Raw genomic sequence first — 144,179 nt, 5'->3', positions numbered from 1 at the left:
TTCACTGAGTTTACAGGACCCAAAGTACCAGGCTCAGACAAATGAGGCAGAAGGCATGAAAACAGTTTAATGAATATTACGCAGTTGAGTTCAGGTGAGGCAGAGTCTCTTGTACTGAGCTGGAGGGTTGGCAGATCCAAACTCCTTGTGAGAGTTGACAGACTGGTCCAAGTCCTCAGTGAGAGCAGAGTGACTAATACGAGTTCCTCTCAGAGCAGACCGACATGAACACAGACTAGATAGATGAGGGACAGACAGACAGGAGACACAAGGAAGGGGAAACACCAGAGCATGGAGGGAAAAAGGAGGAGGGACTGCTGATCTCCACAAACACTAAAGTTTTATCCTCAGCAGTCAGAATCAACGTAAGTGAAACTGACATTTAGTAACAGAAGTTTGAACACACTGATTTTTGCACCCATTTGCACTGAATTCCTTGATATGGTGGCAAATTACCCAGCGAAACAGCATCCAACACAGCTGGGACTCATCACAGTCAAGCACAGCATAAAGACTGTGGACTGCTGAAGACTCATCGCCTGATTGTTTCCGCTGCTTAGAGGTAGGTTTACTAGTGCTTCCTGCAAGTAGAAGTTTATATTGAGTTTTTGTTTCTCTTGTGTTGACTACCAGTGCTTCATCTCTTTTGTCTTTTTCCTTTGTGCTCAGTGAGTTCTCCTACACTGATCTCCAGCATCTCTGTCACCACACCGCCCAGCCTCTAGCCTCCACCTACCTCAAGCCTCTAGTCCACAGCCATCAGCACCTTGTTTCATCTGTTCCTCCACCAACACGTGCCTTCAACGCTGCGCTCACACCACCTGAGCTCTGTGCGCTCCAGCATTTCTCTGAGCTGCTCTCCACCTCTGTGCCTCGTGCCTCACCTGCTATTCCCAGGACTTCTCAGCTACAAGTTTCCTGCATACATGGAGTGTCCAGCCTACCTCCGTCCATGGCTGTCAATCATCTATCCAGGAGCCTCAACTCCCAGGCTTTCTGGACTTCAGTCCATATCTCCCTTCTCCCCTTTTCCTTCATTATCCATTCAATAAATTCCTATTTTATCCTTGCTCCCTGTCTGTGTGTCTGCTATCTATCTATCTATCTATCTATCTATCTATCTATCTATCTATCTATCTATCTATCTATCTATCTATCTATCTATCTATCCAAATCCTGCCTAAACACAACAAGTAGTTTATTATATTTCAAATAACCCTCCCAAATGATCCCTGGTCAATAGCTTATTTTGAATTGGCACCTTTTAATGATTCTGAAACAGTGATCAGTAAAGTGACCAGATTAGATAATGCCACTGCAATTGTGAATGAACTGAAGCATGAAGTTAAACAGGAAAGTGATTGCATTAACTGCTGGAGTAGGAACATTAAATAAATCAAACTAAACTGATATTTCCATAATGGAATTTGATGTGCTCTCTAATCAAAATCAAATCTATTGTTAGCATCATAAACCTGCAAGAGAGGCGCACCTCTCGCATAGAAGGAAGTCAGCAGTCAGGAAATAATAGACTCTCATATGAGCTGAAGCACATGCGATGCTACAGGGGAGCTTCAGAACAAACACTTAAAAATAAACACAAAACAGATTGTGTTGTGTGGTGGATACATGTAATTTCCTGGTTGTGTAGACAGCTATAAATGTTCTTATTTCAGTCGTGTGGCGTGTCTCTACAGTAAATAACACAAGCAGAATTTAGCTTTGGTGAGCAATGCAAATAGCTTTTAGAAGACTCCGTAAAAACATTGTTTCATTGGCTTATATTTTAGCACGCTGGCAGCACGGTATATCTAACTGATGTTGAGTACGCACACATTTCAAGTGAAGTGGGACATGTATAGCACTAGTGAGATACATGGTTTTCACTGGACAGAAAGAGTATGAAAAATTGTATGAAAAGTAACTGGTATCTACAGCTGTTTGACAAATGTAGTGGAGTAAAAGGTACAATATGTAGTGGGGTAGAATTATAATGTTGCATAAAATGGAAATACTGAAGTAAAGTAACTTGTACTTTATTTGAATAAAAGTATAGAATAAAAGTGTGATCCAAGATAGATGTGGCAGGCCACAGTCTTGCTCTTTACATTTCGATATGCTGCGGTAGTAATCTACCCTTTGTGGTCTGCATGAAAGACAACTCTTTATAAATGAGATTGTGCTTGGTCTAAATCATGGACATATTAAAACGATGGACAGTGGCTCCAGCTGTTGCCATCTTGACAGTGTCTGACTTTGCCTAACTCCCAGCTTACCCAAAAATGGGCAGAGGTGTGGAGTATGGGTTTGTTGACGCAGGTCGAATGAAGCCTGGTTACTGAAAGCTAGCAGGAAAGCTAGGTTACTGTCACTAAAAGCCGCCATGCCCATAATTATACATGACTGTAAGCCTTAATATAATTTAAATGAGTGAGTCATATAAAAAGTCACCCAGTTGTCATGACTGGGGAAATTAGCTACAGACCAAAACTGTTTATTGTACCAGGCTGTAAATGTGTTTATTTCTGCTGTAAAGTTGGGTATTTTAATATGGGGGTCTATGGGATTGACTCACTTTTGGAGCTAGCCTCAAGTGGCCGTTTGATGAACTGCACTAGGAAGTTGTATAAAAAGATGAAAAGATACATAGGCCTAATATGTTTTTAAATTAAATATATACCAATACATAATATGCCCTTTAAAACAGAATACTGTATTATGCAATTCTTATTTGCAGTAAAATAGAAAAGAATTCTGGTGATAAATGAGGTACTGAAACACTCTGATTCTGATACATGAAGGTGCAGCATTGCAGGGTAAATGGAATCAGGAAATCTTGTAACTATATTCCACGATCTTTAGCACCACAGTGACCCAGCAGAGACTGACTTCTCTCTCATACATGCAAAAAATATTTATTTTGAACCTCTCCCAAGGCACTCTGCTGTGCCCTAATAAACACCCCCGCCGTGAAGAGCACCCCCGTACAGATAATAACCACAAGACGTAGGTTACATTTGGCATTAGGAGTGACAATAATTAGAGTTAGGGTAAGAATATCATGGTAAGTCAATCAGAAGCAGGAGGTGCTTTTTATGGCAAGAGTGCTTATTACGGCATAACACTGGCATGGGCCACTTGTAGAGTAGGCGATAACAGACAGCAGCAAGGTAAGCTAATTGCTTATCCAGAATTTCCGAATATGAGTATTTTTGCCACTGAAAATATCAGCAGAAACTCGTAATTGATTATGTGCTCAAAAGGCTGGATGTGTCATGTTTTGAGTATGTCGGTCAGGTGAAATACAATTTATGGAAGGCTATATCCAGGACTGTCATTCATGGCATTGACCAGTCTTGCTGCGAGAGGTAGGCTATATAATTGGACCGCTCCTCCTTATTACTGCCATTCTACATTGTTCTGAAATTATCTAAGAGGATTTGTGTCATCCATATTACCAGTACCATATTGGTAAATCCAGTCATGTGCTTTGAAAGTGCAACCTGTATTCAAACCAATTAAAATGAAATTTGGGCTGTAGCCATATTGCATAAAACTGATGCTTTTATCTGATGTTAATCTCAAAAGACTGCTCTCTTGTCAACTGCATCACTTTTTACTGTTCATTGCATATTCCATGAACAAAAATGCAATGTTTCAGCCTAATTTCTTTCTCATCAGATATTTTTTGAAAAGCTTTTTTTCTGTTTTGATGACCACCGAAACATAAATCATGACTTTTGTACCTGGAGAGTCTTGTAATGGATTAACATCCATGACTGAGGCTGAAATGGCCAGAGAAGATGTACAATTGATTTCATCCAGGGTTGTAAGATATTAACCACACTTTCATGAAATATTACAAATAAGTAGAGTTGTAATACTAGCTCAGACAATCCTGAATGTTCTACACAAAAAGGATTGGTTGTACAACATGACATAGCTCAGACCACACAGAACGTGTGCGGTAAAAAGGAACGCTCCAAGTTTGAACATCAGCACCAGACTGTAGATCTCTTTTTTTTTTTTATCCAATAGAACTGCTACATCGAGGATTTTCATGAAACTTTTTCAAATCAAAACTGCCATATTGTAATTTGAAATAAGCAGTGGGTTAATGGTGAATATGTGGAGGCTGTCTTAATATGAAATATGACCATAATGTTTCGTGAGATTACTTATTTTATCACATTGTTCCACAGAATTTTGTCTTGATGCTGATTATCATCATGAGGGCTGAAGGCCTGCTTGATGTGCTTTAAAGCTACAGCTCTGTATCATATAACTCAAGCTATTTTCCTCATTGTCACATAAAAGATGATTTTGTTTGTTTTGAGGAGTTCAAAGTTCAGTTTTTGTGACCCTGGTAGTAGCCATATGTATTCATACACACTTGTCTGCACTTTACTACAACAACAAAGCAGTATACGTTCACTTACAGTCCACCAGCATGTTTTCTCTGATGCTAAACACAGCTGTGTGCCAATTACTGCAATGTACAACGCCAATGGAGAAAGATGTTTTTCTTCTATAACTTCTGCTTCAAAACTCACTCAACTTACCTAAAGGCACAACATGATGTGGGAAGCCATGTACCACACCCACAAACATCAATACTGCATCAAGCACTGAATTATGAACACTGGAATGTGTTAAAATGAAAAAAAAAAAAAAAAAAAAGGGTGTCTGATAAACAACACAACAGTTAACATAACAATTTTGCAAATATCAATTGTCCTCTCACTCTTGCAAATAACCAAACATTTTGTTTTTTCACTTTTGTTCTGTATTAACAGAACACACCCAGCTCTAGCAAGGGCCCATCGCATTTTTAGTGACCACCATAGGTTCTCCTACATGCTTGGGGGAGATGCCACTAAATCCTACTTACTGGTCCTTTCCATCTAAAATGTATCATTGAAATCTCAGGATTAATGTTTTTGTTTTTTATTACAGGAAAAAAGTCATGATTGTAATGTTAATTTAGTTCCAGGTGCAGACGATACATTGTGAAGACATTATATAGACATCCATGAGTAGGAAGTTAATTGGACTTTTTGGGACTGATTTTAAAGTGAGGCATCAGGGTGGAAGGTCTTAACATTGTAATTAAGGTTTTTGCATTAATGGAGATGAGCGTGATTATTTAGTATATGTATATCAGGATTACCTTTTAAATTACATGTTGTTAAAACATGTAACAGACATCTGGATCAGACAGATTCTGGATTGACAGATTCTGGATTCAGAACATGTAGCATGTTAAGTTGTGAATCTGGACATACACGATGTATAAGCTGTAGAATGCCCACTGTGTACATAAACTTCAACTTTACAGCCGATTAGGTCTGTCTGTGGTGACAAAATTATAGAATACTGAGGAAGGATGTCCAGCTGAAGTGTCCAACCTCGGCACAGCTTTCAGTTTGGAGCTATTTAGAATCAAGGTAATTACCATTAAAAAAAAAAAAAATAAATAAAAAAAAAAAATAAACAAATATATATATATATATATATATATATATATATATATATATATATATATATATATATATATATATCAAAAGGTCCCATGTGTTGATAACATTCCTTGTTTTACATGTCATAATGCAAAAGAGAAACACCCCACACAGTAAACACACCAGCATTAAAGCAAAATGTACAGCACTGTACTTCATGCTACTGAAGACTGTGGGCTGAGTCGAAGGGTTGTTGAGGGGGAGGTGAAACACACACACACACACACACACACGCACACATACAGCACAGCACAGCACAGCACAGCTGTTGAGCCTACATCATTTTTGTTTTGCGAACAGGGAGGCAGAGTGAGTCACTGCTGACCATATAGACCTGTGATCTTTCAAGTCAACATGGAGTGCATCACAAATAGTATTGGTCTGTGCTGCAACACAATGGGCCAATTATTATGGGTAATTGGAACAGCAATGTTGATTTCTCAACATGGTGTGAAGAGCGTCAACCTGCTCCAGGTCTGAGAGCAGCGGGGTGTCAGACTTCGCTGTCTAAGCAGAATGCTCTACTCTGCTGATACCGTGTATTTGATACTGTGCATTTTAAATTACACAAAAACAAAGGAAATGTGTTTGATTGCTGACAAGAACATCTGATTTAACAGTGTGCAAAACTAAATATGTTGCGATTTGAGTGGAGTCAGTACTGCGTCCAATGGATGAGTTATGATTGAATGGGTTCAAATAGAATTCCATAGGTTTCAATGACTTTTACATTTCACATAAATGTTGTCATTATAGGTTGTATGATTTATTAGCTTGGACATATCAGAGTGTTTGGAAATTTGAGTAAAGACAACATGGTGTATTTTGGCTGCTGTTTAAAAGCAATAAAAGGTAGAGAGACTCCATTGAGATCAGTGCATTGCATATATTATTACCTACTAATTCCATTAATATTACCTAATACAGATGTTATCAGACCTTCTTCAAGATCAACAATCATAGTTGGACATTAGTAGGTTCCATTGTTATCAGAAATGTCGTTTGTCACAGGCGTAGTTCTGAAGTCTGTTTGATTAAAATCACCAGCTCCATCCTGTTGCATTGTCATGTGACGGGTGATAATACAATTCATGTTATGCTCTGTTCCAGTTCAAACAACAGCAGCAAAAACAGTGGTGAATTCTCTGGGCACAAATTTTGTCAACAGCTTAACATTAAAAACGGGACATCTGGGAAACATGCCAAAGAACTCATGAGCCCATCTCCCCCCAAACGTCCATCTTTGTTGCTCAGTAATGGTCGTACTTCACCTGTAGAATAGGTAGTTAGAAATACTTACAGTACAAATTCTCATGAAGTTCCTCCCAAATTAGATGAGAGTAGATTAGATTAACTTTATTGTCCACTTCAGTGGAAATTTGTCTTTAGCTTCTCCAATACATTCAATTCAGAAAATCAAACGAATGCCAGAATGTTGCTCTGAAAAGGTACCTGTTCTATCAGATGGTTTTACCCTTTACTGTATTCTGTACTTGTTCCCTTGCACGTACATGTGCGTATCGGTACGTAATGTACTGGTACACCAGTAGTAAAAACAACAACAACAAAAAAAAACACTAATTTGGGAAGAATCAGACTATGTGTATGTTGTGGATCATCATCTGAACTGTGCATCAATCAATACGTGAACAGTGTACCAAACAAAGCATCAATATTTTTGAAGTTATGTATGATTAACAAAACAGGCACCAAAGAATAAGAGAATAACTAGAGAATAACTCCTGTACTAGTTTACATGCAGTGGAAATGGAAAGGTTCAACGGTTTAAACAACCTGTACTTCATTAGTGTAATCCAACCCAAAAGCAACAATTTATTACAAGAAAACATCTCAAATTAACTCCATGACAGACAGCTGCTCATTGCTTTGATTGCTGTAACACATAATTCAATCATTTCTCTTTGCCAGGTCACATTATTGACTGTCCTCTGCAGTGTTTGTTCTCCAACACTCTAATTTCACACTAATAACACGCACTGTTTGCCAATAAGAATTGATTCATCAGCGGCTCCCAGCAGTGTATCTGGCCCTTTTGAGATAACCCTGCTGGGATCCTGCTGGCCCCTATGTCTCTACATTAAACGGCTGTATAATACTCAGTTTTAATTTTAAATATTTAATGACTTACACACTACACAGAGACATTCTACACAAGATGACGTGCTAAAATTCTTAACAGCTACTAACTTTCCTGTGGAGGTTTTTATTCAAAACAGTCTTTTGTTTTTAAAAGTTCAAAACATAAATTATATTTAACTATTACACTTTAAAGCTCCACTAATCAATATTTGTGTATTAACAAAAGGTCAAATGATAGAGTCTGCACTTACAGTCAGGATGGCAGTGAGGATAACAAAAACAGGGATTTATTCATTTCATATTGTGCCTGTATTTAGTGGATCATAGAAAAACAGTTATGAAATTAAATTCAGGATGAGAAATTAAGCTCAATTCAAGATAAGACCAAACTTTTCTATGGATGTCAGTCAGAGGAGAACGTCTAAGTTTTACACTTGTAAGGAATCTTATCAATATGTATTTGAAATCCCAACACAACAAGTTTACTTGGCACCTATTGATATAACGTTAATACGTACTCACGAGTACTGATGGGAATCTGATGATGATGATCGGAGTTGGTACCTTTTTATGTTTTGTGTCCCTAGTGAAAACAGGATTGCAAACTGAAGCAGCTTTTGTTTATTTGTAGACTGACTGACTGGCTAAGATGAGCGAGGAGTCAGCAGTACATAACAGAGCTGTCAATAAAAATGGTTTTTCAGAACCTGTGAATCACTGCAACCATGAGAGGCCCTTGAGCATATAATCATAAAACGAGCTGTGGACAGATACACACATTGACACATCTATACATGGATACACACACACACACACACACACACACACACACACACACACAACCAAAACACAGGTTTACACCTGGCAGACATAGTTGTCTCTTTCCCTCAGCCATACTGAGCATATAAGCCTCTTGCAGCTCACTCTTTAGGTTGTCACGACCTGCAACTTTATTGTTTTGGTACGGTCTCACTGCTCTAATCAACCCAGCCTTGCTTCCAGCTGCAGCAGGCAGTTCAAGAACGAGCTCTGATAAATCCCCCGAATAATGTCAGACTAGAGCAGAGCTAAGAGACAGATTCTCGACTTGTGTTTGTTGGATGGAAAGAAACAGAAAATTCCAAATGAATATTAACTGTGTACTGTATCTGCTGGATGTGTAATGCGGGAACTGTTTGTTGGCACATTTACCATATCAACTTAAATAGTGAGCTGAAGTGTGACAGGATCTCCAAGGTTATGATCCAGAAGGAAAAAAGCTCATTCAAATTTATGACAACAGAACATATGTTAACAAATTAATCACTGACCTTGTGAAGACCTTGACATTTTCATCTGCTGTAGCAGATGCTCATTTTTCTTAGAGTACAGATAGTAAACCTCAGGAACCCATTGATTATTTTCAGAGACACCAATAAAAGAAAGCTTCATAAAGATGCATTCACACCACAGTGGGAAAACAAGGCTCTTGTGCTGCGTGTTCTGCATTGGTAGGTGCCACTGTGCAACCTTACCTATAATTTAGCGCTAACTATAAATCACTATGTTTCAGAGACAAACCTTGTAGCTGCACTTGCATGCTAATAATTTGCTAAATAAATCTTTTTTTGTCTGGTCTCAATATAAGACCGATTTGTTATAGAACAGTTGTGGAAATACAGAAACAGATTTTGTGTTTACAGCTTTCAAAAATCAATTAACACTGCTTCAAGTATTAAAATAATCTTTGTGTTTGGTTATTAGTAAAGCTGGCAGTGTGGCTATAGGCATGGCAATGGTTGGTTGGTTCATGCTTAATTGTCTGAAGAGCTAGTGGCTTCAAATGTAGTGGAGGCAATTTGAACATACCCTGAGCTTCACTGTAGTACAGCAATGAGATCAGCACTTTACTTGATGTGATATTAATCCCAACAAGTTGAAAAACAAAACAATTCTTTGCTATTCAAAGAATGTTATCATTTATTCATTAGTGAGGAGGTTTAATCAGATATAATGAGCCTATCAATTGTAGATCCCACTGGAGCCTTTTGTAATTGAAATGTCCATATCTGAGTAAAACTGTCTCTAAGACCAAAAATATGAATTCCTAGCTGTTTGTTAATGGTTTTCTGAAGAGTTCAGCAGTCTGGTTTCCACTCTCTTTGGGCTGAAACATGTCATGTCTTACTAATATCCTGTAACTTTTAGGCAAAAATTATCACAATTCTTTCTTAAATTACAAATGATTATAAACTTTTGTGATCATTCAGGAACTAGCTCCCGTTTCACTGATTTGAAAGAACTGAACCTGGAAGTTCCAGTTATTTTCACAGCCACCACATGTGTGCATGTCAAATCACCTGACAGTTTACCCTCAGTCAACTTTATGCAATTCTGACTTCAATCCACATTCCCTTCCCTTCTGCCTCTCTGTTTGTTCACCACTGTGGTCAACAAGACCTCTGTATTCCCACATTGATTCCAATTGATTAGCAGGTAAACACTATGGGGATTATTCTTCGAAGTGAATTCAGCTCACATAATGCTGCAAATGAAGCTGTTGCAGAGTATTGATTTTTTCCTCTCATGTTACTCACACTTTCAGACATAACCAGTTTTATGGTGATAGACTAGTAATGGTAATTGAACAGCCCGAGTACAGAGCACATGCTTGACCCTGTGGAGACACTTTCTTTTTGCTTGTCAAGCAAACACTTGTCCAGGTGATATTGTTTGACTAAGTGCATATCAGCCTGTTCGTGCATTGTTCAGTCTAATTAAAGAGCATTGCTTTTTTAAGCTGTGTGTTTTGGCTCATGTGGATGGTTATGATCACTGGCTGTGACAGCTGTCATCTCATAAGCACAGGTGAGCCCACTGGACGAGTCAGAGACGTGGTGGTGTTTGATGATGATACCTCTGGTTCTGCTGCGTCAGTTTTGATCGTTTTTTCAGATGAAAATCATGAGTCAAATGTAATGTTGTCTGAGTGTAATGCCTTTTCAAAATGATTTTTTTGGGGCACAAATGTTTTTTTTTCTGTCTATCTTCATCATTATCTTGCTACCTCTCAGGTACATATATCCCTTTGACCCTTTGTACCTGTTGGACTTCAATGTAGTGACGTTGGCATGTTTCCGGATTGCAGCAATTAATTTGGTGAGTCCAGTGTTATCGTAACTGGCATGATAAATGGTAACAGCCAAAAAAATAAGACCTTAGTTGTAATAAACCAGAATTGACCTTTAAGAGGGACGTTTAGATTTGCACAAAATCAAGGAAGTATGAAGGAAAAGGACAAAATTAAATTTTCTAACATGGGTTTTCAAAGTCTGATGGCAGCACGTATTTTAGGAACCACAGCAGGTGTTAGCATTATTCAATATTGCAAAAACAGTCTCACCATACGATGCATTTAGTAGCTTTTCTGAAGCATTTCATGTTGTCACATGATCTCCATCAGCACCATCAGCATTCTGCACCATCTAAGGTCTTCTGCTGTGTTGGGTGAGGTTAAGAATAAAGTTTAGACTTCAATATTCAGTGTATCTAAAGCTGTGGTATAAATTTGTATGAAACTTTTGCAGTAACTTCTTACCTGCCAGATATTTCCTTCAAACACTAAAAAAAAAAAAAAAAAAAAATCAATCATCATTCCAATCAGTATGAATGAATTGCACAGCCTTGAACAGACTTGAAACACAGGTGTGTTTGAGAGAATTGTTGCTTTTAATTTAGTCAAAGAAAAACAGAAGAAAGAATCTTATGAATGCTTGCTTTATTCATGGTTTCAATGTGCTTTTGATTTTGGCTGATAGCATTTACCCCACAGGCAGATGACCCTGCAGGTACTCAAGAGGAAACCTTGTGATTTTAATGATCCCATAGCTTTTGCTGAACCATGTTCAAATCACGGTTTATTTAAGTGCATCATCACTCTGAATAGTACTGACACACAGTTTTACCCCACAACTACAACCCTAAAGTGTTCCTGAGCCCATGTACTAATCTCCTTTATACAATCATGTGTTCACAAAAACCTCGCTCCATCCATGCTTGTGAACGACTGAGCCTTTCCAGGGATCCCCTTTCACACCTGATCATGATACTATCAGCTGTTACCAACAAACCTGTTTACCTGTGGAATGTTCCAAACAGGTGTTTTTGGAGCATTCACAACTTTCCCAGTCTTTAGTTGCTCCTCTCCCAACTTGTTTGAAACATGTTGCTGCATCAAATTTAAAATAAGCATATATTTACAAAAATCATTGAAGTTGAAACATTAAATATTTTGACTTCAATTGAGCCCATGTCAAGAGAGGTTAACTAATGATCACATTCTGTTTCATGTTTTTTTTTTTTCTTCTTACAGTGTCGCAACTGTTTTTAGAATCAGGGCTGTACTTTGGTTCCATCTACAGAAAGAATCATCAGTGTATTAAATGTAAAAGAACATTCTTGACCTTGGGAGGTTTAGTCCCTGTGGTACTACATCATGCTACATACATACCATGTTGATATTTAGCCGGAATGATTTTTACCATGATCACCATCTAAGTATAGCGTGTTAGCTATCAGTACTGAACAGAGTACAACTGAGGCTGATGGGAAGGTCATTTGTAGTACTGTACAATTTTGAGGTATGTGGACTTGAGTATTTTTATTTTATACTACTATACATCTGGGCATGTAGACCTGGTCAAACCAATCATCAGAATGGGTAGGAGAGGTGATTTAAGTGATGGCTGGTGCCAGATGGGCTGGTTTGAGTATTTCAGAAACTGCAAATCTACTGGAATTTTCACACACAACCATCTCTAGGGTCTACAGAGAAAACAAAAAAAATAAGATTAAGAGTAACACATACTTTATTAATCACACAACACAACATGCACATGCACATGCCATGCTTCGGTGAAATTGTTCTTCCGCATTTAACCCATCCTGGTAAGTCCTTCCTCTGCGGCAGACCAGGAGCGGTGGGCTGCCCAGGGACCCAGTTCCTTCTTGTCACCATTCGGTCGGTTGGTGATCTTCTTGCATGTTTTTAGTGGGGTTTTTTATGGAGGTGAACACAGGGAGAACATGCAAACTCCATACAGAAAGGCCCCTTTCCTCAAGATAAAGGGCAGCAGGCACCAAAGGCATGGTGGAGGACACGCACCCCAGGCGGGAATCGAACTCAGGACCTTCTAGCTGTGAGACGACAGTGCCACCGTGCCACCCTGCCACCATGAATATGAAAATATGCAGTGAGCGGCAGTTCTCAGTTCTCAGAAAGGCAACAGTAATTCAAATGACTACTCATTATAACTGAGATATGCAGAAGAGCGTCTCTGAACACAGCACATCAAACATTGAAGCCGATGGGCTACAGCAGCATAAGACCACACCGGGTGCCACTCCTGTCCGCTAACAACAGGAAACTGAGGCTGCATTTGGCACAGACTGGAAAAATGTTGCCTGGTCTGATGAGTCTTGATTTCTGCTTCAATATTCAGATGGTAGAATGTGGCACAAACAACATGAAAGCATGGAACCCCCCTGCCTTGTATCAAGGGTTCAGGTTGATGGTGGTGCTGCAATGGTGCAAGAGATATTTTCTTGCCACACTTTGTACCCCTTTGAACCAGCAGAGCATTGTTTAATGCCACAGCCTACCTGGGTGTTGTTGCTGACCATGTCCATCTTTTTATGACCTTCCAATGACTACTTCCAGCAGGATAACATGCCATTTATGCACTGTAGTATTATTACTCTTATTTAAGTAGAATATCTAAGTACTAGTTGTGCAGATTGGTTAGACTGAAATTTTTACCTGATTATGGATGAACTGATGAAAACTCACCAGAGTTATTGAAATTCATCCTGTGGGCCGCATGAATGAATGCATGCACCAGCTTTCATGAGAATCCATCCAATAGTTGTTGAGATATTTTAGTGTGAATCAAGTGGTGGCGGTGACTGACCAACATTCCATCCCTCATAACACAGCTGTTGTATAGCTAAAAAATATCTCAGCACATGGTCCATGATTACCTGTCATACTTTCATTGTTTGTTTGTTCAGTCCAGCTCTTTAGTATTAAGTAGTGTAATGACTATTGCAGCCTCGCGGAGCCTCTGACAGGGCTTTAGACTTTCAGAGCCATCCGTTGGTCTTTTAACAAGCCCTCGTTAACTTTCCCCAGAGTGAAACCCTGTCACCATTATAAAAGCCATTCCATTACTCAGTAGGACTTTAATGAGATTGATTCTTCAAGGGCCAAAGGAAGCAGTTGAACAATAATGAACATTCAATCAGGAGTTTCACTATTCAACAAACAGAACAATTCACTTTAATCTGTTGATGCCACAAAAGCATTGTAATCTTTTCTAATTTTGTCTTTACAGTGCACAACAGAAACCCAAGTAACATATGTGTCATAGTAGTTTTAATCATCATTTATTACACTCATAATGTTTAAGGGTAATGTGTCCCATTTCCAGCCACTGATCCCCCCCACCCCCCCGCATACTGTAAGGAGCCACTTGTGACGTATGGAACTGCTTATTATCAAGTGCCACAGGAAGTGATGGAGGTCATGTTAAACAATTACTGAAAGCACCCGCTCACTTATTATCCCTCAATCAATTAGAGTCTGGGCTTTTCACAGCTGATATTAATCACTGATTTAATTAAGAGATTGGACTGCGTGTGCTCGGTGAAGGGAATTTGCATATCATACCTAAACATACAATATACAGTATATCAAACACTAATTAAAAGTTGGTCCAGTTGTATCTGCACTGAAGCTGAAGATTGTTTAATTTTTATTTTATTTTTTTTTTTTTCCTGAATTTTCGTCAACTGAAGTCCAAAGATATGCAGATCAGGTGTGTTGTGTGTTCATTCTGATGGACTGCATGTCGGTTTCCTGCTGTTTTCAATTTAATGCTCACTGGGAGAGGATGAGACACCTGCTGCCCTTCAAGCCTTTTCAGACAAACAATATGCAACAAATCTGATTTTTCAAAATATCTCAAAATAAATCATGCATTGTTTACATTGTTTACCCGTGTTTAATAGCTGATAGTCTACTTCTCCCCCACCTTTGTTCTCACATTACTATGCTTCTTTGCACATTATGAGCACTGACTGATACAAACAAAATGCGGACCCACTTGTGAAAACAATTAATACGGGTCAAAATCTCCACAGGGTAGCTTTGAGTTTGTATGGCTAATATCTTAGCAAAACAGGTGCCTATTTCCACAATTTCTCTCTGTTTTTTGATCTCCACCGAATTGATTTACCATCACATTTATGCACCAGGTGCAGCCATAAGAGAGCATTTTAGAAGAGGTGGGAGTTTTAAGTTTGAATGTTAATACTCCCTCCTATGACTAGCAGACCTTATAAAGCGTGGCGACATGAGGTATTCTCCAGAAATTTAAAAGGACGACAACGGCTATCAGAACACAAACTGAGATGTCAGTGGGAGGCAGGGGTTCAAAGCAGCCTTTTATTTGGAACAGATGCAGGACAAAGACTCTTGGTAACCGTCAGTACATTTGTATAGTGCATGCCTGATAACTATTCATTTCCGGAGAAATCACTGGGATGTCTGAACTCTGTGGGAGGCATCAGCGCATCAACGATGTGAGTTGACTTTTATAACAGCTCTAACATCCTCGTCTCTCCCCCTCAGCACACAGCTCGTGGCTTTTGTGTCTGTGAGGATTTAACTGTCCTTATTTCCACATGGATGATGAAGGCTTCATCGTAACAATGGCGACGTCACCACTGAGGCTGAAAGAGGCATTACTGATGTGAGCTCTGGGTGCATCTGCCGAGGAGGCACGTCTTGGTGCTTTTCCTTCATGACCATGAGCTCATAACTGTATTCATGCAAAAGAAAAAAAAAATCGCAAAGAAAACTCATTAGTCCCACCTTAATGCCCTGCAGAGGAGCATGAGGAATCTCTTTTTATTGTCACAGTTAAAGAGACAAGCCGAGGAACACAGAGATATTACACAGCACTTTCACATAATAAAACATTCTTAAAAGCCTCGACTCAGCCTTTCAGGATCATTGTTCATTTGAAGCTCTCAGAGGTAATACATTAGAGGTCTGACTTCATCATAGCACCTTGTTTTTCATTTGTCCGAGCACACTGCTGTGGCCTGCGGTTTCATTTGCCGTCCTCCTGGATGTCGAACTGTCTGTTGGGTTTGGTGGATTCCAGCATGAGTTCGTACAGCTGACCGATCTGTTCCTCCTGGAAGTTGCTGAGGTTCTTCTCTGGCAGGTGGGTCCCAAACTTGACTGAGCTCAGTTGGTCCCCTGCTGACTCCAGTACCTGAGTCTGCAGGGTGTCCTTGTAGTTCTGTGGGGAGGAATAGGAATAGCATCAGCGTTTAGCACCTGGTCTTCCATTCCATCTGCACTTTCAGCCTCATTAAACACACAGTGAGATGTGCAACATGTGGTTCAAGATGGATTTGCAATGAAATATCAATAAACATGTGAGTGAGAGTTTAGTCAAAAAACTTGAAATACTTTTTCCTACATGCAAACCCAACCCACAATGAAAGTATCCTTAACACATATTGTCTGTGTATCAAAGTGTACTGCTGCCACAGAAACTCAGGAAAACACCAAATTAATCCGCCAATTAAAATAGTCCCGAACAAATGCACCATTTCCTCCTGTTCCTCCACTTTTCAAAAACTAGAGTGCCCTGCTGTTTCAGGAAATGAGTGAACCTTTTTTAAAAATGAAACTACATATTTGTGACTTTTTTTTGTCTTCAATAGAAACCTCTGGGATTTGGGATAAATGCCACACACAGAGTAGAAAAGTATAGAAAATGCAATGTAGAAGAACATCAGCCTTAACCTTAAATATTTAGCCAAGGTTGCAAAATTTCCATAACTTCAACACTTCACCAAGGGCTTCAAGTGAAAAGGAATGCTGGTAGAAATCTACGACTGACAACATGTTGTACCTCACACAGCAATTTCACATTTTTGCCTCCTCTTGCAGCCGTCTGAGCAGGATTATTTTACTCACTACAGTAACTTCACAGTGACTACCTTCATTCATTAGAGCAGGGGTGTCACACTCATTTTCAACCCGGGCCACATCAGCATTATGGTTGTCCTCAACTACTCCTTGACTTGTTAAATAACTGTCTCTGCATTTGACCATTATTTATTCAAGTGTACAAATATTGCACATGCATTTACATAAATGTGTCTCTGTGTTATCATAACATAAATCCCTTTAATTTATCAGGTTAAGAAACCCACATAAATTGTATTCGTTCCTTCCTCCACAGAAGACGTGCTGGTTTTTCTGCTTGAAGCACAAACATGTATTCACTCTCCCATCTTTCATTAAATTGCCATCCCTCTGCATCATTTTTTCTCTTCTCTGACATTTTGGGATTATTTGTAGATCTTTTTCAACTCCATCACTTGTTAGAAAACCACTTTATTTAAACGGTGATGGAGCAGGCCTTGAGTTTGACACGTGCATTAGAAGGTTACTGTACTGAGTGACAGTAACAGCAGTGAGGCAGAAATTGAACGTGGCATGATCACTGACCCACTTCAAGCACTGATCTGACAGCATATGTTTCCTCTTGCTGGAGAATCATTTGATAAAAACTACAGCAGGCAGCGGTTTTACAATATTCCTGAACCTTTTGAAGAAATTAAAATTACAGATTTGTGAGCCCTTTAAGATTTACATCTTCAGCAGAAGCTGACGGACTTGAGGCTGAGTAACCTTCAGAGACAGGGTAGGGAAGGCATACGGTACTGACAGACAGACTAACACATTGTTAGTTTTGGTCTTTTTATGAGTTTGTTGAAAGTAAGAAAAATAAAGAATAACACCAGCCCTGATCATTTTAAGAAATGTAAAACTGAAACCAAGGCACGTGATCAAACTTCAGCCTTAAATGACACTTCACTGCGTGGGTGTATTGTTTTCAATTTCATCAACATTAGCAGCTCTGTAGAATTGAAGGCTCAGAAAAATGTGAGAAACTCAGTATGAGATTTAAATTTAAGAGGCTAACACTCAAAAGCTGATGTGGACTGTCAAATAACCCGTCAAATGCCGTCAGGTTCTAATTCAAATGCTTCTAAATTTCATCAGCAGTTTTTTGGGTCCATGTTGTGATGCATGCTGTGGACTGTGGCAACTGTGCATCATAACAGAGAAACGATTTAGCTCTGAAAAAGTGCATGGTCGCATCCCCAATGTCCATTTATTTTTAAGTAAATTAGTATTCAAGTATTTTACAGTAGATGCCATGTCTGTTTACATGCTGAAAGAGCATTGTACAGGAAAAAGAGGCATACGTTTTGTTTTTTGAATAAAATGCCAGAAATTAAAAAATAGCTTTTTTCTTTTTATCCAATTAATAATTGATTAATCAAAGTAAGGATCAATAAATTAATTGATCAGCAAAATAGTTGTTAGTCGCAGCCCTGATTAGGACAGTATGGTACTCCCCAAAGTAATGCCAGATATCTGGGAACATACAATAACATTTAACAGGGCAACAAATGAGAAAGCAGACAGGTTGTAAACAAGCCGACAGTTTAACCTGATTATCTAACCCACTTTATTCAGGGTAACACCCAAAGTAAACACACCTGCAACGCTTCAAATAATCCCTCGCTGCACCGGGCCACTGCATGAGGGCACGACTACAGCAGGACAGTCTGGGTTATCATGTTACTATTTGTCTTCACTTTCTCTTCCAAGTCAATGTCACCACATTCCCAAATTTCAGCAATGGTAAATATCATAACTTGATGATTATAATGTTATTATTACAAAGGGGATTCACAGGCAAAACTACGCAAATGAGTTCATAATTCCTTTAAGATCAGACAGATATTCTTAAAAAGCAGAGTGACAGTCACCGCTGACTGATGTGGCCCTGTTAGTGTCATTGATCCTCCCACAGGAACTGGCAGCACACTTTAATTCTCACCTAGTCAATTACAATTAGTCCTTGAATGAAAAAACTGAAAAGATTCATGTTTGCTGTATAGTAAAGATCAGGTTATGTTCTGCAGTTTATAGCATTGATATCACTCAGGACCATCTGCACACACAGATCTCCTCTTCCTTCAAAGTGAACTGTCTAGTTAACCTCAGCCCATGTGTGATGAGTCAAAGCTGGCAGTGCTGTGTATGAATCACCCTGAGCATCCCTGGACTCCTCCACATACTGTGCTTCACTTCTGAAAAGCCATCCATCATTTGAACAAAGAGCACACAGTCCATGTGTAGGGCCAGATGTACAGTATAAACACTGTGTATGCACAGAAACCACGTGCCTTCTCCCACAAATGAACGGGTACTTGAAAAAGAAGAATGTGTGATTGGAATGTCCTCGCCTCACACACACCTCAAACCAGGTTAGGCTTTTCACGAGATAGCTGTGGGTGACATGATGAGGTGGACATGAAACACAGAGCGAGGGCTGTAAGCGTCTTTAGGTTCCTCACCAGTTTCACTGATTGTGTCATTTGTTTGCAGTCTACACTGCAGTCTGTAAAATGTTATTCTACACTTCTAAACTTCACTTAATTTCCATTTGAGCCATCATCTCCCTGTCAATGATCTTTTCATTTGAACCTGGATTGCAAAGCACTTAAACAACACTGGCAACACTGTCGCAACACTGTCGCCTCACAGCAAGAAGGTCCCGGGTTCGAATCTCGCTGCGGGCACTGGGTGTGTCCTCCACCATGCTTCGGTGCCTGCTGCTCGAGGAGGGCCTTTCTGTGTGGAGTTTGCATGTTCTCCCCGTGTTCACCTGGGGTATCCTCCGTAAAAATATACCCCCACTAAAAACATGCAAGAAGATCACCACCTGACCAATGGTGACGAAGAGGATGGGTCCCCGGGCGCCGGTCTGGCTGCCCACCGCTCCTGGTCTGCTGCGGAGGAGGGACGACCAGGATGGGTGAAAAGCGGAGGATAAATTTCACCTCGTGTGCAGTGTCTGCATGTACGTGTGTGACAAATAAAGGGGAATGTCTCCCCCTGATTCTTCTTCTTCTTCTTCTTAAAGTCTGTTTCAAAATAAGCTCTATAGATGAATCATTGATCATCCCTCTGACATTTAATAATGATAATAGATATATTGCTGTGATGATGATTTACAGGTACATGTGATGAATTAGTGGTACAGGTACTATAAATAGCTGCGGCCATGTTTACCGGTTGGAGGTAATGACAACTGTTCTGCTGGAGAACCTCGGCTGAAGCAACACAATCTGTTACATTTTTTCTTCTGTTCTCATTGACATGTCTAATGAGTGGTGGAATGGGCACAAGAATCGATATGCAAACAGATGTTTAAAGGCGTCTCTATATCCATTTATGGCAAATTGTGAGAGTGCAAATAAAAGTCGTGCATGTGTGCCCGAGATTTATTTAACAGGAAATCTGATGAAAAGAATGAGTAGGCATATTTCTGTCTCTTAGTCATGACTCCACACAGGATTTTATGCTTCTGGCCCCTGCTGTTTGCCCATTCACAAAGCATCTTGGCTTTTTGGAACACTTTCACTGTAAGCAATAACGAGCCATTTATCTGAGAGGCTTTTTTCCTGCACATAATGTAATTATGTTGAACATTTGCCAAGGGGAAATATCCTCCGTGAGGAGGGTTACAGCTTAAAGGAAGACTCCAACACGTTGGCACACCTGTGCCTGTACTTTTCACTTTATCTTTCAAGGACTTATGGGAAAAGTCTCAGTGAATAAATGCATGTGGTCTCCCCTCAGTCTGCCATGTCACTTGTTGAGCCATGTTATTCTTCTGGTAACATCACCACTTCGGTGTAACGCAAAGACAATCTGATGAATCCTCAAGAAATAAAAAGCTAGCGTCTTTTTCCAGGAAAGTCACCTTAGTCATGTGGTCATCATAGCCATGGTAGCCTATCATGTCAAGGATTTGGCCAGAGATATCAGAAACTGATTCTACGGACCGGTATCACAACCAATGCAGGCCTACTGTAATGGATTGGTAGGGGGTAAAATAAAGCCGATCTAAGGCTAAAAGACTCTTTTATTGCTCATGCTCAGGATGACTCAGCTGATGATCAGTATAGCTAATTTGTAAATTCTGGCTGTATAAATAAAACCAACACAAGCAGTGAATTATAGCCATTAGCTTTAGTCATACTCTGGCAAAGACAGCCTTGTCAGAATGATTTCTTATCCAAAATAAATTAGTTTATCACAGCTACAAGAGTATGTGTGTGTATGTTTTGTTGAGTGCAGCCTGAGCTCAGACATGAAGTTTGAACTGTTTTGGCTCAGGGCCGTGAGGGAATTTTCTATCATCATTCTATCATATCATTCTATTCTCTTTCCTGTACAGTTAGGCACCCAAAGGTCTCAAGGTTGGACAACACAGAGACCTCAGACAGAGACACGTTAACATAATATTTAGAGACCATTCTAGCAGACAGCAGATAGGAAATCTCTCCCCCTGTTTTTACTACAGAGGTAGCCAAGGTCTTATAGATAAACTGTAGAGACATAGACCAGACCAATTCTACGAGGATTGCTTGAGTTCACATTTTAATGGAATCAGGTCAAATTGTCCTCAGTTAGAAGGTTGGATGTCAGGGCATACGTAAGTATGGTAGGAGATATTGTTTGGTTTTGACTATCCAATAGAGTACCACAAATGTAGGAGGTAGGTATAGAATATCCATAATAGGGAATAGTTCAAGGAGTAGAAAGAAAAACATGTGACATTGGGGGTATTAATACACCCCATTAGAAGGGACATCTTCAGAATTTGGTGTGGCACTACCTTGTTTCACTTGTGGACATTAGCTGTGTCCCAATTCAGTGGCTGCATCCTTCGGAGGACCCAGCCTACGCGGTCTCCGGAGGCAACGGCTTCGGAGGCCCCTCCGTCAGCCGCATCAACTATCGGTAAATGGGACAGTCTAGCCTTCGGAGCATTTCCTGATTGCGTCATGACGTCATAACTTCGTCCCTCCTAAAATGGGAAAAACACACGTAGAGGGTGCAGAGATGCGCCCGGGTAGCACCTGTCGCTTGTAAGAGGAGCAAAATGTAGCCTATTATACAACTTACGAGAACAAATTCACCTGATCTTCACAGTTACAATAAGATATTAGTTGACATCCGAGCTTGTAACATTTGTAAGTGAAGGCTTTTAATAAGGCAGTTAACTGAGCTCCTCATATCAACAGGTCGCCATTGTTAAAAAAAAAAAAAAAAAAACGGTGCACAAAGCATCTTGGGATATGGGAGGCCGCGAAGGATAGTAGCGATGCATCCTTTGAATACAGGGAAAAGGAGGACGCATTTGTCGGCTGCATTTGGAGGACCCTTCGAATTTGGACGTGTTGAGACAGCCTTCGCGCAGCATTGTGATGTAATCGGCCTTCAAATTCACCCTCCAAAGGATGCAGCCGCTGAATTGGGACAAAGTTATTGTGTTGCTCATCAGCTTCTCCTTGATGCATCAAGTCTGCAATAAATACTTCTGCATAAGACATCTGAAGTCTCCTGGTGAACTCCTTCCTTCAGCTCACAAGAATTTCCACCACAAGGGCGGCTCATAGTGCACCACATACAGGTGTGTCTGTGCAGTCATGCCAGCAATACTCCCTCATAGTTTCCCGTGTCCCTTGCATTTCTCTCTGTCTCTTTGGGAGAGCTTGTTTGGCCCAATGGAGGCAATTTATTAGGAGCAGAGAACTCTCATGGGTGCCTCTGGAATAAATGGATTATACACACACAACACTCAGTGTTTGTAATCTTGTTTTGAGTCTCGCTCCTCGTCTGTTCCCACTCCTCTGAATTTTTCTGAGGAAGCAGAGAAGCAGGGGAGATTCACCTCCTTCTCAAAGGATGGACAGAGAGGAAAAGAAGCCAAGGGACACAGTCAGGAGAGAGCGTGTGTGTTGTGGGAACTCTGCTATTCTTATTACATAAGAGAATTTGGTGTGTTCTAAGCAGCTGTCAAATACAGCAGTTGGTGCAAATGCTTTAGTGTGTGGGTATTTGATTTTTAGGTTGTCTATCAATGTGGTGTGTGATTGCAGCCCACGCAGAATAACCTCTGTTTTGATGAAGCTAATGCTGATCCAAATAAATTATTAAATAGATTTTAAGAAAACATAGCAATTTTTTGAAAAAGCAACAGCCAGCAACCGACTTCTGTAGCAGAGGGAGACAGGGTGCAACAGATACCCACACACTCAAAGACAGCCCATAAATAGCTATGCATCGTGAACCTCTGTGCTCTGACTGAATGTTCTCATCAGAGGGTAATTCAATAAAAAGAGAACTGCACTTGATTCCAATAAAGCAGACAGACTGATGTTTCTAGCTAATAATAATAATATGCAATAAGCGATTAAGCTGGGCCATTCAGTTTGCCTGTTGGTGTGGACAGTATACCGGTTTCATCAACGGTGTTACGTTTTGCGGTAATGCAGGTAGAGGGCTACACACGTACTCACAGAACAAGACTTACATACAGTAACTATTTTCCTAGCTATAACAGCAACTCCGGTTAACATGAAGATGTGGAAAGTAACATTACGAGCAACACACGCCAATTTCTCCATTGGCTGCAGGAACCAACACAAAAGTCTTCATCACCTCCCACCATGCGAGAAAGTGAAGCCTCAATGGATTCATTTGTGATGGAATCTAGGAAAACCCGTCGGATGTCGCGCTGGCACTTATCCAGGAAAACGTGAAAATAGGTCGAAAGTCAAAATATTGGTGAAATTGGGTTTTCATTAAATTATTATTTTACAACATCTTGTCCATCATTCCTGAAATTATTTAAATTAGGCACGCTGTTTGTTGTTATCTCCTACGAATGAAAAACGAACAGCGCATGAAATCCACCACTAACGTGTTAGTCTATACAGCCTACGAAGACAGTTTATCTGTCATAGTTAGGTTGACCAGATGTCCCGCTTTGTGCAGGACACTCACGCATTTCCATTACTTTTCACACGTCCCGCAAATTGTGATGTTATCGTGAATTATTATTGACAGTGTCGCTAACAATTCGTGACAACATCGCAATTTGCGGAACGTGTGAAAAGTAATGGAAATGCGTGACTGTCCTGCACAAAGTGGGACATCTGGTCACCTTAATCATCAAAACACTATTTTGACACCTCAGTCGGATGCTACGAAATACACAGAGAGAGATGTCAAAGCTTCAGAGACGGAGAGAGTTTGAGGTAGCTGGTCGGGTTCTGATTTAGAATCCTTGTCTTTAAACCTGTTTTTCTCAAAATTCTGCGCCAAAAAATCCTACTGATCAGCTGACTTGGAGTGATCATAACACTTGATACAAACCAGATAGAAAATAATGAAAGCAGATTTGAAAAGAGCTTGAAATAAGCTTCTAGGTGATATTAAAATCTCCAAAAGGTAAAATTTCGACATGTGACTGGTTTTCCCAGATCCCATCACATGATGGAAACGTCCCCACACTAGCAACTGGAAAACTCTTTGGCTAACAGTTCTAATGATGTATCTGTGCTAATTATTTTCCGTCAGACTGGTTTGCGGTCCAATAGAAAACAGGACTCACTCCAAGCTCAAGGATGGATCGATATGAATTTCAAACTTAGAACTTCTAAGTTCTGCCATTTTTATGTTATTTTACTGTTTATTTTGCTGGTTAGCCTGTTGAATTTAGCGTTAGCGCATTCCATGGCTAATGTGGCTACTAGCATCCATTGTAGACCTACCTACTGGAGCAACGCTGGATTTAATGAGAGAAACTGTCTGAGTGTAAAGCCTCATTTAAAGCAAATTCAATAACTGGAGTATTTGGTTTGATGTGGGAAACTTCTTTTACATTGTGTTTTTGTGTAGTCTCTCATAACCAGAGCGAACATTATCTCCACACTTCATACTGCAGGTTTTGTTGTTACAGGAAAGCCTCCTCTGCTGTGTACTTACATAATATGGTTTGGGTTTTCAGAACATATAACTGCTATTGAGATGTCTAATCCTCACCCTTGTCTAACTCATTCATTTATTTTTTAATCACCCTTTCTTTGCTGTCTGTGATTTGACAAGCATTACATTACTTCGGCTGTAAAAATATGTTACACATCTAGTATGGTTCCGTTGTTGTCGCATCATGCTATATGGGTTGCCTTCTGAATCTATTAGTTTGAATGTTAGTTCAAATTTATTCAAACTTGACCTTTTGAAAAATACACCTCAGTATGAGTGGGCCTGTTCCACCAGCAAACGGACAAGCCAGCAGTGCCGCAACTCGCCATTATTTCCATTATAGATGAATCTCTATTATTTCACAATTAATCAATTAATCAATTAATCCTTTAGTCTATAAAATCTCAAGAAATTGTGGAAAATACTCATCACAGTTTCCCAGAGCCCAAAGTGATGTCTTCAAATGGCTTCTTTTGTCCAACCAACGGTCCAAAACCATAAGGAACAATTGATATCAACTCTAGCTTGGTCCACTTAAATGAATTCTTAACTCTACGACATTTCACTCAAAGCTGTTCACTGAACAGGGTTTTCATATATAATAGGTCATCATTGATATTTTTGAATTCTTACGTTATCTTCAATCCCCAGTAACTGCTACTGCTTTCTGTGGCCATTTATTTCAGCTCATAATCAAAATTAAAAAAAGGATTCTCTTGGCCTTTAACCAGAGTCCATTGAAACAAAAAGCTATTAAAGCTCTTGCCACGAGACTATCCGTCCACACTGGGCCAACAGTCCAGCTCAGGTGTTTTTCACACCAATTTACTGTTGACAACTTTGGCTTCTTGTTGTTTTGGTTGGGTTGGATGATACACCCATTAGGCAGAGACATTATTGTCATTTCTCTGTACATTTCTGTGCCAATCCAGACATGAATGCCTCCCAGTGGTTTCAGTCCAACTAAGATTCCCTAGAAATGTTTCCATTTGAAATACAGCCGAGCAGTGTGTAAATACAGTGTGACAAAAACCACTCATCCCCTGATTGGGACCAATTCAAATGGACTGGGTTGAAAACAATGCATACTGATATAGTGAAGCATAATGAAAGTGACTGCCCTCTCCCCGGTGGCTTCACAGCGACTGCAATGACAAAGAGACCTCTCAGGATTCCAGCTGCAATCACCATCTACTTCATTAGAGAAATTACCTGCAGATGGGTGATTTACCTTCCCCCAGAAGTGCGTAATTGTGCTGGAAAACACTGGCCCTCCCCCCATAGTGACATTAAAAAAGATCTGGCGTACTCTCATGGTTAAGATTATTTGGGGAACTGGAGGACATGTTGCAAATACCCCGATCCTCCATCTGCACATGAATCAAGGTGGGTCTTCTGAGGCTGGCGTCATTAATGAAATGTTACCGTCACTGTGGTCCAACTCCAATATGACCAAGGTTTCTCCCAGGCTACAGCAAGCTTTTACATCAGATTAGGCCTGGGATAATCAATGACTCTGTAACTGTAATCAATACACATCTCCATAAGAATATACAAATGGTACGGTTTTCATTTTATTGTCATCATTACTGGAATGACCCAAAACAAACACAAGGGGGAGGCAGTTTGGCACATTTGCTGATTTCAGAAAAGCACATTTTGTTAAGAACAGATTTAAGAGAGTGTTTTATACTATTTGAAGACTCATCTTATTTCAACATAATAATTACTATAATTACTAGTATAGTTATTTATAAAACAATGTTTTATTATAATTATGTAAGCAACTTAATTATTTATTTCTTTGTTTTTGTTTTTTTGTTGTTGTTATTTGTTATACAGCTTGAGTTCAAGTCTTCACCGGGCCCTTATCCTGTGAGAGTTTTTTAAGTTTCTATCTTAAATAATAATCTAAACTTTAAAAACAGTTTAACTTAGGTTTCTTAACATAAATGAATGAAATGATGAGATACAGACCTACTACATATTTTTTAAAAAAGGTTTTCTAAAATTCCTTAAAATAAAGAAGAAGACTTTGTGAGCCGCTGTGAAGCTTTGGCCACCCCTGGTGGCAGCCGAGACCCTCAGGTTGGAAACGAGTGGTTGAGAGTATTTTTGATACAATGTAATGGAGAAAACTGAATGGAAACACTAAATGGGGATCAGGGTTGTTCGCACTTCTCCCTCAAACAATCTGAAACCAAACTCAGTGTATTCCCTTCAAAATCAGAGAGGACGCAACATCTCGATCCAGCTGAGCCTGTACCACATGCCGCGCAGTGATCTTAGGCCAAGGCTCAATATCAATCACTTTATGCTCGGGCCAGCTCTTTATGTATTATCATGAGTTAAGATGTAAGTATTAAGTAAATATTATGTACCATAGTAATTCTGAAAGAGCTGCACCTGTTTGCCAAAGATGAGCATGTGCTGTATGTCCGGATCAGCCGTCGGCTCGATCTTCTGCCCAATTCAAAGTGAACTGACCCCTTTGAGAGTTTGACACGTCAGACTTTCCTGACATCACTTATCACGACATACTGTACGTACCTGGACAGGTGGGAATTGGACCAACATCAGGGGCCAGATCCATAAACAATGTGTACGCTTCCTCCCACACATACTTAAACTGGTATTTATAGAGAAAGAACATTCTTTTAATTTAACACTTCATTGATTGTTGATCATTTGATCCTGAATTGTCTGTTTCAGTGAGCAAAGCAGGTTTATCACTGATCATCTCTCTCTGACGTTTAATCATGATGTTGAAGGCCTTTCTGTTTGCTGACGCTGCTCTGCCATCATGTGGTGATCAACTGACATCACACCAGCAACAAAGGGATGACATCACTTATGACGGGTCATCTCAAAGAACACCTTGGGGGCACTGACGGCACGTCCACAGTCATTTCTCTGGGATTTTTGGGGGTTTTAGCAGCTTACAGTTGAAATATTTCCTACAGTGGGTATTTCATAATTTTGGTAATTTTAGACTTCATATGTTCAAATTTGAACACTTCAAGCCATTTTTATTTTATTTTTTTTCAAATCAAAGATTCACTATTTCTCCATCCAGACTTTTCAGAACAATCAGAATGGAGATGGCATGTAGATCTTCTGGTTGGGGGAAACAAAACAGTAATGTTGTAGGTTATTAATTTTCTAAAATGTTTTCTGGAAAGAACTACATAACCTGCATCTAGTAATCGAGGAAGGAAGACAAAGTTCTGCGAGGGTTAGTCTGATAGTAAGAGTTTAGTGAGTGGTGATGAGTATATGAACTACCTGGAAAGACCTGACCCATTTAAAGGAGCATAAGTAGAAAGTATCTTTGAATAATTTACAACAAAATTAGAGGGGTCCTCACTAGGTCCCAGACATCCACTGAGAGCAAGTGACGTTCCCGTGAGCTGTTCTGTTTCTCAGAGAATATGTCAAGCGACGAACTCCAATTAAAATCTCCCAATTTAGTAAAGTCAAAAGTGACGAGTGTATAACATTAAGGTGCCCTCACCAAGAAGCAAGGGAACTTTAAATTGAGAGATTTTTGACTGGGATTTGGTTAACTGAACGTTATTTACCTGCCACTCTGTCATGAAGACCTTCACCTCGTCGGAGGACGCACTTTTATGTCTTCTGAACTCGTCTTTCACATACTGGTCGCCGAGGGCTCTCAGGTCTATCGGCAGGAACCGATGCAGGACCAGAATCCTCTTGTACAACGAACGGACTTTAGAGACATGAGCAGAAGCCGCCATGATGTTGATTAAAGTTAAAGCTAGCTTACAGTTTATACTGTTCGTTTAAATTAATCAGTTGTCTTGTAACTCAAAACTGAGACATAACTATGTTAAAGCTTACAGACCGACGTCTACAAGGATGATTACTTAACACATGTCCTTGTTTATCCCGGAAATCAACCTTCTTCTTCTTCTTCTGGTGAGACACTAGTTAATGAAGCATGACTGCCACCTACTGGACTGGAGCAGTCGTTCGACTGGCAAAAAATAAAAAATAAAAATAAATTCTCTCCTCTTGTTTTGTCATGTGACTGCTGATGACCTCCTGTAGTGTATTTTTGAGTTGAAAGTTCTTCCATTAGCTGTAAGTAGGCTGGTAGTGCATGGTCACACCATCTTTGGTGGCATTCAGTCCGGCCGGTCTTGCTGGATGGTTGGAAGACACTGTGGCCAGTGATAATCTCAAAGTTAACTGCACTTAATCCAATCCTTTCATTTTCTTTTCCGATGTTGATGAGTGTATTTCTGCCCTATGCAATACATGCTGCAGTAATAAAGATGAAAAGAAAACTGCCTAAATGACCCTCTGCCAAGATCACTGTTCACTGTTGGCCTCCCCAAACACATTGTCTCTTGTTTTTGGAATGAGCTTTGCAGCCAACATCACTATCACCTGACATGACTCACAGGAGGTGAAGTGACCATGTGACGGACTATTTCTCAGTCACACCTGTGTATGGATTAAAGAAAACAAAATTTAACATGCTTATCAGTGAACTTTATAGGTGATGATAAGCGGATTTGTTACTTTTTAAAGGTTCATGTGTCTTTCTAATTGTTTCTATTTTGATATATATCTCTATATACCAAACATTTTAAGTGTTATTTATTATTACAAAAGGCACTTAATATTAACATTCATAATAATTATCTTTACTTTGTTATTATTGGTATTATTATTATCACTTGTATTAATTACTTAAACAGCATGTTTTTTTCCTCCTTACACGGCTGTCCATCCTCAAGGTACAAATTGAAGACAATGAACTCCAGGCATATCATTACATACGTACACGTAAAATATGCTATTTGAAACTGGGTAGACACAGAGGCTTCAGTGTGTTTTTTTCCTGAAATCACATGACTTCATGGGGGTGATGTCACACAAAGGGGCAGGGCACCTATCAGTCAGGAAGCTCTCTTTCACACACACACTCACTCCCTCATTCTCTTCATACCTGATCTCTCTCTCTCTCTCCTCTCTCTCTCTCTCTCTATCTATCTATCTCACACACACACACACACACACACACACACACACAATAGACTTACATTCATTTCCTGGAGCCTTACACTAACCCTATACCTAACCTAACTTTACCTAACCCGTAACTCTATCCTCAGTCTTCACCCTAAAATTTAATGATTTACATTAAGGGGACCTGCATTTTGTTCCCATAAAGCAGGTGAGTCCCCACAATGTGACTGTGTAAACAGATTTTTGTCCCCACAATGTGATAAATACCTGGTCTCTCTCTCTCTCTCTCTCTCTCTCTCTCTCTCTCTCTCTCTCTCTCTCACACACACACACACACACACACACACACACACATTTTTTGTAAGACAAATGTGACAATCATTAGTCAGCTAATGACATTAACAGATTAACCTTCACTCAGTCAGAGATGGTCAAATCTGTTAAATGTCATCTAAAAGCTGAGAAAGTGAAGATTATTCACAGTATTTCTGCACTGAGACTGAACCTCATGACCTGCCATGATGGGGCTCCTATGATGCTGCTGAATATTGATGCCCAGCAGACAGAGTCCAGTATTGAACTGACTTTAAAATTGAAACCAAATTAGTAATCAATTTAATCTAATTGTTGCTTTCTGTTACCTGAATTTTAGTTGATTTTATAAAATGTTATACAATTCAAGTGCCACAGTCGATCTGTCCATGCCATGAAGAGACGGGCAGTGTTTTTCCTAACATTTTCTTTGACGTCTTTATATATAAAAAAAAGCCTAATGCAAGTGTCCCAGAGTATAAAGTGGGGTTGTGTTTAGTTTTTCCTTTTTACTGAACGAACAGTAACAGGTTTGTCATGTCACAGATTCTCTGGATTCCCTCTTCTTCATGGCTCTGCAGCCCTCACAGCGGAGGCCACATTGTTGGAGCTGTGCCTTACTTCTCTGTTCTAGACCAACCTGTAACTGCTGGAGTATTATGACTCAATAGGTGGGGCTTACTTCCTACACCTGTTGTATTGCCTACCTGATCGTCCCCTGCTCGGGATGTGGTCTTCTTAGCTCCGCCTGAACTGAATGTGAGAGATCCAATCAGAGGATGAGTGGAATCACCTGTGTGACAGAAGGGACTCTGATCCTGCTCCCTTTTATTTACACTTCCTCTTTTAGGTTTCATTGATAATGTTAGTTCCTCTTCTTGACAGCCGTCCAAATGACCATTTAAAACTTTAATTTTAGAGCAAATGACTAATTCCACATTGTGTCTGACAGATAAATCAGGAGGATGAGGCGCCGTATCTCTAATTTATTCTTCACCACTGGACTGCTGATGGGGTTTTTCTCCCTTCATATTCTGTTGGAGTCGCACTTTTCAGCAAAACAGCTCATAAAATCCGGGACGGAAGCAGTCGAGCATCAAGTCAAACAAGATTCACAACATGTACACACCGGTAGGCACTGATCTCTCTAATATTTTGTTTAGTTGTATTATGTTTTCTGCATTCTTCGGGCTGATGTGCTACAAACGGTAAGCCCACCAATGAACTTTAATCAATAAATTTTTTCTGGCCTTTTTTCTTGTCATTATGATGTCTAAACGGTGACGGCGGACTGCCGTGCGTAATTGCGCACTTCATGAAGCTTTGCTTGTTGGATGGATCGTGGACGGTAGTGCGGTAGCCTAAATGTCTGTATGCGCAATAGCAAACGTTAAAGAATCGCCTTAGTTCTTCCACAGAGTAATTACTTTCCTGATAGACGCTCTTTAACCGTGGAAACATGAGGGGCCGCACAGGGTCCAGGTGCATAAACTTCTGTGTAGATTCATAAGTAAAACGCTGTGCAAACAGAAATAGTCACTGTTTTCGTCGGATTTGTAAGCTTCGCGTATCTTATATCTCACAACCAGCCATAAATGGATGCAGGTCACATCTCACTTTCTATTTCATGTCCACCTTATCACAAAGTGTATGCCTGGTCTGTGTAAGTACCACTTTGGTGGGAAACGGTGTATGCATTGATTTTGTGCCTGTGCATCTTTTATACACGTGGCCCCCTGGACTCGTTATCTGACATGACACATGTCTGATATAATGTATTGGAATGTCATCAATGAGGCAATAATGGCATTAGGAATAGAATGACAGCTGTAAGCAATCAAAAGGCAAATACAGTATAGATTCTATGGAGCAGTTCAGTCAGGATATGGGAGACATCACAACCTTTGCTCTTCTACCATTTGATCAGAATTCATCTACTTCAATCTGACACAATTCTCACTAAATGATTCAGTCTGATTCACCACCGTCAGAAATCACACGATATTGTTGACTCGACCATCCTTAGTCTGGATTTTCACTTTTTAGAAACATTTTTACTGATGCAGTCAGTTGCGATATAAAGTCCCTTCTTAGTTGGGCATTTTGGTGCAACTTTCAAATCTGCTCAGATGTTTTGTTGCTGTTGTTGTTGTTGTTGTTGTTGTTGTTATTCTTTTCTTTACAATTTTGAAGTTTGATCAGTCGTAGCACCATTTGGCAGGACGATTATCCATCTAGGGGACCCAGGGGCAAAAATGAGGTGTGGGCCCTTACTGACCCTTCCCGTAGGTTCCTTTCACTTCACTCTTTGTGTGCTGTTTATTAGTTTGTCACTTGTTTAGAGACGTTCATATAAGTTTATTTAGCATTATAGCTACACAATGTCATGTAGGGATGTGATTATCAAGTTTCATGATATGATTATTGTGGCCAAAAATAATAGTGTTGGTTCTATAATATATTGAAATTACTTCATGCCATGAATGCATTTGATAATTACCTAACAAACAAAATACTTAACATCAGATACAATAAAATCACCATAAACAAAAGCTGGTTGGTTGATCAAGACTGTTGATTATAAATTGCTTTAAATACAGCATATTTCCTCTGTCTTTTCGATCCTATGCACCCATTCATGTTTTTGTTCATGTATTTGAATGAATGCTTCAATATGACTTAAACTTTAGTTTGCAGGATTTTTTGGATCTTTCCATCAGATGTCTTATGATCTGATTCAGCTGTCTGTGAGACTTATTGGAACTTTGCACCTGCTGGATGTTAATAATTAAAAGGCAGAATGAGCTACTGTCTGTCTGCACACCTAGTGTCACGGCTAGATTTGAATCTGATCTCTGATAAACAATGTAATGTGTGCAGTTTTGATGCAGGAAGTTTCCTTTTTTGTCATGTAAAATTCATCTCTCTCTCCCACTGAATGTTACAATTCAGCGCCTATTAAGTCATGCTTGAGGAGATTGACCAGCTAATGTTAACATTGCAAGTCATGGCCAGATCTAGAGACAAGACAGACAGAGGTTTTGTTCTCTCATAGACTGTATGAAAGAAGTGGATGTAGTCTCTGGGTTTGAAGAGTGAAGCCAATGTAGAAGTATCTAAATCTGCCTTCTTTCTAATGGTCAACAGGGGCCAACTTAACTGATTGCAAAAAAAAAAGTTGAATAAGTATGTCTGAGAAAATAACCCTGTATCTCACTTGGTTTATTACCTCAGTAAATAAAAATATCCAAATGAGTTTATGCTGTCTATTGCTAGTTTCAAGTCTTCTTCATTATGTTCATTTTCATTTTGTAAATTATGGCCCCATTTAGAGAAAAACAGTTGATTATAGCAGGGTCTGCGTTTGGGTGTGGCTACTTTGTCATTGACCATTCGCTACCACAGCAACCTGTCTTTCAGGTCATTCAGAGGCATAGCAGTGTGTACCTGTGGGACTGTGTACTGTGTACATTTAAATAGCGGTGAACTTGTTTTAGGGTGTTATCATGTTATTGTCTTAGAAGATTGGCCCTTTCACAGTAACTTTTCAGTCACCTGAAATGTCTTGCTCATCGTTCAGTTGTACTGAAAGAAAGTGTCAGTTGTTCATTTCTTCTGGTAAGTAAATTTGTTTTAAGCCTGTTTTTCACTAGCCAAAGTTAGCATCCCAATTAATATCACAGTTAACATGAACTGCGGCTGCCCCTTGCTATCCAAGCAAGATAGCTAGCGTTACCATTAGCCGGTTGGTATCCTGTGCTACTCCAACCTCTCATCCAAACGGTCTCTTCTGGCTCCAAAAAACAAAATGCTAACAGCCAACATCCCACACTCAAGGCTTCAAAGTAGTTGTCCACAAACCAATGGGTGACATCCTAGTTAATTTGTCCACTTCTTTTATGCAGTCTATGGGTTCTCTTGTTCTGCTGTAGTTTCTCTGCCTCTGTCTAAGAGAAAGGTGCTGCCTTTTGGCTTAGCTCCCGTTTATTTGCAGTTTGATTTTAATGTGTTCATGGTGCCCTCTGAAGACAATGATAATCATGGTATTAGAAATTGTCGGAGGTATTGCCATCAGAATGTGTCATCGCAGTATACTGTGCATTGAAACCGGTATACCAGCTAATCTCTACTTAAATATTCAATTATATATTTGACTCAGCAGTCCAAGTGACATTTGTTACTTCTGGGACTCTGATCACTAATACTGATGCCAGTAACCAGTCTTATACCTGCAGACTCATCTAAAACATCCATGCAACATATTTCTGATACCTGGTTTGTAAATTCCTCCAGGTGAGAACAAGAGCTCAGAAGATAATTCCTCTCACCCAATACGGATCTTATGTTGGATCATGACAGGGCCCAAAAACTTGGAATCCCGAACCAAGCACATCAGGGAAACGTGGGGCAAGCGCTGCAACAAAGTACTGTACATGAGCTCTGTCAAGACTGACTTCCCTACTGTGGCACTGAACGTGTCTGAGGGAAGGGAAAATCTCTATTGGAAGACCATTCGAGCCTTTCAGTACGTCCACCAGCACCACCTGGATGAAGCAGACTGGTTCCTGAAAGCAGATGATGACACTTTTGTGGTCATAGAGAATCTACGCTACATCTTGTCCAAATATAATACAGAGAAGCCGTTGTACCTGGGCAGAAGGTTTACCCCCTTCATCAGTCAAGGTTACATGAGTGGAGGAGCAGGTTATGTCCTCAGTAAGGAAGCACTGAGAAGATTTGTGAAAGGCTTCGATACGGGTGAATGTACCCATTTCTCCGATATAGAAGACATGGCTCTGGGGAAATGTATGGAGACAATGAAGGTGGAGCCAGCAGACTCCAGAGACTTGAAGGGGAGACAAACATTCCATGCTTATCCTCCAGACCATTACCTGGTTAGACAGCCCCCAAGACCACGGCCTTGGTTTCTGATTTACGACCACTATGCTCCAGTAGAGGTATGCAACACAGTATGCTAATTGCTGTTGAGAATCTGGAATTCTTACTGAATGTAATTCAGTAAGAAGCCCGTAATAATTATCCCTGCATGGGAGTTAATTCATTCTGGACAATGTAAGAAGTAGTGTGGCTTATGTGTAGAGAGGTGGAAAGTAAACCTTTAAAGTAGGGTTGTCAAACTAAATCATGGGCCAGATAAACAGGAGCTTAGTCAGAACCTTCCTACTGGGGTGACCGGTTAGACCTAGTGATTTAATTGGGGTGGCAAAAAATATCGACTTCAAATGTACATAAGATTAAAAATAATGAACTACCCCTGTTTTGTTTTTTTAAGTGAATGAGTGACCATTGACTTGTAGGTAACCAAGGCAACTGAACCAGCTTGTTCTGCTGTTTTGTAACACATTTTCAGCAGGAGACTGTGGTCTTTTTTTGGATGCGGAATATTGTTTGGGATTGCGGGGCAGTGCATCGTAGACAGTGTAGAAGTGGGCTAGTAGTCTATTGGCTATTAATAGAAAGTCAAAATCTTCTCACAAGGTGAAAAAAAAATGGTGATGTGGTCCTGATTAAGTTTGATGCCTGCTCTAATGTGTCCCCCCCTCTCTCCCCAGGGTCCAGGTTGCTGCTCAGATTTTGTTGTGTCCTTTCACTATATTTATGCTGTCCAGCTGTATGTTTTGGAGTACCTGACGTACCATCTGAGGCCATATGGATACAAATACAGATTTAATCCAGTTGAAAAAACTGCGTCTAACAACACAACTAAATCCAAGTAAAATGTTGGTGTCTGCACAGCAACCTTTGCACAAACTGGAAAAGGACTTGAGGATATCAGTAGGTTTGAGAGCTTAAATTATTTATCATAATGTTATTCTCTCTAACCTTCATTTTATAACTTCAGGCTTTTCAGGTCTAAAGATGTGTTAATTCCTTCCACCTGTTGTCCATGTATTTGGACGTGAGTAGGTCTGTTTTACTAAGCTGTCACTTGTGTCGCTGTCTGTAATAAGAAATGAAGATTCAAATTTTAAGATCGCACAGACCTTTAATCTGTCTTCCTTTTGTCATTTATGACAATGTTGCAAATGAACGCTCTACGTACTGGGCACCTTTCACTGGGAAATCTGTATTCTGTGTTGAAATTGCTGAAAGAGCCTAATGTATAGTTTGACAGCAACAAGAGTAAACTACATTAACTTTGTGAAAGACGGGGTTTATGGATGAAAAATCTGGAGGAAACTCCAGTAATATGAAGGTGATATCTGTAGCCACATATAGAAAAATGGCTGACATTAAAAAGAGCAAAAATATTACAAAAGTTCTATTGATAAAGAAAGGACAGGATAAAGGTCAATGGAAATGGATTTATTTATTACGAAAAAATGATGCCATGTAACTGGCTTCTTCTGCAGGCAAAGAAGCAGTTTTTGTATACTGGCAACCAATATAATGTACTGTCAAAAGTATCTAGGAGAAGTATCTCTCACGGGCACTGTCTGCCATTCGGTTATATTCCTTATCTAATTCTTGGATAATGTACTACTGTACTTGTTGGTTTTCTTCGCAATTACTGCATAAATATGGAGAGCAGCATGCAGCATGATAACTATGAATTCAACAGATGCCATTTGTTGCAATATCAGCAGACCAACTGGCTTAATGTTTTGTTTGCATATTTGAATGTTCTCCCACAGATTGTCATCCCTTCACTTAGCTGTCACAGTGATCAGGTTGTCACCATGTGAATGACAAAGCATTTTGAGAAAAATATTAATCATAATAATATGTTGTGTATCACCTTTGCTAAGATTACTAGGGGCTGTAACCAGAAAAAAAAAAAAAAAAAAAACCCCACCAATGATACCAAAACAATGAGATGGAATGTAATTGGCATAAAACTGAAATTGCACCTGAACTGCACAAAGCTGCAGCCGTAAGAATTTTAAAAAGCCTTTTTGTAAAAGTTTTGTTCTTGTTCCGGTAAAAGGTCTAGCAGCTGCATTCTGCACCAGCTGCAGGCAATGTAATGAAGTTTGGCTGAGACAGGAGTAAAGGTGTTGTAGTAGTCTAGGCATGAAGAGACTGGGGCATTAACAACTCCATTGAGATATGACTAGATAAGAAAGGTGTTATAAATGTTTCTCAGGCGCAGGAAGCAAGACCAAACTACACTCTTTGCCTATGGATGAGATGACCTGGGGGAGCATATAGATTGAAAATAATAAATAGCCAAGGATAGACCCTTGTGGAACCAACAACAGTGGAGAGGATTCTATCTAAAGAGATCTTAAAACACAGGATTAAATAGGAGCAGAGGAGTGCCTTTTAAAAGGCACAGTGTGAAAGATATTACCAGATTTTTTTCTTAAAACATTAAAAAATGAACTAAAAATTAACATCAGAATGTGAAGAAATAACAGTTCCGTCTGACTGTCAGACTTCTTTGTATTGTGTTGCAGAGATATTTACTGATGTTAGTATGCTAACCAGCTAGCCCCAGCCTGCTTTGTCTTGTAATACTATTTTGTACCTCAAGAGGTGATAGTTTGGTAGTATAGCCCCCCTTAGTTTCAGCTGGGAGATGTATGCCATTTTGCTACGTTTCACAAGCACTCTTAGCTTTATAGCCTAATGAAATAGACTAACAAAATAAACTCACAACATGTCAAGACAGGCCTACTTTCCTTATTAAAGAGAAAAATACAACTGTACACCTTCTGAATTCAAGTTTCACTCTTTTTCCAAACTAAGACTAGCTTATTTGCCAGGTTAACTTACTGTAAAATCAGGGGGAGTAGTTTTAATGAGGAACACTGTCCTCCAAGCTTAGTTAGGTCCCGGTGATTATAAACAAATTCAATGTCGTGTGGCGAGATAAAATCATGACAGATAAAATGCTTGTTAGATGGAGACCTGACATTAAGAAGATACATTTTAGCAGAGGAAGTGACAGGTGGAATGTGGAGAGCAGGAGTGATGGATTGTACTGTATGGCTGCAGGTAATCTGGATCAAGTTCCAATGATTTTCTGTGGTTGTGCAACAGAGATACTCTTCTTTGGCCTGACATTTGTGATAACAGTATCCGTGAGAATGAAAAGGAGATGACCTGGAGACAGTTTTACTGCCAGAGGAAGACATTTGGTGGGATGGGTGCTGGTGCTGGATATAGTGGCCTGAGTTGAAACCAGAGGGAAGCAGAGGGGATCATATATGGGATGTAAATAGTCAATCACATGGGGAAGAAAGTGTTTCATGCTAAAAGTTGGCTGCAAGCATTCAAGAATCTAACAGGAAGACTGTTTCATGCATAAAAAGAAGAATGCTCCCAGAATAAATCAAAGTTGTGAGCAAAATCAATGCTGTAGGCAATGCAAGCCAGAGGTGCGAAGGCTGAGGATCGCGCTGAAGCACGAAGCTCATCGGCCTGACATGAGGAATGGACCAGAGACGAGAGCGGCCTTTCCACAGCTGTTGGGCAAGTCAAAGAGGCTTTATTAATTTTCATGATCGTCAATCGGAGCGAAACCAAGAGTCCTTTTTCTGGATGTCAGTGGTTGTAGCTCCAGACAAGAGCCAGTCAAGTCCAGTTTTGTGGCAGTTGAGGTGGCAACAGGGGGCCCCCTGGTGACCAACCATTGTTATTTTTTTTTTATTATTGTTACTGTATCTTTGATCTGATGCATGGTGGATTTTCTCCTTGCCAACTCTGAAATTTTCTGGGTTAGGCAGACTTATCTGTCACATCCAGATAGTAAAGTGAGTGGCAGCTTGATGTATATGAGGAGATGGTTGTGGCACAGGCCCAGAAATCCACTGTGATGGTTCGATCCTTGGGTTCGGCAGTCCACATGCCAAGGTATCCTTGGCAAGACACTGAACCCCTAAAACTGCCCCTGATGCTGCGCAATTGCTGCATGAATTCATATGTATGTCGCTTTGGATAAAAGTGTCTGCCAAGTGACTAATTGTAATTGTAAAAACAAGGCCAAAATGAGGCCACGTCTCATTTAATCTGTACAAAAACTGTATGTGACAATTTCTTGGCTAGGACCAGTAATTTTCTTAAGTCTCCGATGGTTGCCTGGCAACCTGCCAAAAATTGTAGCTGTATATTTACCTGACAGATATGATGATCTATTCATGTCTTGGCAGTGAAAGTTGAGGTAGATGGCCGCCCACCAGGCGCCTGGTTCTCGCTGAGGTTTCTGCCTGTTAAAAGGGAGCTTTTCCTCACCGCTATCACCAAGTGCTCGTTCATGAGGGAAATGTTGGGTGTCTGTAGATAAAGAGTTTGGTCTGTACCAGCTCTATATGGAAGTGTCCTTGGACAACTTCTGTTGCGATTTGGTGCTATATAAATAAGACTGAATTGAAATGAATTGAAAGCATATTTCCTGGATTTTGAAATTGTGTTACTTACTTTTAAGAACTTAAAAAGCCTTGCTCCCAAATACGTTTCTGATCTGTTGACCTGGTCTGTGTCCTCTCAACCATTATGATCCATGGATGGAGCCCTGCTGGTTACTGCCAGATCATCGGCTGAGACTGAGGGTGATCAAGCTTTTGCTATTAGAGCCCCCACACCATGGAGTTCTCTGCCTATTGAACTAAAGACATATTAAGTCTCTGGTTTCTTTTAAATCTCATCTGAGAGCTTTTCTTTTTGTGAAAGCTTTTGGAAAAATATGTTTTATTTATACTGTTTGTATTCCTTTTTATTTGATCGTATTTACTTCATTTTGTTGTCTTACTATTATTATTATGTAGCAGCTGTGTCTACTCGATGTCAAATGTCATGTGTGTATCTGTGATGCACTTTCAAAAAGGGCTATTGAAATGGGCAATCTTTAAGAAATTATATTTCATTTATTGAAAAAAAGTTTATTTTGTTTAACTACCATGTTCTATCTATTCCTTCTGGCACTTTTGCAGTGTTAAACAATATATTTTATAGTCAAGTGTCTCTTTCAATACAACATTCATCATAATGGAGGTTAATAGATTTTGTTAAGATGAATTAAATCAACTAGATCTTAAGAAATTAACACTGAAGTAGCTACAACATAATGTGAAAATACCGTAATCAGGTTAAGAATACACGGTGTGTTTAGTTGTCACAATGTTCTTACAGGCATTACTGCTTTGTGGACGACTCTTAATGAAACACCTACAAACAGAGACCCACAAAAACAATATATAACGAGACAAATACTATAACGTGATACCCTAAAAAAATGAATTAGAAAATGTTCTATACACTGTTACGGTCCATAAACTACATCTGTAATAACAGTATAGACAGCAGACTATATTCACATTGCAGGTGCTCTTCTCATATGGCATCTTCATACTGCAATATATAATTGAACTGACCAGATTTACACATAACAACTGTCAATAATTCAGAAATCATGTTGAGACTGGCATTCTATATCTGACCTGACCGTCCCCTGACATGAAATCCCACTCACGCACAACACTCTGAATGAGCTGCCCGTTCAGAGATACTGTTTAAATCACATCCAAATGTAGTGTACAAGTGTTTCCATCGAGTCGTTTTTGCTCTTTACATTTAAAGGATAGTTCAACATTTTGTGGAAAGGGAAACTGCTTGGATTGCTAAGATCATTCAAAAGTAATTCAATAATTCAACCATATATTGTTTATTTGAGAGTGTCACACCTGTGTTTTAAAGCAGTGTCATCTGTCATGTCAGAGTGTGTGAGGAAAACACCCTGCACAGAAGTCCTCTGATAACATCAGTCCTGAATTTTTCTCCAGCTATTCTATTCAAGTTGTTTGATTATACTGTGTAATTGTCCTTGTGGTTCATCTCATGTCCTGTTATAGTAAGTATTCTACTCATAGTACTGAAGAAATCCAGTGTGATGGCTTGCAATTAAGAACTGAGTCTTTCACATGAACATGCTCAGATCACCAATATTAGGCTCAGTATAGACGCATAAACCAAAGTGACTACGCTGAACTTACTTTATGTTCTATGGTTTTTACAGTCCAGTGTAAAGAGGCATTGGGCTCAGTAACTGGAAGACAGCTAGACAACAATAAAGTAAAGTAAAAATAAAATGATTTGTACTTGAGATAACATGTTGAACTAGTCTTTTTATACTCTTTTTATAAGCTTGCATTGGTTTTTAGTAGGTATTTGTCCACCTCAGAGCAGATACATGTAAGTAGTTGTCCAAAATGATCAGACAGCTAATATATGTGCAGCAGTTCAGAATTGAGCGGGGGTACGTGCAGTGTGAACGTAGCCTGAGAGACAGTGAAGAGGTCCATGTCTGCTCTACATCATCTCCTTCACCTGCAGCAGCGCACAGAGTGTGATCACAGCAGCAGCTGCCGGCCTGAGCGCTGGTCAAACAGTAAAGCCTGCGTCATCAGTCCGTTTTGTTCCTTAGTGACGCACGCTGATGGAACACGTCAGTGTTGCACACACCATTTTCTCCAAACACAGTCTGTTACGTGTAGACGCAGGAATTCCTGCAGTTGGCTTCAGTCTCAAAGTTGTTTGCGTTGCCCTGACAGCCTCCGTACCAGAACTGGGCACAGGCGTTGGCTTCGGGGTCGTAGTACCACTTGACTACGTACTGTCGACAGGGACCTGGGTCCAGAGGCTGACTGCAGCCCTCATCTGAAAGGACAAGAAGAGTGCAACGAGTGAGATGTTTGGCTTGGATTGAGAAATCATTCGTTTCAACATGGGGCAGCTCATTTGTTGAAGTTGCCACATGAGACAGAGTCAGTGACATAAGACAAAATTGTAAAGCTCAGCTCCTTTGAATCGGTTCAGAGGTTGTTATTGTGTTCAGATCCTTTAAGGGTAATTTCACCACATTTTCTGTGGATGTCAGTAACTGTTTTTTCATTTTGAATAAAAAGAAAAAGAATTTGCAAAACAGCAGGATGGCCCAGTGACAAAAAATGTGATCAAGTGATGACAGAATAATGTTTTTTAGTGTTTACTGTTGCTATTGCTTGTTAATTGATAGACCGTCATGTTGCAGCCAGTGGTGTTGCTCTCTCTGTTTGGGATGAATGCTTTTCGGATCGCGTCACTTTTCTATTGAAAAATAATTGATGCATGTCGGATTCTGGTAAGTTTGTCCCAAGTCTGTTTTAAGTCCAAAATGATGGATCTGTGTAGACTTTGAATTTGTGACTTTTTAAATGGGCAGTAAAAAATACGATAGGCCACAAAAGATACATGATAGTGCCTCTTTCTATATCGATTTCTATTATACACACTCATAGTAGACCAGTATTTAAAATGTATAACCTTTGCTTCGCATTTTAATTGAAAAATCTTATACAGGATCTCTTTGATTGTATTTGTGTTTGACTGTACCTAACTACATATGTATTACTAGTTTGAAAAAGTAAAACAAAGTAATTACTTTAAACTTTTAGAAACAGGAAGTACCAAAAGTAAAAGTACTCATTCTGCAGAACAGCTCCTGTCAGTTTTAATTTATGTGATCATGATTCATGCAACAAAATGTCAGCAGTGATTTAGTGTAGCTGGTTGAGGTGGAGCTGAATCTGTCTGCTGTGATTTATATGTAAAGTGTTAATCTGATAAGTACTTAAAAACTATAGCTGTCAAATAAAGGGAATGAAGAAAGTACAGTATTTTCCTGAGAAATACAGCAGAACAAAAGAACATTCAATGGAAATACTCAAGCAGAGTACAATTTCCTTGTATTGAAGTTCAATACTTGAGTAAATGTACTTAGTTACATTCCACCACTGTCATGTGGTGTGACTCTGGTTTTCTCAGCAATATTCATCTGTCGCCGTTCTGTTTGTTTACCTGCAACTGAGGAGACTGTCACGGGTGGAGTAGGAGGGCTGATTGGAGCCTGTGTGCTCTCTGTGTCATACAGCAAGTCAGGAGTTTGAGGACCCACCACAGAGGTCACCCCGGGGCCCTGTTTCCCCCTGCCCCCAGGAGAGGCAAACATGATGCCTGGCAGGTTGTCCCAGGGCTCCCCCAACAGTTTAGGATCAACCAGGTTCTCATCGGCCCGGCCTGACTCATTGGGCTGTGGAGGCGGGGCTGTTACTGTCTCCACTGGCAGTTCAACCTGGGAGGGAGAGGAGGGGCTCAGATCAGACACACCTAAAGTTCAGCCTGTTATCCAACGCTGTTTTAGACTTTTCAATGCAGTATTTCCTGTCTTTCATGTAACCCCTGCTGGTGTAGAATTTAAGTCAATTATATGAAAACAAACTTGCAGAGACTTGTTTGAGAGGCATAACCAGGTAAACATCATCATCATTATAGTTCCCACAGGATGGATCTGAAGGTTTTTGGTGACATGCTGACCTTTCCTGTACCACCATCAGATCATCATGTGCAGACAGAATGTCAACTGAGCCCATTCATGCTCCCTAGAAAATGAACCCTTTGATTTTCATACTTTAGGCTCTTAGGCTTTTTGTTTGGCTTAAGCCGCAATTGAGGCATAGATTGTGTGGTCATGTCCGTATTTGAGTCGTCAGCTAACAGAACAGGTTAGTCAGAGAGACTTGGCTGTGGATAATTTACAAGCAAATGCACCTCAGACAGGTTTGAGGTAATGGAGTCATTTGATTGTAATCAGAGTAGTATTTTTCAATGGTAAAATGTTTCACTCACTGCATATCTTAGACAAAATTATTGATCAACTAATTTGTGGGATCGTTACTAAAAATGTTTATTATGTGTTTATGTGAGAAAAAAAAATTGTACCCAATTTTTTTTTGTTAACAACTATGTAAACTCAAATATTCATATCAAAATGTGCCTTAAAAATCTAGTATCGCTCAGGCTGTAATTGGTTTGCTACTTTTTGGAAGCCTTACTGGCAAAGCTACAGAGGAGGAGGAATACAATTACAATTAGTCATTTGGCAGATGCTTTTATCCAAAGCAACGTACATATGAATTCACACACCGATGGCACAGCATCAGGGGCAGTTTTGGGGTTAGGGCTAGCCAGGGATCGAACCACCGACCTCCTGATTGATGGACGAATGCTCTATCTCCTGAGCCATAGCTGCCTTAAAAATTTTTAAAAAAACACGAAACTCTGCTTTTAGAGTATTAAATCTAGCATTTTTTCCAAATGAGATTAAAGCAGCATTACTTGTATGTTTTCCTCGTCTGGGAACTCTTTGGAGAGGACGTCCTCTGGAGCCTCGGGCAGGATGTCCACAGGTGGAAAGACAAATGCCATTGAGTCATCCTGCTCACAAATCCGACTTAGTATTTTGCTTTCCAGAGCTGCACCAAAACGAACAAAGAGGTAAATAAAAAGGTAACATAATTAGAAAAGCTTTGTTATAGGTGGTACTCATCTCGTGAAATGATAGAGAAAAGATTTGTAATAGGTGGCACCAGTGGCAACACAGTTATGACAGTGTAATCACAGCACATTATTCAAACCCCTTCAGGTTGACTGTTACCAAAGATATAACATATAAACTTGTCGTCTTTCACTTTTTACAAAGCTAGGCTAAACACATCCCAGATGTCTGCACTTGACAAATAAAGGTGTGACTGCAACTGATTGAAGTTCTTATTCCAGTCTGGGTTTGAAAGCACATAAATATATTTTCTAAAATGTTGGATTGTCCCTTTATGCCTTTTAACCTAACGTAGGCTGATATTGCTGTGTTGTTGAGAAACGCACTGCCAGCTTAAGGAGGCCTTGGACACAGTATGTTTCAGTAAGAAGAATATACGATGCCAGTGTAGCGGAAGCGTGTTCACTGGCTGAGATAGCTCACTTGCTTCATTGATGTCAAAAAGATCAAATTCACAGAGTTTGTCTCTCCTACCCTCTTTTCCTATCTGGAATAAACATGTTTTGGTGAGTCTGTACCATGAAAGTCATGTTGCATTAGCTGCTACCAATTCCTGTTTGCACAGTAACCATGGAAACAACACAACTATTACTGTTGAGACTGACAGAATCTATAAATTAGATAATGATGAGGCAAGATCTGAAGTTAGGAGGAGAAGCATCTTTTTTTCTTTGACCTCGAAGCAGATTGTATGATCAGATACTGAAAGCACTAGAAAGACTAAATTGCATGGATTCCAGACATCTATGATATCTGTGTGTGTGTGTGGTGCAAATCACCTCAATTAAATTTGAAGGGTTAACAGCTTCTTATGGAAAAGCAGTGCTGTATTGGGACATTCTTTAATAAATGTCAACTCAGAGCATGTCAGTGTCACCAATAGTCAACAATGTAGTTTGTGTTTGTGAGGCTTACTGGGAAGTGTCCTGAAGTCATCTATGAGGTAGACGTGCTCTTCATCAGGATCAGAGGCAATAACATTCATCTCAGCCTGGAACTCTTCATAGAGAGGATCAGTCTTGTTCGCCACTCCTATAGCAAACATCTCGATGCCCTCTGCGTGGGCCTCTGTTGCTGTTTCTTCAAACTGCATGACATCACGGGGGTCAGCTTGCCCGTCTGTTAACACCACAGCTACCCTCCTCACTCCGGGCCGGGAAGCCTGGAACAGTTGGTTGGCCCGATGGATGGCGCTGCCCGTGAAAGTGCCCTCGCCCAGGTAAGGCATCTGTCTGACGGCAGCCTTGACATCGTCCTGGCTGTACTGCTGCTGCAGACTGACTACCACCATGTCCACGTGGCTGTAGAGCACCACACCAATACGACTGGCTTCTCGGCTCACAGACACCCGGTCAATAAGGGCGTTCACAAAGTCCTTCACCAGCTCAAAGTTTTCTGGTCCTACACTCTCAGAGCTGTCTATCACAAACACCAGCTCCAGAGGGCTCTCTTTGCACTTAAGACCACAGCCTGGCAGACAAATGTAAGACATAAATTATAATGATAAAGAAAAAAACTGCAAATGTGGATAAAAACACAATTGTAAAACAGCTTTGCAACAACTACCATCTTTTTGCATCTTATATTCTTAATTGAAACAAAATACACTGTAATAGGCCTGCAATAAAGACTACATTACTTCAAAATTTCAGTTCAGACTACCATTTAAATTGCTTTTGTCTTCTCTATAGTCTGTGGTATGTTTCAAAGCCTTTTTCTAAGGGACTGCGTTATATCATAAGAAGGATCTAGTCTTCTGTCAACTCCATTTACAATAATTACAAACATTAGCTCTCAACCAAGAACCTCAAAAAATGCAAAGCATGCTAAAATATTTGATTTACCACAGATTTCCCTTATAATCCTGATGACTTCTTCTCTCTGTGATCAGAAAAGAAAAATTGTTGTTAAATTTGAATATTATGATAAAAAAGCTCTGTGTTGTTTGTTCCAGTCACTTTACTCACCGTCAGCCCTGGCTCCCCCTTTTCTCCAGGCCTCCCCTATAAAATGAAACTCAGATTAGGAAGTAGAATGATAACACAAAGGACAAGTGCATGGTGACCTCATGTAAGGGAAGTGAGGAAGACATCAGTGTCCAAAAGAAGAAAAAGAAACGGAGTCCCAGAACAATAGCTGACAAGTAAGTCATTCACAGAGAACTGTGATCATCACATCAATAAACTGTTTCCAAGATGGGACATGCTGTGTTACCATTGGTCCAATAGATCCAGATTCTCCATAGTCTCCCTTGTCTCCTTTCTTTCCCCGGGCTCCAGGAATGCCTCTATCACCCTGTTTGTATGAAATGAGATGAAGTGAAATGAAAGTACTCTTCATAACAGCAACTGGAGCAATGGTAATCAGAGGCAATATGCCACAAGTCATGCAGCCACCGGCACATGCAGTAGCTGTATTGTTTGTACCTTCTCCCCTGGAAGGCCATCACCTGGTGGTCCCCGAGGGCCCATTGGCCCCTGAAACCCAGGTTCTCCCTACAAATAAGGAGTGATGATTTGGTAAGCATGGCAGGGGTATCATCAGCATATAGACTTATCTCAAATCCTGTCCATTTAGTGAAACACCACTCGACTTACACACACAGCACAGGCTAACGACTCAGGAGGGGACAATGGTCATCCTTGCTGGACAAGATAACTGATCAATAAGGTGAGCTCCCCCATAGCTGGGTGCTGAATCCTCAAAAAGAGGTACCAAACCCTTTGTGACCAGCACAATACAGGTGGAATACATGTGTGATCCCCTTGTCTTGACTGACACCATATCAGCCTTTCCAATGCTTTTCATTGCCTACCTTTGGTCCCTGGATGCCCTCTCCTGGAGGTCCTGGTAGGCCCAGTGGACCAGGCTGTCCTGTAGAGCCCTGGGAATATAATACATCACAGTAATTGTCAAGTTAAAAGGCTAATATCATTTTAATATGTAGAGGAGATGGTTTATAAAAACAACAGAAATCATTGTGACTGAAACTGACCTTTGGTCCATAAAGTCCAATTCCAGGAGGACCTGATGGCCCAGGCACCCCCGGCAAGCCTCTGTCACCCTGACACACAAAATGGACAAAACAGTCTCAAAAAAATATTTATCCTTTTATCCATTTCATGCAGCCCACAATTTTGTTGTTTGTTCCATTTCAGCTTTTGTCTCATAATGTCCATTCCTTATCATCAACAATACTAAACACAAGTCAACAGTCTCCATTATGCTCGGTTCACACGGTCTGCTATAAATTTCACACCCTTTTCCAGATTTATGAGGAGGTCTTGTGATTTTTGCTTTGTTGGTGTGGTATGTTTGTCAGGTGCAACTTGTGAATCAGCCTCAGGTTATCACTATGGCTGTGGTATAGAAATACTTCTAAATTGCTTGTGGAAAATCCAACTTTCTTACTCTGGTATGTTGAACTACAGTCACCATGAGCCTCAGCAAATGTCCCTCTGAGGACTTTAGCTGACTTCATGAATTAGTAACACAAGTACCACTTCACCTTAGGTCCAGGTAGTCCTTTCCCTTCAGGTCCCATTTCTCCTTGCAATCCTGGTAAGCCAGGCAGCCCCTTATGATGACAGAAAGATATTCATTTACAAACCTTTTTTCTATGCTCTCAATATGAGGATAATATAATTATTATTTTATTTTATTTTTTTTTAAGTTTTTCCTCTCACCTGTGGTCCTGGGACGCCATCTCCCTTCATTCCTGGTGGCCCCACTGGTCCGGGATTTCCTTTATTACCCTGAGGAGGAACACATGAAAAGCTATTGTTTCTATATATTAGCATAAAAAATATTTTCTGATCTACAGGTGGCTATTTTGCAAACAGATTCTAATGTGATATGACTTCAAAAATCCACACATTATTTAATTAAAGAACTGGGAAAAGTTATTTTCATCAAGGAAAACCTGTCTTTTTCATTACAGCTGTTTTAACTCTATGGTGCATAGTTCATAGTCCAACAACCAGTATGTCAAGTGCCATATTCTCTTTAGGTCATGAGAATTGAGCACTACAGTACACTGAGGTGTGACACAGTATATTTATAGGGTTATTGTATTCATGTTTTCATTCATTCATGTCACCTTCAACCCAATGAGTCCTACTCCAGGTTCTCCAACAGGTCCAGCTGGTCCAACAGGCCCAGGATCTCCCTGTTATTTGCACATTTGAAAAACAACACTGTTATTCATAAGGGATACTGGCTGGCTCATAATATAAGAAATACAATTTATCTGTTTATACATCCCCTCCAAACTGTGTTTCGTTATGTATAAGGACACTCCATAAGGCACCTTTAAGTCGGTCATACACAAACAAATGAAGGATAGTGACATCATAATCTGACTCCTTGCATAATGTAATAGGTAAACTTATGAGGTGAGATTAAGGAGAAAAAACATGCTTTAGATGTATTTACTGCAAGTTTTTGATAGCCCAAATGGCTTTGCCCCAGCTTTCACATTGTGGTTGAATCTAAATAGTCCACAATTTAAATTATGAAAAATGGAGGTGATTGTATGGAGAACCATGCGTGCTTAACTGTATACATGCAAAGTAAGTTAGTTTTAAACTTGTTTTTAGTTGTGGCCATCATTCCTGTCAGTAATGATTACCTTTTTCTCACCAATTTAATTGCCAAAATTGCTCAACAGACTCAGGGTGAGAACCATTTCATCTGTCCCCAGAATATAATCTGATTCGCAGTAAACTCTAGTCTCCCTCTGAGCATCTCTCTCTCTCTCTCTCTCTCTCTCTCTCTCTCTCACTCTCTCTCTCTCTCTCTCGTGCTCTGTGGTGTATGACAGCCTGAGTGGTCTCAGGTTTGCCAGAACCAGCACAGAGCCTCTCCAGCTGTATCCTCTCCTGTAATGAAGATTCCTACGATGACTCAGCTCTGCCACACCCAGCCTGCCAGATCACTGTTCCTGCTCAGTCAGTTGGATTCATTCTAGCAATGTCACCCTTCACCCATCAGAGCAATGATGTTGATGAGTGAAATGTTGTTCTAGTGGCCTTTGGTAGAATTTACCTACTGAGTTCATGTTTAACGGCTGTGCCCCAAATTATTTTTCAAATAACACACCATTTGCATGGTCCATACAGAAATATGGAAACCATTACTGAAACATTTTGAGAAGCTTCAAGAAATAACTAAATTTCAAGGAGATGATTCACCTTGACTCCTGTGATGAGTCAGAGGTATGTGCAGTCGAATAAGAAGTTTAAGGATCATGGAACTGTTGCCAAGATGAATAGTGTGAATGGTAGAAAAGGAACCAAGGATTACTGCCAAAGAGATATAAGCAGAACTCTGAGGTCAAGGTACGTCAGATTCTGATGGCACTATCCTTCACTTTTTGAGCCAAAGTGGCCTCCATGGAGGAAGACGATAAAAAAGCCTGACTGGAATTTGCTAAAGTGCATATTGACAAGCCATCTGGAATGTCCTTTGCACAGGTGACTCAAAATCGGAGCTTTTTGGCAAGTCACATCGGCCCTATGTTCACAAATGAAAAAATTATGCTATCAAAAGAAAGTGAGTTATGTTTTAGAACTGCTTTGCTGCCTTGGTGCCTTGAGTCTGTGCAATCGGAGCAAAATGTACTGCTCAGTGTCAGAAAGCTAAGTCTCAGTCGCAGGACATGGGTGCTCCAAAAGGATTATGACCCAAAACACAAAGCTACAAGCACCACAAGAATGGATAAGAACAAAACACTGGACTATTCTGAAGTGGCCTTCCATGTTTTCTTATGTAAATCCTATTTGATTGCAATTATTGCCTCTAAAGGGTGTGCAACAAAATATTGGATTAAGAGTCTCATTATTTTGTCCATACTGTTTTTATTGTTTTCTTTAAAATGTTGAACAAAAAAAAACAAAAGCAAAGTCTGACTTCTATTAAATATGGGAGAAACAATGGTGAATGCCAATTACTTCTATCAGTTTTACCTTATTTCAGAGAAACTTTTTTAATGAGCGGCACAGCTGTGTAAACAATTGGTGAATGCAAATTAGCAGGACTAAGCTCAACAACCAGAGTGTCTATTTGTGCATGTGTGTGTATGTGTTTTACTGATTTACTTTACCTTTGCTCCTGGTAAGCCACGTCCAGCAGATCCAGGTAGGCCCACCATCCCTGGACTGCCAGGCTCTCCCTGAACAAAAGAGTCAGTAAAATGTTAGATATTAAGCTGCCAGCAAATAAATGCTTGTGTCAAAACTCTGCAAGCAGAGCAAGCATTCTCATCTCAACTTGACTTTTTTGGTTCACTGTCACTGCTCCCATCAATTTTGCTTCGAGGAACAGCAGACAGAGCTGCTTTTGTAGTATCACTACGATGTTATTCATGTACACACACTGGAAGCAAACAAGTCAAACTAGTGCATCCTCTATGTTCTTCAACTTGACTGTATTGTCCAGTTGTCACTTGGGATTACTCTTAAATTACTCTTTGAGTCATCCAGACTCCTTGAACTTCAATTATTAAACATGACCTGATCTCAAACCTCTGTGTTATTGTGACAGCTATCTGAACCTGAGCTTAACTGAACACCTCCAGTGCGGGATTTCCCACCTACAGCAAGCAGACGTGAACTTGACAGTACTAAGGGGAAACCTGTATTTAACATACCTTAGCTCCAGCAGGTCCAACTGGGCCTGAAGACCCTGGCAGTCCCCTTGGGCCACGATCACCTCTGTCTCCCTGTGGAAAGCACATACACATGATGTCATACATCTCAGCACCTCTGGTTCTGTGATAGCAGTTCAAAAAGCTAATTTACATCTCTGCTTTGAAAGGTAAATATTTATTCAGCTACTCAAATTTGCATTTGCAGTGAAGTCATTGTCAGTGTAGGCATGTATATGTGTACCTAGTGAGTGCTGAACAACTCTTGCCTGTGTTGTTAATGTTTGCATGTGGATGGCATCGATATGTAAGACCTATTAAAATAAGTCCAAATTTCAACATGTTCAACAAAGAACAATCAAGATCTCCTCTCAGGCACGAGTCAAACTTGAAGTACAATTTTTTCTGGCCTGCCAGATGATCTTGATTTTCCATTAACAGCCTATAGGCTACTGTATGTTTCCATATTCTTCACAAGGTGCTGCACTACAATCTCCAGAAACATTCTGTGTTCTAAACCAATCTGGTCTCCTGCTGAAAGCACAACAGTGTTACAAAACAGCAGAACATGCTGGCTTTGTGTGAGTTGTTGCCATGGTTACTCATAAAAAATAGTGCTCTGACAAGTCAACTTACTTTAAAAAAAAAAAAAACAGCAGTCAAGAAGCGTGAAGGCGGATGAAAATACGCATTTAAAAGTGACCAGAAATGAGCAGTTCTTTTGCAAACATATAATCCCCCACTTTTTCTAGGTTTTCTATACCCACACAGCAGTTTGATACAGACAGAGTGACATCAGAGATGTGGCTACCTTGAGCTGACGCTTTTTTCCTGAAATATCAAAAGGAGCATGATGAGTAGTATGCTGCAATTTCAGTATTTAATCAACACAGCATCTGCACAGACCAGCTTAGGAAGCTAGCTGCCAATGTCCCCACACAGCTACGGCCTTACATAGCTATGGGAGGAATGTCCCTGTTAGCTAGTTCTGGCCAGTTCTGGCCCCTTCAGTGATTGAGTTTGATACCCCTTCTCTAAGCGACTAGAATGTAATACTTGGGCAACAGCCAGCACTGACTAAAGATTACCTTTTCTCCTGGGATGCCTTTCCCCGCTGCTCCCTCTAGGCCTCGCAGACCTGGCAACCCCATCTCTCCCTGGATGAAACAGCAGATCAAACTGCATCACACCCTCAAAAAAATAACATTTTCTAGTGACTCACAAGCATATATATAAATACATCACTGACTAAAGGAAATGGAGGAAATTCAGGCACATCCACTCCATTGTCATATTATGGAGAAGTTAAAGAGATAGTTAAAAAGACAAACGAAGGAGCTGGAGCAAGTCCTTGCTGCAGTAATGTCTGGTCAATGCAAACTCCAGAAAGTGACAGTTTTGTTATGTATTTTGCAACTTTTTATGACTAAACATTTCAAAATATTGAAAGTACTTCGTGATTGAGTATGTTCGATACCTGAATTGCACACAATCCAAATTGTAAATATGTAAAATGTGACTTTTGACCGCCACTCAGTGACTCACCTTAGGCCCAACAACTCCATCCTCACCAGGAATGCCAGGTATCCCAGCAGGCCCATCAGGCCCTGGCTCCCCCTGGAAAATCACACTCAAACTCAAAACTTCTAGATCCCACTGTTCATTCCATTGAATACATTTTATTCGAGGAGAGTTTGGCTCTCTTACCTTTGCTCCTGGCTCACCAACACCACGCTCTCCCTGAGGTCCAGGCTCTCCGGGGAAACCCTGGTCACCCTGAGAAAACAACACAAATCGCAGACTGAGAGTCACCTCAGTTGACTAACAAGTTCAGGATCCATGAGGTGAGAGTACCAGTGACCAGACCTTTGTGATCATGTGGTTAACATTGTGAAATAGTTACAGTTTACTTCCTGCTTTGTTCCCATCAGACTTAGTATAGCCGGGTCGCCATCTGACAATAAACATAAATGTGAGTCGCAATAATTTACCTGAACAGACAACCTATATGACCATTTTTATGGAGGACTGTAAAGCTCACCGTTTTGTTTTTTTTTAAGATTTTAGAAAACTTAAAGGAAAAAGACAATGATCACACAGACTGTAAACAAATCCCCAGGTAAAACTGGCATTAAACACCATGGTGAAAGTATTACCCACATTCTACGTGGTACACATCCATCATAGTTTACAGACCATCCTCCTCGTTTAGCTTTAACTTACCATGCCATACTTACTGGAGTTGTGTGAACTGACAGTTTTTCTATGCAATGAGAGATTATTCTGTCTGCCAAGGAGGTTGTTTTTGATTCAGTTTTTTTTGTTTGTCAGCAGAATTACAGAAAAAATAATGGCCCAATTTTCCTGAAACTTGGTTGAAGAATGCAGCATGAGCCAGGGAAGAACACCTTAAGTTTGGAGTGTTTATCACGGGGTTAACTTGTGGCTTATTTTTTACTTTCATTGACATTGCAAGATTTGGTGGAATAAATGCCATACATTTTAAAATCCAAAAGACTGTCGCACTGGTACCTGTGCACGTTCACGGGTACCAGTGACCCTCTGGGGTAGCCAACACATCAAACTTCATCCAGAAAGCAGTCGTTATGGAGCGTTCAGGGACAGTGGTTTCACGGGAGAACTGGTACAACTGTATCATCACCACAAACACTATTTTCTCAAATTAAGGTGTTTCCATAGAAATGCAAACACACACAAATCATGTCTGCAGCAAACTCCACCAGAGATATTAAGGGAAAATGTTAAAACTTTCCACTTCACAAGAACAATAATATTGACCATAAATGATTTCCTCCTTGAGAACATGCAGTTTTTTGTAAGCTTACTCTAATCCTTGATGGCAAGATTCGACTACATCTACGACCATCTGACAATGCTAGAAATTGGGAATCGGCTCCCATACAATACTGAATGCACACTTGTGGAGAAGCTGCACAGCCTTAGGCTGCTATGAGGACCAGGACCTGAAGCTGTGGTACCAGCTGCTGCTGCCATCCTACAAGGCTGTTGGACCTGACAATGTGTGCACAGGGAGTGTGCAGACCAGCTGGCAGATGTGCTCACCGACATCTCCAACATCTCCATGAGCCAGGCAGTCATCTCCTCATGCTTCAAGACCACCACCATTATCCCAGTGCTGAAAAAATCTGCAGCGTCCTGTCTCAATTATTATCGCCCTGTTGCACTTACACCAATCACAATGAAGTGCTCTGAGAGGCTAGTCGCTCGTCACATTACATCCTGTCTCTCCACCTCAGTATCACCCCAAAAAGTCCACAGGCAATGCCATTTCCTCTGCCCTCCACTTGCCCCTGTAACTGGATCCTGCCACCGCTGTTCACCTGACTGCTCTACCAAATATGATTCTAATTATATTACCAAGTTCACGGACGACATGACATTGGTGGGCTTCACAATGAAGAGACAATGTACAGAGATAAGGTGGAACGTCTTGTCTCTCAAAGTCGACAAGACAAAAGAGATGACAGTTTAGGTCAGGAAGACCCGTCACCCTCTTTTTATCAACAGCTCCTGCTTGGAACAAGTCAGATGCACCAAGTTTCTTGGTGTACATGTTCTTGATGGCAGCTGGAGAAGGATGTCAGTGTTCATTGTATTTAGTCACTGTCACCATCTGAAGAGAGCCAGCCTCCCCATCCCTATCCTGTCCACACTGCACAAACAGGGCATCCAGGATCATAAAAGCCTCTCCCACAGACTCGAGTGTTTGAGTAAACAAGGGTGTCAACCATGTCCGTGCTCCATTCCCACTGTCCGTAAGGCCTCACCTGCTTTGTGACAAAGCAGTCACTGTATCACAACTGACAATTACAGCACTGAAGTAAACAGTGGTTGAAAGTAACTAAGTATATTTACTCTAGTACCGTACTTGAGAACAGTGTTGAGGTACTTGTACTTTACTTAAGTATTTCCATTTTATGTTGCTTTATTCTTCTACTCCACTACAGTTCAGAGGGAAACATTGTACTTTGTACTCCACTACATTGACTTAACAGCTGTAGTTACTAATTGCTTTGATTTTCCACGCAAAACATATGATCACATGATGTAAATATAATCTATTATTATAGAATAGATTCAGATAGGCGAGGCTACGTATGATGGGATTTACTTTAGGTCACCATGTCATGACAATGATAAAGTCCCACAACAAAACTGGAAGAGCCCTTGAGGACCCCCAGCATTTTTATCTTGTGTTCCTCAGTTAGATATAACATACAGCACTTTGGGGCTTCATGATTTAATACTCTGAAAGAGGATTTTGCATAGCATTTACTTTTTGCTGATAATATCTAATTTTCAATGCAGGGCCTTTATTAGCAAATCCTAGATCCTAAATTGTGTTACCGAATCAGCAAAGTGACTCAGTAACATGAGCTCCACAGCATGTTCACTAACTTTAACTCACATTAGCTACCATAAACTAAAACCAGTCATACCAGTGTGTGTTTTAGTGCTTATGAATTCATCTTTCCGTTTGTAAGAGGAAGACTGTGTCATTGTCTTGTTTAAAAGTAATGTGTTCTGTTGTCTTCTCCATGCATTTTTCATGAAAGTTTAACATCATAACAACATAACAGTTTAACATCATTTATTCCTAGAAATAATATAAAATTTACAGTGTCAGCTCTCGACTGATACTCTACACTACTCAATGTTACTAACCTTTGGTCCAATTATACCCAGTCCCGGGGGCCCTCTGGGACCAGAGGGCCCAGTAGGCCCTTGGTCTCCCTAAAGCCAGAGAGAAACATCACAATATAAAATGTGGGTTCACAAATAAAGGATAAATAGAGGAAACAAATCTAACATTTTCATTGGCCTTGCCTTTTCTCCTTGGATGCCTGCCCCTGGAAACCCCATGAAACCCGGCAGCCCAGTGGCCCCTGTGTTTCCCTGATGGTCAGACAGGTGATAGGTCATTCATGTGATCATTTAGAGCATCACAGGTTTTACTAGACGTGTGTCAACAATCCCAGTCACGTTTAACAATTAAGCATACCTTATCACCTTTGTACCCGACTCCTGGAGGTCCACGGCTGCCCTTGGGACCCTCATACCCCCTGTCACCCTGTGAGAAACACACTGAAAGGGTTAAGAGAACAGGAAGGACTAGAAGAATGATAATCACATTGGCATCTGAAGACTCAAAGCATTCAATCACAATCCAAATGATCCCTTTATTCTCTCTCTTTTTAAAAAAAATTCAATAGTTAGATGTCAAATGATACATTAAATGATACATGCTAGCTGCAGTGAACCAGCTTGTCCTGGAACTTACCTTAGGCCCTGGGAGACCCTCACCTGGAAACCCTGGAGATCCTTGTGTGCCTGGTGGCCCTGCTGGACCCTGAACAAGTTGGTAAATTTTAAATAGTGAAGTAAGAGATATTACAATATGTTGGTGATCATAGAAGTGCTGCAATATTCACTCAGGGACATTGCTGGAAAATGAGCTGCACTGCCAGCAGGAACTTATTTGGTCTTTAATTGTGCATTTGCTATGTGACAGCATTCACAGCGCCAGCGAGCACCTCTTTACTATTTACCACTGAGTAGAGATGTGACTGACATGTCTCTGTGCCAAAATAGATTAAAACAAAAACCCCAATGCAAACTGAACTTCAGAAATTCGGTGACAGTATGTTAAATAATGTCTTTCTGGCACTGATTTCACTGTACCACAGGAACAGGGCGATGTCTTAGTGAGAATATATCAGCAGTTGCTGTAGTTTCACTTTGTTCTGGGAACTCACCGGCATCCCGGGTTCACCCCTGCCCAGTGGTCCAAGAGGGCCTGGTCTTCCTTGGTTTCCCTTGTCCCCCTGAAAGATAAAGTTTACAGATTAGCGAGAAACAGAAAAGTACACAGGACACGCATTGGTCTTCCAGCAGATAAGTAGGAAAATGTTCTTTATTTAATCAAATACTGAACCAAGCCTAAATTTACCTTGGGACCAGGAAACCCAATGCCGTTATCTCCTGGAGGTCCAGGTGCACCCCTCAGTCCTCGGTCACCCTTTTAGGGGAAGGAAAAGGAAAGTTAGAAATGTGTTTTAACCCGTGAAGATAATGACTGACTTGATGTATTTGAAACTTGATTGCTAGAGGTCTTACTTTAGATCCAGGTGACCCCTCTGGACCCTGGTCTCCAGGTCCTCCTCTTGCTCCCTGAGAAAGGAAGAAAACAGGAAAGGGCAAATACATATGATTCCTGAATAACATAAAAAGAATTTAATATAAAAACATAAACTCTGCTATTTTTAACATTAAGAAATACTCAATACTCTTGGTATCTTTTGGGTTTAAGACATTGAGCTCATTTGACAATCTTTGCCCTTTTCAGAGAGTGAAAACAAAGATAAGACATGTAATGCAAAGGTTGTGTTATTGTTTTTCTCTTTTTCTTTCAAAAGGTCAGTTCCCCATTCTTGTCACTGCCAACTCTCTGGGAAGTGTGTGTCTTCTCTGATACACATGGAATTACCAGTCAACACCAGAAGGATCCCTCACTGGTTTCCTCCTGACTAACACAGCAGCAGGGACTGAACCTTGGGCCCTGTTGTGGTTACTGAGAGTTGTTCTAAAAGATCATACCATTGCCATGCATGTTTGAGCTTATTCAGATTTCCACCAACTGTGCATTGCACTTCTATAGCATTTTTGGACTCACAATGGACACTTTTAATAATGATCAATACTGATGCAGCAGAGATATTGTCTTTTTAATCTACACATTTTCCTTCTATGCCAAAAGTAGGTGTCTACATTGCCTACAATGCAACTGTATGCGCTGCTAGTAGTAACTAATGTAGTCTGAAGCTTTAAGCATGAGGAGCAGCTACAGAAGTCTGATAAGTTTCCTTCTTTCTTTCAATATTCAATATGATATTCAAACATGTAGTCTTCAGATGCTGACTTAAGCAACATTTAATAAATATTGAATCATTTGAAGACATTAATCAGCTGCTTCTGGAGCCATGAAATTCTTTATGTAACTTTTCTCACATATGCAGCTGTACTCCCCAACACCTTAGAGACAGTTCAAACTGGGGCTGAGCATGTTCTAGTTTAACTGCTAATCATCCATGACAGATATGTTTCACATGAAGAACAATGGGCTGTGTGTGGCACTGGCTCATGAGCTGTGACTGCCCTCTGCTGGAAAGTGGAGGAGAGGAGTGACTGGAGTGTATGGACGTCTGCTACACGAGAAGCTGTAACACTCAAATTCTACCCTCAAGTGTATGAAATTCACAGAAATTCAACATGATTAAAAAGCAACCAAGTATGCTTTTGATTCATGTAACTGATTTAAAAAACTATCAAGGCTTTTGTCAGATGGATAGGGTAACAATTTTTAAAGCCCCTTAGGGGTAATTTTATATGTTAGAAATATTTTGCAGTCTTAATTGTGATGATGTGCGCTTTTATTTTTGTCAGAGTTTTAATATTGCTAATATTTCAAATCAATCTGAGTTAAATGCATCACCATGCTATGCATTTACTGTGATGAGATAACCTGACTCAAGCAAGTATTTCTACAAGTTGACGTGAATTATTATTATTATTGTAATAGCAGTATAGTATAGTATTAAGTATTTTACATTTCAATTTAATTCACTCTACTTTATTGTGTTTTGAGTTTGACCAGTTATATCCACTACAACACTGGATCTCAAAGTGCAGCCCACAGGTCAAATGTGGCTCTCTCTCATTTTGTGTGGCCCTGAGTATAACATGAAATGCATGCATTGTATTTTAATCATTGCATTTCAATAATTTCACTTTCAATAGCCTACATTGAATACACTGCTCAGCTACTGTGTCACCTCTGCCAGAGCTACAGGTGGACAGATCATTACTGTGGAGGAGCACTGCAAACAGGAAAACAGACCCCAAAACAACACTGTCTTGGAAGAAAAAGTGTGCTTGCATCCTAAATTATTTCCAGCAAACACAACAATAGTTTAGTTGCAATAGAGGAGAGAGATGTCCTTGACTAGAGCAGCTGCTTTGTATCCTGCATTCAGGCCAGCAGAGTGCGAGTGTAAGCAGGACATCTGTGCAGTAACCTCCTGTTCATTTATTACCAAAAGAAAAAGTTAGTATGTATACAGTGTGCATCTGTAACATTCAACTTCTACAGCCCTACTTTTTCACCTCTTCCTCAGGTGCTATCTTTAATCAATATCACAATGTCTGTCTTCAGCCATGATGTATAGATTTCACTGTACTGGCACTTAAAAAGTTGTTTTTTGATAGCTAAACAAAGCTATATTAAATTTACGGTAAACTAAGATAACACTCATTTTTGACTTTTATTTATTTCTTTTGCAATGGAGCTGGAGGGGGCGTTTCTATTTACAGGAGCGTTCTGCTTCATCCATCACAAAACAAGTTCTTCAGAGATCAACTCCAAAGAGATCCTGATGTCATTCATTCATTCATTCATTCATCTTCTATACCCACGCATCCCTTTCGGGGTTGCGGGGGGCTGGAGCCTATCCCAGCTGGCAATGGTCGAGAGGCGGGGTACACCCACACACAACATTTCTATTCATAATTAACACAATGCAGGAGCCACCACCTACAGAGTGTTTGTGAAGCAAGGAAGGCTCTCTAGGAAGTAGACAATTAGTAACTGGACTCTTCAAACTAAACCATTTCTATCCTCTACTGCACTGAGGAGCTAAACTGGAATGAATGAATAAATACGATACATCAATTTCAATAAATAAACATTTATAATAAATGGGCCAAAACATGTAAAAACACCAGCTGGTCCTTTAAATTGACTTCTTTTCAGAAATTGAAGTTGTCATACAGTATAATATATAAACAACAGTGACATTGTTAGAGGACCAGTGGATATCACTGCAGTATACACTGTGATGTGTATACTTTGATATAACAGGTTTATGAATAAACTTTTGACCGTGTGTAGGTACATTTCATGGGAACTGGAGACAGATCAGAAGGATGAAAAACCTGATGGCACTCTGACGGTGGCTGCTGTTGTTCTACTGATGCTGAAGGGGGCAACAAGCATTTAAGGAGAGAGGGAATGGATAACATGTGCCCAAATCCTAATCCTCTGGGACAACGTCTGCTCAAAGACTACAACCAAACATTGCAAGCTTGGATTCCCCGCTTAGAAAGGCTACATTAGGAGGGGGATAAGACCTAATCCACAGCTCACATTCCACAAGTGCAGAGCAGGAGATGTGTGTGGCTTTCACTGCAGCGCTGATTGTTTCAGTGCGGATGTGAGGGGACACAGGAATCTTTCAATTTGACCACACACCCATTCAGGTATGAAGGGTATGAAAAGTTCTGTTCAATTTTTTAATAAAAAATGTCTATTTCACAGGTGTACTGCATGATGGTAATATCAGGCTTTTAAATGAAAACGGGGACGTTGAAGGTTGTTGCCAGGCCACATAGTAAATCACCTTGAATTTCCTGTCTGCACTTTGAATGAATATGAAGCACACATTTTGATGGTCAACATTTTGTAAGATGCTCTTATTCAATTTCATTCTGGGAATAAGATGAAAAAATCCACATCAATCTCAGTGTGAAACACAGATCTGGAGTCAGGATGTGGTTAGCCTAGCTTAGCATAGAGACTGAAAGCAGGGGGAAACAGTTAGCCTGGCTGTGTTTAAAGTTCCGAAAAACACCTACCAACACATCTTGTATCTTGTTTGTTTCACCTGAACACAAGCAGACATGTCAAAAGAAATACTTGTGGATTTAGGAGGACCTACATGCTGGAACCATTTCATTTCAAGAACTGCAGCTTACCTCTCTATCTGTCTATTCTAAAATGTATCTCTGCTCACAGCACACATCGCCAGATACAGTCAGTGTGCTCTGTACAGGCACAATTTAGTAAACCTGACAACCTCACTGTGATGACACGATTTTGGGATGCTGTGCACACACCCACATTATGTTTGGCTGTTGTTCAGGAAAAAATAGTTCCAGTTTTTGCTTGTTTGTTTACGTTTATGTTTGTGTATGGACTAAGCAAACATGATACAGCGTGTCACCCAGTGAACTCTGGACGTGCTGGTAGGTGTATGTTGGAACTTTGGAGTCAGGCCAGCCGTTTCCTCTTGCTTCCAGTCTTGATGCGCAGTGAGGTTAATGGACATGAGGTTTTCAAGTGTATTTGAAAATGCTGAACTAAGCCTGCAATTTCTGCTCATCTGATTTGTTAGATTAATTTTCATATCCATTTTAATATTAAACCTGACATACTATATGATACCGGTACTGACTGACAGCACTGACAGTAACAATAAAAAGTGGCACAGGGGTTACAGCTTGAACTGCACTCCTGGTGCTTATTTGAGTTTTCTTACCGTTCTTACATTTCAATGTCCTCCATGGAAACTTTTGCTCAGCCAAGCTGCTGCAGTGCCAACACTGACAGCTGTCTGCCATAACTTTAACATAACTTATAAAGATGCACTTTAATAGTCAAATATGAATAATTATTTTGATTTTAGCTTACATACTGTGTGACTGTGTGTCCCCATTTGTGTGTTTCTGTACATGTTAATGAGATTGGTTACTAAAACTGACTCACTGGAAATTTTGCCATTCAAAATGAGCACAAAAAAATCAGATCTGCGTTCAATAGGAGGAAAGACATCTGAGCTAAGACTAGACCAGTTGTAGTGAGAAAATGCCCAGTCAGATATGTACAGTGTGCAGAATATTGGTTGGTGGCATAAGAAGTTACAGACTTCACCTGTTCTCCTCTGGGGCCTCTGGGGCCAGCAGGTCCATTTGCACCCTAAGAAAAAACATCATTGTAATATCACTGCAGTCACATATTGTACTAGGCCACAGCAAAGAGTCATCACGGCAGTTAAGAAAATGAAAAACGATGAACCTACATGTTCTCCTTTTTTCCCAGGAGCACCACATTCACCCTGTTCTCCCTAGAAAATACAACCAGTTAAGATACAGGAAAGTGAAGCTTAAAGGAAACATCTTTCTAATCTGACAACAAGCAACGTCTGTAAATATGAGACTTCATATGTCCAAATCACAGAGCCCTTCATAAATGCATAGAAATAGTTAACATATTATTTTCATATGCTGAATTTGCCTATCTTTATGATATTTCCATACCTGGATTTGGCAGTGGTAAAAAAATGCTATTTAATAATCTATAATATCAACAATAATAATAATAATGCATACCTTCTCCCCTTTGCTGCCAGGTCGACCCTATAGAGAGGGAAATTTTACATTAAGCAGTCAGACAACTGACTGTCACCAACCAGCATCAAAATAAGGCTACTAATTGCTAACTAACTGTTTTATTTATTAAAAAATATATATTTAAATAGATCGTTTTATTTGGTAAATGATAATACTGCTGGATGTTCCAAACCTCCCAAAATAGAATATAACAGCATACCAGACTGTACTTAGATTTATATGACAGCTTGAAAAACCTGCAACCTAGGCAAGAGAAAGTTGAGACAAACACTGGATGATTACCTCAAGGCCCTCCATTCCTGGACGTCCGTTAATGCCAGGTTCCCCCTACAGTGACCGAGCCCAGACAAAACAGAACATTAGACAACACTTTGTGGATTCTTTCTGTTACCAGCGATGGATTACGGAGACAATAGAGACTTACACGAGATCCCTTTGGACCTGGAGCTCCATCAGACCCTGGCTCGCCTGGTTTCCCCTAGATGAAAGTAAAGGGAGAGATTGTGAAAGAGAATATTTGGGCCCCTTTTTAGTTTGGATTCTGTGTGTGTACAGGCATACGTGAGGTAGGTCATTCACAGTGCGACCTGTCTGTAACCCCTGTCCAACACAAACCTCCACCTCAGTGCAGCAGGTTCTCAGATCATCGCAGCCTGTGTGTTTGCTCATGTTTAATCTTCCACCCTTGACCTTTGCTTCTCTTCAGCAGCACCACCAGTCAAAACAGCCCTTTCAGCTGGCCCACTCACCACCTGCTACACTTGCATTGTGGGAAACATTTCCTGCTCTTTCACATCTTTTCCCTGTAGTACTTTGGATGGAGGCCAGACGCACCTGCTGGTGGAGGCCGCCAGCTCGGGTGCTGAGGCTGGGAGAATCCCCAGCTATTCAGGGATAACAAGCCACTGTGTGAGGCTTACTGGGCTCTGGGTGGCTGAGGAAGAGACTGTCAACCTGAAGCCAGCACTGCTACATTACTCAAAAGTCTGGAAAAGTCTGCAGGATATTAGACTAGGCCAGCAGTTTGTCCCCACTTCTCTGATCAGAAAGTGTAGAAAGGTTGACTTTCTCTGGGTGAATGGGTCAGCTAGTCAGCTAACCAGCTAGCAGCATGGCCCAAGGATGGTGACACTGGTCCACCTGTCTGCCACTTTGATGCGAAGCAACTATTAGAAAGATCCTCAATGAAATTTAGTGCAGATATTCAAGGGCAAGATGACCTAAATCTATATCAACATAGTTTAACCAAACAATCCCAAATCAAGGTCCACTTACTAGCTTTCTCAACTGTATTACATGATACAGGTCATTTTGAGCAGAGCCTATAGTCATAAGAGTTACTAAGTTAAACATGTGTCAATATATCTGTCTCCTTTCAACTCCATTCACTCATGAACACCCTGTGATATACAGTTGAGAGTTCCAGAGAAAGCTGGTGGACCCCATTGGGATTGTTTTGTTTTGTAAAGCTGATAATTTTAGATCATATCACATAGTCCTCGTATTGAATTGTGAAAAATGGATGAAAACTGCCATTTCAAATGTCAGGAATAGACTTCTATGTTCACCCACATCAAGAAAAGTGGTCACATTTGCAGTTTTTGTAGATCCGTATATGCATTTGTTTTTTATGCTGGCTCACTTCTGATTGATGTTTATCCCGTTTAATTACAGCATGTCCAGTTGAAGGTACTGCACTGTAGGCTGACTGGCCATACTTCCGGTTTTATCTCATTGGTTGCTGTAGTTATTGCCAGTTTATAAGCACTGAGAATCTGCAAGAAATACCAATATTGGTATCTTTGAGAAATGAGTCTCTCATAGTTTGTTATAGATGTTAGCACAGACAGCCTGCTTGAGAAGTAGTATAGGATGATTTCAATCAGCACACTCACCGGGCTTCCTGGGTGACCCCTCTCCCCTCTCTCACACAGGCAGGTCTTTGGCTGTGGGCACTGAAATAAAGACATGGAACATTATGCTTAGATACAAAGCAGAGACACAGCAGAGAGGCTTTTGTTTTATCAAGGCCTGTTTTGAGAGCTTGCTGAGTGTATCTTTCAGATATTCATTGAATATCTCATAGTACTTACCCCAGTTTTGACAATTGTGTTCTGAGAGAAAAAAGAAAGACAGAGAGTTACTCATAGTTCAGGCCTGCAGAAATCATCAATCTGGAGTGATACAAAAGCAACGTTTCATCTGTTTTAATTGCTTATGTCATCGTATCTACATTCTGTTTTCTCATTGTGAATGCCAGTAGATGTGTGAGTGAACCAACATCAGACTATACTGAAGACTAACTGCAGGTTATAACACTGATGCAAGCCTAACACAAACATGGCTGACCAGTTCATTGAAGAGTCTGTCATCCAGATGGCTGTCGGTGAGGCTGAGGACGTGCTGCTGTGGGGGGGCGCTGGCAATGGATCGCAGTGTTGCATCCATGGGACCGTCCCTGGGCAGGCCTGATGGCCTGATGGTGAACACCCTGATGTTGTGCTGTTTTGCCTCAGCGGCGGCTGTCACTGCGCTGGGGCTGCGCGGGTGGTCGGTTCCGTCTGTCATCAACAGCGCAATCCTCAGGCTGCTGGAGGACGTCTCACGGCCGAACACCTGGGTGGCATTGCCGATGGCGTAGGCGGAGTAGGTGCCGTGGCCGATGAAGGTCATGGAGGCCACCCGGCTCTGGAAGACGTCCAAGTCCTGCCAGTCTCTGAAGTTGTGCTCCACTGACACAGTGCTGCTGTACTGCAGAGCAGCCAGGCGCAGCCTTAGACGCCAGCCAGCAGAGTGGAGCTGCATGAGCTTAGTGCTGAAGCGCAGGACAAACTCCTTCTGTCGCTCAAACAGCAGAGATTTGGCTTTCTCTGAACTGTCCACGATGAACATGATCTCCACCGGACAGATCAGGGCTAAGCAGGAAGCAAAACACAGCAGGCTTACATTTGAACAGCAGCCATTCAGAGAGGTTTCAAGCAGTTGGTGCAGTGGTGTGTTAAAACTTCTGCAACCAACTTCTATCAGAGTATCTGTATAATTCAGAAAGCGATGGTCCACTCATCCATCTAACACTTTGGTCCAGAGCAAGACATGTTGATAACTTCTCCTCGTTCAGTATGACTTATTGTGGTGAACAGAAGATGATTCCTAATTACTTTACTAAAACCTTTTGGTGGACATCTTGACAAGACATCTTGAAAACATATGAGTGAACCTAACCAATAAATTTGCTGTCAATGTTACTGGATCATATCATATTAGCCAACATGTATATTTAAGAAAAGCAATGATTTTATTTACTTGCAAGTACTGGTCTCAAAAAGACAGCTTTGGGAGTGCTCTAATTTGAACAAAAGTACTCTGGAAAATGATGGTCCCCAGAGGATTCAAATGTAGACTTATTCGGTTTTTACTGCTCAACTGCTACTGCACATAAGCCAGGTTAACTAGGCAAAGTGACACAGCTGACTGCTGGTTGTCTCAGGGTGTCGGGCCCCCCTGCTCTGCGTGTTTTAGATGTTTGCCTCCTTCACCACACCTGTTTTACATAATCAGCTTGTCATCAAGCTCTGCAGTGGCTTGATAACGAGCCACTCATTTGAATCAGGTGTGGTGGAGGAGGGAAACATCTAAAACACGCAGAGCAGGGGGGCCCGAGGACCGGAAATGAGAAACTGTATCTTAATGAAGCCTGCAAATGGCACCATGGTCCTTGAGGTCAAGCACAATCATTGTGAAAGTGTCATACAGGCCATGGTAGAACAGTTAATAAAATAAATTGTCTCCTGTCAATCATAGTGTTCCTGTCTACTAACAGGTTTTCCTTTAAATCCCTTGTAAAGATTAATTTTTCTATTTGTCTGACTACCATTAGATTTTTCTGTATTTACATGCTAAAAGAAATAATCTGTTTATCACTAGTCATTCAAACATAACACACACTTCGTATTGACAATATGACTTCAAGGTCAGATAAAGTAAGACTTTATCAAGTTGCAACAATCACTTTTTGACTCTTTTTCAGATTTGATGAGTAAACAGTCACTGATACCTCATGACTATCTAAAACACTTACTTTTGGCCTCATTAATGATGACCTGGTTATCATCTCTCTGTCCTTTCCTCCTTCTCTTTTGACATCTGCTTGGGCTTGACAGAGCCAAGGTCAGGATCAAAACCTTCAGCAGCCACCACATAGTCATTGTTCAGTCCAGCTGCTCAGCCTGTGAAAACGTAGAAAACAGCACCATTAGTGGTAAATTATACTTCTATGATGTGTAAGATTGGACAACATCAGGCATTTGACATCTGCCACGCAGCATCACTTCAATCCAAGAAGAACAAACACTGCCATGTTTTCACTTTGACACAAGAGGGAGACAGCACAGCAACGACTGCTGACAGACTCTGATGATGTTAGGCAAGCTTACAGGTCACTCAGCTCAGCTATCTACTCCCTGTTCCAGCTGAGGTCACACTTTCTAATCACAGCTGCTTGTCGATGTCACTATTACCTCCACCTCCATGGCTACGTCTGTTTTTACTAACTACTATTACTGCTGCACTTCTAACTGTATAACGCTGCTAATATTCCTGTTGGTATTTAAAATGCTTCTGATATATCTACTACTGCAATTACACATAGACAAATACTGCTACTATTAATACTACCACTAGTACTGCTGCTGCTAACATTATCACAACTACCCAGTGCTGCTTTTGATGATACTAATTCTGCTGCTGCTGCTGCTGCTGCTGCTAGTCTGTTAGGGCTGGATGATATGATGATTTATACAGTGAGACAATATATGTTTGTCCACCATCAGAGATTTTGTAAAGCCATTTATCCTGTCATGATTATTCCTTTATTAATTCTGTATGTGAGGTCATTGTGGGCAATGTTGCAAATCAATAACCAGGACTGATTCATGGCAGTACTCAATTTTACAGGATTTTTTTGCCTTAATGAAAGTACTTGATTTGTCAGGTATATACGTTGATGGATTAGCCAAAAACAGAAATTCCTGTGTGGTTACACTGTCAATATCTGAACTGATTTTATGCATCAATATGTGTTGATATCATGATAACAAGTTAAATATATGATGATGAAGGATATTATTCTTATTGCCCACCTCCAAGCACTACTATCACAACTGCTACCTCAGTTAGTACTGATTTATTATTACTAGTATTCTACTACTTATTTGAGTTACTATGAAATTTCTTATTAATTTATTGCTCTGCTGCTTTCCACTACAGCTCTAATTACCATAACTACCACCAACCCTGTTTTTGCTGCTACTATAGGTTCCACTAAAACTACTAGTGCCACTGCAATTACTAATTCCTACAACTATTTCCTTACATAGTAACAACAACAATTACTACTACAACTACTTTAATAATAATAATAATAATAATAATAATAATAATAATAATAGGAAGAAGAAGAAGAAGAATGTACCTGTGTGTTAATAAAATAAGAGCTCCAGGTTAATCCATCAGTGGGCTGAACAGGCGCTGCAGTGCTGTTTCCAGGCTGGTTCAGGCAGGGCGATCAGCAGCTGTAAGTCCAACCTGCAGCAGCTCTGATGGTCACTGCTCACCGGTGACAAGTCAACCACATTACAACAACTACAACTTCCTGTTACTACCTTCATAATAAAACTTTACTTGTCAATTAAAGGACCTCATGATTATTTTTGTATGTATTGTACAATTAGAGTTGTCTTACATGTCTGCAGTGTATTTCAAAACGCTATTTGCAGTCCTGCATTGTGCCAACACAATTTTATGAGTTGCAGATGTTCTGCTTTTATTTTGAAGGCAAACCTTCTTCAGTTTTCAGCAATTAGTGATTCTGATGAAGTGAGTGAGAATGCACCACTAACATCAGAAAACTAAACTGAACTAAACTATGAGCTCCAGTCAGATCATCAAATAATACACCTCCATACTCCATATTTAGTAACTTTAATAACAGTAACTCTGGTTTAATCATTTTTCTTTCTCCTCAAAGAATATCTTGCATTTACTTGAATTTTACACGGGATGCTTAAGTTTGTTCTTCTCTGTTCATAAAATGAAGGATTGTTATCAGATGAGGTGGATACATGGAGTTTAAGTGAGTTTACTCGACCTGCAGCAGAGATATACAGGATCCAGTCAACATACAGTGGAGGAAGTTGAAACATTTTAGAAAAAGCACCAATCTAGAGCAGAAAGATACTCCTATACAAGTATAAGAAAAACACTGAGATAAAAGACGTACTATTCCTTTCTTCAGTGTGTTCTGTTTTGTATATTCAGCATCAGTGAGGCATTAATGTGTAAGCAGCTTAACTTTTTATGGTGGACTTCATTTTAGCCTCGTAGTTGAGTCTATAAAATTAAATCATACATCGTGTACTGGAAGCTGCTCTGTAATTAATAAAGGGCTTATGTGCAGCCTTTAACAGTAGACCACTCTGTCTTCATTCACACATTAAACCACTGGGCTGGGGTCTCAGGGGTCTGCCTTAAACTGCTCCTCTTCATATCTGTCCCACAGATCCTTCACTGTCTCAGTTGGCATCTCCTCTTCATCTCCAACGTCTTTCTCCTGTGGGGTCCCCCAATGTCCTGAGATACAAGAAAAATAATCACAACTATGGAATTCTCTCCATAGGCAACACAAGAGTTTCAAGTTTCAACTTAAAAGACACTTTTACTCATTAGCCTTTAAATGTACCTGACCTAACCTTATTATTATTATTATTATTAGTAGTAGTAGTACTGTCTTCATACTTGGATCAACTGTGTTGAGCTATAGACAGAAAGTGAAATTGAATGAAAACTTGACGAGTAGCTAGATACTACAGCTGTCAAATAAATGTTATAGAGTAAAGGGTGCAATATTTGCTTCTGAATCAGGTTTAGGTAGAGGTGGAAAGCAACAGAAAATAAAAGGTTGATATGGATAACATGTTAGCAAACAGTTGCCTAAGAACAAATCAAGCAGAAACAGAGCAACATCAGCAAAATGCTAATACTGGACCGGTCAGTCGCTGATCGTGTTTCAAGATCGTGTTTTAAGATCAGCAACTGACCAGGAGTTTTAAGTGGGTGGTACTGAAAAAACGCTGCCTGCTGCTGCTGGAACCAGGTTGATGAGAAGTTAGCAATAATTCTCTGCATGTTCATCACTACATGTACATTGTATGTAATCATTTCATCCATTATTGATACAATAAGCAGCTTTAAGTACTTTACTTGTTCTATTAAGATTATTTCACCCTTGCTGCACTGCAATTTAATAAAATTATACTTTTACTCAGAGGTAAAAAAAGCAAAACAAAACAAAAAAAAACCCTACTAAAACGACTGGTTCTGATCCATGTAAAGGTTAATGCAGCTATCTCCCACTCCCACAAGAAAAACTGTGAATAATAATCTGCCCATGAGCCAGAGTCAAATACAAAACAGGTAGATACTAAAAATGACTTATAGGCTGAAATAGACAGAACATGGAGATAGACGAAGGCCAGCCTCTGAGTTTAGACTGAAATGTGGTTCATTCAGAGTGGAGGGAGAGAAATTTCAGGTGTTTTAAAGCTTATCTTCATGGAGCCATATGCTGAGTGGAAATGTGAGAATGTAGAGGGGCTGAGAGAAGCTGTAGCTGTCGGTGTGAGAAACTTCTATTAGCTGCTCCCATAATTCAAACAGACAGGCTCAGATAAGGCCTCATGCCCAAATCCAACATAAATCATTGATAAGTCTGACACATGCCACTGCTCTCTCTGCAAAATGTTACTAATCCTTCAGTAATCATTACCTGGAGTCTTGGCGAAAACATTCCTTCAATGAACATGTCTCAATTAAAGCTGCATTGATGGATTTTTTTGACCACTTGAATGAAGAGGAACAAGCTGTAAACACAACACTGACATCATGTTAGAAAGATGCTATAGCTAACATGTTAGCAAATAGTTGGCTTAGTTACTTATACATTTGCTGTTTCAAATGTATGGAAACTGTAAAAAGAGAAACTTATTTTGACTCTTGTTGACTGTTGCCTGGACATTTACACATTACAAAGTTAATGCATGAATTGAAATGGCAAGAAATAGTAAAGCGTACACCCCTCATGTGATCTTCGCTCCACTTAATGGCACGTTTCACCAGAATTCCACAGTTCACATCAGCAGATGAAATTTTCTCAGTGGTTTTTTAACTGTAGGTGTTCAGACTTTCCATTTCGCTGAGAACTCTGAGGACCTTTGGCTTTTGAGCTTGACAAATGAAGATAATGTAATACAGCATTAACAGTGAACAGTCATGCTTGCATGCATGTTTTTTTTTGTCGTACTTTTCTGTATGACATACCACATTCCTAATTGTCATTGCTTAAAGCCCTAAAAAGGCTCATCTAGCCCTGAATTCACCACAGTGACATTTTAAAAAATCACCTCGTCATTGTTCTTTTTTCACTTATTTAGATGGATTCTTTCAAAAGCTTGTTAAATTTGTGTAACATGTAACACATATATTGTGCATATGGACAGGATGTGTGTGGAGAAACCAGACCTGGGTGCCTGATGCTGCTGGCTGTATGGGAAGAGACTGGTGGTAATGCTGGCTGTGGCACACTGTCTGCAGACAGCTCTGTGTTAAGAAAACACAGCCAGGCGGCAACAACACCAGTACCAGACTGGCAGTTTAGAGGGCGCTTCCTGCTGCAGGTCAACATATTTTGATAAGACCAACGGGCTTTTTACAGCACACAGCTGTACGCCCTGACACTTTCTGGACACAAACTTTGTCATATTCAAACTCTCCATTATGCTGAGAACTCTAACAACCTTTGTCCATTTTGGCTTTTAAGCTCAACTTGGCAAATGAAGGCAATGTGATACAGTTGAAAGCTCCAGAACAATGGTGAACGCCGCTAATGGTGGGAAACCTGCCAGAGCCTCACAGTTCCTACATGTACATGACTAAACCAAAAAAAAAAGGAACTGAGAATACTCAGAAAGCTAGTGACTGGACTTTAACTTTCAAATGAAAGGACCACTCTGACATTCTAAAACTAACCTGAAATTAAACTGATGTGTAAATACCTTTTGTTCAGGCAAAACATATTGAGAGATCTGGCAAAAAAAAGCTGAGTGTGATTCTATGTTTGCTGCAACATGCTGAACACACTGTGTTAGCCAATCAAATATATGCAAGTGCACATTCCTGATACAATTTTATTACAATTTACAATCATCAAGACTGACAATAAAATGACAGGTCCTCTGTCATTTTCAGATTTTTAACAGTTTTATGGATTATGGATGGATTCTTCATGTCTGACAAGTGTTTTATTTCTAACAATGTCGGCCTTCTGTTTTAGGCATAAAGTCATTTCTTAGGATAATCTACTTTTTACCAGCTGGCTCACTGCGGCCCTGGAGTCCACACTGGGGCTCCTCGCCCGACTGAGGAAGAAGAGCAGTTGTCTGGCTGTCTTTGTGGTAGGCGCAGGTAAAGCTGCTGACTCTCTCCGCTATAGTTCCGCTGATGATGATGGGAGTGTGTCCTCCTCCCTGTCATTTCCTGTTGTCCACAATCAGCTCCTTTGTTTTGCCCACTTTGAGATGGAGGTTGTTGTCCTGGCACCAAGATGTCAGAACTCTGACCGCCTCTCTGTCGGCCGTCTCAGGATCTGAGAAGACCTGGACATGGTCAGACAGTGCTGATCATGATGGGAGTGCTGTGTGTGTACTGTATGTGTGCATTACAACAATAGGATGAGAGAGCAGCCAGGGAATAAGGTGAAAAAACCACAAGAGCCACAATAGTCTCGTCTCAGAGAGCACAGATGCTAACAAACTAGATGAAATAATGAGTGGATTAGCCATGCTGTTTCGAATGACAGAAAGCCTGGATATATTTGATCAACTTTCTTTGCAAGCAGGATGGATTATGCACCTCTGCTAAGCACAGGGACAAGGCTACTAACATTACATTAGGTAAAACACTAAGTTTTGTTTTGACAACTTGTAAATTAACATAAATTTGTTTAGAGCAATCAGCTGTGAAATCAATACTGATCCAGTCTGTGCCAGGTTTTGAGTCTGACATTCCTCAGTTCTCCATCAGTCCAGGTTCCAGCTTTCAATTAATAGACGGGTCAGGTTCAAGCTCTGGTCTGGCATGTCTCAGTTCTGGATGGATCTGGGTCCCAGGTCTCAAACAGTAGGCTGGTATAGTTCAGTTCCAGGTAGTACATTTCTGGGTCTTCTCAGATTCAGGCATGAATTTTGGATCTGTGAAGACCTCTACTCTGAGCCTGATGACAAGTTTGGAGGGTCACAGTCGTATAGAATGCTGAACTACAGTCAGTATTCTCAGTGTGTGTTCTTCTGGTCCAGGTGGGAGACAGCAGTGTGCAGGACTAAGGCGATGTCTTCATTGAACTGGTTGGTCTGTATGCAATTTGTAGTTCAGTAAGTGTGGAAGATGAGAGGTAATGAATGTATTGACTAACCACTTTATGATGGTAGAGGTGAAGGCTATGAGGAGATCGTTGTTCAGGCAGAAGGCACTAGTCTTTAGTCTTAGTCTTCTCACAGGCTGGAGCAGTGAGAGGTTGAAAATGTCTTTGAAGACATCTGCCAGTTAATCTGCACACACCGTGATCACACTGTTATCTCCTTCCTGGAAGGGAGTGTAAACACGGTGGAGCATGTTACCCGTGTGTGTGAGGCAGCTGAGGTATTAGTGATGTCTGAATCCCTTTGAAGCTATCTTAAAGAAGCATTCAGTTTGAGGAAATGCTTTTGCATGTTGGTTTACAAAAAATCATTGATCCAAAATACAAAATATTGAGGGCAGAGAAGACAGAGGGTCAGAAAAGTATAAAAAGAGGTCATCTATGTAAAGGAAGAACTTATGGACTAGACTGTGGCATGTGATGGCCTCAGATCTGCCCTGGCTACAGAGCCAGATGGGTAAGGGCTCTATGGGTAATTTGAATAACAGGGTGAACGTGGGCATCCGCTGTGTCCTATGCTGAAAAGGAAAAGGCTTTGATAGGATGCCATTGAAAATTGAAACAAACAAACAAAAAAAAGTTAGCCCCACTCTACCCAAATGAAAGCCTTTTTCAAATCAAGTGACACTATTATTTCAGGAGAATTATGGAGGGAAAAAATGTTTAATCTTCTGGTGTTGAAAAACAAATGTCTCCCAAATGTATAACCTAATTGGTCTGGAGAAATTATGGCATGGAACAGATTTTTAGAATTAGACAACCCCTTGTAGAATTTGATTGCACAGCCATCTCTCCGAGGGAATGTCCTGTTTTGCATTGATTTAATTATGTTTTGTATCTCTATGGTAGTGATGGGACAGCGCATTTCCTCAGCGAAGGTTTCACCAATTTTGAGCACATCCATAGCATAAAAGAAGTTTTATGAACAACTTTTCAACAGTACAGTAATGAACAACACAGTAGGTCCCAGTGCTGGAAGGCCCAAAACTCTTGAGTCTTGGCTGTGCATGAACATAAAGGGGGTGCCCAGCTTCAGTAAAAAATAAAATAAAAAAAAACAAAACAAGGTACAAGGTATATTGAATATTGATATTGCATGATATTCACATGAGTGAATTTGTCAGTTTTAGTGTGTGTGGTCTACTGGGAGCATAGCAGGAAACAGCTCCTCCAGGTACTTCATAGTCACTGAAATGCCAACTCTTGAAATATTTAGTTTTGTCTTTTTCAATGACAAATGGACTTGTCCCATGTTCTCTTCCAAAAAAACAATGGGATTGCAGAACAACCAACGTAACTATCTCTGTGTCTGTGAGACATTTTTGTCTCTAAGAAACGTCTCGCTGTTCATTCAGTGTAGTTCTCAGACCTGCTCAGCAGCTGTGTTTGAGGCAGACTTTGACTGAGCTGAACTCTGGGTTATTATGTTAAAAAAGAGGCATTGTTTAAATGTAACTTCAAAGTGTCACATACTGCCATATATTTACAGCAGGACCAAACTGCACCGACAGTTTTAGAGCCTGTGAATGCTGACGCGAGGCGCTCACAGGTATGAAGTTTTCTTGACCTCGTGCTTGGATCATTTGTTAAAGCTCCCTGTGGCACTTCAGACTTTGGCAGGCCTGACAGCTTCATACGGTCGGTCCAAAAGCCCCGCTCAGGGGCCCTGATAGGCATGTGATAGATATGCAGAGGTTGTGTTAGACATGTTGGCTCACATGAGGAGCTGCTGCATTCACTGGCAACTGCAGAATAAAAAAAATCAGTGTCCACCTTGGTATGTGGAATATGAACTAATAACCTTTGGAGGTATGGTAATGGGTTAAACACGGTGGGTTTTACAAGATCCACAGCTCAGTCTTGCAATTACTGTGGTCATTTAGGGTTAACAAGTAGACCAGAATGGCATCATAAACATCCAGCTCTTCAAAAAAAAAGAAAAAGAAGTCCTGAAGGACCAACATTAAGAAAGGAATTTATATTATTTTGACTGATGATGACTTACACTATGTGACAAATGCAAACAGAAACAGGTCTACGCTCATATATGAGTGTGATGATGAATTGACTGAATAATTGCTTTTTAAGGTAAACAAGATTTTGTCTGGTCAGCGTGGACCCACCAACAGGATCAAGGGGATCATTTTATTTGACAGTTTCAGGGTGTCAGTCTGTAAAACCTGCAATGAAACATGCCTCATTCTGCCTATGGAGCTTTTAACTCACTCAAAGAATTTCACTTAATAGGTTCCCATTAAGAACTAAATCCAAAGCTCGTCCAAGATTCAGAGCTGAAACATTAAGTACTTATCATTTTTGAACATTTTAGCAGAGAAATGGCCAGTTTGAAAGATGTTAAATACCGAGCTGCACTACTACTTTTAGATTGATAGTAATAGATAGCAGGCAGCTGTTTACAAAAAAAAAAAAGCTTGGATAAACTCACGGTACACACCAAATGTCAGAAAGGCAGACAAGTTATCAACTAGCTGGTGAACATAGTGGAGCATTTAGAAGCTAACAGTGGGTAGAGACCAAAACAGAGCTATCACTGTAGTGTTTACAATTTGTTGCTCTGCCCTCAAGTAGCAAAAAAAAATAAAATAAATAAAAATAAAAATCTATTAATGCAATGGTTTCAAACTGTTTAATATCAACTTAAAGCTTTACTAATCAACAATTTAACTTAGTAATGGATCAAATGAGGGTGTGCTGTGTGAAAGTCGTTGCTTTTGGAGACAAACTGGACATACATCAGGTGGAGACACAAGCCTCCAAATGTTGCTCTGTGTCTGCTGGACGTTTACATAGACAACCGTCTGCCAACAGCAGAGCCACTTTGAAGGGTTGTAACTCACTGCTGTTTGTTCTGCTGCCCCCGGTGGCCAAAAGAAATAAATGAATGCTGCTTTAAAATATCAGCCTCTGTTCAAAAATTGATAATAGAATTAGTTTTCAAATAATCCATACCATAAATCCAATGTTTGGGGCTGCAACAAACAACCGTTTGTCAGATGTTGTTTTCAGTCAATTTATTTCTTTTTAATAGATCAATAATTTAGTATATAAAATGTCAGAAAACAGTGAAAAAATGCTGATCACAATTTCTCAGAGCCCAAAGTGATGTCTTCAAAGTGCAGCTTGAAAAGACTGAATTTTTGAGGTCTATACAGATCTCAATATTCAAGAGTTTGTTGTTTTGAGCAATGTTCGTTTTTAATGAGCGGGACATTTTACAGCACTTTTGCCTGACCAACAGTTCAAACGTTAGTTTACAATGACAAAAAAAGCAGCAAATCCTCACATTTAAGAAGTTGGACCGAGCAAATGTGTGGCATTTTTCTTAATAAACGTTGCGAACAATAAACCCATTTTCTAAATAGTTGTCGATTACATTTTGGTTGATTGATTGATTGATTGATAAATCAGTTAATCAACTTAATGTTTCAGAATTATAGATTCTTTAAAGGTTACAGGAGTTTATAGTTTGTGTCAGAATAAAATTCAGTCTTGAACAGTATAGCAAAATGAAACAAAATAAAACAAAACAAACAAAACACTGAATGAATGAATGAATGAATGTGTGTGTGTGTGTGTGTGTGTGTGCAGGATTTGACAGCGATAAGCAGTAGCAAAAAATGAAGACATCTCCAAGACAGAGTGTGTGAGATGGAGGTGATAGTGTCTGCGGGTGGAAGCAGATGGAGCAGATGCTGCAACATTAACGGCAGTGTCTCGACTTGCCGGAACACGGCAGCTGCTTTCCTCCAGGCTACTGCTCTCCCACCCATCAACACACTGAATGTTGCTGGGATATACTTAGCTCTTTTACAGCAGTTGACACTATCACCCCGCCTCTTCGGTAATGATATACACATCCATGCGCTGGTTGCCATGAAGCTATATTTCACTGTGATCACATCCTGCTTGATCACATTTTATGTCATGATTCTGAAATGGTTGCCGTTCATCATTCTGCGGACAGATGAATCTTACAAATTAAAATCCTGTCAACGTGCTCTCAACCCCAAGGCTCTGGAAAAAAAATTCAATCATATTACGAACTGATAGGTAATGATTCTAAATATTTATATTTCTTTATACTTCTTTTGTACTGCATTTCATTGCCTCTGTGCTGCACTCTGACGATGACAATAAAGTTGAATCTAATCTTACACTTTTTCAATATATTTCAAAAGGAAATATTGTATTTTTTACTGCAGTACATTTCTTTGACAGCTATAATTACTTGTTACTTTGCTAATTAAAAACCTGTAACTAGTATATAAAATATGATGCATTCAGCATCTTCCTTGCAATATAGCTTTCTTTATATGTGTGTATATATATATATATGTATGTATATATATATATACATATGTATGTATATATATATATACACACACGCATATATTTTTTTATCTCTTCTTCCTTTATTTTTTGGTGTTTATAGATAATCTGTGCACTGGCAAAGTTTGATATTTTTGTAAATGATGTATGTTATGTGAAGCAGTGTCGGTTAAATTAGCTCCATCATGACCCATCGCAACTTTAAAATGCTACTTAGACGTTAATGTATCCAATGTAGTCTCATAATACAATCATGTATCACTACACTGGATCATTCTGCATTTGTTAACACTTCAAGCACATTTTTCTGATTTTGTAATTTGTAAAGGTCATTGGAAACAGCTGTCCAAAGGTTTGCAAATGAAAAAAGGTCAGATGGCTAACATGTGCACATTTACAGAAATGCTGATTAATATGCATCATCCTTACACAGTTTTTCTCAATAGCTTTTGAATATGTCTCCAAACATTTCTCACAGTTCTCAGCAATGAAGATACATTTCCAAAACACTGTAGTTCACCTGATAAAGGCTCTCAAACCAGTGCAGTGCACGCTGCAACCATCCTCTGCATACCTCTGCTGTTATGTCATCACAAGCAGTATCCACTGCAGCAAGCAGGGACATCTGACTTTGTGGTCAATGATCATTTACTTTTCACTTCCACATAGAAAATGATTCCTCAATAGTGTTCAAGAAGGGACAATATAGTAGACAGAACTCAACATTCATTTAGAAAGGATTGCATTGTTTTCATTTATGTTTACACAGCCTCCCAGCTGGAATATGTGTACTTACACCACTCCATCCACTGTGACTCGCTGGTCAATGATGTTTGGGCCCTGTCTCCTGCCTTTTGCCAGGTCAAGAGTGTGAGGGATTTCATCTTACAACTACAGTAAGTATAGAGGCCATGATGAAAGGAAAAGACAGGACACTGTACAATGCAGAGTAGGCCACAGCAGTGTTTCACCTGTACATACTGGTACCAGAGCGCTGTCACTCTGTCACAGTTCCCCTCAAATGCTTCTTTGTAAAGCCGCTTGATGATCTCCTGATGTCTCCTCAACACTCTGTTGTGGATGGGCTGACAGGGCTGATATCTGCAGAGATGCCATTACTGTCCCGCAGTCTGGATCTCTCTGAGCCTCTTGACATTATTACAGTGACCATGTTGCAGATCTCCTGTTCATGCAGAGGCATGCAGATTGCTCTTCTGCTGCCGCCATCAGGCTGTCGTGTAGTTCTCTTCATGGAAATTCACAAATAGAACACATTACATCTACTGTGTCATTCCAAGGCCGTGGTTGATTACATGATTATTTTCATGTGGGACACATCTGCATCTTCCTATGTTCTGCTGTCTTCCCCTAGCTACACCACCACTCATCCTCTCTCCTCTTCCTCTTTCCTGTGCAGGCTACTGCTCTGTTCAATGTTTGTCTGATCAGGCTCTTCCATGTCCACAAATTGTAGAAACTCTCAGGCTCTATAAATGTTATGTTTACAATACCCATACCCATGACTTAACACCTGTAAGCTAACTGTACAGCACACTCTTATGCCTGTCTGATAGATATGAAGCCAGAACCAGCAGCTGATCAGCTTCGACAGCTTGTCTTGCTTTGCACCCAAATATCTGGAAAAAAAAAAACAACAACTTTAAAGTGAATTAATTAACCTCACACTGACAACAGGAAGTCCGTCCGCCCGGCCCAAGAAACAGTCCAGCACGTAACTCCCGTAAAACCACAACCTGTCATTTTCACACTGCACTTTTAGTACAGATTCAACAAATGAATCTGAATCCCAGAGTTTTTTGGGGATTTTGGCACCTGTTTCCACACTAGCTATTCCCGCTGTTTCCAGTTTTTATGCTAAGCTAAACTAACTGGCATGGCTCCGGTGCCACATTTACATATTATATTATACATATAATCACACCTAGACACGTGAGAGTGGTACTAATCTTCTCCAGAACAAAAGAGTGTGTAAAAAATTCCTGTAACCACAACTTTGAATGCAGGAAATTAGAGTCTAGTGTGGTGGTTCCTAATCTTTTTGGCTTGTGATCCTCTAACTGGAAGCAGACTTCTCACAATACAGTACCATGAGTTGTATATAAGTTTGTTATATTCAAAAAAGGAAGTGAAGATTAAAGAAAAGTCCTAAAAAATAAACTGAATGAAGTGTTGCACATACATGGTTTTCTTCATTCCTGATAATCCAGGGGGTCAGGATACCTGGTTGGGAACCACTGGTCTAAAGGATCTACAGGATGTATACAGCCCACAAGAGGTTAGTCAGTGTGACAGAATTAGTTTCCTCACCACATCATCATCATCATCATCATCATCACCATTTTGGTCATCACACATCAGTTTACTGTTCTTTACTTCTTAGATCAATACTTTGAAAGCATTCGTATTTAGATCAGTTCCTTTAAGGATCTGATTGGGCCTTGCAAATGACAACAGCTTTCATGACCAGTATTTGCAAAAGAGGAATTGATGCTTATGATCTGCTTCAACTCGGAATGCATACAGTTAAAACCGCTGTGATCATTTACTCCTCTTTTTTCTGGCTAAAGAACATATTTCTTCCCTTTCCTGGAGGCTTTATGGTTCAGGGGTCGTTTCTTTGCTCATACTGCCCCCTGCTGCCCATTATGGTTCATACATGCATATTTCCCATAGCTGTGCTAACACCTTGTGCAGGCAGCACAAATTCCGCTGCTGATATGACAAAAAAAACTATATAACCTTGAGCAATGATAGAAAGATACAAATGACATGCATCAGGGTTTCTGCAGAGTTAATCAAGTTAAATTTAACACTTTTAAAGACCTTTTTAATACCACATAGAATACAATTTAATACCTGTCTCATAGTCTTACTCATCATCACTATTAAAGTATCATAGAAAACCAGCAAGGACCAGCTGGAGTAAAAAGTAGGATCTTTTTTCAGTTCTTCCCAGCAGTATATAACAATCTTTAATTATATAATCAATTAAATGTATGTATCCTTCACGTTAGTCAGAAAACAAATGGATGGATGAACTAATTAAAATAATCTATTCATCCAAGATTTTTCTAAACTCAACATTTGTCCAGTAAGATTGTTTGCTGCAGGTCTGATGAAGCCACTGAAACTCCACAAAACAGGACTGAATTCAATACTTTTTAAGACTTTTCAAGGCGTGCAGATACCCTGGTTTGTATATGCTGAGTATGTCATGTTTTCCTATCCTGCACTGTAATACTGTAACTGAATCTCTCGTCTCATTGTTTTTTTTCTATTTCATCTTGTCATTTTGTCCTTGTTAAATTTTAGTGTCCTTTTTTTATTGCATTATGAAATGTTGCTTTATATACATCTGTGCCTTATGCAGAGGACTTCCCTCTCTAATGCTATAATGTATAATACACAAAAGCATCACACTAATTAACAGAGCATTGAGTGTACAAGCTACGGCTACTGTGCATGAGTATCCTAGTACTGTGTTGAGCGTTTAAATGTCTTCTCCTGGTTTCAGAAAGAATAGACATAACATAATAATCTCAACTCAAAGGTCCTCTTACTAGCTTTTCCAGAGCTTTCCATCTGTCACTGAGGAGCATGAGGTGTGGTGGAAAGTCCCTATGAAGCTAGTGAGTGGACCTTTATGTTGATTTTACTTTGTCACAGATTTTGGTGTTTTGAGCAAAGTTGAGAATCTTATGCTCAACATTATCAATAAAAGGCAATATTTCCACTTTATTTGGTCTGTACAGATTTTCATTTTATTGACAATCTTTACCCGATGTTGCACATTTTAATTTGTACAAATCTAATTTTACTCACAACACAAAGTGGGCACGTGAAACAAACAATGGACATTAAGTGACGACAACTTTAGTGAACAAAGAATGACATCTTGTAGAGCCTTATCCACTTGCAGCCACTTCAAAGGGGTAGTGCTGGGGGAAATCATGGATGACTTTCAGGGCGTCATTATACAGCTCTAAATCTGTGGACAGATGGTCAGAACATGCTGTAAGTCACCTCAGATGAACGCTGCTGTACTCATCTGTATGTGACAATAAACAATAAAGGCAGACCTACCAAAAGTAATGCCCTTGTCCTCTCGCAGCATGTTGTATGTGGTGGCCATTATCGCTCCTTTGTTGGACACCATGCCAATGACCTCCACGACACCACTCAGCTCTTCTTCAAGCTGGGAACAAAGATCACTGGATTTCAGTTCAATTATGCATCGTAGTTAATACAGCAATGCCATCATCTTGTTTTTGTGTGAAAGGGGTCGAGCTTTTTGGATTATGTGATTGTGCTAAAACCTTAGAATAAAATCAGACTGAAGAGAAATGACATGCACTTTCAGATCAGTGCTGCTCAGAATGTTCTTCCGGAGTCATCAGACCTTTCAAACCATGAAAAAAGACATTCTGTCTGCTGCACTTTATAAAGAGGTTTTTTTTTAGTTTCCAAACCTACAACTGTTTTCCTAACCAGAAAGCTGGAAATTGCACATCTCACATAAAGTAAGTCAATGTATTATAACACAGATCAAACTAGACAAACATATCTGATAATAAAAACTTTCCACATTGTTCCACATCATACAAATTCGGCAAAGACATGTAATTTCTGCCTTTTTCCTTTGGTGTTGTTCATCGACCCTCTGAGGTCATGACAGGTCACCGGGTAACTTAATGCAACCATATTACAGTACATGAGGTTCACATTTTGTTTAGGTCTAACGTGAATCTCTTGAAAAACAATGTAGTTTACGTTCTTTCCTCTTTAGAAGCTATTGGTTTAACAACAAATGACCACATTTCACTGGTTACCTTCAATTTGATTAACAGACTCGGTACTCACAGGTTCGTTAAGTTCAACTGTTGCAGTCTTGCCTTCTCCATCAGAGACAGTGAACGTTTTTCCTGTTGGGTGAACCTGACATGGCAGAGGAGAGTCTCTTCGTGTTAACATCGCTCGCAGTCTGTCACCCAGGCTTGCGACTCAAAACATGTTCAGTCAACCAAACTACAAAAACACTGACCTTTTCAACACGTCCAACGAAGCACACCGGCCTGCTTATGTGCTGCGACAGCATGGAACAGTTTATTCTTGGTTTCGGAACATCCAGTATGCCTGCCATCTTACTGGTTTGCTGTTTTGGCGTTGTTAAACTCGGGACAATGTAACATTGCGCGGGAAATGGTTGGTTCAATATTTTATATCACAGGAAAGTCCACGCGGGCGGAGTATTTACATTTACGTTGAAAAGCCGCGGCCTTGGATTAACGGCAAACCCAAGAACACAAATCAAACGCCACCAACTTTTAGAACGACACATCCGTTGTGCGCTACCATTGCTTCCCCCCAGAAACATCAAAGAATACTTTCGGTCCGTGTTGGTATCGGCACAATCTGTCGAGGAAGTATAGGTGGCATTCATAGTTTCTACACGAACACGGAGGAAATGGAGACCAATGATGTCAGCATCATAACACAACAATACGGATGATATCGTGCAGAGAAAGTGACGACGGGAGATTAAGTTCAATCCTGTAGTTTACAATAGTTAAGAGAAATTGACATTTAGCAGAGTCACATGAGCTGAAACTAACCGAATGGAACCAAAGTAACTAAATTAAAACGGCAAAGAACCATTAACTGACGCCACTGGCCGTATTCTGAACTTCATGACAAGACAGAACTAAAGTAAGTCCGTCAGTAGAACTGCCTAAATAAATAGCTTTAGGCTGTTTAAATAGGCATTTGACGCAGTGAATAAAAGGCATTTTATAGTGTGCCGTTAAACAGAAACAAACAGCGATACGTAGTGCAACAGCTGTTGATTGTGGTGATGAAAACAGTTGCTTACATTAATTAATTTGGAATTATTAGAGTTTCAGAAATCCTCATAAACTTTAGATACCACGATGAAGTCAGGTCCGCCCACTATGCATCAGTAAAAAAAAAAAAAGTATCTTAATATTCAGAATTCACTTGTTCAATGTTCGATTTCTTTTTTCAAGAAGGAATCTTTTTGCCGTTTTGTATTTAACTGCTGTGTTTCACTGCTGCCAAATGTGTCGACGGTTTTTGTAAATGAAGTCTTATTTGTCTGTCATCAGACATTTGTGTTTGGAGTGTAACTAATCTAACCCTTTAAATCTCACTTGATCACATGAATTCAGCTCTCAGTGACTGCTGCTCTAACCCTGGCGTCTTCTGTCGACAGCGGTTAACCATGTTCAGTTTCCTTGGACTCCGGAAAGACTCCAAGAAGTCAACATCTGAGAAGGAAGTAGATGGAGGCTTTGTTATCATTGGTGAGAAACATAACCTCTTATGAAATGAAACTAATAGTTTGGCATTTTGGCGTGCTGTGAATTCATGGTACACCATATTTGGCTGGGCTTCAGTTCAATTAAAGTTGAGTGTTTGAGGTTTATATTTATTGGTGTGATGGATTATAGTTTAAAGAGGGTCTCCAAATGATCTGGAAAACTGTACGCAATATATCTGCTATTGCTTATAAGTAGGGCATTGTTAAAATGACCGAAATTTGAACAGAGTTTGGTGTGATGTTCCCCTCATTGCTCCTCATATAGCACATAATACATGAAGAAATACTCAGCTGCATGACAGGGACGCTTCAGAGATCTTTAGTGACTCAGTACTAGTGAACAGTCTGGTTAATTATGAGTTAGTCTCTTTAGTGAAGTGGAATGTTTCAGGAATATGTATAAATGAAAGAAAAATAAACCTGCATACAGATGGACAGCTTCCATGCTTTCCATACTCTATGCATTGTTTTTCAGTGTGTACATGTCTTGGCCAGGGCTCTGCTCAAAAAGAGATTTTGTGATCTCAATGGGACTCAAAAATAGATGTTGTATTACACTGTAATTATATTGTGCACAGTGTCTTTAAGGACCAAGGACAGTGATGTTAAATTTTGGTCAGTGCCAATATGACCTTTTCACTTCAGGTTTTGTTGCCACAATGTAAAGCCACTGTCCTGGTCGTGACTGTGAAGGGAATGATACAAAAGGAAATATCTGTAGAGGACGTTCAGGTTGGTTCACTGTTGGACTTCTTGTCTCATGATTTCTGCGTGACAAAATGTGAGTTGTCACAGATTTCACAATTTCCTCAGAGTGCATGACTTTGCTTTCCTTTAAATGAATCTGATTTTTCCTTGAGTGTTTCTGACCTTGGATAAAAAAACTCTGCTTCCCCTTGCTTGCACCTGGTGGTTCTCTTCAAGGTATGGAGATCTCAAGATTGCACCATATATGGCCACCTGTGATCACATGACCTGAGATTCCATACTTAGTCTCCACAGCAACTGTGCAAACTCTATGTCATTAGGAAGACCATGAGATACACTAGCCCTGGGGAAAATTAGTAAGAGGACCTTGAATCCATTTATTTGTTGAAACATTTTTTTCTTGTTTATCACATAGCTGTCGTGCATAAATGAGCTCATCATCTTGACACCTCAGTTAGGGCTCAAACGTTATTGTCAGTTGGTTTACGTTCTGTCTTTCATATTGACCTCAACATTGTGTAAAACTACAACAGAATATGCACAGAATGAGTTGTATTTTAATGTTTGAGCTGTAGTTCCAGGTATTCGACAGCACCCTCTCTCTTTAGTGTGTCCAAGCCATCTGTTTGTACCTAAAGTCACGACAATACACATGGATCAAGGTTCATCGTAAATATAATTTTACTATTTTAGTTAATCTCCCACAGAATTGCAGTATCATTTCCTTCTTGTGGGTTTAATTGGACGAGCTGGTGGAGCTGACACAGATGGTCAGGAGCTGCGTGTTATTTTTGGCAGAAGAGAGCAAGTGTCAGAGCCAGGCTTTCTTTTTCACATTGAGGCAACCAACTAAGCTCACAGACATTCACTGTAAACTCCTGCTTACATTTAGTCATGTCCTCTTATCAAAGATGGCCTTATAATTAGCAACGTGCTAGTGAATGGCTAATATAAACTCACACATGTCAATAATGACAAGACATCCCAAATGCTTTATTGGAGTACATTTGCTCTGACATGTAAACTTTTCTTTTTCACTCATGGATCACTCGGTAGAGTTCAGCTGATCAGAACACACATCCAGAGCTGAGGTGTTGGTCCCACACAGGGCTAGATAACAGGTGCACAGCTCGTCCCTGAGTCAGACAGGCCAGACCAAGCTGAGGCTGTGGAAAGTCCCAGCAGGGCGAGCCTGTCGAGTACTTTTGCAATGGCAATGTCCCTTCTTTTCTATCAGTGTTAGGTTGTTCAGGCAGAAACTGCTATTTGAATGAAGCTTAAAACAAACAAAAACAGTCTGTTGGTTCTGCCATGGTCACTAGGTGGAGAGAAGAGTCAATAGTTAGGGAGCTTGAAGGTTTAGAACACTTACAGCAGCTACTTCATGTTGAATAATAAAGAATCTAACAGCTTGTTAATAACAATAATAATTTTTTTAACAGGTTTCTAAAGCGCTGAACGGGCGGGGTGAATGGAATGCTTATAAGCAGACACAGAGTCAGATCGATCATTAAGAGTATTAAAGTAGAATTCCTGACAAGAACAAATAAGTCTGTAAAAGAGAACAGAGTCAGTTGTTCTAATCTGATGTTTTAAGCAGTTCCAGACTTTAAGAGCTACACAAAAGCTCTGTCTCCTTCAGACTCCAGCATGGTTTAAGGATTAGTTAGAGGGCATTGTTCTAAAGGGAAAGATAGTACGGCTTAAACTGTCAGTCGGACAGTTGGACAGTAGAACTGGTATTGTCATTTCAACTAATCTGCCGACTGTTTTCACAATTCATCGATGATTTGTTTGGTCTATTAACACCAGAAAAAGTGAAAAATGCGGCCAAATGAGATCTATTCAAATGTCTGACCAACAGTCCAAAACAGAAGGGTGTTCAGTTTACCATCATATGATCAACTCTGCACATTCAAGAAGCTGAAACCAGTGAATGTTTGGCGTCTTGCTTGAAGATGTGTTATGAAAATAGTCAGTTATTTAAGGGGGCGGCTGTAGTGCAGGAGGCAAGAACCCAAAACTCCTCTGATTGGTCAGACCAGTAGTTTTCCAAAGAAACACAGCAGATTTAGCTCAAAGGTAGAAGTATTTTTAGATTTTGAATGCTTGTTCTTCTCCACCTGGGAGCAATAACACGGTTACAGTGATGGTCCTCAGTACATGGTAAAATGATGCACCTGTCCACAGTTTGGGTGTTTTTTGTTGGCATGGCAGGCTCCAGTCTCAGGTTATTATTTTGTGGTTACATCAAACAAAGCCTAACCCATTTATTAACTAGCTGGCTGAGCCGAGATGCAATCTTTTGCACTCTTTGTTGCCAAATTTCCATGACAACCTCTGTTTTCTCAGAGGAAGGAGCATTTCATTTTGTTTCCTGTGTGTTACCATTATTAACAGTAATGCCATATCATTGTTTCCATTTTTGTATTGTTCTGTGTTGTCATGAAGTATTGAGTCATTTAGGCTTCCATTGAGGAGCACAGCCATCACCAGTGTTTTCAGGAAGTGCTTGTTTGACCCTGTGCTCTGTTTTGAGAAAGTGATCTCAATAGGCCAGATGGTGGCGCTGTAAAACACTCAGTTAAGTCCTGCTGCCAAATATGCTCCTCAGCTTTGTTAGTAGTAATAGTGTTGCTGAATTCAAATTTCTGCTATTTTGACTTCAAGGATAAATTCTGATTTTTTTTCAGTGTTGTCTGAGAACAATAGTCAGGTGCCCAGAGAATCACTGAAATAGTTTTGCTTGCTGTCATCATTCCCCTGTGACGCTGGGCCCTCCTAATGTGTTTCCAACATAAAAGACGAGGAAGAAAATCCTCAGTTCTCTTCCTGTGCTAAAACACATTCCAGACCGAAGATGAAGTGAATATGAGGCTTCAGGAGTCTGAGCTCAGATCAATGAGTATCTTCCAAAGTCTTTTTGTAACTCCTTGTGTTATCATCCCTCGACTGCACAAACTCAGACTGCTTAAGCCTCATATTAGCTTCAGGTAAACCACTCTGGTCATTTGATAGTTTCAGCCTCTCAAATATGAAGACTTGTTGCATTTTTGTCACATTTTGATAGTAAAATAAATATATTTTTTTGGGACTTTTGTTTGAATAAAGCAAAGAGTGTTAAGATTTGATTGCAAATGAAACAGTGACAGTGAGGTTATTGAGGACTTTCAGTTGAATTTGGAAACGTTTACTTCCACGTGACACACATCCTTCACAAGTTATGGTCTATCAATCAGTCAGACTTTATTTATATAGCACAAGTCAAATAAAGTCAAATAAAGCTCCAAATGCTGAGCATAAAAAGAGTTTTAAAAAATGAAGAAATTAACAAAGAAGAAAAATCAGTGAAAGTGCAAGTGGAAATCCACACACACTAGATACAAGCCAGGCTGAACAGGTGCTAAAAAGTTTACTTCCAGAGATGTCTTCACTCTGCCCTCCTCAGTGATGTAGAGGTGGAGAAGTGGCTGTACTCTTCTTTTATACCTCAATCTGTGCCCCGGACCCTGACCTGAACAGCACAGATGTGGCATTTTGGGGTCCTTTGTAATTCAGATGTTTTTTGAGCAGTTTGTGTAATCTTTCTACATTCATTCCATCAATTAAACACTCCAAAGGCCATATTTATCATCTGAGGTTATTGTTGAGGGCAGCTAATATCTTTTTCCTAGCATGGTCAAGGCATGACCCAAACTACTCTGCCTCTCCCTTCATATTAACTTATTAACAACCTTCACAGCTGCAAGTTGCCATTTTATCCCACAGTCGTTGGTTCGTTTAAAAAAAACTCTTGCAATAGTAGTAAGTGTAAACATGACACACAGCAACATCATCGAAGCTGATGGTAGATCAGATGATTGTAGATATGATCTGTGCGTACACAAAGAGGGTTTTGAGCCTCACTGAATCCCTGAGGAAAGCTCTCACCTTCCACTGGGCAGGCGGCTGTGCAGAAACATGGAGCTGAGATCAGAGACAATGACATCAGTGTGAATGATTTCATTGTGTGGACAGTCTGCTCTGCCCTGCAGAGGAGGAGAGGGAGAACAGCACTACCTTCTCACTTTCTCCTCCCATCAGCGCCTCTACTCACTCACTGTTTCAACCACTTGACGAGGGAGATCTAATTAATTGGCTCAGTGACAGCAGCCTGCTGCCAGGCCTCCGGCATAACCTTAAAATAGGAAGGGACATGGACTAAGAATAAATGACAGTTCAGCAGATTTGATTTGTATCTTCTGGCACATCTCTGGCTCTTAACATTGGTGTGAGGATTCTCTTCGATCAGCAGGTTCTGTGTTGTTGGTAACACATGTTGAACGTAGTTGAGATGTTGTCTTAATGTGCAGCGAGCCATAGTTGTGCCTAATCACAGGATAAAAGCAAAACGGGGCCAATATACACCTTCTCAGGCATAAGGAGGCATGAACCTCAGCTCAGAATGCTTAATACAGTGAAACTGTGTTTACTCATTCCTGGCAGTTGTAATGCTTTTTAATCCATTAATGTGATCAGAAAACCACTTGTGCAGCCCAAATAATCCCCCTCATTAACCTCATTTGTGCTCAAGGAAAAACCCAACTGTAAATCACTTCTCAGCAGGTCTTTTGTACTGTTGTGTTACAGTCATGCTACCCGGTCTATAAGGCCAAAATGAGTATTATAAAGAAAACTCAATCTAAAATAGATACAAGTTTCGAGCTAAAGTTCGTATTTATGTAGCAGTCATTGTGGAAAGAGTAAAAGTCAGACCTTATGACACACAGCTAGCGTGGCCGAAAGCTCAGCTGTCTAACCAGTCATTTAATGTGGCAGCTGAATGTCAGGAGAAAGCAGGAATTACCAACTTTAGAACTTCAAGGTGCTGCACACAGTGGCTGGGTGGGTAAATCCACCTCTGAAATGCTGTACAGCAGCTGTCACCATGCAGGATTACAAGGTACAAAGGTTAAAATAGTTCTCTTAGTTACTTCTCCTACTTCCTCTCGTTAATCATCAGTTAATCTGCAGATTATTTTCTCAATCAAACCATTAGTCATCGTTAATGCCAATCACAGTATCGTAAAGAGCAGAGTTACCTTTTTTTGATCAACAGCTGTCAGTCCAAGATGTTCATTTCAACCCACAAATCATCTCTTATCAGAGTAGTTGCAGAACTAGACTGTGCCAGTGTTTTTCATGCAGCCCATTTACTACAACTTAACCCTACCTTGACTGAAGAGCTGACCCGAACCTTGTTTTCATTATGTCTTTTTAATTGGTAAGATGATGTAAGATGTTCCTTCTATACATTTTCTTATTAAGTTGTTAATAACCTGCCACATTTCTTGTGCAGGAGAGACGGTTGAAGAACAGAGGAGGAAGATGCAGACCATGAACATTGCACAGCTGTCAACAAATGTCATAGTGCAGCCATCAAAGGTGAGTTTGTAGAGGTTTTCACTTGATATGAAGTTTACCCTGTGGTATTCTAGATCACCATTGTGGAACTCAATAATCAGAGCAGTCGGAGAAAGAAAACATTGTTTTCAGAGCAGTAAACAGTCTGGAGGGCTTGTTTTTCTTGGTATACTACTGAGCGTGTCAGCTTTGAGACCAGGAGCTGTTTGGATCCCAGCTGGCCTTGTCCTGCATGGTTCATGCAGAACAATCTCCACTACTGTGATGTTGACAGGTGCTGGGGCCCAGACTGAGCCAGCGTGCCAAAATGTGCCACTACCATTCACCACACTGGCTTTAAAGTGAGCTGAGACACAAGCCTCCAGAGAGCTCTGCTGGCCTCCTGATCGTTGCTACATTTCTGTTATGAGCCTTAATACTTTAGTGTTCATTTAATTTCCTACTTTCTAATTAAAGACTTTTTTGTAGATAGTGGTGTGTGCGTGTGTGCGTGCATGTGCGTGTGTGTGTGTGTGTGCGTGCGTGTGGCCGTGTGTGTGCCTGTGTGCGCACACACACATTTGGTCCATATGGCATCCTGGAGCTACCACATGTCACACAGTTAGTGGGTGGTTCATCCGTTCAGTTTTGATCACAAGGTGCAACACGAAATACTGAGATGGAGCAACATTGTAAACCCCCCCCCCCCCCCCCACACACACACACAAACACACAAACACACAAACACACACACTCATACTCAAACACAGACACAGACACATGTAAACAGTGTTGAAAACAGTGGTGATTATTATTCTACAAAACAGGTAAAACATGTCTAGATGTAGATTTTAACCAATTTCTAAAGCCTAGTTTCCTAAGCTCTGCTTGTAATCAGTTGTCCTGCAGTCAAAACAACAGCATATTAACACTTTTATAGTGCTTCACAATTTTACAACCAGTAAATTAAAAAAAAAAAAAAAAAAAATAGTTTTTCACAGTTCTTGACATTTAATTCAAGCAAACATTCCCTACTGGTACGGGTTCCACTGGTGACCAATTTTTAACTTCCTGGCGGATGTCTTGAGATGTTGCTTCCTTTTGATGCCATCTATTTTGTGAAGTGCACCAGTTTCTCCTGCAGTACCCCACAACATGATGCTGCTGCCCTGTGTTCCACAAACTCCCAGTTAATCCAAAAATGGGCAAAACAGTGGAGCGTGGTCATCCAGAGGCGGGCTGAATGAAGCCCGGTTGCTGAAACCTAGCGGCTAGCTGTCACTCAAAGCAGCGATGCCCATAATTGTGCATAACTTTAAGCCTTGATGTAATTTGGAGCTGGCCTCAAGTGGCCAGTTGAGGAAATGCAGTTTTTGATCTTTTAGCTTCTCTGCTGGCATTTGGAAATTGCTTCCAAGGATGAAATTGACTTGTGGAGGGCCACAGTTTTTTGGCTGTAGGTACTAAGTCTGCTGGTAGTTCTTAAAATGCATCCACTGGTACACCTCCACTTGACTCGATCAGAAGCTTCTAAAGAATGACATGAATGTCTAGATTTGTCCAGGCTGTTTAAGGCACAGTCAACGTCGTGTATGTAAACTTCTGACCCACTGGAATTGTGATATAGTGAATGACAAGTGAAATAAACTGTCTGTAAACAGTTGTTGGAAAAATAACTTGCCCTGCAGGACTTCATTGCTTTGTCAGTCACACACATTGTTGATCCACCATCCTCTCCGACCTCCTCTCTACCAAGTGGAGTGGTTGTATTTTGTGATGCTAGTTGTAACACTCACCTTATGACAGGAGTCATAATTCACATGACTACAGGACATCTGTGCGACACAGTATATGGCAGGATTTAACAGCAGTGGAAAGTTATCGTAGCAATAAGGCCTTCATCATGTATATTGAGGTGAGCTACCTGTTCATGTTTAAAAGAAACCTACCAGGAATGTGTGCACAAAACTAAGGCAGTGTGTTCCCCCTTATATTAATAACACAAATATTAGACCTAATTTATTTATTTCTTGAAAGAGTGGAATAGTGAGGCTAGTAATCTGTGCTACTCTAACTATAACAAAATGTGAACAAAATTCTTGCTGTTTACATAGTCACAGTGTTCTTATTACCAGCATCACCATCATTCCCAGCTGTGGGATCTTTGTTTTGTGCTCTGGTTCATGGAAGTTCCACGTTGGAGAGTGTGACAGAAAACAGGACCTGGGACCCTTTGCTCCACCCTGCCTGTGCTCCAGTCCCACAGGAAACCTCTGCCTCTTAATTGCAGAGGAATAACCATTTCCTGTAACATCTTCTCTGCGTTTAGTGTCATAGTTGCCTTTAATTATATGTTAAAGCACAAAACAAAGCCTCAAATCTGCCACTTTGGATGAATTTCATATGCACTGCTCTGGAGGCAGTACATGCTACAAGAGAAGACTGACGTGGCTTGAGCGCTCTCTCTGCAATGCATGTACACCTCACCCACATTAGACAAACACATCAAGCAACCGTTTCAATAAAAACCAACATGGAGAAGAAAAGTTCTCTGTCAGACATTAAGAGTGAGAAGACAACACTGTGTTTTCCCTCTGACCAATGAGCTTTGCCAAGATTGTTTAAACTTTGCTCTGCCTCTTGAGGTTTTCTTGCATGTACACCCTCACTTTTACAGCACCGTATCAACCCAAAGTCACTGCTGCTCACTTTATGCTCCACCAACACGTCGTAGAAGCACAGCTGTAAAGTCGAATGGTTAGGACTACGCCTTTGCAGCTTCCTTCCTTAGGATGTTACAGAGGTGAAGGCTGGTGTTTTTCTCTCAAGATATAAAAATTGTGATGTTAATATCACTGCTAGCTTAAATATGTAAACAGTACCACAGCAAATATGAAACCAAGTAGTGTTACAGAATAACCAACTTTAAACAAAACACAGTTAAAAAGTCATTCTTGATTTTAATTGTCCGTTATTTGGAGCTTCAAAAATTCCCAATTTTTCCAATTCCATAAATGTGTTTTCATGTTTGATATCAGAACTATTAACAGTGTAAAGTTCCCCAGAGTTGAACTCTGAGCTAAAGAAAGGCACCAGGCCCACACAGCAGACCCACTGATGGCAGCAGTTCCATTGAAATAAAGTGATTTTGCTTCATTGAGACTGAGTCCTTCTGATGTCACCATACAGCAATTCAGAGTTGTTTTGCTTGTGCAGTATTGACATTTCAGTATTTGTTTTCAGCATAGTATTTCATCTTGCTGAAGGCACTAATCTCATTTATTGACCATGATATAATGAGACAAGAACTGGCTAACTTCTTATTAGTGAAGAAAAGACACATTTCAGCTAATAAACATGTATCTGACTCCTTTACATGCAGCATGATCAACTTAAAAGACTCAATTGTGGAATAAACAACATTCCACCACTTCCATGGGCACCAGTGCAGCACATTGACGTACCGTATGGCCACTGTAACTCACCAACATGCCTTCAGTTGACAGCATTGAAGCTTTGTTTTTGGCAGACTGCACTAATTAGGAACAGCATGTTGGAATATGCATCTTATTGCAACACAGCACACAAAATACATTTAAAACATTACTGAGGCCAAATATCACTTCCCAGGACCTTGTGTAGTCATAGCTAAACTGAACAAAAGTAAATGTCAAAAGGTCTGCCAACTCCCCCCGTGTTTTACCGCATACTGATGATGTGGCTTGTTCCTGGTGGGGTAAACATGTGAAGATTGCCTCGGGATGACTCTACAGAGCACGCCAAGGCGGCTCCAAATCAAAGAGGGTTCTTTCTCTTGGTATCGTGACTATATTCAGCAAATGTCATGGCACTGAGGCTGTTGCAGTATGAAGTATGTTGTGTTTGAATGGAAATGAAGCCGCAAAATCAGTTTGGTGTACACAGCTGACAACTGGACCTGAGGATGGTTAGATAGTTAATATGATAGTTGAGTGAACAAAATGAAAAGGTTTCTTCTTCTGCCCAGCATGAATATGCTCAAAATTTTTTAGATCAGTCTACATAGTAAATCTTAGTGGGTTTCATCCATGTCATGAGTTCGAAATGGCTGTGGCTCAGGGCTGTGGCTCGGGGACAGACTGTGTCAGGCTTGCTCAGATGTGGTCCAGAGCATCACATGAGCAGTCATACCATAAAACTAAAATTGATATTGTTGCAATGAATGACGAAAACCTTGATGTGAGTGTCAAGTGTCAAAATGAAAACAACTCGTGGACAGTGGTTCATCAGCTCCGCGAAGTTCTTTTAAGAATGGGATGAAATGTTTGGCAAAACACTGTTCTTTCTTTGCAAAAGTGGCTTTTCAAATGTGTGGGTGTTTTGTCCTTTATTGTATCATTTTCTCTGAGTACAAAGTGGTAAGGTACACTGGTTTCTTCATGGTCATCAAGAAGCTCTCCACCTGCTACTTGTAGGGTGGAAAAGGAGGAACCAATGTGAAAAGAGACTTGATGATCAAATGTGTATCTAAGTAATATCTCAACTCTGCACACTGACATGAAACCTGTGTCTCCTTTTCCTCACAGTCATCCTGCACAGTTCCAGCTCAACCCACCGACACAAAGTACCCCACAGCTTTCCCCACCACAGCGCCACTAGCAGGGACCTCATCGGTGGAAGCTGCTTCAGCTCTCCCAGATCTCCTTGGGGACGTCCCCTTCACTTTGGCTCCTCACATCCTGGCCATGCAGGCAGGGTTTCCCCTAATTCCAGATGTGCTGCTGTCCCGGGACATAAACTACAACCTGGCTAGTTTTCAGTACGACTTCACTTTAGAGAACTCGGTGCTTCATAATGCCTAGTCTTGTTGAATTTTATTACCATGGCTGCTGTCTGGGGCTGTATTAACAAACACTCTGAGAATACTCTCAGAGAACTTCTAACTTAGCCAAACAATTTCTAGCAAGGAGTCCTAGTTTAGGAGTGATTTAGGAAAATTCTCTGAGCAAGGAAGGGACTGAAACTTTTACCTCAGCGATGAGATGTGTTTGATCCCGGTGCTAGGTATGATGCATTCTTTTAAAAGGCGTGATTGGTTGGTCAAAAATAAATAAATTCAATAAAAAAATAAATCATAAATAAAGCACTGTTAGTGGGCATAGAATGGGCAGTGAAATCGATAGGTCTTAAGAGATGTCAGTTTCAGTTAATTTTGTTTTTGATAGGCCAACAGCCATTCACGGGTAACTGTTTAGTTCTACTCTGAGGAGCACGCTGGACTGCATCCCCAGTCAGTCATTTCCTCGGGGATGTCAAAGTCCTGAACAAAGATGAGAAATTCCTTTCAAATATTATCTGTGATTTTTCCCCCAAGTTTCAAATTTTTTAAACTGGTCCAGTATTGAGTGAAAACACTGCAGCTGGCAGGCGTGGAACGGGCTGCAGTGAAATCCCTCCGTGCATCTGCTGCCCTTCAGTGTACATCCACTAGAATTGTTTGTTTTTGCCACTGACTGCTAAGATTGTCATTCTCAGTGTCTGACAACATCATGGAAAGGATCTGTACAGAGATAGACTGTTTTGGTAAAGAGTAAGAAACAGCTGCTATATCGCTCTCGCCAAAGCCGCCAGACTGTAAAACACACTTCATTCGAACTTGTCAGAAGCAATAAAACTCACCAAAACCATCTTGGTTGTCCTCTACAAGAACCACCAACTCTGGCATGGTTGAAATGAACCCTTAATTCACCACACTGAGAGAGGACTTAGAGATTATGATATGTAAGATTATATGATATTATTATGTTTACTGGACATCATGACTGGACAGACTTAAATATGTCGGACTTCAACGGATTTTCCCAGTGAAAAACTGTAATTGACAGGTAATGGAAACCCTGCTCCCAGTCAGCAGTGATGAAGTGGCAGGTTGTTGTGACGTAGCTTTTGAATGAGAGCTGTCCTGCAGTCGGTGGTCAGAACTAGCTTGTCTGTGCTTGCTAGCTTGACTTTTAGCTCATCCTTCTCCTCCTCAAAGTGTTTTTCAGTGATTGATTGTAGTCACAGGAGCTCTTGATGGCATAATGTACTCAGGCTTGGGATACAGGACTAGCTCTTTGAATCACTCACCTTCTGTGCTTATGCAATTAACCTGTGTACTGACATGCATAACCGGTCAAAAGTATTCTTGGTGGTGAACCAATTAATGCTTAACCATTGACGTCCCTAATTTAGAGTTACAGCGTTCTTGCCTTGGGTGGGCGATGTGAGCACATCTCTAATGAAATTTTTCTTTCTCCTTCCTGTGCTGAAGAAACTCTTATACCTCTTCAAAGTCCTCCTCCCTATAGCTATAACAGTTTTTCACCTTCAGAGCTCTGTAAAGGGCTAAGGTGCTCTGTGTATACATTTTATCTTTACCAGGATCTACTCTTAACTGTAAGGGGAAATTCTTAGAAAATGTCAGAATTCTATGAATTTTCTTTGAATTTCAACACAAGGAGCAACTCTTTGTACTACGAGGCTTTGTGAATAAAGCCACAGGAGTCCTAGTTATGATTGATTAAGACATCATGACTGTCAAGTCCTTAGGCACACTTCACGTGCTGTGACATGCTGAGTGTTACACTGATGTTGTCTAACTGTGAATAGGATAATTACGGATTATTACAACTTGGGGTTCTATCAGTGTGGTAACATTGCGCTCATCAAGAAATTAGCTGAGATCTGGGAACATTGCTACAAAAAAGTCAGAGGGGTAAAACCAAAAATGAACACATCTGAAATGTTGGTATTAAATCACTGCCCAGAAAACTGCACACACAGCTATGGTAAATACTGTAGGTCAAAGTTGAACCAGAAGCTGGTTAATGAACTGTGGTGGATGCTTTACAAATGGACAGCTTGGCTAAAAATCCTAGCATTCGCCTTTGTTTTCTCTTCCAAATAAGTTTGACTAACCTGTTAACCTTGTTATTGAGGATATTAATGGTTGCCCAGTCTACAAAAATAAGATCCAGGTTGCACCACATTAGAACTTTCCTTTAATTGAAGTTGATATTTTACAGTAGAGTAGACATCCATCGACGTTGTGCTGTTAACTATCTCTTGTCTTTACCATTTCAAGCAGTTGAAAGAAAGACTTGTTTCAGGTTATTTGAGGATGTGGTACACAGATGATAAAGCAATAACTTTGATCGAAGCTTAGTAATTGGACAAGAAATTGTCTGCATTCCATTGAGTCAAGCCCAAGTCTTCAATAGAATCATTGGATACATGTTTTCAATCCTCTATTTATGTACAAACTGCAACATATGGAGAGTGTTTGAATGATCAGGTGAAAATGTACAATAAGTCTATTTTTATTAACAAGCTCTCATGGAATAGTTTAATATGATGACATTATATGTAGCAAGAACACCTCCTCCCACAATTTATGTTTTGACTATTTTACAACTGTTATTCCCTGTCAGTCAACGCCATGCTTGAATTTTGCTTCCTGAATGTGGCCTTTCTTTTGATCCGGCATATTTTTTCTGCCAGCATTCATTTGTTGTGTTATTTATTCAGTCTGCATTTCCCATTGGTCTTTCCTTACTATGTTTATGGCGTACATTTTTCATGGCAATGCAGTCAAATATACACACCGTTATTTATGACTGTTTCTGTACTTCTATTTTTACAGAAATTGCTTCAAGTCTCATGTACTGTACTCGCTCTAAGAGATTAAGCTGTATGACCACTTGTTACATTTAAACATTGAATGGTGTGGATAGCATATGAGAACTGTCTCTTTTTATTGATACTGTAAGTACCGTGCTACTCCACATATTAGGAAGTCACTTGGTATTGTTCTTGTTTTGGATTCACTTTACACAAAATACTTTGACTAGAAGTCTGCAAAGTTGTTGGTCCTAGATGATGAGTGTGTAAATTCTCAAATGGCCTTTATTTACCTTCATGGAAATCTCAGCATTTCCTCCATGTTTACCTGTTGTTGTGTTAAATTCATGATAATGTTCTGTACCTTCCACAGCAGCAATTCCATCAGTAAATCAGTAAACATCATTTTTATTGTTACTGCTTCAGTTTTTTCACATTTAAAGTCTTGTAATCATCCCTTTCTTGGTCGGCTTTTCATGTGAAAAATGTGCGACAAGTTTTATTCTCAGTTGCTTAACATGGATCGAATGAAACCAGCATTTCTGTCCATTGTTAGAGCAGCAGTGATGAGTACTGGACACTGTTGTTATACTGATGGAATTGATGCAGGTAAAGTACATTATGCTGAGTTCACAAGAGCATGATAGTGAAGGTAATTTCAGTACCAAGCCTCTATTTGCTCATGCTGGTTATTATTTGACCAATATGAAGAAATTACAATTGAACTGAATTGTTTTCGATTTGAGAATTTCTGGTCATTACATTGACAAAGTTACTATCTCTAAATGAATGTTATCTCATTTTTTAAACCCTTTGTCTCTGAACTTTGGCCTGCCAGTGAAAAACATACAATATAACCAAACCAAACTATATACCATTATAGCATACTGTATCTATTGCTGTTCAACAGTGAAAAATGTAGGAGATTTCACTGCAGCATTCAGTCATCCGTAGTTCTTCATCAGATTGATGTGTGTATCCTGTCTAGAATTATGTTCCCAACAGATTACATGAAGTTGGATGAATTGGTATCTTTATAAAGGGGTTTTTCTTTGAGTCATTTTGTAAATATGGGCTATTAAAATAAGTAAATATGTTTTGCTATGAAGAGGAGACACGTTTGCTTGGAGTCATGCATATATCCAGGAATTAACCAAATACTCTATTTGTACCTTTTGATTTTTTTGTACATAGTCAAATTTTGGTCTCAAACCTGCTGTGTCTTTTAACACACAGTCAATATACCTTTCATGCCATATTTTACAAGTAAGCACCCATTTGTTAACTCCCAGGAAAATCTTACTCTTAAACCATCTTATTCCCTGAGTTAAAGTGTCCATGTCTTGATGCTGGTAATGTGTTCAGTTGGTTTTGAATTTGGACGACGTGAATAAATTAGAGGAGCGGTGTGTAATTTCTGACTGTGTCTGTGCATGAGTGAAATGTTTTATCACCAGTTATGTTTAAATCATTTTGTTACCTTATTAGAATTGATTGATAGAAATAATATTACAGAAGTGGTGAGAAATATACATTCCCCAGGTTATACTTGGGACATGGGACTTGTTAGCTTTCATTTGTGACATGATGGCCTTTATGTCACCCTTATTCTTGACTTGGCAGTCTTGACTTGAGAATCGACTTGGGATGGGTTTGTCTTGACTGGGGACTTTATCCCACCTGTGGAATATGACCCCTCTCTGTGAACACTTCTACAAGGATGCATTATTTTTGTTTTTGTTTTGTTTTTTTACTTAGAAAGAATAAGGAACATAATATTATTTCTGTTGATGTTCTAGGATCATCTTTGGTTGTAAAACCATTATCTTTAATATTGAGTAAAAAAAAAAAAAAAAGGTCAGGGTTGTAAAAAGTTTTGCTTATACTCTGCTACAAAGTGGGAGAAAAGGTTAATCACTTCTATTGACATATTTCATATGTTGCTCTTTAATATAAATTGTTGTGCCATATTCTAGTTAAATGCTTATCAAGAGTATGCAGACGATACAAATCCACCTGATGGCCTCCACGCAGTGGTCACCAATCAATTGCAGACCCTTTGATAACTTCTGGATTACTTAACCCTCCTTAGCTCCCATACATCCAATGAACAACCCATTGACACAGCCAGGAAGTAAACCAGCACCAATCAGAAAGTAGTCGTAATGATTTGTTCCCACCCATGGCCCAACCTCTTCTGTCAGTGCTTGTTTCAACTGACAACTGCTGTCTTGGAAGTTGCGGCAGGGAAATGAGAGGAGTTGCGAGAAAGTCAGCAATGACCAATTTTACAAAGTAACGCGATAATATCTCGGCAGGAAATGAACAGTACAGTGTGTTGTTCGTGTTTGTACTCAGACACAGAAAAATAACGTGTTAACTTTGTAGTTTTCCTCGCGAGCACCGCAAATATGTAAAGTTAAGACTGCTTGGGATTAGACTTCGTGAATTAACGTTAACTTCAGAAACTTGGGTTGCTGTTAAAGTGTGTTAATTTGGATAGCGTGTGTATCGTGTGCTGAAAAACTAATCCGTAAAGTTAGGCATTGAGCTATTTGACTGGATACTGTACTTTTACCAGTCATATTGTTACATAAACAGCTTTATCAACTGAACGTGGCTGATTATGTCAGCATCAACAGCAGAGGCCAGCTCATCCCAGCAGCGGGTTAAACACAGCGGCTCCCCAACAGCTTCCTGTTCGTCTTGCAGCAACAACACCACCACGGTTCGGTTGCAGCCTATCCGCGCTACGGTGCCGTACCAGCTTTTGCGTGGAAATCAGCACAGCCCAACCCGCTCCGTTTCCTCCTCCTTCTCAGTAGCCGGGAGCAACTCAGGACCGACGACGTCCCGTTGCTCCAGTCCCGCCAACCCGGGTGGAAGCGGCTCGGACGGTAGGCTGGTTCCCAGGCAGAGACTTTCACCCACGGACAGCAAGAGCTCACCAGAACGCTCTCCTTTCTCGCCTCTTTCCAAAGGTAATTTTGCCCTTTAAGGTAAATGAAGTTTGTCTTTAATGCATCCATCATCGTTCAGATAGCTTGGTGCTAACTTATGCTAAGTGCCGTTCTGTCTCTTGTGGAGCGACCGTCACGCCAAACTAGCTTAAACGAGCCGACAATTGAATGGTTTCGGCAATGAATGAACATGATAAGTGTATTTAAAAATGAGAACCCAGAAATTGTCTGAACAACTAGGTGCTACTCTTCTGTCCGGCGTACGTTTAGTCAACTATCAATCATTAAACTTCAATAAAATCGCAAATGTAATAATTTTCACCACCATTCGCCATGCGGCGCCACGCTGTTTTGGTGAGAGAAGCTAGTAGAAGTGAAGGGCGAAGTATCTCAAAATATTACATTTTTAATTCAAATGAGAATAGTTTTGTACATAAATGGTACACCGAATTGTAAAGCGGGCTGCCATTATTCAGACAAATGCCGATTTATTTTTTAAAGTATATATACATTTACGAATAAGGTAGGCCACCTAAAATTGTCAGCTTTTCCATAGCAAGATTCAATGTAGTGAGCCGTTTCTCTCTAACTAGGCTTGTCCTGCCCATTTCGGGAGAGATGCTAGGCTAGTGGGCTAGCTTTCTAATTGGGTCAGAATGCATCATGGATCTGATGCTAGGCGATATAAACATCGAGAAGATACATAAGTAATAATTGCTGCAATTTCACAATAGGTCCCGCAACCATGTTCTAATGTCTATCATAATATCAGCAATATTTTTAGCACACCACAGCTTTGGCTGATTCGGTGTATTATTCCAGTTTGTTACTCTGGCGATTTAAAACGGAATAATTCGATGTTAGCTAATGCAGTTGTTATTACATTACAGTGACGTTGTCATTGCTATGATGAGGGAAATATGTCAGGATATGGATGCCTGTGTAGTGATGATGCAGCTACTCTGTCGAAGATAAACAGGGCTCACTGATCTACCTGATACGGATGATTAGCCAGATTTACAGAATGTGCTGTGAACACTGAAAGCTTATTATGCATTCGTTACATTGAGGTTGTTTACCATCATCATGAAACGGAAAAAATAATGTCGTCAGCTGGTAGGTCTATGGCTCCTATGGCAACATTGGGGCCTAGCAGTCTGTGAGACATAAACAGAGCCCTCTTGACAAGCAGGCCAGCCTCTGCAACTGCATGCATACATATAAAAATACTATTTTGCAAATTTTAACAAATGAGAATATGGTATATATCTACCAAAATGACTAGAATTTCTTTGCAAATACACTAAATTATCTGTGGTGTTTGTGCAATCCAGCTAACATCCAGCATGTGTCATGGCTACTACATGGTTACTACATATCATGTTGTGCTGTTGGCTCTAATGTTTTAGATCTGTTTTGGATTAAGATATCACAGGCTACTCTATGCACTTGGCTTTGCATCTTTCCACTCTTCGATGTCATTGCTGGTAGCAGTGGCGTGTCTGGGGCATTTTGATCGGGGTGGCATGCATCAAGCCAGGGTGGCACTGAGCATGGTGTTTTGGACCCTTGCCAACAACCAATAAACACACACAGAGTTAGCCAACTTTCATTTTGATGACCTTTGCTAAACAATGACTGTCATTGTTTGGCTGTGTGAAGCAGATGGAAGGCTATGTCACTGACATAAACAGATAGATAGGTGAACTAACTTACTTTTAACTTGCTTCATTTTATCATCATGGTCATGCTGCTATGTACATTTTAATCTATTTAGATGTTGTTGTGGTCATTAGTATCTTCAGTTATATTAAATATTGTTTAGTCACCACAAAATTTAAAGTTACAATGATACATTTTTAATATATTTACAATGGATAAAATGACTTCGTGTAATCTGAAACATGTTCCTTGTAGTGATTAACCCACAGAGAGTTATCACCAATGCTGCAGTTGCTCTTACCTTTATGGATCATTTTGACATCTTTTTGCTCATTGTTTTGGTTTGTGGCCCACAAACTATGCTCTCATCAACCTTGTTTCCAGCAGCAACTGGAAAAACCCGCTATACACTACCAGCACAGCATTAACCAACAGACAAAGTTAGTGACTAGCTGGTGAACATATTGCAACATTTAGCTGCTAAAAGGCCAGATATCTTTCTCAGGAGTTGTTTGAGACCAAAATAGTGCTAGGAGCAGAGTGAATATTGGACTTACTTTCATAAGTTGTACACAAACAAAGCTCCAAATAAATATCAATGTAGCTCTGTGTATACTGCGTGCGTAATGTCAACCATAACAACTTTATGAGTTGATAATGTCAGCTACATTTGTTGTAGATCAAAAACCATCTCTACCAAGTTAAAACCCACCAATAGACAACATTGTTTTTAGACTAACACAAGAATTGAAAATAGGTCACAAAATGTATGCGTCATATAAAGCAATATCACTAACAATTAATATATAGATTAAAAATGGGATGCAAGTAGGGCTGTAAAGATGGGCCAAAAATATTTCCTTCCAAAAAAAATACATAGGTTTGATTATTCCTTCTAAAAAATCACAATCGAACGATTGGAATATATATTTTTGCACATTATGTCCACAAGAGGGCAAACCAATACGAGAGACATACTACTTGCATACTATTTCAACATAAGCATGTCTTTTAAAAGATCTGCTTACCTACACATTACAAAATAAACTGAATAATCATGTGCTCCAGTGTGTTGTTGAATTATTTGCTCTTTTTAGCTTGACCTGCATTACATTGTCAGTTAATGCAAGTGACATTGTGTGAACAGAGTTTCCAATAGGTTTCCCATGTTTTTGTGTCCAGGTGACTAACAGAGTCAATAATTTTTTGAATTTTTCCAGTATTGAACAAGAGCGCTGCAGGTGGCAGCCACAAAATGGGCTGCAATGTAATCCCCTACCACAATCATCATTGTATTTGAAGTGCTTGTTGTTACCACTGACACGCATTATGGACAGGGTCCCTACAGAGATAGACCTTTTTGTTAAAGAGTAAGATTCATTTCGTTTTACCAGAAACAACCACTGTTGCTGTCATCAAAGGCACCAGACTCCATTCACAGAAACAGTCCTTGTATCATCATAAAACACACTTGTAACGTGACAGAAACAAAATAAAACTCACCAGAACCATCTTGGTTTGTCTTTCCACTCTTCTAACAATCACCTCTAACTCTGGCTTCCTTGAAAAAAACTCAGAGAATTCACAAAATTGGGAGAGGTGCAATACAGAGGGCGGACATCAGAGAAGAAGCATGTAGAGCCAGAATATTTTCACATCTAACTCACGATTTATTTTCACTGGATATTATGACCAGAGAGATTTCAATAGCTTGGACCACAGGACAACACAAACACTGGTTTTATGGCTCCGTTCACTAATTAGCACTCCCTCAGTTAGAGATCAACTAATCAGTGAAAGTACATTCTGTGGTCTTGGTTGGAATAATGACTTGGATTCTCTTGGCTGTCTTGGTACATGGGTTAGGACAAAACCAGATACAAATCCGTTATTTGGGTATGAGCAGATACTGTAGCATCTATGTTTACACAGTAATATTTGTATTGTTACCTAAGTTGACCTGTCACCCTGATTCTGAAATATGCATCATACACACAATGCAAGGACCACTCCCTCACCCCGTCATCTCAGTATCTTCAATGTTCCTTGAGGATGACATTGAAAATAACAGTCCTAATAGCAGAATTCTAATGAACAGATCCAGCCCCATAATCATAATTTTTAGATGCTTTCTCCAATATCAGAAGTAATCCAGTGGATGTTTTCTGTATGTTCATGGTTAAAGTGCAAACAGGAACTAGCAGCTACGTCAGCATGACTTTTCACAGTGCAGATTTGCAATTGACTCAGTCTTTACACAGAAGAAGAGAACGAGGCCTTCCCTTTTAACGTTGATTCTTGTTGGCTATTGTTGGCTGTAAAGATGAAATGGAAGAAAAGCACATGCTTACTGGAGTTATAACGGAGAAAAGGTGGAAAATTAGCATGCCGGCCAGCTAATTTCAAACATTAAAACAGCTTCCTGTGCATTGTTATCGCCCTTTGACTAAATATTTTAGTGGATTGGTTTGTCTGGATCTTTGCCAATGTAACAAGACCAGTTTTGTCAGTGTTATCGAATGGTGGATCACAATGGATTATTGGATTATTACTGTTTTTTGTTGTTGACTGTACCTAATGTTGTGATTGTATATTGAAATGGTTTGCATCACATGAACATCAACATAGCAGTTATGTACATGGATGGGTGGAGTAATTAACACTCTGGCAGAGTGTTCCGGGGTGAAAGTACTTTTTAAAAGTACAATGTGTAAGAAAAGGTCAGAATTTTAGTTTAAATGATTCAAAAAAACGAACTAACATCAGAAGAATGTGAAGTAACAGTTATTACAGTAGGACAAAGATGTCTATGTATTGTATTACAGAGATATCTACTGAAGTTAGCATGCTAACCAGCTAACCCTGGCCCGTACGGTCTCACAATACCACTTTGTGCTTAAAGAGGCGATAGCCCCCTGTAGTCTCAGCTGGGTGATGTATGCGAGTTAACTGCTTTTCACAAGTTCCCTCAGCTTTTTTAGTGAAGTAGATTAACAAACTAAACTCACAAATTGCCAGCACAAAAATATTCTTATACCTATTTTCCTTACAAAATACACCTTCTGAATTCCAGTTTGTCTCTTTTACCAAACTAAGACAAGTTTATTTGCGAGGTTAACATATCGTAAAAGACACTTAATTCAAACTTGACAGAAACAAACTAAAACTCACCAAAACTGTCTCGTGTTGGCACTGTTACAACAATCACCACTTGTGGTTTGGTTCTGCGGGTTAAAAATGTCAAAATGTTCTACCGCTAGAAGCTGCTTTTCCACACTGATGTTGACGACTAACTTTTCACTCACTGCTTTCCCAGTACACGGCTCACCTGGTGTGAGCCACTGTAAATCACCTTGGCACTGTTTTCACAGTCATCAAACTGGCCTCCATGGGTCCCGAAGGCTGTGTTCGATCCTGATCCTGCCGTGTTCACTGGGAGACTGCTAAGCCTAGTTCCTTTGCTCCTGGTGTAACCTCAACAATCCCCTGGAGCTCTGAGCTCTAGGTTGTGGTATACTTCAGTCAGCTATAAAAGGGTCACTAGCTGCATGGCTAACTGAGCTGACAGCTGGTAGACAGCTACAGCAAAGAGTATATTGAGCATCAGATAGTGGTTACTCTGCTGATATGCTGACCCCATTTGTTTGGAGTGACCCTCAGCATGTGGCCATATCTTATTTTACTTTTATGCAAAAAATTCCCAAAAATAGTCTTAATGATTCCATCTGGTGTAGGCCCCTGCCCACTCTCAATGTAAATCTGAACACTGATATGTTTGTTACATAAATCAACAGATGCAACGCTTTGTGCAACATACCAGAAATAGACACACTGTGTTGTAGTATTTGCTTCAAATTAAACTAATGCAACTACCAAGCACACTGTAAAGCTGCAGCTATTAAATGTCACCCAATTTGTAACTTGTAAAGTCCTGTTCACAGCAGAAAGTGGAAGAAAGAGTAAGCTGCACCTCCTCACAAAATAAGCTGTGCTAGACGCTTGGTGACCTACACGCTAGTTGGTAAACTGCAGCTGGCAAGCTAACGACTAATACGTTAGCCAGTTTGGAAGAGGTTAGTACTAGTCAATCACCACAGCTCTGCTGTCTAGTAAGCTTGCTAACTGTTGGTTACTGTTTGTTCTTGGTCAACAGTGTGGATTCTGTTGCCATAGTTTATTCAAGTTAAACTGGAGATGAAACAGCCATGCCGGTTTAATTTGCCTCTGCAAGTCAGTCTCTGATTCCTTCTACAGAAATTGATTTAATTGTGGTTTTAGTTTTAAATGCTGGTATGACTGGATTGTTTCTTGGCTAATGGTCATGTGTTCCACATCATGTAACTTTGATACACACCTGATAATATCCACAGCAACATTACCTGTTAGGAGGTGCGTAAAAAAGTAGGGGAATTATTTGCGTGCAGATGGGTTTTATGTCAGCCCACCTTACTATAAACCATTGGAAACATTGGTAGGGGTTAGAAAACAAGAGAAAGACTATGTCATATTTTATGACACACAGTGACAGAATTGAGATGCAAAACCTGTAAAATGGTCCTTTAAGTAGAGCCTTGTGAATAATGTATGAGCCCCTGGTGTTTCTCTGTGGTTTGAGGTGGTCATATGACTCAAAGTCATGCTGGATGACCTTGTTATCCTACAAAGATTTTCAGCATCAACCAAACGTAAGAATTAGCTTAGAGTCCGGACAGCCTCTGAGCAACTGTGTAACATAGCAACACTGATACACTGTGGCTGCATAAGTCACACGAAGCCCGTGGCTCCACTGATTCACTGGAAATCCTTTAGAGTTGTTCAGAAAAAGCAGTCAGCACAGACTGTATCTGCATAGAATAATACATTCTGTTCTGATGTTTGTAATGTGCCTGTATCTCTGAAAATAAGTATTACACAGGAAATACAAATCTATCATTAGCAGAATCCCCAAGGCCTATTTTATTGAAAGTTCAGTAAAGCTGCATCCCCAATGCATGATGCAGAACGGCTCAACTCAGCTCGACTCACTCTTTTTTGGTTTTTCATTGTGGATAGTATCTGGTACCTGGTACTGTTTTTCATATCACCTCAGTTGAGTTTCCAAACAAGCTGAGCTGTTCAGCATGGTATGTCCGGTCCAAAGCAGGCATTTTTAAATATCACATTGAAGATTATGTCTGGCAGTTTCACAATGTGGATCCGATAAATATCCTGCCTATGTTGAGGGGGCACTTTCTGCATTGGAAAACCAAGTAAAGGGAAGAACCTGGTACCAAAGTGAGCATTATTACTCCGTGGAAACACGGCGAGAGAGCACTCGTTAGTAACACATAGTGGCACTGTGGGAAATTGTTGATATTTTAGGTATAAATTCCAAGCTGAAGCTGCCATTCGTTCTGTTGCTTTAACAACCAAGTAGCAGTTGCAGTCATCCAGTTTTCCCCAGATACGTTGCTAGTAGTTTGCTTTTGCAACTATTTGGTTATTTCTTGGCTCCAAATGAACCTGTTTGTGCTGGGCTTGGAGGAGTGCTGCAGCTGAGGCTGTGATCAGACAGCGCAACGCAGTTTTGCTGCTCATTTTGACGTAGAATTAGCCTTATATTACAAACGCACTCTAATTCTTTGGCTTCTTTAGTTGGCATCAGGGTGCAGTATCAGGGATCCTTTGACATAGAGACCGCAGGGCCAGGGATCGACCGACCAACCTGATTAGTGGATGGGTGGTCTGCTTTCTGAGCCACAGCCACCCCTGTGTTTGAGAAAGAATGCAAATTTGTGAACTTACATAGATAAATAAAAAAATGAATAAACAATACTACACACAGTAGTACCCAGTAGCATCTCTTTGTTTTTGGTCCCAATAAACATTTATTCAACTCTACTGTATTATTCGCATGAACACAGTAAAATATTTGAAAATGAAAAGTGTGCAATATAACATCATTACGTCAACAAGTCGGAATATATCAGATTATACCGATATTATCATGAACGGTACGATGTGGCACACCCCCAGCTTGGATTATATTCTAAGTATCTGACAGCCAGTGTTATCACTGCTAGTCACTGAAAAATGTAATTAGTTACAGTTACTAGTTACTGAGGTAACAGCCGTTATTGGATATAAAAATAAAAAATTATTTTCCTGAGCGGCCGCCCAAGTAAAGTCTGTATGAAAGAAACACAGAGTTTTGTATTTGATAAAAAGTAAATCAGTATCCTTCAAAATATTCTTTTCTCCCTCTGTGTGTGAATATGAGTGTGGAGGAGTGAATGAGAGGCGATATTTTTTAAAGAGCTTTGTCTGTTAAGGTACAAAAGCACTATATAAATGCAGCTCATGTACCATTTACATCATCTGTTGTGCACATTGTAGATGAACACCGGGGTTTCCGCTGTCGACTTACAGTAGCATACTTTCTGTATCATAGTTTCCTGTTTTCTGTCTGAACGTGAGGTCTGAACCTTTTTGTCAAAACTGCTCAGTTGAAACTGTGGTGGTCCTCCACAGGTGCAGACTGATCAGGGAACTTGTCATTGCATTCAGTGAAATAGTCATCTACATGGCATTAGTAGGCTATACCACACAAACACTATATATTTTGGCATTATTTGAAAGAGAGTCCAGTTTAATACTCTAAGTTTTGGAACTTTGCTGTTTCCAGGTCTATGTGGTTCTGTTCTATGGGTGGAGGGTGTTGCTCTTTTTTTGCTTTGCTTTTTGCTTGCACAACTTAGCAGAGCTGAGTGTCACATCTGGACTCATAGTATATTCACTTTAAACAGTGTTTTATTATGATGCTTGACCACTGATTACAAGATGTGAAACAGAGGCTATGGTTTTGATGAATAAGCGTTTCATATGACAGCTAAACCCACTGTAACCCTTGTTATTGTCCAACTAAGTTTTTCTTTGGCTTTCTGTTTGAAGTGTACAAAACATTGGTTTTGTAAGGGCAGGGATATCTGTGGATTGCTATTTTGACCATTGTCAGAGGTCAACAGTTTGTCCTTGTGCTTGTTTAGTTCTTACATCATTATGACTTGTAACCACAGATGTTAACACAAGGTTATAACAATGACCACACGTCACAATGATAGATGTCAGCAAAGCAGCAGATGGCCGTGCGTTCCAAATTATGTTCTTGTCCATCATCTTAGCAAAATATTTGCTGCTTCAGTATGTGGCATATTGCCCCGAGACTACAGTATTTTGATAAATGTGACAAGTTTCTATAAAGCTGGAGATGAGTGGAACAATAACATTCTAAGATGAACAGATTTTGCAATATGAGAAATTGCAAGAAATTTCACTAGATACATGTAGTGTGACATTGTTGTACAGCTATACCACGTATACAATTGACTTCATCACATCATTTTGGCCACTTAAAGATTCTGCCCTCTTCTAACAAACAAATCCCCCCCCCCCACCCCCCCACCCCCCGTCACGGCATGGACATATACACATACACACATAAATACACATACTCAAAGCTGCCTCACGTAACTGAACACTCACCTCTAGTATCCAGGTGACATTATCTATGACAGTAGCTGCATCTCATGTGTGTTTCCAGGCGGGTGTGTTTCCAGAATCTACATGCATAGTGATCAGTTCACTATGTGCGCTGGTGAATGGGTGCACTTGATCTATCAATCTATCTATCAAAAAACTAAAACAGATAACACTCTCTTTCAGGTTGTGGTTGGCAGCCAGTAAGGCCTGCTTTGTTGTGGGATAAATTGATAAAGTGCACTGATTCAACAGAATACATCAGCAACTGATCAAACTCTATCCAAGAACACTTAAACTGGACTAAATTGTGCAATATGAGACAGTATTTTCTTGTTGTTTAATCATAGGAAATGAGAACCTTGTAAATTTGCCCTTTGTATCAAGTCAAAATAAAAGTTGTAGCATGATATGTTTCAATTAATTTGCCTAACTTGACACCGTACTTCCTGCAATGTGACTAGGGCTGTCAAAATTGGCCAAAAAAGATGTTGGAAAAAATTCTTCAAAAAAAAAAACATGTTTGTTAAAGAGTTTTGTTTAAGCAGAAACAGCTGTTACATCGTTCTCGCCAAAGCCACCAGACTCCATTCACAGAAACAGTCATTTTATCATTGTAAACCAAGCAGCATTCAAACATGAGAAACAAAATAAAACTTACCAAAACCATCATCTTTTCACTGTTCCAACAATTATCACTTCCTCTGGTTTGGTTGAATAAAGTCTTAATTCACTGAATCCATAGAGGAGCGAGAGAGAGGGCAGGCATCAGACAAAAATAATCGTTTGTCCATTTCTCTTGGAAAGCAGGACTCTACTTATGCTTTGTTGATAGTCGCTTTAATGCATTCACGTAATGCCCACCACCTGTGTGTAGCATTCAGGAACCACGCGGAAGAACATGTTAGCCTAACTTTTTATGTTATTTTGTTAAATTGCTGGAAAAGTAGTTACATTTCTGTATTTATGAATTGCTTTGTGGGCCAGATCAAACTGTCTCGCCAGAAGTTCCCCACCCCTGTTCTATAGCCTGTGCATAAAAGGCAAATTCTTTGGTAAGGTATGAAATATCTTGTGTAGGACAGTACTCCAAAGCTGAGCGTCTGTTTTTCTTCAGTGGTGTGATGATAGCCGCATACTGTAGCTCTCATTGCACACTGGGGTCACATAGCACACATTAAATGGCAGGATGTAGTAGCCTTGTTTCACTTTGAGCTATTTATCTGAGCCAGCAGGGTCACAATTGTTCATGAAATCTTAGAAACAATTTGATTTGCAACAGGATTAGTCATTAGGTGTGTTTGGTATCTACTGTAGACATTATTCAGCCAACAAAATGCTGACATGCTGTGTAGCCAGTATTTCTGCATTTTTATTACTGTTAACTGGGCATTCCAGTGTCTAGTACAGCTGTAATGTTGTGGTTGTTTTAACTGGGCAGGTGTTGAAATAAAGTAGCAGCATCATCCAAATGTCCATTTAATTCACACATTGCAGCCTTCCTGACATTGTTTGACCAATCTCTGCATTGGTTTTATAGCAGGGGCTATTAATTTGTTTTAATTGCAGCATAGTTCTGGGTTTACCAAGTGAAAATAAGTGTGGTGGGGCAAGGAGCACATGTTTTAAACAAATTCCCAGGCTTGTAAACCTACTTTGTATACTTACTCTGTTGTCAATCAGCACAACTGCTTGTCCTTATCCCAGGATTTTAAAAAAGCTTTGGAAAATACTATTTTCGTGGTTCAGCCAGTCATCCCAAATGTGTAGAGGTGAGGTTCTGACTGACATAAGATGCATAGTTCAGAAGCAGAGTCGTTGTTTACGTGTGTGCACGCATGCATGCCTGTGTGTTATCTCTGTAGTGTCGTAGTCCTAAATCGGAAGCTATGTCCACACTAATATGTTTAAATTTTAAAATGCTGTTTTTACAATGATTTTCCTTTCAGGTGAGCATTTTAACAACGTATTTGAAATGATCTCATCCAGATTGAAAATGTATATGACATGACCATTCATGTACATTGGGCATGCAGGGGCCGGTGGTTAGTTTATACCTCTTGCGCATGTAGACAGTGGTAGTATGATGAAATGCAGAACTTAACTAGCTGCTAGAATAGACAACATGGTTAGCAATACCTGTAATATGTTATCCATGTTGAATTAACAGATGGTAGTCAGGGCTCATAGATTTAATTTTTGATGTAAAATGGTCATGTGAGGGGCCTGGCGAATCAGGGAACAACACATCATGACTGATAATATCCGATCTGGAAGTGAGCGTGGGTGTCTGCGTCATTGTTTTGCAGTAGGATACAAGCATAGATTGTCAAGAAAAGTAGATGTGGAATGTTGCGCTTTCCAAGAGAAACTGTAATGTTTTTTGCTGAAGTAATAACTAAGCCAGTGTGCCTAAATTTGTCTGAGAAGTGCCTGCTGTGATTAAAAAGCCAGTCTCATCATCACAGGTTGAAACATGCTAAACTGTCCTTGGATACAAATGCGCTTGGATAAAGTGAACCCTCTGCGGCTGATTTTGGGTGCTCAACAAACAGCTTTCACAAGACTACATTCTGACAGAGACAGTGTTATGCGGGCAAATTTTGTGGTGAGCAAGCTAATAGCTAAGAAGCTGAAGCCTCATTCAGAAGTAGAATTTGTGAAGGAGTGCCTTGTTGCTGCTGCCAGCTGCTACCACCGGACAAAGTAAAACTGTTCCAAAGTGTCAGGTTGTCTCAAAATATTAATTTAGATGAAAGTAAACCCGGTTGTACAACTCAGAAATAGCAAGTGTCTTTGTGATTTGGCCTTTGCCTTTGGAAATTGTGCTTGAATCACATACTCTATCTCCCATCTATCATGAACTCCTGTGGTTGGTTCTTTTGCTTTCACATCACAGACAAACTGCACCAGAGTGCACTTGGAAGTGGGCAACTGGGCAAACGGGTCAGGTATGAAAGCCCCCTCTAGTAGATCTACCAAAGTACTGACTCTTCTAAAGAGGAATAACAGTAAGAGAAGAAAGACTGCATGAGGAAGAGAGATATTCTTCCTCTCATACAATTCTTTGTACCTTGTTGAGCTACTTACCATGTTTGGAAGATCATGGCCAAGTCTAATTTAGTCACTTGAGTGTACCCGTAATCCTGTGGATTTATAGCAAATGACCCGGACCTCTACCTTGTTTAATAGGATTATCTATTGTTGGACCAGGAGTCAACACACCAGATTACAACAGGAACATTGGCCAGATGAGGCATCGTGTGAGCACGCATGGTAGATGCTGTCATTATTCTTTTGCCCTGACAGTGTGACAACCACATGTTTCTGAGGCCGATGCTGTCTGTAACTACAATTATACTTAATGCTTTTGATGGAAGAGTTGGGCAGTTGTTGGAGATTAATGAATCTGTTCATTTTTCCAACCCGGGTCTCAGAAATCAGAATCACTGGCACTGGTGCACTTGAATCATTTTTCAGATTCACACACTAATTTTCAATTTCATATGGAGCTTAGCTTGATTATTTAGCTAGTCATAGCTGGAAAAAAATTGACCAGTGAGAATTGTCGTTCCAGCTGCCAAAATTGATGGTCACCAGTCAAAATGAGAGGTTGCTATTGTTGAGTGTCTCAAAAATGACAACGAATATCTAGTGGTAAATCTATAACAGTTACTGTACACTGCATATGTGCTATGTAACCATGGAATGATTGACGGGCCTAGCAATAGTAGCCAAGGATGAGGCCTTGCTAAGGCACACACTGACTATGCCAAGAGTCTGTAAATAGAAGAAATGACAACCAAGCAAAGTTCTTTATGGTTGGAAGGCAAGCTGGGCGTAAATGGTACTGCTCCTGGTTTAGAAACACAACATACTCAGCGACACACACATACTTAACACAAAGTCAGTGTCAATGAAAACACAAGCCTTGCACCAGTTCCTGGTCTGTGAGAAGATGTTATGTCAGTGAGATATTTTCACAGTTTTAGGGCAAATGATGGAGATGGAGAAGTGCCTCAGCTTAATGTTGGACTGTACTCGTCACTTAGTGCTAACTTTGTCTGCTGTGTAGTGCTGGCCAGGTAGTGTAGAGTGGGTTTATCAGAGCTTTTTTATAGAAAATGACTGGTGGCCGTTTGAAATGTACCACAAACCCAAACAATGAGCTAAAAGAAGCAAAAAGCTGCCCACAGTATAACTTTGTGATAATTATCTGTCACTGCTAGTGTTTCTATGACATTGAGCAGCTGTTGATCTCTTTCTTTTCGTTTTATCTGTGCAGTTGAAAGGACAAAATCCCAGCAGGTGCGGAGCTCGGGGGCCATTTGGCGGACTTCCTCCCTGGGCACTATCACTGGGCCCTACCTCACTGGGCAGTGGCCTCGTGACCCCCATGTGCACTACCCATCTTTTATGAAAGATAAATCTACACAGGCAAGCACACCTTTTCTCTTCATGTGTCATGCTGTATCCAGTCCCCTACAGAGATGAAGTCATGTGGCATTTTGGCGACAGAGAGAGAGGGCAGGGGTATTTCTTCAGTACAGTCCTGAACTGGGCAGTTGATGCAGTATGTGGCCTCTTATTGTAGGATTATACTAATGTGTTGTTTTGCAAATTACATGGGCTTGACATTGGTACCTCAACTGAGGGACACATTTAAGAAGGCTTTTGTGTGGTGAAGGTATCAAACAGTTGCATAAGTGTCACTTCAGAATGTTGGCAAGGTGCGTTGCTCTCTCCTCATTGCATATGCATTTAAATGAAGGTCACAGAGTTTGATGATGTATTCTGCTGAATGACAGTCATACAAATTGAAATGGTCATTTTGAGTGGAAAATGATCTGCCTCACTTTGCAGGCATGTTTATAATGCAAACAGGATTTACACAAGACTAATTTTTTATCTTTATTCCAGAGAAATGTCTGTAAAGTTGTCACATTAAAATTAAATAAACTAAACCAGTGATTTTCAAAGTCTGACCATGTGGCCCAGACTGTGGGCCACATTGTGGGTTGACTGATTGCTGGTGGAATTGGTGGCCAACCCTCCCACTAACTCTACGATTGGGGAGACACTAGAGAGAAATATATTACATTTTTAGAGTTAAAACATATTTCTTGAAGTTTACAGGTTGCAGGAGGCTAAAATAGTGTAAAGTGTAAAGAAATCAACTGCACACTTGCCTCACATCTTGCCTGGACCTAATTTAGTCTTAAAGGATTTGTCCAGAGCAGCTTTGTCCTGTATTGAACAATTCACCTAGTGTTACACCCTTATGACACATTATTATTTATGTCCAATGTATCATATGAACTCAGTGATCCTCAGATACATTTTGAGCTTAAAGATTTCCAGTGATATAAATATTAGTAGCACCAGTTTTACGAGAACCACATTAAAATCACTCTTGGCCTTTTAAAGCTGCAGTAGGAAACTTGTATAAAAGTAATTTTTTGTCATATTTGCTAAAACTGTTACTATGCCCAGACAGCAGTACATGAAACATGTAATCTGTGGAAAAAAAACGGCTCCATTGGTTCCACCTACTGTTCCTACTGCGATTTGCAAGAATCCACCACGCCTGACGCAAAACAACCAATCAGAGCCAGAGGAGTATCTGAGGGAGTGTCTGACATCTGTCAATCACTACTCACACGCGCTGCGAACCACCCCCTCTCTCCGCTCATGCTGCCAGCAGCTGCTCAGTCAAACAGCTCTGTGAGTGGCGTCAGGAGGCTAGTGAAAGCTATGGCGGAGCAACAGCCACCCACAAAGGAGAAACTGCCCATACCACCGCTGACAACAACAGCATATACGGCTAAGACAGCAAATAATCATAAAGATAATATGGTGATTGTTACAGTAACACTCTGCAGTGTGTATGGTATGTTAGCGACTGTGATGTAGTGGCAGGGCAGAGTTAGCTTGTTTCTGATGCTAAGGCTAACGTTACTGGTTGTTACGGCAGCCGCGCAGACGCCACAGGGAGGAGGGGCTTGGATGCAGGGCATGAGTGCAGCGGAGAGGGAGGGGGAGTGACGTGGAACTTGTGTTGGTTCAAATTTTCAGGCTAAGTCTGCTCTCTTCTCCATCTTACCTACTGCAGCTTTAAGAGACTCTAAAGGCTAAAATGTTTGGGGGGGGCTTGTGTCGTCACTGAGATAGCATCTCTTCTAAGATGTGTGTGGGAATTCTCAGTACATAGTTGTAGCCATTTGGTTTGGAGTGGTTAAGGTAATAGTACTGTTGGTCAGACCTATATGTATCTATAAGTTCTGAACATAGCACAGTGTGTCGACGTGGAGAGAAGCTACTCTCATATTTATGTTTGATGGCGTCTCTCTGCAGGCATCCATTAAAGCCTGCTTACATTACCATTTACCTTACTGTTGTGAGCCAGGCTAAATTAACTTAGAACCAGAGGTCTCCAGTCACAGCTCACAGCCACATTTCTGCCAAGGTAACAGTACCAAAGCCACATGCAACTGAACTGAAATGAATGGAATGGATGGAACTGATTATTGAGACTGTAGGCTACTGAGGTGCTCTAAATCCGATCTCTTTGAAAATGACATCAGATCATTTGCAAAGTGATAAGTTACGCCTTCGTCAATCTGCTATTATAATAGCTTTTTTCCACTGATGATGTATCTTAGTGCAGCTGTTCTAGTCATGCAGACATCTCAGAGTGAATGCCTTCTGCTTGTGTTAGTCACTGTGACTGAACGAGCCAGATTTTGAAGTGAAAACTGAAGTGCTAAACTGCTGACATAATTACTAGTGTTGTCTTATTCTGTTTAGGACAGCAATGACAATTATTTTCATTAGTGATTAAACTGCTGATTATTCAGTTATCAGTTGGTCTATAAAATGTCTAAAAGTATTGAAAAATGTCAGTTTTCCAAAGCCCAAGTTAACATCTTCAAATGTCTTGTTTTGTTTCTTTTACTTACATAAGAGCTCTCTAAAGACTGGAGAGCTGCACCCCAGGGGTGTGCCATAAGTGGATGATCTTCGTCATCATCTTCAGTTTGACCATCTGCAGCCTGAGCCTGACTGCTGACTGTATGAGTCACCACTATCAGTCTTTATAGGTCACATATGTAGCAGCACTGGACTTGTAAAGGATTTATAGTGTTTTTTTGAAGAGAAGCAAATATATCAGTTTATCATACTGTCCACAGACCAGACTGGATCACTTCTGTGAATGTGATCACTTCTGCCTGTGTGGGAACACTGCATCCACTTTTTGTCCATGGCTTTAGTTCAGTGTTTGCTCTGGCCATAAACTCTTGGGATCATTTTATTTCTGATGCTGTAGTGGTAATGTTCTGTGTCATTTATGACCTTAATTTGTGCCCACGCCTTCCTGCCCTGTGATCCTCTCATGCTGTTCAACCTCAGATGTCTCCACACACACTGATCTATACATCCTGTGTCTTCCAGGTTGTGTGACATTTACCACCTACACATCTATGGAGCTTCAAAAGCCAGATGACCTCTTTGCTCTTAGCTTCCAGTTTATTATTAACTCTTGAAGGGACACAAAGGCATGGTTGCGGTCAGTGTTGGGCAAGTTACTTTCAAAGTGTGTAGTATATTATTGCTAGTTGCTTTCATTTGGCAGTGTGTGTGAAGTAATGTGTGATACTACTTTTGTAGCATCACACATTACCACGAAAGTAACCCCAGCATTACCTGGTGTCTATGGCAATGTTAGCTTACTTCATGATTGGTTTTGGCAGGGGTTTTGCTGACAAGCTTTATCAGACCCAGTTTTCACTCACATGCCTCCCGCAAGAGATGAACTCTCATTTTAATCTATGCAGCTGTCTGCACAGGCTCCTTGTATCTCAGCAGTGTCTCCCGTGCCCACTAAAAAGGAAACAAATAAATATATTTATCTACATTTTGCAACCTCGTTGGAGCAGAGTGTGCTTCTCTCTGGATACACACACACACACACACACACACACACACACACACACACCTCTTTTGCACCAAGTTTCCTGAAAGCTGGAGGTATAGCAACAACTCACATTTCCCATCATGCTGTGCTGCTCTGAGTAGTTACTTTGTATTGTTAGTTTTTGTAAAATAGTGTTTGTAATGTGTGTGTTCAGAAAATGCTGGTTTATGTTGATAATTGTCATTTTTGTCCAGACTTATAGTTTTAACTCTTACTGAGGTGGCTGGTACATTTCTTTTCATTCAGAGTTGACTAGTTTTAATGGTTTGACATCACTGATAGCTGCCAAATGCTCAATAGTAGGTAGTAACATATTATGCAGAAAGTTAAATGCATCAATATAACTGAAATCTTGTTAGTAATGCATGGTGTTATTTTGTTAATGCAGCAAAGTATTGCATTACTGTCATGCATTACCCTCACAGTGACTGTGGGAGTGCTGCTGTTTGATAGATGTTTGTATATGCAGGGATATCTCCCCTCTTATTCCTGCTTCCTTTTTTATCATCAGTCATCAACTTGCCCGCAGATGCAACTAAACCAACCCTCAAACCTAAGCAAAATAAGGTGATACCAGATTACTACATGACTATGTTTTTATGTACCGTGTTCACAGAGGAGATCAGGTCGGTTTTTCTCAGACAGTTGCCATTATTGTCAGAGCCAAAAAAAAATGCCTATGTCAAGTAATCTCGCACACCACTAGCTACCTTGATCATGGCTATCAGAGTCAGATTAACATTCGGTTTGAATATAATACAGGCCAGTCCATGTGTCTCACCTCTGACATGATGCATTTGAATTTAGTATTTATGTTGTACCCTTCTTATGTGTTACGTGAGGGAGCTCTAAAGCTGAATTGATCCAAATAGCTTATTATAATTAATTTTACTTACTTACTTTGGTTTCTTTTTTCTGTTTTATGTCATGGTTTTGTTAGGTTTAAGAAACAAAATTACTTAATTAGGTTTAGGAAAAGGTCATTGTTTGGGTCAAAATAGACCATTTTGCATGTGTTAGAAAGGCAAACTTCTCCGATCAAAATAATCGCTGGATTTGTGAATGGTAAAAAAAAAAAAAAAGTTATCCTGAGAACTTATTCTTCTCCATTCTACAAGTAAGCAACAGTGCTGTTCCCGTTTCATTTTAAAATTGTAAAAAGTGCAAGTTATTGGCTAAATTCTAAAAACCTATCCAATAAGTAGCCGAGGAATATAAAACCATATAGGTATAGGCATTAAAGGTACAATTTGTAAGATATGGCCAAAATTTTATTTTAAAACATTCAAAAAATGAATTAACATTATCAACAGAATATATAGCAGTTATATCAAAAATAGATTTTAGATAGAACAGATGTTACATCAAAGACATTTATGTATTTTGTTGCAGATAGCTACTAAACTTAGCATGCTAATCAGCTAGCCCTGTCTGTCCTGTCTCGTAATACCACTTTGTACCTCAAGAGGCTGTAGTGAGTCACTGTAGTGTCTAGTCTGTGGTTGTCTTGCTGAATTTGGCTCGCTGGCACCTTCTGGGGCTGATCCTTCCGTAATCCCTGCTCAAGCCTCGGGGGGGGGCCCTGACTGAATCACTGAACAAATCAGACGTGGACAGTGATTCCGAGCTTTGCATAATGTATTACATCATACAAACTATTCATACATGTAAATCTACAGTTGGATGGTATCACCAGACGTGTATGACAGACATGTAAATGAACAAACGAACATGACTTAAGTTTGGAAGGTGAGAAATGTAAAATGGTTTTTATAGTAAATTGTCCCATTATTGCTGTAAACATGGTGCTCACAGAGAGGACAGCTTCATGTCTTTTTGTTTTGTAGGGTGGATGGGCTGCACAGTCAGGTGTAGTGAATTATTTCCTCTTAGCAATGAGCCACCAACCACAATACCCACACAGGCACACATTAACTCCATGGTAACATTATACTTCATGTTTCTGTACAGTACATTTTGTGACTTATTTTTCATTGAAGTGAAAAATGATGTAGATCTGTCCTGTCAGCTCTGGGTGGCTTCATCCTCCCCAAGACAGAGAAGAGGAAGACAGAATAAGGGGGTGTCTGACTTGCTGCCAAAATAAACAAATGGCTCTTTGACTAGGACACATTAAGATGAGCAAGACAGCAGTCCAGTTTCCTCTGGATGTTGGACCAGGAGGTTGTATTGAATTAGTGTGTGCGTGCGCGCGCATGTGTGTGTGTGTGTGTGTGTGTGTGTGTGTGTGTGTGTGTGTGTGTGTGTTTAACCATGTATTCCTCACGTTGTGGGGACATAAATCTGTTTACACAGTAACATTTTGTGGATTCGCCTTCCTTATGGGGACAAAATTGCAGGTCCCCATAATATAGATCATTACATTTTAGAATGAAGACTGGGGTTAAGGTTAGGTTAAGGGTTAGGATAAGACAAGTAATGGTAATGGTTAGGGTTAGGGTTAGGGTAAGTCTCCAGGAAGTGAATGTAAGTCTATGTAATGTCCCTAAAAATTATGAATATGAAAAACATATGAAAACATGACATCTATTGCATTGACAGAAGATAGTGAGTACAACGTAATTATATCTCATAAGAATTGTTGCCAAAACTACAAAAATGAGATCCAAATTGTAATTAACCAGAATGACCATTTAAAAGTCATAGTGAGAACATTGTTAAACAGCTTCAGATCGAAGTGTGCTAATAGTAATGTGAAGCTGTGATGTTCTTTTCAGACTCCTGGATGTTGGAGTGAGGAAACAGGAGAGAAGAGGAGCACCCACCAGCGCTCTGCGTCCTGGGGCAGCGCCGACCAGCTGAAAGAGGCATGACACTAACATGGATACGAATACAAACACACTTAGACCAGACTTTTTGTTTAATGCAAAGTGCTCAATCTGTACAATATGGAACTTAATGGGAATGTGCATTTTGGCTCTTGTATGATCCATATTATGTACACATGCAGTAGTCATGGATTATTCCATTAAGTACTGAGATTATGGACACCAACATCATAAATACTTCTCCATATAGATTGGTGTCATCCTTTAAATACCCAGGCTTGATAAACTGTTTTTAATTGGAAATGGCATGCTGCGGAACTCCAAAAAACAGACACAACAAAGTTTATTTTATAATATATAATAATGTATAATTTCATAATAAACTCATTTTTGAGGCCTTCCAACAGAACATATGTTAGCATATAATACAACATGATAAATTAAAAGTCATTTAGTGTTGGTTTAAGTGATGAAATACAATGCTGACAATACAGTCCTGCTGAATAATATGACACTTATATATATATGACACATATTTGGCATTTTCAGCAAAAAATTTCAATTTTAAGATTGCCATTTTAAGACACATCATTGTGAACTGCGGGTTGGCCTTACCCATAAATTAGAAGAGACTTCCACTCATTATTCTTTATTTATGTGGCTGTTTTACAGGCCTAATTCCAAAAATGTTGGGACTGTGTAAAACAAATAAAACAGAATGCTAATCCTTTTTAACGTATATTCTATTGAAGACAGTACAAAAATAAAATATTAAATGCTTTATCCAGATCAAATTCATTGAAATTGTTGGGAGAGGCTCAACAAAAGGCTAGGAAAAGTGTAATGATTGGGGATGAAAAGGACATCCTTGGAAGGCTCAGTCATTCACAAGTACGGATGGGATGAGGTTCACCACTTTGTGAAACACAGGATATTACTACATGTGCTCTGGATCAGGCTCCTTTGCATAAGACTGCATCCTGCTTTTGTTTACCTTTTACTCAGCGTCCCAACTTTTTTGGAATTGAGCTTGCAGAATATTGCCTGTATGTACATCTTATATCATCTCACGGCAAGAAAACAAGCTGATTCACAAGATCCCAAGAATGACCTGTACTCTAGACTTCAAATCTTAGTTTGGCAAAAATGTTATTTTATTGTTTTGCAACAAGGAAAAACTTGTAATAATAATAATAATAATAATAATAATAATAATAATAATAATAATAATACAAACGGCTATAATAATAGACATATGACTTATGATTCAATTGTATGTGATAATATATGTATATATTAATATACAATAGTATATGTACATAATAACAATAATATGTATATATAAGAGTAGGAATACCACAAATAATAATAACAGTTGGGGTGGGCTTCAAGCAGGGCCACAGCAGTGGGTGCAACCATGAATCAAAATCTAGGTACAGTCATGATCCATGGAAAGCTGCGAGAGGAGAAAGCACAAAGACTTTGGGGATAAAGCCAAGTTGATAACATGCATTAATGAGACATGAATGCATACAGATGGAGAGATGCACAGTGTATCATTGATTGTATCAAGTCCCCCAGCAGTCCAAGCCTATAGCAGCATAGCTAGGGACTGATCCAAGGCAAGCCTGGGCAAGCACTTACTGTAAGCTTTATTAACAAGGAAAATTTTAAGCCTACTCTTTTAAGCCTGCTCGTAAACATAGAGAGGGTGTCATGCCAGACCGAGACTGGAAGATGATTGAACAGTGTTCATAGCTGAACACTCTGGCTTTCATTCTGCTTTTGGAGTTCTTAGGAAACGCGAATAAGCCTGAATTCTGCAAACGCAGTGTTGTAGTTGGATAATAGGCTCCTATGAGCACTTTCAGATATGACAGTGCTTGACCATTTTGGGCTTTTGTAGGAGCTAGTGAACAAAGGCTAACAAGGGAGATATATGATCTATTTTCCTAGTTTTAGTGAGAACACATGCTGCAGCATTCTGAATTAGCAGTTGAATCTTTAGTTACTTATTGGGGCAGCCTGATTTGAGGCAGGATGTGCCTGATGTTTTTGACAATGTTATGCAGGTGAGAAAAGTCCTTGAAATTTGTTTGATTTGTGCATTAAAGAACATATCATGATCAAAGGTAACTCACAGATTCCTTACGGCAATGCCATCCAGAGAAAAGTTTCTAATGTGTTTAGGGCCAAATAAGTTAACAGAAAGCTGTGGGTCATCCAGGTCTTTGGCTTCATCTGGCTCCATAGATAAATACAACTGTGTATCATCTGCATAACAGTGAAAATGTATGGAATATTGCCTGATAATATTGTCTAAAAGGAAGCATATATATGGTGAATAGTATTGGTCCAAACACAGAACCTTGTGGAACTCCGTGACCAACTTTGGCATGGACGAAGGAATCATCATTAACATTTACAAACTCGAATCGGTTTGATAAGTAGGACTTATACCAGCTTAGTCCTGTTTCTTTAATACCAATTAAGCGTTCCAGTCTGTAATAGGATGGGACGATCAGTGGTGTCGAATGCAGCACTAAGATCTAGCAAGACAAGTTCTTTGCCTGATGCAGTTGGAAGGTTATTTATAAATTTAACCAGTGCTGCCTAAATACTCACTGAAAATCCTAAAAACTATTGTTAAGTAGAAAGTCACACAACTGATTGACGACTGCTTTCTCAAGGATTTTTGTGATGAAGGGGAAGTTATTTAGATCTAGTCTAGTTTAGTATAGTTGACTAAAACCGCTGGGTCAAAACTAATCTCTTGGTGGAATAATTGATGATGACATGATGACACTCCAGAGAAAACATGGTGAATCCCTTTAACTATCAGGCCTACAAATTTTCTGAAGTGTTCCAGTTGCTGTGTTACTGACATTTTCTTCAGACTGCATAACCTTCTCTGTGACATCACAGGTTTGATGTTTTGTCTTTATGGTACTGATGGTGTACACACATCCTCTGAAGCTGCACACGGCATGGCACTATCAGCCTCTCTTAGCTCCACCCTGCTGATACTCAGCAGCAGCAGGGAGGTAGCAGATAACGCTATCTCACTCTTAACTACTCACTTCCCCTCTTTGAAATGGCCATAACCCGCTGCAATTTATGGTCAGCCACACCCCAGCTGGCTCCTCTTTGCCTCCTGCAGCAAAGGGAACAATAAGAGCCAGCCGAATGACAGCTCAGCCCTCACTAATGTGTGCACAGGCACGTTACTGAGTTACGGGGCTGCAGAGAAGGAGCAATGCTGACACTGATTCCACAGATATCAATAGATAAGGTACAAGGAGCAAGAGAGTGGACATACCTGGGCAGTGCAGCTGCTTCAAAGAACTACGTCAGAAATGTTAGCAGGGATAATAGTGTGCATGTGACTCATCTGTCTTATCCTGCCTGTATCTGAATGACAGGATGTCAGAGTAGGTGTGTTTTAGTTGGGCATCATCACTCAAACAAACCTTGTCATGCTCAGAAACTCTGAAAAGAAAATGCTCGTTTTAGTTGCCTCTTCTTTTACAGTTGTGTTAAAACTAATAAGTTGAAAAAGTGACTAAGCACCAAAGCCACCTAGTGGTTGCTTTAAGTATCACAGGAAATAATCGATGACTTCCTAGATAAAACCAGGAAGTGGGTGTACATGCCATAGAAAGTAGCTTCTTTTGGTCTTTCAGTTCATAACAGAACAGAGATATTTCCCAAACTTAGCTTAGATTTAGAGAGATTTTCCCTAAAAAAGTAGATGGCTGTATTAAACTATGCCTGTTCATAAGAAAACCCATTCCCTTCTTCTTAAAACAACAATATTGTCTTTAGGCTTTTTGCCTCTTATTACATTTTGCAAAGCATTGCAAGGCTAAGGTTCAGTGTTCTGAATTTGGCAATGAATAACACAATACAGGTTTCCAGCCAGCACCAGCTCCCTGGATCAAAGAAAGCAAGCCAGTTACAGAGCATGGCGGGGCGGAGGATATCCTTCCACTGAATCAAAATCACCTCCAGTTGAACAAAAGTCTGTGGTGGAAATCTGACAGACTGATAATGCTCCAAGATCTGCCTTGTATAGGTGTATCTAGCAGGCCATCCAGACAAGGAAGAACAAAGACAAGACAAGGCTTTATGCAACTGATGACAAATAGAGTGTCAGGTCTGTAGTACGCTCAGAATTCTTCGAAATGTTTGATGAACACAGACCAAGTTCCACTTACTCTCTAAGAACATTTCCTGGCATTAAAGACACAATGGTAAGAAGAGCCAGATGTTATGTAATAGAAGCTCTGGATGGAACTGTCCACCTCTCATTGTCCAGCTTTGCTGAGTGAAATCATATCCCAAACAACAGAAATGATATTTCAACACTCAGTTCATTCTCCCCTGGAATCCATGCCACATCTTGTCCCAGATGTTGGCCAAAAGCTCCCATAATAATTGTTCTTGGCTAAGACATCATCAAAGTCCACAAGGTCCACAATTGTATATACAGTGTAAATGAAAAAGTTCCAGACCCTTTTAAGTTTTCCACAGTTTACTGTTTCAGACTAATGATGAAGTGGATCGCATTTTTTTTTTCTAATCAGTCTACACACAGAACTCCGCAATAACAAACCAGTGCTCCCCATCTTACCTGGTTGAGCTGGGAGAAACTTCAAAAAGAAACGTCAAGCATGTAGGATCATTTCCAACGCTTTAGGCTGTCATTGCTCTCAAAGGTGCTGTAACCAAGAAGACGTTCTGAATACTTATGAGATATTTGAGTATCGTATTTTTACTGAATTTACAAAAAAGATGAGTCTGAAACAAAACAAAATGTGGAAATGCCTCATGGAAAACTTTTCATAAGCACTGTATGGCTCCCACAATGCATGTTATACTCCAAAGTTACACCTAGACTGTGCAATAGTAGGCAGTGTAGAGCATGTCTAGGTAACATCTACAGGACACTCACTGTAAAGGCCTTCTGTTCTACCACAACTGAGAGAGGGCATCCAATTCTCTTTGAGCCTTGTACTAATGTGTTTCACATCACGGAGAAGAGCTGTGGTTCCTAACAAGCCTGCGACACAACATAGTGACAGATCTAGCTGTGAAGTTGATCACATAGGAAGCGATGTGTTTTCCAACAAAAACAGATTTGACAACCAAGTTTCTCCTTGTATAAGATATTGCCTTCCTTAGGGTTATGCAAGAAGGGCTGAGGAAAGACACAAATAACAGCTGGGTGGTTCCACTGCACTTCCTTGTCTACATTGGTTTCCGTCAGATCACTTCACACATTTTGTCTCTGCACACAAATGGGCTCACTCGTCCCCAATTTGTGCTCACCCAAAATCGGAGTCCTACTGAGAGCACTTTGATCCCATTTCAGACACAGGAACATGAGGCCACAAGCATCTGCCTTGAAAACTGCAAATGGTGTCAATTCAAACAGAACATTGAAACCTGTATTTTTATAAAACACGTTTGCATGTAGGGATGCCCCCATAAAGTTGGTCATTCAAGTCATCAGTGGAGAAAACCCAGAGTCGACTCACATTTTGTCAGTTGAATCACTGGCCTTTCTTTTTAGCTGTGTCATTGTACACACAGCACGGCAGGCTGTAAACATTAGAAAGCAGGACTTGTCCTGGAAGTGAAACGTAATGGAAGTAAAGGGCAGTACTACTCATTTCTGTTCTCTTCTACAACACTCTCAGCTCTGGTACTTAATGTCAGTTAAGGCTAAACTACTGTTGAAGCAGATGCAGAGTCAACTTCCTCTACTGCCTACCATTGTGATTAACTCTTTGGCTGACAGCACCGTCGGCACAAGTGGCCCAACAGGAGAGATACTAAGTCACTAGACCTAAGTGTGGAACTTTGGTCGTATGATATGATGACAATCAGAAAACCTCAATGAAGCTAATCTGTCTGTCCATTTTTCTTTTCAATTAATTAATTATTAATGTATAAATAGTCAGAAAACTGACAAATGCCGATCACAGTATCTTAGAGATCAAGGGGACGTCTTAAAACTCGTTGTTATGCCTGCAGCTCTAATACTTCCTTTATTTTTGCACAAGTCTGTCAGATTTTTAGGCTTTGATTACCTATTTGTGTATATGACCCCTTGTAGGAAATGCTCTCATTTACAATAGATAGGACTGCTATGAAAGGGAAAATCTTGAGCTTGAGTTTGTACAGTGTTGTCAGCTCAGTGCAGTTTAAAGCTGTGTATGTGTTTGACTCACTCCACTGTCGCAGAAAAGAAGTGCATGACCTGAGTGAAGGCTGAGAGCAAAACAAAAACTTGCAGGACTGCACTGTGTCACTGGTTCAGTGGCCCAAATTTAGGGATCACATAACAGCCGTTTCACACAGAGCCGGCATTGATAAGCACTGCATGTGGTGTTTTTCTTCGGGAAAGAGGGCCAATGTCAGGACTGCGTGAGGGAACATGTATGGACATGTTCTGCAGTACTGGTGTTCAGTGGAGAGCTGGGAATTCCTTCATCTCTCTGCCACTCTGACACACACACACACACACACACGGCCAATGCAGAGAATACAGTTTAAGAAATGAACAGATACAGTTACAAGTGTAACTAGATTTACTAGAGCTTCAGTTGTAGAAATTGTCTACATTCTCAACACTTACACTGCCCCCCTGCCATTGTTTTTCACTTACTGGATTTTACAGGGACTTAAACAGATCCACATACATCCAGATATACCACTGTCTGTATATCAATACAACTGAAAGTTTTATTTGAAAGATAAAGTTAACCTGTGTGAAATCACCTCAGCCCCCTCACACATGCAGTCTTTCCCTGAAGTGTTCAGGAGCATTTCCTGGATGGAGTCATGTGTGAATGGGAGCAGGAATCAATATCCTGGTAAATCTGTACCGCCATCTGCTGGACTGTCCCTCGCCCCATCTATCCCGACATCGCCATGTCATGTGTGAAAAGGCACTAAAGTGTTTCTGAATGCAGCCCCATGTGTGAATACTGAAAATCTGTAGCGGTGCCTCTAAGGGTATCCCAGTACTTTGTGTGCATGGTAACACCAGAGTAAAAAGAATAACTGACAGCGCAGGTGATGTTGTTTCTGCCAGCTGCACTGGGAACAGACATCTGACAAACTTGTATTTGGTCAATCGAATGAATCTCCATTTTATGGGTGTTACTTCCTATTGAGAACATAAAACTGAGGAGATGTTGGAGAAAAACAGGAAACCAGGGAGGAAAGGGAGGATGACTTGTCATACACAGGTGTAACTAAGTGCTGCACTGTATTTCATAATTGCCTGAATGGAGTCATCCTTAATGTTCCACCCGTCCAAATGACTGCTGTATAAACAGGGATCTGATTCATTTAAAAGCAATAAAGAAACAAGAGATTCAGGTTGACAGGATTTATTCATTTGTTTTTGTGTTGTTTTTGTTTTATCTGAACACAACGTCCACTCACTAGCTTACAAACAGATCTCACTCTTTTCATCAGCAGATGGAGTTTGCTTAGTTGTCATGTCATATTTTCAAGAAAGCAAAAACTGGTGCTGTTCATCAAGCAAATAACACCACTCAAGTAATGAATATATGAGCAGGTCACAGACGTCCCAAGCCTGACCAGCTTGTAGTGTTGGTTGTCTTCAGTGATAATAGAGTAAGCAGACTTTATACTGGGAGCAGCAGCTGCTACCACATCACTGCAACAGACCATGCAGGAAGCATGCTATCATTTATTATATACAAGTTATGAATTGACTTCTGTGATAACTTCCTGTTCCGCCTACCTGCTAAATGTTTATGTCTCTCTTCTGTTTCATGTCTCTCATGTCCTCCCCGCCTCCCCTGTATGATTCCACCAGATTGCAAAGCTCCGGCAGCAGCTCCAACGCAGTAAACAGGGAGGACGCCACAGTAAAGACAAGGACCGACTGTCCCCCCTCCAGTACAACACTATCACCTACACCGCCTTCACCAGCGCCACCAACCACACCTTCACAACCAGCCACGTTCAGGTAGTGCGCTGAACAATGGAGTGTGTAGATGAGCAATGACAGCAGTGCATGGATGTGTGATTAATGTGGTATGGAAGTGATGAAGGTGCAAACCAAAAGAAAATGTCATCCTCTGTTATAACTCAGACTGTACTTCTTCTGAGAGAAGTGTAGCGCACACTTAAAAATAAGGTTAGTTTAAGTTGAACTTCCGTGTTAGAGGTGACACTTCTATAAACAAATGTTTCTCTGAGCAGGCATTGGATTTAAATTAGTTCAATCTAATTTGTATTTGGCAAGTTATCAAGTTTCAAAGTGAATTTAAACAAATCCAATTTGTGTTTCACTTTCAATAATTGTAGTTGTAGTTTAGACACTTCATCTACAGACCTTGAAAAACATAAAAGTCCCACCAGGCAATCCATAGTGGAAATAGAGGGGCTACTCTCCGCTGATAAAAGTGAAGTAAATTATAGTTGGTGGTGTGAGAGCTGCAGGGACATGTTGGATGCAAAAGATAAAGATAGAATCCTCTGTCTGCTCTCTACTTTACAAACTGCTGTGAAGTTGTGTTTGGGAAGGGCGAGACTAACAAGGCTAAAAAAAAGTTGAATGTTAATCACTTCTTTAGTTTGTTTAGCTTAATGAATCATGTACATGTGCTATCTGTGCTCTGATATTGACCTCATGCAGCCCGACTCTTTTTTTCATTCTATTTCCTGTTTTGTTTCGTAGCCTTCAGCTGCTATTTCTGGCAGAAGTAAATTTTTTCACATTACACTACATACGCAACAGATGTCAATGCACACAGAGCAACACATTCCCACTTTCTGTGTAGACAGGAAGTTAAAAAACAAAATAACGGAGTCTGAGCCCAACAACACCTAAAATTAAACATTTCATTCTTCCTCTTGACGAAAGCTTTGTCCTGTGCACAGTGAGGAAAGTTAACATTTTGGAAATGCTAAGATTCTGATGATAAGATATGAATCATTTACTGTAATGTTTTGAGTCTTTATCTTATCTTTATGGACTGAGCTTATACAGCACAATGCTGCCATATATGCTAGCTACACTAGCTTAAACCTTAAGTAGATTTTTTAAAATTCATCAATAATTCTGATCCAACTGAGACGACACTGTCATCGGAATGCTCGATGATGGTCAGTTTGCATTGCTCTTGCTGCCTCTTTTACAGCCTTGTGCTCATATTTATTGTACCACACAACTGCATCTCTGATAAAGTGGCAGGTGAGCTGTGGTAGTCAGCTGAGAGTGTGTCTGTCTGTCTGTGTTTGTGTGTGTGTGTGTGTGTGTGTGTGTGTTTATTTGTTTGTGGGTGTGTGCGTGCGCTTGTGTTCTGCAGCAGTTTTCCATGTCGAAGTCGGCCCAGATGCCGCTGTCCAACATCACAGTGCCAAAGCCCTCCATCTCCAGGGTGCCCAGCAGCATGGAGGGCATCAACCATGAGCTGGAGAAGGTCTTCATCAAAGACAACGGAGAGAAGGAGGAGCTGAAGGTGGGGCTCTCGTTTCTGGAGTGTCTCAAGCCAGTGCATCAGTAAACCCGTGTGTTGCTCTAACGCTTGACTCTTTTCTCAGCTCTGAATAATAATCTCCTTTTTTCCTGCTGTCTGTCTCCTGTTGGACTTTGTAGTCCCTGGAGGTTCCTGATGGTCGGCGGGCACCCTTCCCTCCCCAGCAGCGCAGCAGCAGCACCCGCAGCGTGGACACCCAGACTCCCTCAGCCCCTGGGCGGTCAAGCAGCTGCTCCAGCTTGTCGCCCTGCCCCTCACCTGCCTGCCCACCAGGATCACATGACGGCAGTCCATACTCCACAGAGGATCTACTGTACGACCGGGATAAAGGTAAAGAACATCATCTTATTGTAGAAATGTTGACATGATGTTAGACCAGTCCAGTCAGAACTGCACATTTCTGGTGGATCCTTGGGAATACTACAGTTTTAGCAGGCTCAGTTGGCAGGCTGAATTGATATATGAACGTCTACCTTACATGTAGTATCCACCCAAGTTTGCTTGAGATCCTACAGCAGTGATTTCGTCTGCCTGTGTTATTTTTATTTTTATAGTTTATATATGTAAGTAGGTGACGCTTTGTTGGCTGCATTTCAACACTAAGACCAATGTGTTTCCCACAACAGGGCAGAAGGCATGCTAACTTTAAGTAACATGCTACTATTGGCTGCTTAGAGTCTTCTTCCAGCTGTTTCCTGTTTTGGGGGCAGCCGCAGCAGATCATCTGTTTCCATCTCGCTGGCAAACCAAGCCCTAATCTATTCTCTGATCTGTGTATTTGATTTGGCAGTGGCTTCTACTTCTGACGGCTTAAAATATGAACTTCTTATTACGAGAGGAAATGTGGCACAATCCATTAAGACTTGGGACACTGGGCTGTGAAGCTCTGGATTCTCATTTAAATAAAAAAGTACTCACACTATGATGACACTTGTGAACGTAGTTTGCTCCTTGAGACGTACAGTACAGTGAGCGCAGTGTTGAGTCACTTGCTGCTGGTCTGGCTGCGCTTGCTAGAGGTGATTTATAAGCTTTGACATATTATTGTAGCTTATTTGCACAGTATTGCTCAATTTTTAATTCAAGGATGAATTTGATTGTATTGTATGTCATGTATGTTTTATGCCTCCATGCCAGAGACAGTCCCTTTCTTGTGAATGCAAACACCTTGAGGGAACTTCTTCAAGTTTGTCACCAGTGTCCACTTGGATTCAAGGATGAACTGATCAGTTTTTGGTGGTCAAAAATCAAGGTCACTGACCTTTCTCATGAACGCAATATGTCAGGAGCAGCTTGAGGGAATTTTACTACACCTGGAACAAATGTCCGCTTGGACCTGAGGCTAAAGAGGTTAGATTTTGGTGGTCAGAGGTCACTTTGACCTCACAACACACTTTTTTGCTGATTATAGCAAAATTTAACCCATAGGATAAAATGAAGTGATGACATTTTTTTTAACCAAAAGGTCAAAGGTCAACCTCACTGTGACATCATAATGTTGGCCATTATTCAACTGCATAACTCAGGAACAGGAGAGACTGTGAGCATATTTCACATTTGAATTGGTGACACTAATCTTGGGTGTAGATTGTAAAAATCTTCTTTGCTGCTGGGTTGAAGATGTGTGTGAAGCATCCACATTTTAGAATTTGTAGCTTCTTTGCAGCAGCATCCATATTTGAAGCATTGTAGTTAAACACAAGCTCATTGGTTCTGCTGATATCGAGCTTCAGGTGATTGTTGTTGCTCCATGTGATGAAGCTCTTTATCAGTCCTCTGGACTCCTCTGGAAAAACAGTCTCTAAATGAAGACAACATGTTTCTACCTGGAAACTATACACTGAAATCGTACATGTCAATATAGTGAGAACTTCCATTTTCCCAAGAAGTACACTTTTTCAAGTCTTTATTACATGTATTATATGAGTCTGGACAGACATGGATGTAAACTGCAACTTGACTGTTTGGTGGAGAAAGTCTGTTCAAGTGTCTTCACAACCAGCTGTCCTCCTGCGGAGCTGCGAGGACAGCAGGTGGGCAAACTTTTCTTCAGCCTAACATTACCATTTAACAGAGGAAATTAGTTTTTATGTAGGCTCTATGAGGAGGTTACAGGAAGCAAACTGCATAGTTATTATTTACTGATTCATTTAGTTTATTTCCCCCACGTCCCATAGTTCTGTATCCCCATGTGAAGCCAGAAAGCTCATAGTGAAATTATGGGCTTTGATCAGTCATTGGAAGCATTGGTACGTTCATGTACACAATATGTAGACAGTAGATTTGTATGATTGAAGAATCTCCACAGTCAGCTGTTAAAGTAATTCCCACAGAAAGTTGTGAGATGGCAATGGAATCAGTGTGGATGGTTACTGTCCATCAACTCTGTGAGAGAGATAAGTGGTGGATATCAAAACTGCTCCAGTAAACCTTCAGAAAGTGCTGCTGATGTTGATTGCCCCTAAGCCTGTATCTTTTCCTCTATCTCTGTGTTCACAGATAGCGGAAGCAGCTCACCACTGCCCAAGTTTGCCTCCTCGCCTAAACCCAACAACAGTTACATGTTCAAGCGCGAGCCGCCAGAGGGCTGTGAGAAAATTAAAGCTTTTGAAGAGATGAGGTATAGACTGTTTGATACCATGTTGAATTTAAGCACCTGTGTGCTGCCTCAGGGATGTGTGACCCTCTCTGACACTGCATATGTTTCTCTGCAGCTCCAGGCAGTCCACATCTGCATCAGTCCCCCTCTTCTCCTGCCCCGACAAAAACAAGGTGAACTTCATCCCAACGGGCTCAGCGTTCTGCCCTGTCAAACTCCCAGGCTCCCTGCAACTCACCCCAGCCTCAGAGCCCGAGGAGGACGAGGACAACGCGGAGGCGGGCTTCATTTCAGAGCCTCAGGGGGCCACGTTGCTCTACGGCGCCCCCACTCAGGTCTCCACGAGCACCAGCACAGACGACCCCCCGGAGGAACCCGGCTCGCCCTCAGAGACTGCAGACCCCCAGACAGACAGCCCAGCCATCAGCTAGACCTGAGCAGAGCTGGCCTCTGGCTCCGGGATCCACGCTAGCGACCACCGACCATCACCACTGACTGTCCCACCAACACCTCCCTCTGCTCTGCCAGGGGAGCCTCCGTCTCTCTGTGCTGACCCCCTCCACCCCCCTATCTCTGCATGACGTAGCAACAATGTCCCGAATAACCACCACCGCCACCACAAAGACTCGCCACCTAAATGTTGTGTCCTGCATAATGTCTGAGCTGTTGTTGGCAGGGAAGGACCACGGTTAGAGGTTATCATATGCAGGCATCGGAGGGAAGAATGGAGCACTATGGATGGGGGGGAGGGGCATGCATTTTAAACTGGTAGTATATTTCTGATTAAATTATGTGTTGTGTTCTCTTTCAACATTCACAGTATGAATAAGCTCTCTAAACATATATATACACACATATATCTCTATGAAAAGAAAGAAAAATGCTTGTTTAAAAAAAAAAAAAAAAAAAAAAACGGTATTGCTGTGTTATGTACCGAACAGGAAAAACAGCTGTACTATTCAGGATTATGTTTACACTATCCAGGTCACATGATTAAACCCTCTCTAAAAAAAAATGCAATGAGAGAATAATTTGGCAAAGAGAAAAACACAAAACGGCCTCAAATTGGTTGCACAGTGTCTGCATCTGGCCTCGCTTCAGGTATTTCACAATCAGAGTCTATACTCAGGTAATTTGGAATGTATGTCCATACAAATATCTGCAGCTTGACAAAGCAGAACAGATTCACTGTCATTTTTTCCTGGTTTTTCTCATTCCCAGACGAATCATTCCTTTCTGTTCCAGAGTCCAGTCTGAGACTGGCCTCATGATAGCTTGCTGCAGAGGGTAAAGGGTTGAAGTAGAGGGCATCCCCTCATGGCTGCCTTCATGGACTGGTGGTGGGATATACTGTATGGACCACACACACTGTGACTGACGGCATTATTGGCTGTGTGTGTATTGATGGAAGCATGCTGGACAGAGACTTGGATGACGTTCAGTGGTTGTCCGTTATTAAGCCTGAAGACGATGTGCGATCAGCTCTCCTGAGCCTGTTGACAGTGGACCAGAAGCGGACGAGTCTGCAGTACCGTCACATGAAGATACAATCAAACTGAAGCATTTGGTTCAGGTGCAGATTGGAGGTGCAGTTGTACAAACATTTTTCGGAGCTAGAAATGATCTTATTTGATGAGTTAATTTTCAGTTTTCTTAGCCAAAGAAGCAGTTTTATTGCAACATGACTAAATCAAGACAAGAGCCCAAGCCATGGTGGATTTCTGAGGCCAATACCGATATTTGTGACTTTATTGGTATATTGGCCGATTTTCAGTTTTTAATACAAACGGAAGCATTTTTTGTGACATTCCCTTTTAAGTTAGATTATTAAAGAATTACAACTGAGATAAGTACCAAGCAGGGCGTTACCCGTTTAAAAAAAAAAAATCTCTTTCTAGTAGTCTGTCAGCCAAAAGCTCTTCACATACAGCGGCTGTGATATCAGTCAATAACAGTGTAGATGTTTTAGGGCTGTTACTGTGAGAACAAACAAGTAATTGATTTGAAAGCAACCCAGTCATTGCTGCCTAAAATATAAGATAAGACATCCTGTTGCTGTTTATTGGCTATCAGCAGCCAGTTACACAATGATTGGAAAGGCGTAAACATAATGCAACAGTAGCACAAGTACAGTCATAAAATCAGCAAATGAACTCAGCTACATCTATCTAAGGTTTGCTTACGTTTTAGTGCAAATGTTTCCCAATAGATGTAAGAATGTGTCATTAAAAATGGCCTAGTTATACAAAAAAGTAGCACAAGCTAAGCATTAGCCACCGCAAGCTACTCGTCATTAGGGCTGTCACTTCTCAGAAAACTGCAGTTTGAATGGAGGGGACGTAATGCATGATTCCTGGGAGCAATCTCAACTGCAGCCCAGTGAGCTTCATCTCAAAATACTTTGTAGATTTGACACTCTGTTCATGTGCAGTGCCTCCACTGCCACACTTAAGTTAACGTGTTGTTCAGATGTTTTCTTGGTAATGCTAATGAAAAATAGTTGAATTTTGAAAGGTAAAACTACCTTTATTAGTTTTTTCCGTCCGCCGTGTCTGTTCCAAAATGTTCCCTCACACTACTTTGCAGATGGTTTGCTGTCATGATTATCTTCAGCACAACTTGCTAGTTTCCTATATATATCTATATCTATCTATCTATATGTATATAGATAGACATAGATAGAGAGATAGAGAAAAAATATACATAGTGACAGTTTTTCTTGCTAAAATGTGTTTGTGCAAACTTTTTTTCCTGTGATAAAAGAAGTTGAAGTTCTCAAATGTTAAATGTTGTTTAAACACAAACAGTTGGTTGCACAAGAATTTTGCCTGAATAAAATACAGCCCAGCCTTAACCTTAATTGGCAAAATTATGATACAAAGCTGCACTAATCAATATTTTTCTATATGTAATGTAATAAGTGTCGTTTGTAGTGACAAACCAACAGAGAATTTCACCCAACTCTGCAGTTCCTCACAGTTCTGTGGAGCGTTTTCTGTTATTGTTTTGGCTTTATGGCCCACAGACTCCCTCGGTTTGCTACCTGCACACCACCAAACAGTATACAGACATAGTTATTGTCTAGCTGCTCAAGAAAGTTTAGCATCCAGCAGCAGCTGTTAAGCAACTGTTTGCTAACACGTTAGCTGTAAGTCCTTCATAAGGTAAATAATATGTCGATGTTTAAGCTTGTTCTGCTGCCCCCAAGTTGCCAAAAAATCAATACAGCTTTAAATCAGAAACAGCTTGATAAAAGAATAAAGAACATCACTAATGTGTGTAAGTATTTAAAGCCATCTTTGTTGTACCTTTTCTTTAAGTTTGCATTGTTAGTGCTAGCACTTCTCGGTCAGTACCAGGAAAGTATTGAGGTTCCATATCCAGCCTGAGGCCACCGTGGTTATAACCACACTGTTTGCACAAGTTAAAAATGAAGTCTAGCCATACAAGATGAATGTTTGTACAACTTTTAACTCTATCCTGCATATCCAAACTTAGACTGTTCTGATAATCCAGAGAATTGCTGTTCCATTAAAAGCATTCCATGAGATTTTAGCATCCAAGACATAAATAGACTCATGATTCATTCCTAAAATATTTCTCAGCCTTTTGATTTGATTGCTGTAAGAGACTAGCTACAGTGATGTTTGGTTGCAGATGCAGCAGCGCCTTCATCTGTTTGATGCACAGATAAAAGGATCACACTGGCCTGCCTCCCTCTCACTGTCTGATTACTGAGTGTTGTAGGCACCTTGATGCTACCACCAAGCAACAAAACCTTCTGAACATCTCATGTATTTTGTGCAAGACACCATCCTACTGCATCACCCTGCCCAAGTGTAAATGATCCACAACTTTCATTTGCAAGAGTGAAATATAACCCACATTTGTTTTGATATCTGGTGTGCTTGTAGAATTCCTGCATTGACGCTCCATTCATATTTTCTATATATACATATATATATATATATGTGGCTTTTAAAGAGGCTCAATGCAATGTTGTGGTTTCTTAAGACGTTTCAGCACCTTACCAAGAGCTATGGCTTTCCCAATGTCCCACATATACTTGGCATTGGTAAACTAGTTGTGTGCAATAATAGGAAAAAAAGGTGTTGTCCTCCCGGATGTTGTCCGTTCTTTGACACAAGCAACTCATCTTGCATTACTTTGGTTTTGAGCATGGGGGCTGGATCAGCAAGTAGTTTGTTGCTAAAGCCATCAACTGATACAAAACCAGCACTGAGAGTGACCAGAGCACATCACTGGCAGGTCAGAGTGTTCATCAATTCACTACATGATACTCCTTGTGTAACCTGCAGTGTCAAAGTTCATGCACAATGGCAATAAAAAAACTATTGTTTGTTTTGTCCACTTTTTAGTGTGTGTACATCAGTGAAGGGAGTTTGTAAGCATCACTGCTGATACCAAAAAAGTACCTGCAAGATCTCTGTGTGTTAACAGCTACTGCTCCATATAGCCCTGATGGGGCTAAACAACACTGTTAAAGGGCCAGTTTACTCACAAATTTCAAGAAGACAGTTCAAAGATAACCCAAAAAAGAACAAAAAAAAAACCAATCCTAGTCACTTGTGTAGTTGGTTAAAAATAAAAACCTTTAATGAAAATGGATGAGTACATCACAACAGAGTCTACAGCCTCGCTGGTGGCACTGTGAAGCTGTTTGAGCTAAATGCTACTGTTAGCATGCTAGCACCTTCAAAACGGCAAGGATAACATGTTAGCATGCTAAGCTTTGCTAATTAGCACTAAATACAAGGCACAGCTGAGGCTGATGGGAATGTCATTAATTTACAAGTATTTGGTCAAAAATCAAAATACTGGAAAACAATTTTTTTGGAATTTTGACCTGAAGATGGCACGTAGCCATGATACTTTTGTGGCTAAAAATACGCTAATAAGTAGCTCACATCCTCAGCATGTGACACACAGTGTTATGGTGAATCTGGTGCAAACTGTACATGCAAGCACATACTACTCGGGGTAGTTTAAAAAAGGAACCATGACAATACGGTGGCCCTGAAGTGCAAAACACAACGGCAAAAGAGAAAACACAACGGCAAATCACAAAACACAACGACAAAAGAGAAAACACAACGGCAAATCACAAAACACAATGGCAAAAGAGAAAACACAACGGCAAAAGAGAAAACACAACGGCAAATCACAAAACACAACGGCAAAAGAGAAAACACAACGGCAAATCACAAAACACAACCGCAAAAGAGAAAACACAACCGCAAAAGAGAAAACACAACGACATTAACCAAAACGGAAAAGGTAGGTACCCTCGGGGGACAAGAATCGTCACTGATTGGACGAAAGAACTGGTCCGTCCTTTGAACCGGAAAGAGGGGGTTGTTTCGTCCAATCAGCGAAGATTCTTGTCCCCCAAGGGTACCTACCCTTTCCGTTTTGGTTAATGTCGTTGTGTTTTCTCTTTTGCCGTTGTGTTTTGTGATTTGCCGTTGTGTTTTGTGATTTGCCGTTGTGTTTTCTCTTTTGCCGTTGTGTTTTCTGATTTGCCGTCGTGTTTTCTCTTTTGCCGTCGTGTTTTCTCTTTTGCCGTTGTGTTTTCTGATTTGCTGTTGTGTTTTCTCTTTTGCTGTTGTGTTTTCTCTTTTGCCGTTGTGTTTTCTCTTTTGCGGTTGTGTTTTCTGATTTGCCGTCGTGTTTTCTCTTTTGCTGTTGTGTTTTCTCTTTTGCCGTTGCGTTTTCTGATTTGCCGTTGTGATATGCACCTCAGGGCCACCGTAATGACATGACTTAATCACCAGGAGAAAATCTGTACACAAGAAGACATATAGCTTCTAATGTGTGTTAAGAAAGCTTCTTGCAAGCGGACGATAGTTGGTTAAAACAAAACAAATGCACACAAAATGCATGAACTAAAATCTGAGAGCAGCTCACTATAAGTTCAGTCTAACAACAAATGATGCTCCACACCTAATACCTGATATTAGAAGGGGGACAGGCTAAGTCCCTCATTCAGGCTGGGATGATGTGGCTTTGAAGCTATTGGTCCATTATGTCTCTCATTGCTTGAGAATTTGACTCCACCTCTAATATCCAAACCATTGGAGTGACTGCTGCACTGGGCGGCCAGTTAGTGCCTGGCCACTGGATAGCAGGATTCCCAGTGCAAATAGCAGAGGAACATGGCATGACAGTAAAAACAAGCAAGCCTACTTCATTCCACAGTTACAGGCATGAAGGCCAAAGGTTTGGCTGTCAGAGACCGAACACAAACACCTTGAGTAACTCCCTCTGACATCATGGATCTTAATCAAGGGTTGTTTTACATTTCATTTTACTTTAAGCAGAGCCAGGCGAACTGCTCAACCCTGCCTTCAGTCTGACAATTATCTGAAGCTGTACTTTATTTTCATATGTCACTCTTATGAAGAAAGCAAATAAGAATATTTCCTAAAATATAATGAAAATATAATATTGATATATAGCATAGACTGAGGTCATTGGAATGGTAAACCCAGTCCAGACACCATATTTCAGATATACTGTTGTCTGTACAGGGGCATATTTATGGTTTACTATGTGGTATCTGACAACAAAGAGGTCTTGTGTCTTATTTAAATAAAGATATTGGACAAAGCAAAGGGGACCCTCTGGAATGTGGTGATTGGTAAATGCTACTTGTTAGCAGGTTATCCAGGTAGGTCTGGTAACCTTTAAAGGGTGTTTTAATAAACACATCTGGCACTGAGCTGAAGACTGGGGCTGATCTTGAATCAGAATCATTATTTTGTCTCGGTGAATGGAGTGTGCCCTCTACTTGTCGCTGTCTGCAGCTGCTATATTGCTAAATTCCATTTTGGGCAATAACACCCAACCAGAGACTGTCTGGTGGGGTGCAGCCTGTCATATGTTTCCTTTTTAAGCCCAAGTCCTAAGCAGCTGTCATCCATAGTCAGTTTGAGCAGTGATAGCATCACTGATATCACTGGTCCACAGGAATGATGTTGACCATTAAGGCCTCAGTATGCTTCTTCAGACAACTGCTTCTATCACTTTTTGTGTATACAACCAAATGCAGCACCATTCACACCTTGGAGGAGAGACTGTTAACACCACACATGGTTGAGCCGGTTCTGAATATGATTTGGGTGTAACGACTGACAGGACCAAGTTGGACTGGGTCTGTTCCAGTCTTAGTCAGTCAGTATTGACAGATAAAATCTTATAGTGTGTGTGATATGCCAAGATTTGAATTTTGAGTCTTCAGGTCCAGTTGCTGCCTCATTCTCATGAAGATTAGTTTAAACACTTTGATATTTGTGACTGATGTCATGATGTCATGGTTGGCCATCCATTTTCGTTATTTGGTACAAAAACAGAAGACTGTTGACTTGCGACATCCTCAGAACTCAAGTGGTTACTGACGAGTGGTTCAGTGTATTGTGTGGTGCATTTACTCAGTCTTGACCTTCATGCTCCTTCCTGACTGTCAACGACTAAAAAATCTGTGTTAGTTTGTGGACACTATCTTTATGAGAAGTTTTTCCAGAAGGTGAAGGTTTCAGTGTGTCTTCAGGTTTGTCCCAAACTTTAGTAGACAGTAGTAGTATAGTTAGACATTAGTAGCCCGACTACTTGCTTCCATTTGAAGCATACTGAAGCCTTCAGATGTTGCTCCTGAATGGAACTGTAACAAAAGAAAAGAATTTTTCAAAATGGGATCACTGAAGTGAAGTCTAAGTCTAAATGCTGAGAAGTTGATGCCTACTGGATTAATCATAGCTTAGCTGAGCAGTTCAATGATGAAACCCTTTTATTATTTATTCACATAAGCAATGAAGGCCAAAATAATTAATTCAATCTCAAGTTTCTTTCTAAAGTTTGCAGATAAACACAATGCAATGAAGGTACGGAATAATACACCATCTGCCCTGTGGGAGTGTAATCATCCAGCAGATGGCACTAGATGACCACAGTACAGTTGAAGCTGAAGCAGAATTCCTTCTGATGAAACTAAATTGTCCTCATATAATTTTGTGAAATGTGTAAATGGATGAAACAATTGTGTTTGTCTTGTATCAATCCCTGTCTAAACCTCCACCTGCTCTGTCGGAACGCTACAGTAAATACATGTTACAGGTGCAGTGCATTATAGTAAAACACAATATTATATAATTCACATATTGGCATAAAATTGGAGCAGAAAATCCAGGAGCTTGACAGAAGAAATCTTACTCAAAAGTGCATTTTTTTCTAACAAGAAAACCATTGTTGGCCCTGTTTCAACTGCTAATCGGCTTTGTCACAAACTCGATTCTCTGTGCTAATCTCAACCTCCCAGCACATCCTAACTGGGCACATAGAACAAAGGTAAGACTCTTTTAAAATCAAATTATGGAGCAAAAAGGCTCTTGTAATCCTCTGTTTTCTAGCCGTCTTAGCAATGCTACTGTTTCTCCATTCAGACGGAGCTTCATGCAAAATGCTAATCCCTATTTATCAAAGAGAAAATGATAATGGAACACATGGAACACATCGAATCAGCTGGCTATGAGAATACATTCAAAGTTCTCCATGCTGTCTCTCAGGTTGGTTTGCCCTTCACTCTAAATTCACACCTCGGTCAATCAAGCCTTTAAATTAGTGGGTAGTTAGTGAGAGTTGTCCCCAATCAGAGCCCTCTCATCCAGCCAATCAGTCCTGCATCAAGGCAGAGCTGGGAGGTTAAACACACACTTCCACAGCGCTCGTCCAACTGGATCTGAATAGGAGATTGTTGTTGTTGTTGTTGCTACCCGCTGGTTTTATTCACACGCTAATGAAAACAGAGATTAAAGGCTGAGATGCACAAACTTCCTTGGAGGCAGAAATGATTTTAGAGTTGAGAATGTCAGCAGGCAGAGCCACAGTTTGTCCAGAGAATGTTTGAAATGTCAGAGCTTGGGACACATTACAACAGTAGCATTCAATCTTTATTTGTCTAAAGCGCCACCACAGGGTAGAGGCAGGACAGTTCAACCGTTTATCCAAGATATTTAATAAGATTTTTCTCTAAGATTGTAAGCAAGTTTTCACTCACTTCAAATCACGCTTATCATTTAATCTCTTGGTGTTCACTGCTGTGAAACTGGTCTATCATAGCTTCAATGTTACTGGTTATTGTGACAGTAAATATACAAAAAATGACACTAATTTAGAATCTATCTTATGTGTTGATTTTCCTCCCTGACAGAAATTTATTGATATCTTATATGTATATAGTGCTTTTATTGAGTCATAATGTCTGTTCTTTCACGTTGAACCACCCATCAATCTTCCCGTGTGCCCATAGGTAACTACAGCTCCCCCTCAGGTGCAAGTCGCCCCGGCTGGGAATCACTGCCTTAGAATATACTGTCCAGAAGAAAATGCAATGAATCTCACACAAACAGCACATTTTTCCAGATTTAGTCAGTAAATACATTTTGTGTTTGTGTAAGTACTGTACAAATCTAAGGCACTTGGACCTGAGTCATTTCTTTTCATTGCACTTTTTAATTCTACCCCACCACATTTCAGAGGAAAATAATGTTATTTTCACGTCACTGCTTTTGTCTGTCAGCTTTAGTTGTTTATTGCAAAAACATATGAAGAGGATATGAAATATGATTAGTTATGAATGAAACCACCCAGCGGTTTCTACAGGTACAGCTGAAATGAAATGATATTCTGATCATTGTTGAAGTCATTTTTCATGCAAAAACAGTTCATGGGTCCATTTGAATAATTCTGACTGCTGGTGGGACGGAACAAACACGGTTGAAGGTTCTTCATTTTTACATATCAATCAATCATTTAATGAAGAAAATAATCAGCAGATGAATCCATCATGAAAATCATCATGCTTTTATTTTTACTTCTAATACTTTAAGTGCATTTTGATAATAGTTACTTTTACATACGTAAAGATACATACGTACTGCAGAAACATGGAGGTGCAACATGTTGGACTTCAGAGGAAGAGGAGCCCTTGGGCTCTCTGAGGGCTTGTTCTAAGGTAACAAAAACACAACTATTCTTAGTTTCAGGTGATCATACACAAATGAAAACATGATTATGAATATGATGTTCCATTTCCATCCATCTAAATCCTTTAAGTCAAGGATCTGAATACTCTGAATACTAAGTCCACACACACACACACACACACACACACACACACACACACACACACACGCACACACACTTGTGGGGACATTATATAGACTTACATTCATTTCCTGGAGACTTACCCTAACCCTAACCATAACCACTATCTGCCTGTTCCTAACCCGTAACCCCATCCTCAGTCTTTACCCTAAAATGTAATGATTTAACTTGTGGGGACCTGTATTTTGTCCCCACATGTGACTGTGTAAACAGGTTTTTGTCCCCACAACGTGAGTAATACATGGGCACACACACACACACACACACACACACAAAGAGAAAAAGAAAAATTAACCTGGCTAAATTTTTGCTACAATGCAACTTCATCTGGCAAGGAGCTGCACTGACCAATCAAATCACATGCAAGCACACATTCCTAGCAGGTTACTTTGTAACATGAACAGCATGTTTTTGTTGTCACTCCCGAGACCATCACAACACAAGATACTGCCTTAAAAAACTTTCAAGAGTTGTAAAATTCCTCCCCATAATATTATAAACCACTGTGGAGCATTTTGGTGTGTCCAACTCATGGATCTGTTCCTCAAACTGGACTTTCTGGATAGCACCTCCTGTTCTCTACTTCTTGAAGATGCCCCCTAATGCACCCTGACATGTGTGCACCAATGTCTGCATCTCATGTACAGTCAGCCATTTACTGCAGATAAGCAAAAGTATGTCTGAAGGGTCCAGCTGATTCACTTTTGCTGGATTCTCCAGTATTTCATTACTCACTTAACATGGATGAAGGTTGCCACCAGAGTCATGGTTGTGGCCCTGGTAAAGCTGTCCAACTGAAATTGTCCACCTGCTGTTAAAAACAACGCATACAGGCTCAGGCATGGTTTCAGCATGGCATCATATGGAAACACAGACAGACATTAAAGTACTATAAACTTTCATCCCCTCCTATTTAAATGAGTTTATTCCCTGCGTGGCCATAGTTCTGTGAACTGAGTCTAATGTGTCAAATCTGTCAAATATTCAGTACAATGCTGAAGGAGGCTTTTGTGAAGGTGGAGGAGCTGGCGGCCAGCTCGTCATCTCTGGAGACGGTGGCCGGCAGAGTGGACGGACTGTCAGATTCGGCTCTTTTGTGTGTCTGTCTCGTCTCGCGGGTCCATTGTGGAGGCTGGACAGGCTGATCCCACCACGAGAATCCAGCCGTCCTCCCTTGTATGCATGTCAGCCTTCCCCTTTTCCCAGAGAGGGATTTTATTGTCATCGCCCCCCCCCCCCCCTTTCAAATCAGACGCCTTGAATGCTACACTGATCAAGGAAAAATAATCAACTGCCCTTTTGTTTTAGCAGCCGTTTCAACAGGAGAAAATAAACTTATGGTAATGAAGCCTTATCGTGTGTGGTTCAGACAGTGGGTGTGATGTGATTTGCCTTCCAGTGGTGTGCAGCCGTCCAGCCGACGCTCCCTGCTGCGAGCTGAGGCCTGCAGCCAGCTGACAGAGCTCCAGCACATTCTAATGCTCAAGTGCTGCTGCTGCTTCTTCCGCTGTTTCCAAACCCTACACAGCTCCTACCTGCAGCACCCGCTGACTAATAATGCATGCAGACATGGAGAGAACAAACAACATTACGCTCATCAATTTCATTATGAGTGCTGACATTATTGTGTTAGCAGTTTCAACAACAGTCTTTTTTTCCACTTTCCTACTATCACACAGATGTGTTGGGCCACTCTGCCTTATTTCCAGCAGGGAACTTACAGGGCCATAGCCAGGATATTAGAAATACTGAGGTCAGCAGTCCCCTGACACCCCCAACCAGCCACACCAGAGAAGATGTGTCAGAGTTACTCAGACTTTTCT

General features: G+C 40.3%; 6 protein-coding genes across 9 annotated transcripts; 3 read left to right on the top strand and 3 right to left on the bottom strand.

The window, feature by feature from the left end:
• Positions 1-15,088: 15,088 nt before the first annotated feature.
• On the bottom strand, positions 15,089-28,541 carry sdhaf3 (succinate dehydrogenase complex assembly factor 3). 2 transcript variants are annotated; one of them, XM_076755366.1, is made up of 3 exons: positions 28,185-28,513; positions 15,730-15,967; positions 15,089-15,478 (listed from the first exon to the last, which is right to left on the bottom strand). In XM_076755366.1, exons 1-2 carry the CDS (start codon positions 28,359-28,361, stop codon positions 15,773-15,775), a joined length of 372 nt encoding a protein of 123 aa, XP_076611481.1. In that variant the 5' UTR covers positions 28,362-28,513; the 3' UTR covers positions 15,089-15,478; positions 15,730-15,772. The 2 variants fall into 2 exon arrangements, with proteins under 2 accessions (XP_076611481.1, XP_076611480.1); XM_076755365.1 differs by having other exon boundaries at positions 15,089-15,967; positions 28,185-28,541.
• A 2,242-nt stretch (positions 28,542-30,783) lies between these two features.
• Positions 30,784-35,658, top strand: c1galt1a (core 1 synthase, glycoprotein-N-acetylgalactosamine 3-beta-galactosyltransferase 1a). 2 transcript variants are annotated; one of them, XM_076755169.1, is made up of 3 exons: positions 30,784-31,044; positions 34,207-34,871; positions 35,487-35,658. In XM_076755169.1, the coding sequence occupies exons 1-3, from the start codon at positions 30,879-30,881 to the stop codon at positions 35,649-35,651; spliced, it is 996 nt and encodes a 331-aa protein (XP_076611284.1). In that variant the 5' UTR covers positions 30,784-30,878; the 3' UTR covers positions 35,652-35,658. The 2 variants fall into 2 exon arrangements, with proteins under 2 accessions (XP_076611284.1, XP_076611285.1); XM_076755170.1 differs by lacking the exon at positions 30,784-31,044 and adding an exon at positions 32,128-32,198.
• A 4,133-nt stretch (positions 35,659-39,791) lies between these two features.
• Positions 39,792-66,379, bottom strand: col28a1a (collagen, type XXVIII, alpha 1a). The gene is made up of 34 exons (XM_076754540.1): positions 66,259-66,379; positions 64,530-65,095; positions 64,274-64,294; positions 64,076-64,135; positions 62,605-62,658; positions 62,463-62,507; positions 62,160-62,186; positions 61,850-61,894; positions 61,702-61,746; positions 57,054-57,107; positions 56,887-56,955; positions 56,693-56,761; positions 56,218-56,286; positions 55,939-56,007; positions 55,764-55,832; positions 55,602-55,670; positions 52,602-52,670; positions 52,440-52,511; positions 51,983-52,051; positions 50,898-50,969; positions 50,352-50,420; positions 48,348-48,416; positions 47,935-48,003; positions 47,757-47,825; positions 47,244-47,312; positions 47,064-47,132; positions 46,675-46,743; positions 46,463-46,543; positions 46,216-46,251; positions 46,093-46,129; positions 45,164-45,718; positions 44,029-44,165; positions 42,712-42,985; positions 39,792-41,532 (listed from the first exon to the last, which is right to left on the bottom strand). Exons 1-34 carry the CDS (start codon positions 66,377-66,379, stop codon positions 41,360-41,362), a joined length of 3,510 nt encoding a protein of 1,169 aa, XP_076610655.1. The 3' UTR covers positions 39,792-41,359.
• Positions 66,380-80,813: 14,434 nt separating this feature from the next.
• Positions 80,814-82,312, bottom strand: rpa3 (replication protein A3). Its single transcript, XM_076754987.1, has 4 exons — positions 82,121-82,312; positions 81,940-82,014; positions 81,163-81,274; positions 80,814-81,067 (listed from the first exon to the last, which is right to left on the bottom strand). The coding sequence occupies exons 1-4, from the start codon at positions 82,217-82,219 to the stop codon at positions 80,985-80,987; spliced, it is 369 nt and encodes a 122-aa protein (XP_076611102.1). The 5' UTR covers positions 82,220-82,312; the 3' UTR covers positions 80,814-80,984.
• Positions 82,313-82,534: 222 nt separating this feature from the next.
• umad1 (UBAP1-MVB12-associated (UMA) domain containing 1) lies at positions 82,535-98,563 on the top strand. Of its 2 annotated transcripts, none has more exons than XM_076755069.1 (4): positions 82,535-82,785; positions 83,309-83,399; positions 89,463-89,548; positions 94,072-98,563. In XM_076755069.1, exons 2-4 carry the CDS (start codon positions 83,318-83,320, stop codon positions 94,345-94,347), a joined length of 444 nt encoding a protein of 147 aa, XP_076611184.1. In that variant the 5' UTR covers positions 82,535-82,785; positions 83,309-83,317; the 3' UTR covers positions 94,348-98,563. The 2 variants fall into 2 exon arrangements, with proteins under 2 accessions (XP_076611184.1, XP_076611185.1); XM_076755070.1 differs by having other exon boundaries at positions 82,565-82,785; positions 83,265-83,399.
• An 812-nt stretch (positions 98,564-99,375) lies between these two features.
• glcci1a (glucocorticoid induced 1a) lies at positions 99,376-136,545 on the top strand. The gene is made up of 8 exons (XM_076754229.1): positions 99,376-100,128; positions 113,570-113,721; positions 119,998-120,087; positions 127,907-128,059; positions 129,405-129,557; positions 129,695-129,905; positions 132,075-132,195; positions 132,290-136,545. The coding sequence occupies exons 1-8, from the start codon at positions 99,774-99,776 to the stop codon at positions 132,603-132,605; spliced, it is 1,551 nt and encodes a 516-aa protein (XP_076610344.1). The 5' UTR covers positions 99,376-99,773; the 3' UTR covers positions 132,606-136,545.
• The last annotated feature ends 7,634 nt before the right edge of the window (positions 136,546-144,179 follow it).

The sequence above is a fragment of the Chaetodon auriga genome, chromosome 17, assembly GCF_051107435.1.
Source record: "Chaetodon auriga isolate fChaAug3 chromosome 17, fChaAug3.hap1, whole genome shotgun sequence".
NCBI classification, from domain to species: domain Eukaryota; kingdom Metazoa; phylum Chordata; class Actinopteri; order Chaetodontiformes; family Chaetodontidae; genus Chaetodon; species Chaetodon auriga.
This window is presented reverse-complemented; position numbering and strand designations above follow the sequence as displayed.

Coding starts and splice junctions, on each gene's coding strand:
- sdhaf3 (XM_076755365.1), bottom strand. CDS start 28,361: ATGGCGGCTTCTGCTCATGTCTCTAAAGTCCGTTCGTTGTACAAGAGG. Junction 15,968..28,184: donor TCTTCATGACAGAGTGGCAG/GTAAATAACGTT, acceptor TCCTCCCCACAG/AACTACAAGGACACCCTGCA.
- c1galt1a (XM_076755169.1), top strand. CDS start 30,879: ATGAGGCGCCGTATCTCTAATTTATTCTTCACCACTGGACTGCTGATG. Junction 31,045..34,206: donor TTCACAACATGTACACACCG/GTAGGCACTGAT, acceptor AAATTCCTCCAG/GTGAGAACAAGAGCTCAGAA. Junction 34,872..35,486: donor ACCACTATGCTCCAGTAGAG/GTATGCAACACA, acceptor CTCTCTCCCCAG/GGTCCAGGTTGCTGCTCAGA.
- col28a1a (XM_076754540.1), bottom strand. CDS start 66,379: ATGTGGTGGCTGCTGAAGGTTTTGATCCTGACCTTGGCTCTGTCAAGC. Junction 64,136..64,273: donor ACACAATTGTCAAAACTGGG/GTAAGTACTATG, acceptor TCTTTATTTCAG/TGCCCACAGCCAAAGACCTG. Junction 56,287..56,692: donor GGGGTGAACCCGGGATGCCG/GTGAGTTCCCAG, acceptor CAACTTGTTCAG/GGTCCAGCAGGGCCACCAGG.
- rpa3 (XM_076754987.1), bottom strand. CDS start 82,219: ATGGCAGGCATACTGGATGTTCCGAAACCAAGAATAAACTGTTCCATG. Junction 82,015..82,120: donor TCGTTGGACGTGTTGAAAAG/GTCAGTGTTTTT, acceptor CTGCCATGTCAG/GTTCACCCAACAGGAAAAAC. Junction 81,275..81,939: donor CAGTTGAACTTAACGAACCT/GTGAGTACCGAG, acceptor CTTTGTTCCCAG/CTTGAAGAAGAGCTGAGTGG.
- umad1 (XM_076755069.1), top strand. CDS start 83,318: ATGTTCAGTTTCCTTGGACTCCGGAAAGACTCCAAGAAGTCAACATCT. Junction 83,400..89,462: donor TGGAGGCTTTGTTATCATTG/GTGAGAAACATA, acceptor TTTCTTGTGCAG/GAGAGACGGTTGAAGAACAG. Junction 89,549..94,071: donor TCATAGTGCAGCCATCAAAG/GTGAGTTTGTAG, acceptor TTTTCCTCACAG/TCATCCTGCACAGTTCCAGC.
- glcci1a (XM_076754229.1), top strand. CDS start 99,774: ATGTCAGCATCAACAGCAGAGGCCAGCTCATCCCAGCAGCGGGTTAAA. Junction 120,088..127,906: donor GCGCCGACCAGCTGAAAGAG/GCATGACACTAA, acceptor TGATTCCACCAG/ATTGCAAAGCTCCGGCAGCA. Junction 129,558..129,694: donor GAGAGAAGGAGGAGCTGAAG/GTGGGGCTCTCG, acceptor TGGACTTTGTAG/TCCCTGGAGGTTCCTGATGG.